We start from the raw sequence: 118,910 nt of genomic DNA on the forward strand, positions 1-118,910 counted from the left end.
TTTTTTTTTTTGGGCTCCCTATGTCTTTTCTTTACCCCATCCAAATCCTTCACTTTGCAATTTTCTGTCAACTTATCTTCTTGCTTCTTTGCTTCTTTAAAAATTCATGCATCACTGGCAAATGTGACAAACAAAGGATATCCAAGACAAAGATAAACATTTTTACATCCCTCTTTCCCTACATCTGCTTATGTCTCTTGGCCCAGGTGTACAGAAGTCTCAGTCTTACGCCTGTGTTTGAGGTAATAGCCGTCAGAGTCTTAGGCGGTGGCCAATCCCATTGCAGGTGGGATTAAACAGGGATTAACTGTGTTTCTCTGTGAAAGCAGACAGACAGACTAGCACTAATCTGACTTTAGCCCTGTACTGAAAAGCAGCAGGCTTGAGCAATCCCACTCTTCCGTGCCTGCATTTTGTGTAAGTGTGTGTGTTTATGGGTGTGTGTATTCTTGGGCTTCTACCTTTATGGGAATCAAATATCCACTGGAGAACAAAACGTAAGGGAATAAATGTTGACGTCTACAAGGGGTTAGTTTTGGATTAGGGTTTAAGGTTAAAACCACAGTAGGAACTGGATTTCAGGTCAGGTTTTATAGTTATGGCTAAAGTGTTTTACATGCATTGGTTGATATCATTTACGTAAGTAATATTTCCAGGTACTTTGTTTCAGGTACAGTGAAAAATAATGATAATTTTTTTTAAAAAGGTAACTTGTTGCTATGAGTGAGAAAACTAGTAACGTGTAAATTCTAACAGCAAAATCATCACCAATATCACTGAGTGTTTTTGTTTTTTTCTCCTTTAGATTCTTTTGACTCATGAAATAATATGTAAATGCCTTTTTATTGTTACAGCTGAATGTGGTGAAGTAATTTTTATTATATCACCATGCTTTTAATATATTATAATGGCAAGGTATCATTAACATTACATATTATGGATTTTAAATCTTTAAAGCAGCTAGTAAGAGCAGCTGTCAGATAAAGTACACTAAAAAGTTCAGTAATTACTTCTTACTAAGACACATATGGATTGATGGATGAATGGACAAGACATCTATAGGGCATCATAAAATAAAATAAAAAATAAAAAATTGTATTGAGTCCATGTCATGGCCTGGATCTAGGGACCCAGAGCTCATGTATTTCTATGTTCATGTTTATTTTTCCGTGTGCAGTATTTTGGTTGTTCTCTCTCCTTTTTCTCCCTGTGTGTGTCATTTACGTTCGCACTCCTGGATGTTTTGGGTCGCCAAGGGATTGTGACTCAGAAGTGTTCCCGGCGCGCTGGAAGCTGCCACCCTTGCCAGCTGATGGCCTCGTTAAGAGCGCCCCATTTAAGAGTGTGGCTGAGCTCCAGTCAGCACTAGTTCCTAAAGTCAAACTCGTCAGTACAACCATGATCAGTGTTGGGAAAGTTACTTTTAAAATGTATTCCATTACACAATACAGAATACATGCCCCAAAATGTATTTTGTAACATATTCCGTTACGTTACTCAATAAGAGTAACATATTCGGAATACTTTGGATTACCTATTATATTATCATGCTTTTTACAACTACATGAATGTACTATTGCTGTGTGAATTATTACTATTACTGAAGGATACCTGCCATACCAATACCAACTAGATTTAAATCTTAATATAAAATGAGTAACAGTAGGGTGGACATTAGGTAAGGCTGCACTTTTTGCAGCGATCTCGTATTGAAAACTATTCCACGCGTATAGAAAACAGGTCCGCGGCTCCGAAGTCCGAATTGTAGTAAAGGGACCTCTGGCTAATACGTCGGGTTCGTGTCGGGCTCGTAGCCAAAAACTAGCTTTACTTTGTTGTCTGGGTGAACTTTGCTAGCGAGAGACAGAGAAAGGCGTTGAAAGGCCGCTCCAACTGTTTTCGGAGGAAAACATGAACACAGTGTACAGTCGAGTCTTAATAGCTTACTTACAACTGGACTCGTCAGATATTCTTTTTGGCTGCAGTGGTTATTATTATATTTACATGCTTCCATCTCCCACTTCTGCTCAGTGACATCTCTTACTTTTCGACTCTCTTCCTCCCTGGCGCTCACAGACACATAACGGGTATGGCAGTCCATTCTCCCTGCAGCACAGACTACACTGCCCATGAGGCTACATTCTTTGGGACTATGCCTGTAACACTCATATTAAATAATTTTTGTGAATAACTTTTTAAAAATATTTCTTCACATCATTATGCAGGCCGCAAGTAGGGGTGACATGGGCCGCGGGATTGAGACACAGGCATTAGAGCCTTTTAATGCGTGTTTTGCTTGGGGTGTGGAAACCAAAAATAGAGAGGGCATAGCTGAACATATGATACAGGAAAATACTGCCATGTAAGCCCTTTATTTCAGCAAAGTAACTGTATTCTGAATACCACCTTTTTAAACGGTAACTGTAACGGAATACAGTTACTCGCATTTTGTATTTTAAATACGTAACGGCGGTACATGTATTCCGTTACTCCCCAACACTGACTGATAGCTATAGTTTGAAAACCTCGCTTTGGAAGGGATTGCTTAGTCACCATTTTGTGTTTTGTGTGTTCACTAGGAGTTGGGAGTGGAGTGTGTTTCTTTGGAGCAGAGCCACGGGTCGGAAATTGGAGTTTTTGGAGTTGCTGTTTTCAGCTTGTACACTCATGGACACTCGCACTGTGTGGGATTCTGGGAGAATTGCCACGGGGGCCACAGTGCTGGGATTGTATATAGTTGTTCTTCATCACCTCACTCTCAATAAATTTACTGCTCATTGTAAGAGTCCTGCATTTTGGGGCCTCCTTCTCACTGCAACTCCACGGTCTGCCATTGCAGTCCATGACAGTCCAATAGTTTAGTACTTGCTATATAAATCCATAACATTAATAAATATTAAGCTGATTGGTGTGTCTGCTTTCTGACAGGTGGTACCGTCTTGTTGCATTACACCTTTATGAAAGAAACCCAAACTGCGTTCTTTTGCACTTTGGATTAACAATGAGAAGAACTTACTTACTAGTAAGTACTTAGTAGAAAATCAATATCCAAATGTCTGTCATAAACTCTCCTAATATATGACTGATAAGACTGTAATGACTGCTGCCTCTCAAAAGCAAGGCAGGAATAAATGAACTATATTTATTTTTCACCTTGACAAACAGAGATAAAGTACACCAAAATACTTTTTACTTTATTTGTATGTATACTTTTCAATACAAAGTGCTAAACAATAATAAAAGAAACCACTAGGAAATATTTAATCGAACATAAATACAGTGGAATTTAAAAAACAATAATTTAAAATCTAAAATAATGATAATAATGATACGTTTTTCAGTTTTGGAGTCATTCTGTTTAATGAAAGTTTTAGATATCCAGATCGGAACTTCTTCCAGACAAGACCTAATGTGTGCATTATCAGCAGTACCAGGTTTTAATGGAACATAGAATTGTGTATCACCTGCATAGCAATAAAAATCTGAACCATGTCTCAGAAGTAAGAAAGATCCCGGGGGACCACACAAGCAAGATGACTATGAGAAGATGAGGCATCACCAGTCCTTAGAAAATGACTTATTAGAAAGATAAACCCATCCCAGCACCATATCACCAACACTGGTTTTAAATAGTTGATTAAGCTATTGTTATATATCAAAAGCTGAGCTAAGATCAAGCAGAATTTAGTCAATGAACAGCTTAGAGTCAGCAGTGAGCAGCAGATAATTTGAGCCCTTGACCAGAGCAGTATCAGTCCTATGATGTGAGCAAAACCCAGACTGAAATTTTTCAAAGATGTGATTGTCAGTGGCCACTGTGGCTGAGTGGCCGGCCATGGGGTTTTTTTCCCTAAAATTTGGGATAAAAATGGCAGTTTGGAGATGGGCCTTACAGCTGGATGGAGATGGGCCTCACTTAAAATTAAAGAACTTAAAGAGTATCAGTGATGGATTTTATTGAATTAAAAACTTCCGGGATTGTGACCATGGTTGATGATCAGTCATGAAAGATAGGTGTTGCTCACTTCCTTGAATTTCAGCTGGTAGGTGAACATAAGGTTCTTAAAAGCAGAGACAAAAGCATTTACTTTCTCCTTTTTCCACTTTCTCTCAGCCATTTCTGCATTCATTCTTTTGATGTCTTTAGTCCTCATTCAACCAACGAAGTGTGAAGGGCTTCAATTTTCTAAAGCTGACTGGGACTATAGAGTCCAGAATACTTGAGTGCAAGCTAATAAGAAGAAGGTCATCCACATCATGTTCACTGCTGATCAAAGTATTTGTATGAATGGTGAAATTCTGACAAATCTTTGGGTAGAAATCCGTGCCCATGATCAAATTATTGTTTGAGATTTAGAGGGAGAAGTGGAGTCTATAACAGCTCACAATTATGGTTTGAGACAAAAAATCCACTAAGCTTATGTCATCTACATGTTCATCAAACTTGTAGTTTACAATGCAGAATAAGTTGATGCCTAAGCCAAAAACAGTGAATATTACATTACACAAAATCTTAGTAGGAGGACAATCAAACTTGGCACACAGGTTCATCTGAGGCCCCTGAAGGTTCTCATCTATATCAGCTAATATTATGTCATCATACTGCCTAGTAACCACCTACCAACTGGCTATTTGCAGCATTTATGCTGCTAATAACACAACAATAACATCTATTTTAAATCCGCAACACAGTCTTTATTCAAGACATATTGTGATGGCTTGACTAGCAATCACCTAACAATGGAGCAAACAGACCAAACAATACTGTACCATAGGCATGTATTAGTGAGAGAAATGTACCCATGCTGGTGGGAGTGGATGTGGCTTTGACAACTTTTTTTTACCAACAGCCAATGGCACCCAGCCTCAGAGGGCTGATGTCAACAATAGTGGTAATATTTATACAATGCAATGTTCTGCTGAGATACCGGGGTTCTGTGTTTATGAAGTTTGACTTTGGCATGCACCACCTATCTAAATATTGTTGTAGGCTGTGCTCAATGGCACTTGCCAGTGGCTGCAGCCTGCCTCTGCAGGGCAAGGTTCCCTGCTACAATCCAAAAACTTCTGAGGATTAGCTTGAGGACAAAATCAGAGGTATCAACCCAGCCTTCAAACTTTGTAGTATTATCAAGCATTCACAAGAAGGGTTAGAATGAGACCTATTCTTGGATGACCAAGCCCGCAACCCACAAGACACAAATCTTCCTGTGGGTTGTACTTTCTGTTGCCAGACACCTGAGGACACGCTCAAAATAACGTGTCCATTTCCTAATGAGTCAGGGGTGTTTGGTTGGACAAAGGGGACCTACACAATGTAAGGCGTGTTCTTTTTTTTTTGCTTTTGTTTGTATAAGTCATCATGCCTTTAGAGTCATCAAATCTGAAGGTTCAAGTCCGTTTTTTGTAGATCTCAAGCCTGCATTGTTCTATGGGTTTTTTTTATGTAAATACGGTGATGTGTTCCTCCTCCCATGGCACAGCACTGAAATGTGTTGTTGTCCAGCATGTACATGTCAACATTTCAAGATGTGTGTGCCAGAGGGAGGGATCGGAGGGAGTGTCTTTGCTTGCACAGTCACATGGCACATGTCCACAAGAACCAATCACTGACAAGGACCTGCAAGCATATAAGTTATAGTAGCATTAGACCGTGTCTGATGTTGCTTCTGTCAGCTAAAAATAATTCAGGTATAATTTTCCTTCACTTACCAAAGTTGGACAATAGAAGATTAGAAAAATGGGAGATACTTTAAACTCCTCAAACATCTTTCAAATTCCACGGCCTGCCATTGTTTTGCTGACCATGTCCACCCGTTTATGACCTCAGTATAACCTTCTTCTGATGGCTGGTTCCACTAAGATAATCTGCTTTATTACAAACCTCAGATCGTCTCAAACTGGTTTCTTCAACACCAGTAGTGCACCTATGCGATGCTGAAACTACAATTGGCCAACCAAAGCTAAATGGTATCAGTTAGAAGCTCATAAAAAAACCAGAATTTAGCCAAAACATCTGATTTGAGCATCCATAAGACTGTACAGGCCAGCCTCCAGGTACGAAAGTTGTGTACCGTGAAGTCATATTTTGACTAATCCATTTGGTTAAAGAAGGACAAAGTTGAAGATTTTTTAAAGTGATAGCATAATTGAATCATTTACTTTTTTCTGACTACATTTTATTGCCCTTTTAATTTTAGTTTTTGGCGAAACTCATTAGTTCAAAATCTATTACTATAACAGCCACTTATTATGCATGCAAAACAAATTGTCCTCGCAAAGTGAGGATTTATCAGCCTTGTAGGTAAATGCTCCCTTCTGGTTTTTAAAGAGGGCAGAATGGTAAAATTTCAATCATAACTGATAGATATGAAAAGGGCAGAGCCATATAAATAAAACCAATATTGAATAAACTGGAATAATCTTTTTCTTCTGCTCTGTGAAAAATACATTCGATAAAAGCTTGACATTTGACTAAAATCTGTGCTCCAGGATATTATAAACAGATTCCCGTCTGGCTGCACACACACAGTGTCACCCTCTCTTCTCACTGCCGCAGCTGTGTGAGGTAATGTCTGTCTGTGTCTCTGTGCAACACCCTGCAAGAATAACAAATCCACCTCTCTCCCTCTCTCATCCTTTTTCTATCTCATTATCTCACCCTCGGTCTGTCTTTCTCTCTGCCCCCCACCTTTGCTTCCCTGTCTCTCTTCCCTCTGTCTACACTCATCTTTTCCTTGCTCGCTCGCTCGCCCACCCCCTACTCCCCCACTTCTGTTTGAGGCTAGACGCAGTAGACTATTAAAAATGTCCTCTGTCGAGAAAAGATTGTGTTGTAAACAAAGAGAGAAAGGGTGCATGAGGGAAACAGGCATTAGATGGGGAGGGTAGAGAGAAATCCCATGGAAAAAAAAGACACTAAAATCACACACAAGCTTAACAATCTTATATCACTATATTCTGCACTTTTCTTAACCTCTGAAGCCTCAAGCATGTTCCTCTACGCTGTATTCAAGGAAACATATATATGTGTTGTTTAGAGACATTTGCATGGCTGTGTTTTGAAGACCAGACAGAGACAACCACAAGATTGAGGAGCCAAGTACACAGAGGGGTAAATATGGGTCAAGTCAGACTGAAGAGCCCAACAAAAACGGTTTTCTATTATTATTCTCAGTGGAACAAATCAACAAAAATAAAATCCCTCAGCAAACCTTTAAAACCCACAGTGAAATTAAAATGAGCAATAAGGCTTTATTTTTCACTGAAATGTTCTGCATGTATGAGCAGGCTTGATTGTAACCTGAAAAAGACAAAAAAAAAGATAAAAAAATGTTCTGAACTTGTGCATTTGCAAATCAGAAGATGTTTCGTTATATTGAAGTGGCTCTAATCAGTATGTTTATATTAATAATGTTTAAAACACCACGGTGTAAAAACAATGTCACGGTGAATGCTGGCTCTTATAATATTTTATCTAATTCCAAACAGAATTATGGTAAATGGCCTAAGGACCCCAAAGCGCTTCACACTACATTCAGTCATTCACACACACACTGGTGATGGCAAGCTACATTGTAGCCACAGCCACCCTGGGGCGCACTGACAGAGGTGAGGCTGCCAGACACTGGCACCACCGGGCCCTCTGACCACCACCAGTAGGCAACAGGTGAAGTGTCTTGCCCAAGGACACAACAACTGAGACTGTCCAAGCTGGGGCTCGAACCGGCAACCTTCTGATTACAAGATGAACTGCCAACACCTGCTTCTGTGGCTTAAATTGGTTTTAAATTGAGCTGTGCAGTTAGTAACCAACTAATACAGATAGTGGAGAATTTAGCTGACATTTTTTTCAGGGATCAGTACAAACCAAAACTAAAAGGGAGATATTGGTGGACTTACCTGCATTAAATGGACAGAATACAAATTCCACTACAAATTCCTCTGAAATCAAAGGTTTATACTTATAGGTGCAGTATTTAATATTTGTGTTTAAAGCAAACGTTCTCAAATTAAGAATGCTGAAGCCCAACCAGCAAACCAATAAAATTAAAGAATGAAAACTTCATGAAACTGAGATTTGCTCAGAGACGTCACCAAACTAAATATTTCCTTCTTTGTGTTTAAGCTTGGTGAGAGGTTGCTGGCTTTCACCAGATAAAATCTGTAGGAAAGAGTGTGCTGCAGCAAAAACCTCCCTGTGATTGCTTTGGTTTTTAGCAGATTTCCACAGTCGCACATAATTTGCATAGAAGACTGAAAATATTCCACAACTAATCACTGAGCAATAGTGAAACTGGAAAGTGTTCATCTCCAAAGTAAAAGTTGTGGTTTACTGCTACCATGCAAACTACTCTTGATTATATCAACTTGCTAGCAACCAAAGCAATTGCAAGGAGGCTTTCGGTATAGCAACATATATGTCTGTCTGACCAGTTTTATACCAGTGACTTCCAGTAACCCATAGAAATCACTCACCAACCAGTCACAGAATAATTGCTTTTCCCTGGCAATACATGGCTACCAGAGGGTCACTGACCAGTCTCTAGACCTGCATGAATGTTGCTTTAAAAATCAATTTCACACTTTTTGCCAGAACCCATTCACAACTGGGCCTGTCTTGCTGAGCACTGAGATTGTTTCTCCACTAAACTTTCCTTAATTAATTTCGAAATTTTAACCTGTTTCACCACCTTCTACTTCCATACCATATCTGACACTAACTTAAAGAACTCTTTCCAGCACTAACGTTCTAGTCTGACTGTATCTACTCCCTGCCGGTGTTTGTCATGCTCAATCAACTGTAATTTAGTATGATAGCTTAAACAACTGCCCCAATACATAGCAATAATTGTGTTTAGCTTGTGATATAGCAGCTTTTTATTTCCTCTTAAAACCTTAACATTTAATAATTATTATATTTTGATGTAAGGGAGAACATTATGATCAAATGATGAAATACTTTGCTGTGATTACTGGCAGTAAACTGACTAATGGTCAATGTGGATGCAAACTAATTGTAAAAGCACCCTGGCATTAAACATGAGACATGTTGTGTTTGTTTTGTTACTTTAAGTGAACACTTCTTGGTCTTTATTAACAAATTATTAAAGCTGCATTAATCGTGTTAATCTTGCATTTTTATCCTTTGTAGTGGTCTCAGTGGTTAACGCTTTGAGCTGGGAAAGGCTCCAGCTCCACCACGACCCTAGCTGGATAAGCATTTAGAAAATTACCAGATGTATGTTTATCGTAGGAGGACACAAAAGGATGTGAGGGTGTGTGCATTCGGATTTAAAAAAAAAAAATCTGTGAAGCCGCCATTTTGCGGTGGTGTCTCCGGTGAATGGCAGAAATACAATGTGAGCAGAGGCAAGGCCGGCAACATGAATTAAAAGACTAAAAAACAAGCAGTCGATCTTCCCACACACACGCACACACAAACACACACACACCATGAAAATTAAAATCAGGTCACACCGAGACACAAATACACACACACTGTATAAGAAGACTTCACATACACAAATCATTTTTGGACAGACATATCAGGCATTCAAGTTATCCAAGCACAAACAACACAGAGGGTCTCTAATTCAGTGTGTGTCTGTGTGTTCAGACGTGTGTGGTAGATTTAATGGTGTCATTGTATAATCAGGCTAATCTTGTTACAGTGTGACAGATTTGATGCCTTTCAATTTCCTGTCCGTCTATCTTGCTACTTTTCTCTATAAATAAAAAGAAATGCCACTTGGATTGCCTGTCTTTCATATATACAACTTACATTGTAATACAGTTGTCTGACTGCCTGATAGCTATTAATCATACACAGGAAAAAAGTCTAATGTGTTAAGCCTAAATCAATTATATATTGTATTTATATTTTATATAGTATTAGTTGCAATCAGTAGAGACTGCGTCTATAAAAAAGTCATACCCGATAGTCTCCTGGAGCTGCTGCCAACAATCCTGCTTCCTTTAATAGACCTGTTCTCGCCTTTTTCCACTAACATGTTTCTTCAACCTAACGCTTGCAGGTAATATCATATTTGGGTTTAAGCTGACCTAACTTTCATGTTAAGAGGCATCACTGGTGACAAGGGTTTTGTTCCAGCATCACCAGACAGGAGTCTGTAGTGAATGACCTCATAGCCTGTAAGCTTGGAGAGGGTGCATATAGGGCCAGGAATGTGATCAAAGCATTTGAGATTTTGCATCAGACTGGAAACACTAAGTTTGAGTTTAATATTCTGACGTGTCTGAAGAAACAACCAGAATTCTTGAGTTTGTCATTCTCTTGATGCTCAGCTGATTTGTCTGCTTGCAACGTTTTCCTTGATGGGTTCAAGTTGAAGGGTTGTCCCTTTTTTACACAAGATCCAGCATGTGCCCCTATGAATTTAAAGGGATTTATCCAACCATAGCAGGAGTACTGTGAACCTTCCACAAGGAGACTGCTATAGAGAGGATAGCAGCCACTGATTAATTGGGTATGCTTTTACATTTTAACAGGCATAGTCTCTAAATGTTCTGACTGTGCTTCATGCACCATAAATTAGTCTGTAAGTCCTTTAACCTTTGGCAGTCAGCTGACCTGAGGCCACTCTCAGTTGTCTCTTTGGAGACAGTCATGCTCATGCACTCTTGTCCATATCTATCAATTTCTGTGAGTTTTTAGAGGTGTGACAACTCAGCCTTGCTTAATTTCTTTCCAAGTGGCCACTTGTAGTACTGCAACAAAATATCCCCTGCAAACATTTTCCTATAGATTGATTAATCCTCCAGCTACAAAGAATAATTTTTTTCTGTAATCAGTTTTTACATGTATATCTTCTGTTTCATATCGCCCAGGCCCTATAAACCTGAGTTTTATATTCATAACATCAGCCCAATGTAAAGTCAGTCAGCAGGGGATTATTTGAACCGCATTGCGACAAAAGTTGCTTCAACTTTTCAACTTTTTTATCAGGGTTTTTTTTTTGTATTGGGGTTCCCACTGCAACAGAGAGGACTAATTGAAATGATGGTTATATTTTTTCTCACACAAGGCCTTAAACCCCCAAAAGAAATGTCTGCTTCATCCTGTCCATCCTAAGACTCATAAACTGCGATGCAGACTGTCTCACTGTCTGCCTCCCTGTCTCACGTATATATATATATATATATTTTCCTTATTTCAGTTATGTGTATAGACAAAATTAAAATTGACAGTCTCTCTCTCACACACACAAGCGTAGGAAGGTTTCTTCAGAAGTCAATATTGTTTTAGCAGATACAGAATATTCTTTCATCCTAAACAGCAAAGAAAAAAGTCCCATTTTAAGGACTGAAACTGCAGCGCTGGATAAGCCTATTATAGTGTGTGTGTGTGTGTGTGTGTGTGTGTGTGTGTGTGTGTGTGTGTGTGTGTGTGTGTGTGTGTGTCTGGGAGGTTTTTTGGACTCGTTGATTACTCATCGCAAAGCTAAGAGACACACACACACACATGCACAAAATGAGTAAAGCCTGTGTGACTGATAGGGTTTTCTAACACAGCAGATCAGACTGTGTCTCTGCTCTGGCTCGATGGTGTCTGTGTGTGTGTGTGTGTGTGTGTGTGTGTTTGTGTGTTTGTGTGTGTGCATGCGTGCGTGCGTGCGTGCGTGCGTGCGTGTGTGTGTGTGTGTGATATGTTCCCTTTAGTCTTTTTTTGGCTCATTCATTTAATCTTTCTTTCTTTGCTTGAATTCAACCCTGTCTTTCCTTTCTCCTTTATACCATATTTTTGTTTTCTTTAAACCTTTTTCCTATTGCATTTGTTCTTTACTTTTTCTCTTCACTTCTTGTTTCCTTTCTTGTTTATGCTTCCTTCCAATTTTTTCTTACCTGCAGTCCCTTGTCTATTGCATTTCCTCCTACTTTTCCTCTCCTTTACACTTCTCTCTTTCTGTCTGGCACTCTGCCTCTTCCTTCTCATCTTCCTCCCTCTCTCTCTCTCCCTCTCCCATTTAATGCTCCATCTATCCCCTCCTCCCTCCCTCTCCCTCATTATTCGGTATAATCGGTTGTCTAGACAGTGACTCCCCACACAGATCACACCTGAGAGAGGGAAATGGAGAGAGAGCGATGGAGGGAGCAGCAGAAAAAAGAGAGACGAAAAAGGAAATGAGACAGAAGAGAAGGAAAAAAACTGGTGATAAAATGATTTGCCTTTTTTCATCTGCTGAACTCGAAGGAAAGCTGTCTGACACATAAAGCAGACTGAGTGAAGGAGGGAGATTGAGAGAGAAGGAATAGAGAAAGACAGATGAAAGAAAGGGGGAGGGAGGCTAGAAAAGCGGCAATAAAAAGACTAAAGTGTATAACACACATGCAGACAGACTTTGCAAAACTGCAGATTGATAGTATGGAGTACCTTCATTAGCTCTGTTCCCTACGGTCTAGACTGGTTGATTTTCTGACGTATGCGTGTGAGTGTGTGGTCTTGCACTTCTATTTTTATGATGATCACTTTGCTAGCAATTTGGAGTGAGGTTTAAGAGGCTTCTTTTGGAAAGTCCGGACATCTGGACAACTTTTATAACTAGATTAATATGCAGTCTGTGTATGAATATAAAACAGGCTCTTAAAAAACAATGAAAATGAACTATTTGTCTAAAAGCCATGGAATATTGTTTTTGCTTTTTTGTTTTTTAAATAACACATACCACTAAGTCACGAAGCTGTAGTTTGAGCATAAGCCAGCAGTTTTTGACTGTGATGAATCTGAATGTCCTTGTTTGTGCTCAGCTCTGTTGCAATTTTTTTAAACATACATTTTGTCAAAGGAAATGTGATGAACTTGTAATCAGTAAATGAAAAGTGTTTACAAAGGCATGGGCAAAGGGCTGTTTGCCATGGATTTTCTGTGTGTGTGTGTATATATATATATATATATATATATATATATATATATGTCCCTCATCCTATTCATGTAGCCCCTTCCGCCGAGGGGGCCAAGACCAAAGAGTTGAAGTGTACCTCTGGTGCAAATTACTGACCTCTGTCATCATTTTAGGTGGGGGAACTTGCACTTTGCACTAAATACTTTTTTGCCCCACTGTATATATAAAAAAAAAAAAAACACCCAGCACGCCCCTGTGGGCGGTTTATCCTTCAAGCTCGGGTCCTCTACCAGAGGCCTGGGAGCTTGAGGGTCCTGCGCAGTATCTTAGCTATTCCCAGGACTGCGCTCTTCTGGACAGAGATCTCCGATGTTGTTCCCGGGAGCCACTCGCCTAGCTTGGGAGTCACCGCACCTAGTGCTCCGATTACCACGGGGACCACTGTTACCTTCACCCTCCACATCCTCTCGAGCTCTTCTCTGAGGGCTCTTCTCTGAGCCCTTGGTATTTCTTCATACACACACATATACATACACACACACACACACACACACACACACACACACACACACACACACACACATATACACACACACACACACACACACACACATATACACACACACACACATATACACACACACACATCACAATAGGCAAGACCCCAGGTGCAGGCTGTGCCCCAAAGACAATCCAGCACATAACAGCAGGGTGCAAGATGCTAGCAGGCAAGGCATACATGGAACGCCATAACCAAGTGGCCGGCATAGTGTACAGGAACATCTGTGCCTCTGGTAGAGGACCCGAGCTTGAAGGATAAACCGCCCGCAGGGGCGTGCTGGGTGTTTTATATATATATATATATATATATATTAGGGGTGCAACGATATTCGTATCGATATTGAACCGTTCGATACAGTGCTTTCGGTTCAGTACGCATATGTATCGAACAATACAACATTTGTAATTTATTTTATCAACTTTCCTTCCGACGATGCTGTCTGTGTTGAGCGCTCAGTGAATCTGCGTTCGACTACTCCGCCTAGGCTGCACTGTCGAGCGCAGATCCACTGAGCACTCAACACAGACAGCATAGTCAGAAGGAAGAGCGCAGGGCAAGCTAGCAAGACACATGGACCTCCCCCACCCTCATTCAGATCTGGCGTTTGGAATTATTTTGGTTTTCATGTGACGTATGACCCTGAAGGTAAGCGAGTCATGGACTTGTCACGGCTGCACAGCAGTCGTGTGGTGAATTGAGAAAAGGATCCAAGATGCAGGCACTGACTGGGGTGCGAGTGAAAATTTATTTGCAGAGGTGATAAAGTGACAAAACAGGAAGAGCAGAGCGGGGAGTAAACAAACCTAAACTGGGAAAACTAAAGAACAAAACTTAAACCAGACACTCACGGGAGGAGGAGCGAAATGCACAAAGAGAGATGGCAGAGAGACGCAGAATGAATACCAGGTAACAGAATAATGCAGACTGACATGGAGTTAAACAGACGACGCGACAGAGAGCACAGGAAAACACAGGGCTTAAATACACGGGGAGTAATCAGGGAATGGGCCACAGGAGGGAGACACAGCTGGGAGCAATAAGGCTAGCGAGACAGGGGAGAGGTAAAACTGAACACACTGACATGAGACATGAACTTTCAGAATAAAACAGGAAACTAACAGACACAGAGAACCAGACCGGACACTGAACTTGACAGGCAGACTCATGAGCAGACACAATAACACCATGGACAGACAGAGGGAACACAGAGAAGTGGAAGCAGGCAGGCAAAGAACAGAAACCTAACAAATGGCAAAATCACAACAGAATACACACTCTGAATGAACAAAAGCATAAGGAACACAAAACACTGAGTCCTCAGACTCAGGACCATGACAGGACTAAAGTAAAACAGTATGTTGGATGTGCCATGCAATGCTCAATTACATGGGTGGGAACTAGTGTGTTAGCGCAGTTAGCTCGTTAACGTGTTGGCCGTCTAGCCCCACACACGGGGCGATCGGCGGTAGCTCGTTAACGGAGATTTGCCGTGTTGTGGCGTTAAGGTCATTTCAACGAGATTAACCTGAAAGCACTAGTGGGAACACAACGAATATGACTGCACATTTACGCAGACATCATCCTAGTGCAAAGACCAAAACAACAAGCATGCTACTAACTTTAGCCGAGTCATTTAGACAGCTGTTAGCACATGATTCTCCTTATGCTGCTGAGAATATAGCCCAGAAGAAGCGGATAGTATAGCTTTTATTTTGGAAAGAGACATTTCTCTGTAATAAACTCTCTTTTCCAAAGATGAGTGATTCCTCAATCAGATACAGGGCTTGCAATATCGCTAGCCCGACGTCCTGGAGCTAGCGATTTTTTTCAGTCGGGCTACCAAAATCTATCTCTTCCCTGCCCGTCGGGCTATTGTAGGAAGGAAAAATATATGTCAATGCTTTTGCATTCTTTCAGAAATGTAGCTGGGTAATTATGTCATTGGCATCGGTGAGCCACTGTCAATATGTGACATATTGAAATCACGTTTGAATTTGCGCTTGTTTTTTTGCTTTCACTTTGCAATCCCGCGAACTGTGTATAGAGAGCGACAGCACTGATCTGTGAGTGATGATAATTTGTGCACCAATTCCTCTGACATCGTCTTATTAATCGTTAGCTTACTATGCAAACATGACAAGTGAAATCTCCCGCAGCTTAAACATGTGAGAGGTTGATCGCGCAGAGAATCGCTGAGCTTATGTGAGTGAGCGTGTAAAAGCATTTCAGTTCTGCTGAGCCAAATAAGACAGGTCAGGGTGAAGAAGTGACAGCCAAAGAAAAGCTTAACACAAAACGGAGAAGTTATGACAAATCAGACTATAAGGCAAAAAGAAAGTGCAGCTTTATGGTTTCATGGACAAAAGAATTTCTGTGGCTGCAATATGACGAGCTATATAACCAGGGCTGCACATAAGTGGTCCGCAGGTGCGCATTCGCTGTCAAAATAAAAAACACGCACAAGGGTTAGGGTTAAATTTAAAAACTGTACTTTTGAGTTAAAATATATATTTATAATTTTAATAAATGACAAATTAAAAAGGCATGAACATTTTTTTTGTATCGAAAAAATATCGAACCGTGACACCAAAGTATCGAACCGAACCGAACCGTGAATTTTGTGTATCGTTGCACCCCTAATATATATATATATATACACATATATAATAATTCCCCTCTCGCCCCTGCGGGCAGTCTCTCCGTCAAGCTTGGGTCCTCTACCAGAGGCCTGGGAGCTTGAGGGTCCTGCGCAGTATCTTAGCTGTTCCCAGGACTGCGCTCTTCTGGACAGAGATCTCCAATGTTGTTCCTGGGATCTGCTGGAGCCACTCACCTAGTTTGGGAGTCACCGCACCTAGTGCTCCGATTACCCCACTGAGACCACTGTTACCTTCACCCTCCACATTTTCTCAAGCTCTTCTCTGAGCCCTTGGTATTTCCTTCTTTCTGATGTTGCTGTCATTCGGAACTGCATCTATCACTACGGCTGTTTTCTTCTGTTTGTCTACCACAACGATGTCCAGTTGGTTAGCCACCACCACTTTGTCCATCTGTATCTGTAAGTCTCAGAGGATCTTGGCCCGGTCATTCTCTTGGGGGTGTCTCCCATTTTGACCTCGGGACTTCCAGGCCATATTCAGCACAGATGTTTCTGTATACTGTGCCGGGCACTTGGTTATGGCATTCCATGTATGCCCTGCCTGCTGCTGTTATGTGCTGGATTGTCTCTGGGGCATCTTTACACAGCCTGCACCTGGGGTCTTGCCTGGTGTGATAGACCCCAGCCTCTATGGATCTTGTGCTCAGAGCTTGTTCTTGTGCTGCCATGATTAGTGCCTCTGTGCTGTCTTTCAGTCCAGCTTTGTCCAGCCACTGGTAGGATTTCTGGATGTCAGCCACCTCCTCTATCTGCCGGTGGTACATACCGTGCAGGGGCCTGTCCTTCCATGATGGTTCCTCGTCTTCCTCTTTCTTGTGTTTCTGCTGCCTGAGGTATTCACTGAGCACGCTGTCAGTTGGGGCCATCTTCCTGATGTATCCGTGAATGTTTATTGTCTCATCCTGGACTGTGGTGCTAACACTCACCAGTCCCTGGCTCCTTCCTTCCACTTAGCGTACAGCCTCGGGGTGCTGGACTTGGGGTGAAACCCTCCATGCATGGTCAGGAGCTTCCTGGTCTTGATATCAGTGGCTTCTATCTCCTCCTTTGGCCAGCTTATTATCCCAGCAGGGTACCTGATCACGGGCAGGGCGTAGGTGTTGATAGCCCGGATCGTGTTCTTACCGTTCAGCTGACTACTCAAGACTTGCCTGACCCTCTGCAGGTACTTGGTGGTTGCAGCTTTTCTAGCGGCCTCTTCATGGTTCCCATGTGGGATCCCCAGCTGTTCTCTATGTCTGCAATGTTGCCTTCTGGTAAATGGTAAATGGTCTGTATTTGTATAGCACTTTACTTGGTCCTAAGGACCCCCAAAGCGCTTTACACTATACACAATCATCCACCCATTCACACACACATTCACACACACATTCTGGTAGTTCGATCCCCTCAGCTCTGACTACTTTACCTCTTTTTGTTATCATCTGACTACACTTCTCTTGTCCAAACGACCAGAATCCTGGGACCCAGGATTGACCTGTCAAAGACTCCAATCTGGCCCCACTGGACAGCTTTGGAAAGACATATGTTTTGACTTTAAACTGTATTTTCAGTTTTAAAGTTTTACAACTTTTTTTTTTTTTTTTTACCGATAGACTTTCCACATGGTCTTTCATAACACAACAAAGTAATTTAAACAAATAAATGATGGAAAAGTTCTTTTATTCATATTATCCACTGGAGTAATTTGCATAGCAATTTTAGGGACTCCAAATATTAATATTACAATAAATACATTAAAATACTCTGGGAATACTATAACCAAGTGGGTCCATCTCTGAGTGAGTCTTGGTCAGGAAGAATAACTGAAGGGGATTCAGCTAAACTGGAAATTTCCTGCTAAAATCGCAATTATTTGTCTTACATTCAGATATTTTAAGGACTAAACATGTAACTAAGTTTCTTTACAGTGACAGAAAGGGCTGTTTCACTGGTCTGGCTCATGATGTAAAATGCATTTGTGCTAATGCTATGCATTAAGAATTGGTTACATGTAAGTTTTGCTTATCCAACCATTTAATCTCCTATATGCCTCATTAAATGAGAATGTAGATACTACTTCCTTATTTGCTTAGTTTTTTAAATTACTGTAGCTAGCGGTTCATTTGTGTAATATGAAATCTCGTTTGTTTCTGCATTTGTATGTGAAATATATCTCTAAACTTTGCAATAAAAGGCACAATACATTTCTAACGTGAACTGTGTGCTCCAAATCTCAATACATTAAGGTAATACTGTTTTTGGGCTGTAGTCAGTGTAAGGTTAAGTCAACCATGAGTCCAACATGACTGGAAAGATATGACAACGCCGAGGAATAATGTTTTTTTTACTGTTTAGAGCCAATGATATTGACTTCTTGTTAATGACAGGCAGTACATGAATGAAGTAATAAACACAATAAATCTCTGTTACTAGTTCTGTGGAAATTGTAAAGCAGTTCCTGGCTAGGAAACAAAAATTGTCACGGTCCTGGGTCAGTGACCCAGTGTTTTGAGTTTCTTGTGCTTCTGAGTTTTTTTGTATTATGTTCTTAGTTCTCTTTGTTGTCCCAGCTTATTCTTTAGTGTAGTGTCTTAGTTTGGTTTTCTTGTATTCTGCTTAGTTCTGAGTATTTGGTAGCTGCCCTCTGTGTTTCTTAGTTGCTCTGTCTCCCCTAGTCTAGTTTGCATCTGTGCTAATTCCTGTTTTACTTTGAAGGTCTGTGTCTCATGTGAGTGTATCCTACTTTGCTCCCTTGTCTCGTCAGTTCTGGTTTCTCCCAGCTGTGCTTTCCTTCTGTGTCTCATTCCCCTCGTTACTTCCCATTGTATTTAAACCCTGTGTTTCTCTGAGTCAGTGTCATGTTGTCCCTCAAGCTGTGTGTTTTCTGGTGTGCCTCTCTGCAAAGTGTGAGTTTATATTTTCCCAGTTTAGTTTAGTTTTGTATGCTTGTTTTCTGTGACCAGCAAATAAAGCTGTGATTTTGAATTCATCCCCTGAGTCTGAGTCCTGCATTTTGGGTCCAACTTCTGCCTGCTGCACAGTGATTCATGACAAAAATATCACCATTGCACTCAAATCTGACTGGAAATCTGTGGGAGATTTTCATGAAGTTGGTGCTTGGTATTATCAAATAATGCTCCTTTTAGGGTAAATATTTCTCCGTAGTGTGGCTTATAAGATAATGTTAACAATCTACTTCTGTCACAATGTTGCTTTGTGTATTTGAGAAACACAATACCTTCCAGCTGCCATCCAGTTAGTGATAGGTATCAAACAAACTGCAATAAATCACCTCTGCTTCAAGTTTGCAACACGATAAAGCTTTCAGACACTCCTATGACATTAAAAATTCCAACAGCTGAACAAAACAAGTAGTGTCCATGGAAATGCTTTCTTCCCGCACTCACACAATAGAATCTATTGTGACACCACTGCTGTAAAATGATCAGATTAAGATGATTCATAAACATGTAACCTTATGTGAGCTCAGTCTGAGAGTCTATTACATGTGGGCACGCTGAACACATCTGTGACTGAGCATACAAAGCAGCATTCTCTAATAAACTGCTTTTCTATCATGATATGTGATATGGATATGACTAAAACTAAAACTACAACCGTAGACATTTTTTTTTCCCATTAACTCAACTCTCTTATTTTCTACTCTGCTGAGAACATTATTTTTTGAACCTGATACCTCGGATTAACATTTACATAAGTATCTATTTTTTTTTAAAAATCCAAACCTTTCAAAAAGACCCACGTGCCTGTTGCTTCTGAGTGGTCTTTTTGGTGTACTGCATAAACTTTCTTTCCCCAGAACCATCAATCATCTACAGCATCCAACAGCATTTTTTAACTTCTCCTGTTGCAATTGTTATAACTACTGGAAGAACTTTAAACACTAAGAGAAATAAGAAGGGAGTTTGTGAACAATACAGGGACTGTGGTTTTATGACTTCACAAAACTGAGAGCCGATAAGATCCAGACTGCTGAGATTTCAGTGCAGCTGACCTGAGATCGTAAACCTGACAGTTAATGAGACTCACACGATGAGAAATGACAGGTGACTGCACAACGACGCCCTATCTGAACATTTTTCATTTTGAAAATGAAAACACAAATAAATTTAGGGGGAAGATTAAAAGAGATTGTGATTGTCACTCTTTCATGTAAAACAAAATAGAGACCAAGGGGATGTTAACTCTTTTTGACAAGTGACAGAGGCCAGGCAAGAAACAGTATGAGAACGACTGTCCGAGGAGGAAGAGGAAGCCAGACGAAATCAATATCTGCCAACAGGAAACACCTGCAGTCCTCATGATTAGCATCCAAAGGAGGAAGCTTTAACCTCCTGAGTTCAGCTAATACCCATCTAGAATATAGCAATAACATATAGTTATCCGGTGTGGCTACAATAAATACAACAAAACAATTAGAAATAAAAAAAATAGACACATGTATTGTGATTGTGTATCTATCTATCTATCTATCTATCTATCTATCTATCTATCTATCTATCTATCTATCTATCTATCTATCTATCTATCTATCTATCTATCTATCTATCTATCTATCTGGATGGATGGATGGATGGATGGATGGATATAACTGCCAAAAAACAAGCATAATTCTTATAACGCTTGAAACAAAATGTGACAGCTTGGCTGTAGTTTCACTTCTAATTTGACTCTTTTCAGCCCTCTACAGAGCTTGCCCATAACTTCCTGTTCTACCCAAATACAGAGGTGTAATCCTTTCTGCTTGGCTGCTGCACACCGTGCTGTTTATCTTTGGAGCTGCTGCTGAGATACAAGCCTTTTAACAGGGATGGCTCTTTCTGTGATTGCACTGATTTTAAGTGCTGGAGCTGCTTGTGGATATATACCAAGTAAGGCTACGACTGTCACTTGGCTTTTTGTGAGTAGCTCAGCTATGAGAAAGTGGAAGTATCCTGCAGAATTAAAAATGACTTAGTGTAGATGTTTGTTGTTTAAGTTGCAGGTATTGCTGTATAGGTGGTCATCATGAAACATGTTTTAACAGCCACAGTTAGTAAAGGATTACAAAAGGTAAAAACAACAACAACATCAGTCTACTTTAGTTATAGAGCTGTGCTACAGTAGGTGAGAATACAAGAGGAAGAAAAAACAAGAACTTGAATTTAAATATGTCTTTCTCAGGAAATGTTTGCTGAACACCAGTCACATGGTAAAATGCGAGTAGTTTGGAATGTCTTGTTGTAATCTGAGCTCAGCCAGTGCTAGTTAAATTTGATGTTTTAAAATTGACAAAATTACAAACTGTTAGATCAAGATGTCGACTCCAATTCTTACATTTGCTTTGTGTTTACAAAAATAATCTGTTGTACATTTAAATGACATTTAGCAATGTGACATTCAACAGTTTTTATTGCATTACATAGCTGGCTGGAAGTAGCGCCTGAAATTCTGGAATTTTTAAAGAGGATTTTAGGGGATTAAAATTCTGTATTGTGTTTGTACCTCTCACAATACAGATGCTACCAACTCACCTAACAACCATAACCAGGCCCATAACTAAATAAAAATGGAGGCCTTTGTATAAAAAAAGGGTGTAATTCCCGAACAGCTAATGCTACTCTTTTTGTAAAGCCCTGAATTTATTCTGAAAGTCTGCGCTTCAGTGACATCTTCACTGTGGTGGTGTACAGAGGCAAAATGACAGAATCATTGGTATGATTTCCTAAGCTTATTAGCACTTTATCATGAAATGGTAAATGAAGACAGAGTTAAATGGCCTAAAAATGGCCTGTATTTATATAGCGCTTTTCTAGTCCCTAAGGACCCCAAAGCGCTTTACATATCCAGTCATCCACCCATTCACACACACATTCACACACTGGTGATGGCAAGCTACATTGTAGCCACAGCCACCCTGGGGCGCACTGACAGAGGCGAGGCTGCCGGACACTGGCGCCACCGAGCCCTCTGACCACCACCAGTAGGCAACGGGTGAAGTGTCTTGCCCAAGGACACAACGACCGAGACTGTCCGAGCCGGGGCTCGAACCAGCAACCTTCCGATTACAAGGCGAACTCCCAACTCTTGAGCCACGATCGTTAGGCACAACACCACTTTCTGTTCACTTCTGTTACATATTTAGTTACCTGCAGACACTAAGGTGAAATATGCTAGATAAAATGTGATGTTTTTGATGTTTTTGTGCATTGTGTTCTGCAAAAAAAAAAAAAAAAACATTAGCAATTTATCATATCAGCACTTATATCCATGTATATCTGTGTCAGGCCAGTATTTGCACACAACGTCAGCCAAACAATATGTCTGCCTGGCTCAAGTTGAAAGGTTAGAATAACTGTCATAATGGAATCGTTATATATTTTCACCTTTAAAAAAAAAATGTGAAAAATGCTGTTGGAGTTTAAAGTTTGAAATAAAACAAATGCCTCAATTTTACCAAATGATAACAGGCTGCTGGTTTCTGTTTATGTCAGCATATTGGAGTGCATCCCGATAGCCTGAGGGGTTGTACTGTGAAGAAAGTGCAGCACAGCCAAGCTCTGTATGCATTAGTGGCTTGACCAAACCTAAAACCCCAACTGGAGATAATGTGTGCCATGACAGTGTTCCTTAGCTTTCTGCTTTCTGCTTCAGGTTCTGTGCATACTCATGAAAAGGGGTGTTTGACACGTCGCATGACTCTTTCCTTACAAAAATTGATCGTTGTGAGTGCAGCCTACGCTGATCTGCCCCAACCATAGACACTGTCAGATAATGATGAGAAAATGGTGATGAACAACATAACAATGTAATGGTAAAATGCAACACTGTTGCAAATAAGACAGGCAATTAATGCTACAGAAAATTAATAATCAGCTGATTTAGTGCACAGAGTGGTAAAATAAACATTTTAATTCAAGTTAATATATTTATTTTAGTGCTGAGTGCACTCACTGTGCTAAGTGTATTTATAATGTGATGGCTCATTAGAGCTCTGAAACTTTAAAGTGCATACATTTAAAGATTAAAGGGTACTGTCCTATAGCGTAATAAAGGAGACATGGAAAGGTATTTTGTCAGCAGATTCAGGTGAAATTAATATGACTGACTGAACAGGTATTCTGCTCTGTGTTCAAGTAGCTGCAATTGGAGCAGTGTGAAAGAGACAGCAGCAGATTAAGCAGATTGGAGGCTGTTAGCCTAAGTGAAGATAAGACGAGCTGGAAACAGGGGAATACAGCTAACCAGGGTTTGCTAAAAGTGAGTGAGGTCTATCATTCCCAGCTAATCACATATGGACACCTGTGAAGTGCTCAGTAAATATGGTAGTTCAAGCAAAGACACAGTGATTTGGTAAACGCAACGATTTTAGTGCCTAAACCTAAAGAACGAGTGAATACAAAACAACTCTAGAAGAAAAGTGTTGTGTCCTCACTTGACATAGAGTTGACTTAAATTAGCCAGTTAGACAGTAATTCATTAATTAACAACAATAAAAACTACTCTTTTATTTCAAACTAGAATATACTGAGTAGAAGAGCTACACCCCCTACCAGCCTGTTGGCTGCAGTTAAGGTCGGGGAAATCAGTGTGTAGAATGTTTGAACTGCTTCCATCATGTATTCATTTTGCACCTTCTTCTTTTCAGCACAGTCCCACAACTTCCATTACATCTATGGATGCTATGAATCTGATGATGTGCGGGTGGACGTTGTTGTTGACGACGACGTGGTTGCATATGCCGATTTCAACAAGAAAGAGGTAGTGTGGGTGTTACCTCACTTGCCACAACCTGCAAAAGACATCCAGAAAATGGCTTATGAACTCGCCAAAGCCAGCACTGCACACTGTCACAGCGTTTTGGGTAAAGCAAAAAATGCTGATCCCGGCGCTCCCCTACGGCGAGGTACTGATCTTGGCACACTTCATTGCGAGCATTCGTTTAGCTCAGCCTGATCGAGGGGAAGAAAGAACACTGTTGATCCAACTGAAAGCAGATGTAACCAGAAAGAATTAAGAGAGCACATACCGGGTTTAAAATATCTCTTTTCTGTGACTTACTTACACAAGCTGCTTTGAAACTAAGTGCTCCAGGCAGGTGCTAGACTGGTGGAGCCTTAATTACACAGCTAATCAGTGACCTTCTCTCTGGCTTGAAAAATATATTGAGACAGAATCACCTTTGAAAAGTAATTATATACTATTAAATTAGCTTGAAACTTGTGTTACAGTGGCCTTTCTAAACTACTCTAAGGCAGTCTCCTTCCATAAACTGAACTCTTCTGCTTATGCCAGCATTTTCTTAGAAATTATAGATAAGATGAACAAATGCAATGTGTGTGGTGTCATTTCGTGTGGCAAACTCACAGAGAATAGCTGCCTGACTCTGTAGACTGTTATTTTAGTGTTTGGAGTTTCTCTCAAATGAAAGTGCAGCATAGTTGGTGATGATGAAAAACAAAGCTCAAAGAGGGTCAAGTGGCAATGAGAAAATATTCTGGAGGTCAGCACAGGTACAAATCATTTCTTTTCAATCCAGCCCATTATGTCTGTGAATTATAACCATGCACTGCTGGATATCTCATTCTGCTTCTCAGCACAGATTAAATTAAACTGTCAATAGAGCATTTTAGCTTTGTTATTACTCCGCTGACTGCACAACGTAATGTCTACAGAATAATGACACCATTAATGTTTAGATTGTTTCCATATAAGCTTTACTTTTGCAGTCTGTCTGCCATAGCGTATGAACTTTCCAGTGAAAAAGCAGTCGGTTCCCATCTTTATTTATTACCTTTTTATATTTAGTACCTTTATTTACTTTACGAGTTAATTACACAATATAATTTTAAGGAATAAATGTTCAAAAAACTGCCTGATGTAGCAAATATGACACAAGTGAAAACTCTCATATGCAAATTAATATTTGTTTCTCATCAGAAGGCTCAATAAACACTCAGAATTTTCTGGCAATTATTTCATGGTTCAGCCTTGAAATTAATAAACGTATCAATAAGGCCTCCTCACATCAAAATTCTCATATATTTATTTTTTTTTTTTTGGTTGGTTTGTAAACAAAGTATTTAGTTTTTCTTTTATCATATTTTTAAATCAGAAGCCTGGCTTATATTTTAATTTTTGAGTGTTTTTTGTGCCTAGTTTTAGTTGTTAGTTTTGGTTTAGTTAACTGCTATAACTTTGTGATGAACATGTAACCTGCAGAAAGATGATGACAGAGAAGCAACTCATTTAAAAATGCTACAGTCCCATTAGGAGCCCCTCTGGCTTCTACTGGCACATTTGCAGTTTTTTTTTTATGGTAATAGTCTCGTTTAAATATTAAAATAACCTCCGGCACCAACAATGTTTGGCAAAAAAAAAAAAAATGCAAAAGAAAATACAATTTTCATTTTTTTTAGATGCTTAAATGTCTCTGTCAATGTCTTACATTTTAAATCTGTGAATTTGTTATATATTCTTAATTCTATCAAGGTAATATTTCTTGGGGGGGATTTTGCTCTAAAAGTATGAAATGTGTCCCTCTTTGACCAGATCCTCCTGACATCTACATCTATACCCGGTATGAGGGGGAGGCTAGTGTGATGAACACACTCTTTTGTGTGGCCAACCACTTCTACCCACCCACCATCAACTTCACATGGACCAAGAATGGAGTGGAGCTCACAGAGGGCGTGGCAAACTTACGTTATCGTCACAATCGTGATGGGACATTCCACATGATTTCTACGCTTCTGTTCACTCCAAAACCTGGAGACTATTATATCTGCATGGTGGAGCATCAAGCTGCGCAAGTGCCTATCAGCAAGAGCTGGGGTAGGATTATTACCTTATAATATAAAGTGCCTGAAGTAACTGCTGTTGTGATTTGGCACTTCATAAATAAAATTGAATTAAACTGAACTGAACTGTTTTTATGAATAAGCCAAGGACTCTTGAAATTCTCCCCAGTAGACAATCAGGTGATGATACCAATTGTAGAAACCCTCCAGCAATACCAATACTGTGTTAGATTACATTTTTCTTTTTACATGTAAGGTCTGCAACATTATCGCTTTCATACATCCTAAATTAGCAACTAAAATAAAGCTGTTTGAAGCAAAAAGCAGCCTCCTAACATTCATGTTCTGTGAATCGGGGAACCCTCCATCTACCGTCTGATGTCTTATATTTAATTTATGCTTCCTATTGTCATCCTTCTAAGCAGTTGCACATGTCAAAAGTGATATCACAATTCACTTGATTTGTATTGTAATATGGTTTTTGTAAACCTCGTTCTTGGTTGGAGGCATGGATCTATGAGAGGGTTCGGTCATGTTAATGCTGGAGCTCAGAAATATCCAGCTTAGATAGAGGGAAGAGGTGCAACAGTTTAAAAAAAAAACAAGGAACCCTGAAGAAATTTTTAAAACATACAAAGAAAAAATCTCTGTGATTTTTTTCATTTGACTTCTTCTTATTCCACACCAGCGCTGATGCAGAGTTGCAGCACTTACAACTTAGGAGAAAACTACAATGAGTCCAAGCGTGCCTCAAGCAAAAAATATGTTTGGCTTTGGTTGATGACATGTGCAACATGCCAATATTAGGGGCTTTTGGGCTAGGAAATGATTTCCTGTTCTCTGTGCTGGTAACTGTTAACAAATGTAGGTAAAATTTTAAAGGCTAAAGAAAAACTGAGTAGCTTTCACATGAAAACCAGTGTTTTCTTGACTGAAGCATAATCCTTTTTTCACACCTTTACCTGCATACAACCAAAGCCTGCTTGAATGCAGTTTAGAAACATTAAAAGCTTTGCTAACAGATTCTTTGCAGTCTTGCACAGATATCTGTTTATTGTGATAAATGCCTCCTTTGCAGACTCTATATTTAAAAAAGTCATCTGGCTTCCTATGTTTACCTTAAATAACAACAGTCATAGAATTATTACAAGAAGGCCTTTTTAGACATAAACAGATGCAATTTTCAGTCATTTTCAAAATACACAAATAAAAATTTTTTTTATTTTTTTATTTTCAGAGTTGAAGGAAAATAAGAGGAGCAGAGTGAGCCCTGCAGCCGTGTTTTTCGGTGTGAGTGTCGTTTTGTGCCTGATGGGATTCGGGACCGGAGTCTTCTTTTTCATCAAGCAGCCAAATTAATGTCTTCAAATTTGAGATTGAAATAATTAAATTAACGTTAATCATTCAATCTTTAATCCTCTGATTAACTGGTTTTATATGTACAAGTAAAACACATCAAAAAACATCCAGATTCTTGTGCTTACAGATAACCTCTCTATATCACTGCATTAATGATAAATGACAGTTTGTTTACTTAATGTGTTTAATGTGTACTTACAATTTGTATTGTTTTTCACTTGACGATGTGGTGTTAATATACTTTGATTTTTAATAAATAGATAATTACTGGGGTTGTTATACAACAGTGTATGGCTGTATAGCACACAGACCTACAAAATAATTTGTGTAGAATAATTCATCCCTGCTAAGAATTTATAGATAAATAAAGCAAACATCTTGCACAACTGTGAACTAAAGAGTTGTAATGTCTTTGTTTGGTTTGAGGTAGGTATGCGGGCTTGTTTAATAGTTTTTGAAGACTAGCTCGTTGGCGCCCTCTGCTGCACTCCTGGCTGAATGGCAGCCGGGTAAGCAGGCGGCGGCGCCGTTGTTTCATTTATTTTTGTCCCCCTATCAACGGGCTCCTCTTATGTAGTTCCACAACACGCATGTAACACGATCCACAAACTCTGGCGACATGAGTGCTGATAGTTGTGGTGGAAAAGTGGCTTTGCGGAATCTGGTTAACTCCATCAACTGTATCCGAGACCGAGTCAGAGGTAACTGCGCCACATTATCTGTCTGTGTTGTCACAAATGAAACTGCTTAACCATAAAAGCTTATGTCAAGCTAGCTAAACGTGCTAATATATGTGCTAAAATATGTGCTAACATTGGTATAAACTTTATTGTTAACTGTTGTAGATTTACGAGTTTAACTGTTTGTTAAACTCGATTCGTGAGTTTAGCAGCAGTTAACGAGTTTGACTGCTGTTTGTTAGCAGACAAAGACGGGGATTTAACTAATGTAACATACAGCGATAAAGACATTTGGCACTTTATTACGTGACCCAGCTACATTTAGCTGCTAATTCATGTTCGCTTTTATTCAGGTTTGTATTCCCAGGTGTTGTAGAAAATGGAGGTTGGGGCTTTTTGTCTTGCTTTTTCAGTTATATTATCTTGTCCTCATCTTAACTGACCTAAATGTGACATTAGACATCAGTGTTACTCGGTAGATAGAGTGTGTTTCATGAGTCAGTTTTGTGAACAAAAACAACTGCTTGTGCAGGACATAAGAATACTTAAAGGTTTGCTTTTACAAAAGTGTAAATCTGAAATACGAAAATGACAAAATGGACAATATCAGACATTTTAATACGAAAAAAAAATGTTTATCAAGACAAACATACAGACAGGAACTAAAGCGCCACTCAGCCCTAAGTGGCCCTTTAGTTACTGCCATAAATCCAAAACACCTACTTTGTTGTCGTCATCAAAATATTCAGACATTTCATTATGTCCAAAGCAGTGGCTAGCTAATTGTAGTTGATCATTTAATTATTGAATTTTTCAATCTAGTTTATTAATTATTTAGTATGAGGTCCGTGTTTTTCTGTACATGGGAGGTTTTGGTCTTCCCTCTGAAGAAAACCCAGTATATAAAAGCCCAAATATGTTTGTTTTTTTTCTCCAAAGTAATGTCCAGAAACGACACAGAAATGCACTGACTTCTGTTAACACTTGAGAAGATGAGTCTGATCAAAACTGACAGCTTTAACCCAAGAAACCCTTAAATAATAAAGATTGTAAGAAAGAAATATTTTTTGTGCCATGGAGTTGTCTTTAAATCCTATTTTCTGACCACTTATCCATTTCACAGTGATTTTAAACAGCAATAGAAGCTAATTCTCCTTTTTCAGAAGTTGAAATTAGATTATTTAAAGAATAAATTATTTTAATAATTGTTTGTACTGAAAATAATTCTCTGCACTTTGATAACAGTGAAGTTGCAAGGAGTAAAGGTAGTGAAGGTTAGATGAGTAGGCCTGGGGGTCAACCATCCAAAACAACAGACAGTGCACAAGAAGAGATTTCCAGCAGGCTGGAGACGAGGTGTCATGGGTGATCTTTTGACAGAGGGAGAGCAGCAAGAGTGAAAGGGGAGGTTTACAAGATCGTAGTTTGAACTTCTATGATGTATGGGTTGGAGACAGTGGGACTAAAGTGGGGAAAAAACAGGAGGTGGAGCTGGAGGTGGAGGTGGCAGAGTTTAAGAATTTCTTTGGAGTTATCAGTATGGACAAGATTAGAAATAAGTACATCAGATGGACAGATCAGACTGAGCAGCACAAAGTTAGAGAGGCAAGGCAGAGATGCTTTGAACATGTGCAGAGGAGGGATATGGAATATCCTAGGCAAAGGGTGTTGTATATGGAGCTGCCAGGCAGGAGAAAAGGACCACAGAGAAGATTCATGGATGTAGTGAAGGAAGACATGCCAAGGTTTGGTATGACAGAAGAGCATGCAGGGACAGGATGAGATGGAGACAGATGATCGACGGAGCAGCCAAAAGAAGAAGACTCCTCTGCAGTTTAGCTTAAGAACTAGAACCAAGAATTTAGAACATTTTTTTTCCTTCGCAGATGGAGAATCAAACGAGTCCGATGGAGCATTCAACCTCTCCAACTTCTGGGACACTTTGAGTTGAGTATCATGATCTCTTGCTGCTGTTTCAGCTCCTAGACTTTTGAACATCCTTTGACAACTGGATGATGTTCATGTCTCGTTACAGTGAATGTTTTGTGAGAAATGTATTTGCATCGTTTTTATAATGTTTTTGCAATGACTCATTTGATATTAAAAAAAAAAGAAAAGAAAAGAAGCATTAGGAGAATTCCTTCCTTCATGGTCTTGTTGTTACATGATGCAACTGTCTGTGTCAACAGATCAGGCAGTGAAGGCAGTGTCCCAGGAAGCCACTAAACTCAGCCTGGCCTTCTCCAAACCTCCTCTGCCATCACAACAGGTCAGATTATTTCTGTAATCATGAAGGTTTCTCACTGAGCTGATAAACAGATTGTTTTGAAGTCTGGTATAGTGTAAAAATAAGAAATGATGATGATGATGTGAGCTGAGCTCTTACTTGGAGCCATAAATTATTGTCATGTATCTCAGGGTCTTGAATTTCCACATAAACCTTCTAAAGACCATTACATCATTTGTTTTCTGTCTGTTTTTCCTCCACAATCTCCAGGATGGAGAGAAGCTGGCAGAGTCCATCATGAAGAGCATCCTCACACTGTCCACAGTGTATTACTGGCTACCTAAGAGCCAAGGTAAAACCCTGTGAACAGCAGAATAGTTATGTTGTATTCAGACGAGCGAGGTGAATATGTTGCACTGCATTCAGGTTTTTGGACCATTTCACAATGCCAGAATATCGCAATACACTTGTCAATCTAATCCAGACTCCAAAAGCCAGAGCAAGTGCCCGTCTGTGGGCTTATCTATTTACTTCAGTGCGACGCGCTTCTGTGTTTACTACGGTAGTACTAACAGAAGTCTTCACTCACCCTATTTTTTTGGAAAATAGGAACAACTTATTGAAATGTGCAATTATAGACTGCAATACAGTTAATGAGGCAAAAACAGTTCGTATAATTCTAACAAGCATCAAAGTCAGTATTTGGTATGACCCCTCTTATTCTTTAGCACAGCCTGAACTCTCTTAGGCAAACTCGTCTTCTATTTGTCTTGTTTCCTCAGACTTTTTAAGGACACACTGTGCATCTCTGTTCCACTCACAGTGAGACAAAGTGAGAGGGGGGAAAAAGAAAGTATATCCAATGTAGCAACAGCAGTATTCACACTTTAGCTCAGTGTTAAAGTCTCACAAATAAATAGCATAAATATATATTTTTGTTATTTTACTACTAAAATCATGCAATATAAATGAAGCAAACTGTATTCGTGGATACATTTATGTGTCACATTATATTTGACAAATTTAGGAAAGAATAGTTTAGGTTTAACCTGATATTGCCTTAAGTATACAGATTGATTTCTAGTCTTTTCCTAGAGTGGTGTGTGAATGTGAGTGTGTGTGTGAATGACTGAATGTAGTGTAAAGCGCTATACAAATACAGGCCATTTACATTCAAGTGTACAGCTTGATAATTTAACACTGGTATCAGTAGGTATCTGAAGCTGAGGTGTCTGAATCGGACTGGAGAAGATTGATGCGTCCTTACCCACTTATTCACCGCTTTTAGCCACTGCAACCTCCAAAGTACAACCAGAGACTGGAATTAAGTAATAGTAACATCATTTTTGAACTTACAGCCATTTCTGTGTGATCACATGGCACAAATACTTCACTTCACATTTGGTTTGAATAGAACAAGTGTGATTCAGTGGTTGCGAACTAAAAAATAAAACTTATGTACAGAAACAGTCATTGTAACTTTCTTGATGCTGATGCTGTCAACATTTATTGTGTTGTGAGTTGATTTGAAATACATGTAGATCTGCACCTTTATTGCGACTTCAGTGTCAGAGTGTTTTGACCTTCTGTTCTCTCGGTGTCTCAGGGCTGGCTCTGCGCCGACTGGTCAGAGATGCTACTGTCGAGGTTCTAGAGGGAGTTGCACAACTGGTAGAGGTCATAATGAGCTCACCTGTAGAAAGGTATGGACACCAAACCCAGAGTTTTACATGTGGGACCTGGGAAATTGGGAAATTTTAATTTTGTCTTTCAATGATTACAAGGTAAACAACAAGGTAAAGAAAATAGCATAAGGCTTGCATCGATGCCGACATTTTGTTGTTTGTTGGTGTTATTTGTTTGCAATGGTTTACGTTCCTCCATGATAGAAATCTGTCAGAATATAAAAATCACACCAGGCAAAATAAACAAATTCTGCATATTACAGTTACTTATGTAAGGACATGAGTTTTAAGGTGAATTAAACGATCTGTTTCACAGTGAGATTTAACCGGATCTCTCCTGGCTGGTGACTACATGGTTCAGATGTAGTAATGGTACTGAGTTTGTACGACCATATTTTTCAGAAATCTGTCATGTTTCTGTCATTTCTGAACATTTAATGGGTAAAAAATATAATTTTTAGAATCAACAGGTAGCACCAAAATAGGACTTGGGGAAATCCCGTGATTAAAAAAATGAGTGCTCTCCGCATTAATGCGTTAATGCACCCGTGTAAGGGGTTACTCGGTGTTAGTGCAGACCCATCTGGAGTGCAGAATCGACAAAGCTAGGACAAACTGCCTGAAATGCTGTGACAGAGACATTTCAGGGATTTTGAGTCAGTCTGCGCTCCAGGTGGATTAATTGTTAATCGCGTTAATTGTGATGACAGCGTTAACATGTTTAAGCCGCGTTTGATTAGCGGCTTAAACTGTAAGTTGTAAGGTATTTTCTTTATATTCCCCTTTCTGTTTTATTTTCTTCTTAATTTATCATCTTCTTCCTCGTTCTCTTTCCAACACTTTCTTCCAGCCTCAGCCAGGAACAGCTGATGTCAACAGGAGGAGTGTGGTCTGCCTGCGACCAGTTCCCTCAGTTGTCAAAAGGTCCGTTGACAAAGACAAAACAAAACAAACCAGTAAAATGATGTTTAACTCCAGCCTTTCAGGGAGTTGTTTTATGATACTTTGAAACAGTGGGGTTTTAGGAAAAGAAGCAATGAAACACTATAAATTTGGAAAAATTATGCATGAAGTATCAAAGTAAAAATAAGTATTCTGCAGAAAAGTGTTCCACGTCACTGTTAAACTGATTAGTATTATTGCTGCTTATCTTTAAGGTTGAGCTTATTTAAAATATTTCATATTTAAGTTTAATGTTCAGCATCATATTTTATGAAGCATGTCGTGGCTGTCTTGTGAGGACCACATATTGCAGAAAAAACAAAAACAAACTGTTGTTCATGAGCTCGGAAACACAACCCTACAAGTTGGGTTTTTTTTTAAGTATACAGTGCTAGCTGAGCCAGCACCTGGTTGTTTTGCTTGTTTTTTTAGACTAGATATAGTCAGAGATGTCTGCCTTTCTCCATCATGGTCAGCTTTCCTATCTAATGTACTAAAGGCATTATTAACAGTTTTTTCACTCTTCATCTTCTCTATCTCTATATCAAACATGTTGGCCAAGCTGGTTAGCAAGAGGAAACTATGATGATAAATGCCAGGAACCTGTCTACTTGCCAATGCTAGTTGTTTCCACAGGGCGTGCAGATTGTAACTGATCCCAGAGCAGTGAAAGTGGACCCAGTGACCGCTGTCAAAGATCTGAGGTTTATCCACAATGCATATGTGCAAACCACCAGAGAAAAGGTGGCCAATCGGCTCCAGTCATTGTTAATTGAGACAGATAAACTAATAAAATGGAGACAGCTGCAGTTTCCTATGATTATGAAACAAGTGGAGCTTTAAGCGGTGATAGCCAGCTGTGGCCACAAGACGGCTTCATGACAGCACTGTGACATAAAAGGACAGAGATTTCTTTACTTTTGTGTGTTTTATGTGCTTGGCCTGACGGAACGCCACTGCTTTGAAGTTACATGTTAATATTAGAAGCAGGAGATATCTTTACTTTGATAATGCTTTATATGCCTTTACATTGATTATGACAGCAATAGCAGTATTACCATTAAGCCTGCAGGTGGGGATGTTTTTCTCCCAGTCTAACTCCCAGTCTGTGTATCAGTGCCATAAGCTATTTCATCAAAACCAAAATGTCTACATTTAATAAAGAACAGGTGTGAATTTTATCCATTTATATCCATTTATATTCATTTTTGGATTGTTAGAAACATTAAAACAGAGAAAGTACATTTATCCACAAATTTTTAGCGTCACAGTTAAGTGATCAAAAAATCTGCCGTCAGACGAGTGTTTTAGCTGATACACAAAATAAGAAAACTTTAAATATTGATATAGGATTCTAGTCTTTAACTGGTAATTTTGCTCAAAGTTTTACAAGGTTTTAATAATGGGTGTATTGATCTTCTCTAGATAATAAGGCAGCAGTGGTCGTGGTTCTGTTGTGTGAGGTTCGAGTTGTGAAAGATGCCATAGAGGAAATTGAACAGGTATACACACACTGTGAATTTCATATTTGCTCTGGTGTTTATAACTAGGCCTTTATTTCAACATTATTATTATCATTATTATTATTATTATTATTATTATTATTATTATTCGTTCAGTTTTAGAAGTTTTCTTTGTGTATTTTTTTATAATAATAAAGCCAGCAGTGCCAGAAAGTGCACTTGAAGCTGGCTGATGAAAGAAAGTCAGTCCCCATAGACTCCAACTTTACAGCAAAATTGAATATGTTTATATTCTGGTATGGTTTTGGTCTAGTTTCACCTCTCATAAGAACTGTAATGGCAAAAATATGTTGCCTATCAAATCCCATCAGGCATTAGCTGAGGGTGAAGACCCATTCAACGACGTACTCGATGATGACCAGGACGGAGATGAACCCCGAGGCAACCAGGATATGTACTGGTCAGAGAACGATCGGCAGGTGATTGGTGCGTGCCAGGGACTGATAAAAGCAGCAGCAGCTTGTCTGAGGAAACTTAAATCAGCTGTCAAATCCAACGGTGACTTCAGCACTCCCCAGAACGTGTCACAGCTTGACGACTTGGCTGATATCAGCAAAGAAATCAGCCCTGGGTAGGCACATGCATACAAACATACACACACACACACAGGGGTCAAGACTTCACACTAGTAGAAACAAAAAGAACTAAACAGCACAAAATTTCTAACAGTTAGACCCTGGATGCTTATACTTCTTTGGCTAATGCAGACGTTCTTATATGTTATATAAATAATTATGGTTTCCATAGTTTTTATGCAAATCAAAATGTGTGTTTGGGGTCATAATTAAGGTGCAAGTTTTAATGATGTCACAGTCATGCAGACTCACCTTTGTCGTTGGTTGTCTTTTCTCCTTAGCGTTGATGATCTGGCCCTTTGTCTCTACCCCCCCATGGATTATAATGGCGTCGAAACCAATGTAAGACACACTTTCATCCAATGGGATTAAGAACGTTTTGGTTACAGCTCTGATCAAAAGTTCACAAAGTCAGCCACCTGAAAAAGCTGAGTGATCTGAGTGTTTCATTTTTTAAATGTGGACCTTTTATAAAATCTCCAAATATTTGGTTAGAGTCAGCTTACTTCGGGTTGTAACATCATTGCTCAGAGTGTCATGCTGTTTCCAGGCCTGTGGTGTTGATCTGCTTGTGTAATTTATGTGAACTGTGCTGGTATGTAAAGTGACAAGAGTGCAGGGGAGTGGAGTCAGATGTGCACAGAAAAGCTTTTAACTTCAGTTGATCGCTGTTTCACTGCCTTGCTTTTTCACAAGACAGCATATAGATAATGTAAAGAATCGCAGGGAGCCAAACAACTGAAAATCCCCCCCCACCTGCTCTGATATGTACTGCTGTAAATGGGTAGGAGAAACTACCATTTGTCCACTGTTGCCCGCTTACACAGTTTTCTAAAAATTGCTAGCTTGCCCCTCCCTCCTGATGACCTCATGCATTTTGTGAAAGAAAGTTTGACGTATAAGGGAGCAGCATTTAATCTGTTATGTCTGACAATCATGAAAAGCGATCATTTTATGACTCTGCAGTTGCACAAGCTAACACTGAGAGCAAACAAAGAAATGTTAATATAAACAGGGCATGAGCATTTCTTTGTGGTCAAGAAGGAATATTCTTGACTTTACTAAAAAGTATATTTGTGCTTCTGAATTTTCTCAGTTCCCACTCTTTTTCCAAAGTATTGAACACAGCTCAGACTGTATTTTTTCTAAACAGCAAATTAAATGTATTGGAACTACACTTTTAAATGGGCCTGTTATAATCTTTATTTATCATATTATGGGCTGTGGTGTAGCCTCTCAGATCATCCTCTGTTTAAAAACAAATCGTTTTATTTTATGACTGCTTTTATCGCAACTTTCTTCTGATTGGCCACATTTTGCAAATAAAAGGTTTGGACAGTAGATGAGTGGGACTTCTGTGATTAGAGTCAGAGCTGTGTGCCTGAGATGACGATATTAAGGATGTCCAATCTCTGACGTATTGATCCAAAAAAACATGTTATGAAACAGAGTGTTTAGAGGGGACTCAAGTCTGAATTTATACAGTTGGGGAATTATTTATTTGATCCTCTACTGAATTTCTAAGTTTGCTTACTTACAAACAAATGAACAGTCTTTCATTTTTAGGGTAGTTTCATTTTAATAAAGAGAGACAGAATGATGAGAATGAGAAATATAGAAGAAAAAACACATTACATAAAGTTATAAAGTAATCTTGCTTCATGGGGTAAGGATGATCTTGAAAAAGGTGATGGATCAGTCGAAAACTATATGAAAGGAGCTTGTTGATGATCCAAAGGCAGCCGAGAGTCTCTATGTTCTTTTGTAAGTTGGCAAACTTAAAAATTCAGCAGGAGATAAAATAATTTCTTTCTCTCTTCATGATATATAAACGTAGAACCTGAATAAAGACATTGGTTTTTTTTCTCAACAGGTGTGTAAATTAGCAGCACTTCTAAAGAAAGTTCTGGAAATCATCAGGTAAGAGTCACTACAGTCAAAACAAACTGTTCTTAGACATTAAGTGACACTACAACATAACATGAAAATAAAACTGGAAAGCAGATTGTGCCTGGTCTAATTTGTCAACCAGTTTCCCTCGGGGAAAGTAGTTGGGTGTGTTAGAGAATGTTGAGAAAGAGGTGGGTGGAGTTTCTGAGAATCTGATCTTATCTGATCATGTTGTGTTACATCTTTTCGGGTTGCATGAACACTGAACATGACTTGTTCACATCAATGTTGGACAATCTGGTTTCTTTCTATGAGTGATGTGAGAGGAAAATGCTCTTTTATTGACTGTTTATCATTGTTCAGGTCCAGTCACGTGTGTGGGGAGTCAGAACTGACCTGGGTTCAGTTCTTAGATGGAGCCATCGATCACAACCTGCAGAAAGCCAAAGACCTCATTCAGCAGGAAAGCTAGTGTATCTGTGCAGTTACGCGTGTTTCTGTTGTTTTGTTTTGGGTTTTTTTTGTTGTTGTTGTTGTTGTTTTTTTGGGGGGGGGGTATAAAAATGCTATGGATTTTGAAACAAGTATAAATGTGTGCAAAAGAAAAAAATAATTAAGAGGTGGGACTTCTTACACTGTTTTTTGTGAGAACACAATGTAATCTGCATAAAATAACATGTCATAGATCTCACTTACTCAAATAAACAGCATTTTCAGTTCTGTTAAAATGAAAGAACAGCTTCATCAACAGATTATGTAAGCAAAATAAAACAAAATCACTCTTTTTGAATCCTCTACCTGAAAGAATGGGGAATGAAATATAACTTTCATGTTGATGGTCACAGAGACATAAAACAGTCTGAAGAATTACAGATCAAATTTAAGTTAAAATGCTATTAAAATGTTTGGTGACTTTGCCCAAAAATAAGGTTATGCATGTGTCAAGTTACTTGTTTTGATGAGATCTTAGGGATACAGTTGGCTAAGAAAAAACGTGAATGCACTTATCCACAAGTGGATAAGGTCTGAAAGCAGAGCGCACAAACACTGGGAAACGAAAGGTTACTTTTCTCACTGTAGAAAGGTGTGTCTACCAAAATTATGCAGAAAGTAGATGTGAGTCCCTTTAGGGGGAAAATGCCACTGTTACGCCACCAACTGGTGTGCGAAGTCCCGTGAAGCTTTGTACTGTCGTCATCTAGCAATTTTCCCTCTTATTCACAGAAATATAGGTATGGTTCACAGCCCAGGTCCTTATTGAACGACAAGTGGAATGTTCTGATATTAAACTTTTAAAAGATACAGTTTAACTGATTTTTTTATTTTTAGTTGACAGTACTGGAATAACTAAATAATCCATATATCTCCTTAAAGCCTAAAATATAAAATAATTGGAGGAAAATTACACTTTTTGTAAAAATGCAGACTGGACCATCTGACTTTTTTTTTTAAGTTAATTTTAATTTCCATACATGACAAAAATCACACTGATGATGTAGAAGTCTCAAAAACTCACAGAAAATCTGTGTGTTTGAAACATGATACACTAGGGGTTAAGGGGACATTTATTGGATTTTTGTGTAGCCCCTCTATTCACCCTCAGCCTTCAGAGCAGAGTTTTTGGATCTCAGGGATTATTTGTACAGTGCATCTGATAGTCACAATGCTTTACTTGTTCCTATATTTCATCATGTTACAGCCTCATTTCAAAATGAGTTAAATTCACAATACTCCGTAATTACAAAGTCATAAAAAGTTTGCTTGAAATTCTTGCAAATAAATTTTAAATAAATAAATAGTATAACATGAGTTTTCACAGCCTTTGCCATGACACAGTTGGCAGCATTGAGCTCAGGTGCACCCTGTTTCCACTGATCATCTGTCTGACGTCTCTTCAGCTTCGGTAATCGACCTGTGGGCAATTCAGTTGACTGGACAGGATTTGGAACTTGTCTATAAAAGATCCCATACCTGACACTGCATATCAGAGAACAAACCAAGCCATGAAATCCAAATTACTACGGGACTGACAGCCCCAACAACCACAGTGGCCTCCATCATCTGTAGATGGAAGAAGTCTGGAACTAGCATGACTCTCCGTAGAGCTGTGTGTCTGGCCAATATCAGCAACTGAGGTCTTCGTGAAAAGCCTGAGTCAGTCAACATGAACCAAAAGAGAGATGGGATAGTCTGATACAACATTAGGCAATATTATTGGTTAGTCAGCTTTAGATGATTCATGCTAATTGCATCCTATTCATGCGTGACTACATTCACCAACTAAGAAGCTGAACTGCATGCTAAGACATGACACAAGCAGTGCCAGGGTGTTCAAGGTTTTAATTTTTTTCAATTTTCTATTAGCTTAGATTCCACATGATTGTTTACAGCGGTTACAACCCAGTTTCTCTGTAGAAAGGGGATTAACATTAATGAACCAGATGGAGAACCACAGATAGTATTTAATAAGTAAAGCTTTAGTTTACTGGACAACCACTGGACACAAATTTTGAGGAACAAAGACTCAAAGTTACCTGTCTCACGTTTGAAAGGTCTCAGTTCTTGGAAGTAAAACAACAGTAGACCTCTAACAGGTTTCGTAATTTTTTTCTGTGAAATGCAGGGTGTGGGCACCGATTGGAAGTAAGGGTTTGTCTACCCTAATTAATGCAGAAAGTAGTTGTTAGTCATTTCAGAGGGAAAAGTGACACTGTTATGCAACCAGCCTCATGCTGAACATTGTGGCTATCACCATCTTAGCTTTTGAAACCAGGTTTAATGAGCAACATGCAAATTGCATATCACTAAAACTCTAAAGCATACCAGATTTTACACTTTTTAGTTCATGGATCAATGTATTTCCTGAAACAGGAGTCTTAACTTTACTTTGTTTGTTTACTTTGTCTTTGTCTGTCTAGCTTCAACTTTAATGAATTGTCATACTTTTACTGCTGTCATATTGGGTTTGTCTGCTCAGCACCAGTAACTGGTGAACACTGTGGAGAATTTAGCGGCTAAGGAGCCTGATATTGCCCTCAAGAGTTGGTAACACTAAGAAAGATGTGAAATATATGGTTCACGATAACATGTGCCATCTGCTTCATCTGTAGGGGGCTATAATGTTTTTGTGACCTGAAACAAAGGTTTTTTGTAAATTTAAAGTTACCTCGAACTGAAAGGTATCTTTAAACTAACCAATGTAAATGTAGTTTAAATGTAACTAGATGTTGATTTAATATTGTAAAAAATAATATATGTAATAGTCACATAAATTTAAGTACAAATTTATGACAATTATTTTTGTCCAGATTGTACAGTATGTCTAAAGTCAAATTAGTCTTTTTTTCATAGTGCAAAAACCAAATAGGAAATAAAATTGTGTAAAATCAAGTCTGCATGTCCACATGTGTTTTGTGGACTTGGAGAAGGGATTTGACCATGTCTGTCAGGGTGTTCTATGGGAGATGGATGGGGCTTGAAAGGGCTTGGTCTGCATAGCTGGCAATAAGTTGGACTCATTCCAGGTGGGACTGGATTCCTTCAAGGCTGCCCTTTGTCACTGATTCTGTTTGTCCACTTGGGTGGTCTCACCTCTGCTTTTGGTGGATGATGTGGTTCTGTAGGCATCATCAGGTGGTGGGTTCCAGCTCGCACTGGAGGGGTTTGCGGCCGAGTGTAAAGCGGTGAGAATCAGAATCAGCACCAGTACCTTCAAGTCTGAGGCCATTGTCCTCAGCCAGAAAAGGGCTGAGTGCCCACTGCCAGTCAGGGACGAGTTACTGACCCAAGTGACGGAGTTTAAGAATCTTGGGGTCTTGTTCATGAGTGAGAGGAGCAGGAGAACCAGGATATGTACTGGTCAGAGAACGATCGGCAGGTGATTGGTGCGTGCCAGGGACTGATAAAAGCAGCAGCAGCTTGTCTGAGGAAACTTAAATCAGCTGTCAAATCCAACGGTGACTTCAGCACTCCCCAGAACGTGTCACAGCTTGACGACTTGGCTGATATCAGCAAAGAAATCAGCCCTGGGTAGGCACATGCATACAAACATACACACACACACACAGGGGTCAAGACTTCACACTAGTAGAAACAAAAAGAACTAAACAGCACAAAATTTCTAACAGTTAGACCCTGGATGCTTATACTTCTTTGGCTAATGCAGACGTTCTTATATGTTATATAAATAATTATGGTTTCCATAGTTTTTATGCAAATCAAAATGTGTGTTTGGGGTCATAATTAAGGTGCAAGTTTTAATGATGTCACAGTCATGCAGACTCACCTTTGTCGTTGGTTGTCTTTTCTCCTTAGCGTTGATGATCTGGCCCTTTGTCTCTACCCCCCCATGGATTATAATGGCGTCGAAACCAATGTAAGACACACTTTCATCCAATGGGATTAAGAACGTTTTGGTTACAGCTCTGATCAAAAGTTCACAAAGTCAGCCACCTGAAAAAGCTGAGTGATCTGAGTGTTTCATTTTTTAAATGTGGACCTTTTATAAAATCTCCAAATATTTGGTTAGAGTCAGCTTACTTCGGGTTGTAACATCATTGCTCAGAGTGTCATGCTGTTTCCAGGCCTGTGGTGTTGATCTGCTTGTGTAATTTATGTGAACTGTGCTGGTATGTAAAGTGACAAGAGTGCAGGGGAGTGGAGTCAGATGTGCACAGAAAAGCTTTTAACTTCAGTTGATCGCTGTTTCACTGCCTTGCTTTTTCACAAGACAGCATATAGATAATGTAAAGAATCGCAGGGAGCCAAACAACTGAAAATCCCCCCCCACCTGCTCTGATATGTACTGCTGTAAATGGGTAGGAGAAACTACCATTTGTCCACTGTTGCCCGCTTACACAGTTTTCTAAAAATTGCTAGCTTGCCCCTCCCTCCTGATGACCTCATGCATTTTGTGAAAGAAAGTTTGACGTATAAGGGAGCAGCATTTAATCTGTTATGTCTGACAATCATGAAAAGCGATCATTTTATGACTCTGCAGTTGCACAAGCTAACACTGAGAGCAAACAAAGAAATGTTAATATAAACAGGGCATGAGCATTTCTTTGTGGTCAAGAAGGAATATTCTTGACTTTACTAAAAAGTATATTTGTGCTTCTGAATTTTCTCAGTTCCCACTCTTTTTCCAAAGTATTGAACACAGCTCAGACTGTATTTTTTCTAAACAGCAAATTAAATGTATTGGAACTACACTTTTAAATGGGCCTGTTATAATCTTTATTTATCATATTATGGGCTGTGGTGTAGCCTCTCAGATCATCCTCTGTTTAAAAACAAATCGTTTTATTTTATGACTGCTTTTATCGCAACTTTCTTCTGATTGGCCACATTTTGCAAATAAAAGGTTTGGACAGTAGATGAGTGGGACTTCTGTGATTAGAGTCAGAGCTGTGTGCCTGAGATGACGATATTAAGGATGTCCAATCTCTGACGTATTGATCCAAAAAAACATGTTATGAAACAGAGTGTTTAGAGGGGACTCAAGTCTGAATTTATACAGTTGGGGAATTATTTATTTGATCCTCTACTGAATTTCTAAGTTTGCTTACTTACAAACAAATGAACAGTCTTTCATTTTTAGGGTAGTTTCATTTTAATAAAGAGAGACAGAATGATGAGAATGAGAAATATAGAAGAAAAAACACATTACATAAAGTTATAAAGTAATCTTGCTTCATGGGGTAAGGATGATCTTGAAAAAGGTGATGGATCAGTCGAAAACTATATGAAAGGAGCTTGTTGATGATCCAAAGGCAGCCGAGAGTCTCTATGTTCTTTTGTAAGTTGGCAAACTTAAAAATTCAGCAGGAGATAAAATAATTTCTTTCTCTCTTCATGATATATAAACGTAGAACCTGAATAAAGACATTGGTTTTTTTTCTCAACAGGTGTGTAAATTAGCAGCACTTCTAAAGAAAGTTCTGGAAATCATCAGGTAAGAGTCACTACAGTCAAAACAAACTGTTCTTAGACATTAAGTGACACTACAACATAACATGAAAATAAAACTGGAAAGCAGATTGTGCCTGGTCTAATTTGTCAACCAGTTTCCCTCGGGGAAAGTAGTTGGGTGTGTTAGAGAATGTTGAGAAAGAGGTGGGTGGAGTTTCTGAGAATCTGATCTTATCTGATCATGTTGTGTTACATCTTTTCGGGTTGCATGAACACTGAACATGACTTGTTCACATCAATGTTGGACAATCTGGTTTCTTTCTATGAGTGATGTGAGAGGAAAATGCTCTTTTATTGACTGTTTATCATTGTTCAGGTCCAGTCACGTGTGTGGGGAGTCAGAACTGACCTGGGTTCAGTTCTTAGATGGAGCCATCGATCACAACCTGCAGAAAGCCAAAGACCTCATTCAGCAGGAAAGCTAGTGTATCTGTGCAGTTACGCGTGTTTCTGTTGTTTTGTTTTGGGTTTTTTTTGTTGTTGTTGTTGTTGTTTTTTTGGGGGGGGGGTATAAAAATGCTATGGATTTTGAAACAAGTATAAATGTGTGCAAAAGAAAAAAATAATTAAGAGGTGGGACTTCTTACACTGTTTTTTGTGAGAACACAATGTAATCTGCATAAAATAACATGTCATAGATCTCACTTACTCAAATAAACAGCATTTTCAGTTCTGTTAAAATGAAAGAACAGCTTCATCAACAGATTATGTAAGCAAAATAAAACAAAATCACTCTTTTTGAATCCTCTACCTGAAAGAATGGGGAATGAAATATAACTTTCATGTTGATGGTCACAGAGACATAAAACAGTCTGAAGAATTACAGATCAAATTTAAGTTAAAATGCTATTAAAATGTTTGGTGACTTTGCCCAAAAATAAGGTTATGCATGTGTCAAGTTACTTGTTTTGATGAGATCTTAGGGATACAGTTGGCTAAGAAAAAACGTGAATGCACTTATCCACAAGTGGATAAGGTCTGAAAGCAGAGCGCACAAACACTGGGAAACGAAAGGTTACTTTTCTCACTGTAGAAAGGTGTGTCTACCAAAATTATGCAGAAAGTAGATGTGAGTCCCTTTAGGGGGAAAATGCCACTGTTACGCCACCAACTGGTGTGCGAAGTCCCGTGAAGCTTTGTACTGTCGTCATCTAGCAATTTTCCCTCTTATTCACAGAAATATAGGTATGGTTCACAGCCCAGGTCCTTATTGAACGACAAGTGGAATGTTCTGATATTAAACTTTTAAAAGATACAGTTTAACTGATTTTTTTATTTTTAGTTGACAGTACTGGAATAACTAAATAATCCATATATCTCCTTAAAGCCTAAAATATAAAATAATTGGAGGAAAATTACACTTTTTGTAAAAATGCAGACTGGACCATCTGACTTTTTTTTTTAAGTTAATTTTAATTTCCATACATGACAAAAATCACACTGATGATGTAGAAGTCTCAAAAACTCACAGAAAATCTGTGTGTTTGAAACATGATACACTAGGGGTTAAGGGGACATTTATTGGATTTTTGTGTAGCCCCTCTATTCACCCTCAGCCTTCAGAGCAGAGTTTTTGGATCTCAGGGATTATTTGTACAGTGCATCTGATAGTCACAATGCTTTACTTGTTCCTATATTTCATCATGTTACAGCCTCATTTCAAAATGAGTTAAATTCACAATACTCCGTAATTACAAAGTCATAAAAAGTTTGCTTGAAATTCTTGCAAATAAATTTTAAATAAATAAATAGTATAACATGAGTTTTCACAGCCTTTGCCATGACACAGTTGGCAGCATTGAGCTCAGGTGCACCCTGTTTCCACTGATCATCTGTCTGACGTCTCTTCAGCTTCGGTAATCGACCTGTGGGCAATTCAGTTGACTGGACAGGATTTGGAACTTGTCTATAAAAGATCCCATACCTGACACTGCATATCAGAGAACAAACCAAGCCATGAAATCCAAATTACTACGGGACTGACAGCCCCAACAACCACAGTGGCCTCCATCATCTGTAGATGGAAGAAGTCTGGAACTAGCATGACTCTCCGTAGAGCTGTGTGTCTGGCCAATATCAGCAACTGAGGTCTTCGTGAAAAGCCTGAGTCAGTCAACATGAACCAAAAGAGAGATGGGATAGTCTGATACAACATTAGGCAATATTATTGGTTAGTCAGCTTTAGATGATTCATGCTAATTGCATCCTATTCATGCGTGACTACATTCACCAACTAAGAAGCTGAACTGCATGCTAAGACATGACACAAGCAGTGCCAGGGTGTTCAAGGTTTTAATTTTTTTCAATTTTCTATTAGCTTAGATTCCACATGATTGTTTACAGCGGTTACAACCCAGTTTCTCTGTAGAAAGGGGATTAACATTAATGAACCAGATGGAGAACCACAGATAGTATTTAATAAGTAAAGCTTTAGTTTACTGGACAACCACTGGACACAAATTTTGAGGAACAAAGACTCAAAGTTACCTGTCTCACGTTTGAAAGGTCTCAGTTCTTGGAAGTAAAACAACAGTAGACCTCTAACAGGTTTCGTAATTTTTTTCTGTGAAATGCAGGGTGTGGGCACCGATTGGAAGTAAGGGTTTGTCTACCCTAATTAATGCAGAAAGTAGTTGTTAGTCATTTCAGAGGGAAAAGTGACACTGTTATGCAACCAGCCTCATGCTGAACATTGTGGCTATCACCATCTTAGCTTTTGAAACCAGGTTTAATGAGCAACATGCAAATTGCATATCACTAAAACTCTAAAGCATACCAGATTTTACACTTTTTAGTTCATGGATCAATGTATTTCCTGAAACAGGAGTCTTAACTTTACTTTGTTTGTTTACTTTGTCTTTGTCTGTCTAGCTTCAACTTTAATGAATTGTCATACTTTTACTGCTGTCATATTGGGTTTGTCTGCTCAGCACCAGTAACTGGTGAACACTGTGGAGAATTTAGCGGCTAAGGAGCCTGATATTGCCCTCAAGAGTTGGTAACACTAAGAAAGATGTGAAATATATGGTTCACGATAACATGTGCCATCTGCTTCATCTGTAGGGGGCTATAATGTTTTTGTGACCTGAAACAAAGGTTTTTTGTAAATTTAAAGTTACCTCGAACTGAAAGGTATCTTTAAACTAACCAATGTAAATGTAGTTTAAATGTAACTAGATGTTGATTTAATATTGTAAAAAATAATATATGTAATAGTCACATAAATTTAAGTACAAATTTATGACAATTATTTTTGTCCAGATTGTACAGTATGTCTAAAGTCAAATTAGTCTTTTTTTCATAGTGCAAAAACCAAATAGGAAATAAAATTGTGTAAAATCAAGTCTGCATGTCCACATGTGTTTTGTGGACTTGGAGAAGGGATTTGACCATGTCTGTCAGGGTGTTCTATGGGAGATGGATGGGGCTTGAAAGGGCTTGGTCTGCATAGCTGGCAATAAGTTGGACTCATTCCAGGTGGGACTGGATTCCTTCAAGGCTGCCCTTTGTCACTGATTCTGTTTGTCCACTTGGGTGGTCTCACCTCTGCTTTTGGTGGATGATGTGGTTCTGTAGGCATCATCAGGTGGTGGGTTCCAGCTCGCACTGGAGGGGTTTGCGGCCGAGTGTAAAGCGGTGAGAATCAGAATCAGCACCAGTACCTTCAAGTCTGAGGCCATTGTCCTCAGCCAGAAAAGGGCTGAGTGCCCACTGCCAGTCAGGGACGAGTTACTGACCCAAGTGACGGAGTTTAAGAATCTTGGGGTCTTGTTCATGAGTGAGAGGAGCAGGAGAACCAGGATATGTACTGGTCAGAGAACGATCGGCAGGTGATTGGTGCGTGCCAGGGACTGATAAAAGCAGCAGCAGCTTGTCTGAGGAAACTTAAATCAGCTGTCAAATCCAACGGTGACTTCAGCACTCCCCAGAACGTGTCACAGCTTGACGACTTGGCTGATATCAGCAAAGAAATCAGCCCTGGGTAGGCACATGCATACAAACATACACACACACACACAGGGGTCAAGACTTCACACTAGTAGAAACAAAAAGAACTAAACAGCACAAAATTTCTAACAGTTAGACCCTGGATGCTTATACTTCTTTGGCTAATGCAGACGTTCTTATATGTTATATAAATAATTATGGTTTCCATAGTTTTTATGCAAATCAAAATGTGTGTTTGGGGTCATAATTAAGGTGCAAGTTTTAATGATGTCACAGTCATGCAGACTCACCTTTGTCGTTGGTTGTCTTTTCTCCTTAGCGTTGATGATCTGGCCCTTTGTCTCTACCCCCCCATGGATTATAATGGCGTCGAAACCAATGTAAGACACACTTTCATCCAATGGGATTAAGAACGTTTTGGTTACAGCTCTGATCAAAAGTTCACAAAGTCAGCCACCTGAAAAAGCTGAGTGATCTGAGTGTTTCATTTTTTAAATGTGGACCTTTTATAAAATCTCCAAATATTTGGTTAGAGTCAGCTTACTTCGGGTTGTAACATCATTGCTCAGAGTGTCATGCTGTTTCCAGGCCTGTGGTGTTGATCTGCTTGTGTAATTTATGTGAACTGTGCTGGTATGTAAAGTGACAAGAGTGCAGGGGAGTGGAGTCAGATGTGCACAGAAAAGCTTTTAACTTCAGTTGATCGCTGTTTCACTGCCTTGCTTTTTCACAAGACAGCATATAGATAATGTAAAGAATCGCAGGGAGCCAAACAACTGAAAATCCCCCCCCACCTGCTCTGATATGTACTGCTGTAAATGGGTAGGAGAAACTACCATTTGTCCACTGTTGCCCGCTTACACAGTTTTCTAAAAATTGCTAGCTTGCCCCTCCCTCCTGATGACCTCATGCATTTTGTGAAAGAAAGTTTGACGTATAAGGGAGCAGCATTTAATCTGTTATGTCTGACAATCATGAAAAGCGATCATTTTATGACTCTGCAGTTGCACAAGCTAACACTGAGAGCAAACAAAGAAATGTTAATATAAACAGGGCATGAGCATTTCTTTGTGGTCAAGAAGGAATATTCTTGACTTTACTAAAAAGTATATTTGTGCTTCTGAATTTTCTCAGTTCCCACTCTTTTTCCAAAGTATTGAACACAGCTCAGACTGTATTTTTTCTAAACAGCAAATTAAATGTATTGGAACTACACTTTTAAATGGGCCTGTTATAATCTTTATTTATCATATTATGGGCTGTGGTGTAGCCTCTCAGATCATCCTCTGTTTAAAAACAAATCGTTTTATTTTATGACTGCTTTTATCGCAACTTTCTTCTGATTGGCCACATTTTGCAAATAAAAGGTTTGGACAGTAGATGAGTGGGACTTCTGTGATTAGAGTCAGAGCTGTGTGCCTGAGATGACGATATTAAGGATGTCCAATCTCTGACGTATTGATCCAAAAAAACATGTTATGAAACAGAGTGTTTAGAGGGAACTCAAGTCTGAATTTATACAGTTGGGGAATTATTTATTTGATCCTCTACTGAATTTCTAAGTTTGCTTACTTACAAACAAATGAACAGTCTTTCATTTTTAGGGTAGTTTCATTTTAATAAAGAGAGACAGAATGATGAGAATGAGAAATATAGAAGAAAAAACACATTACATAAAGTTATAAAGTAATCTTGCTTCATGGGGTAAGGATGATCTTGAAAAAGGTGATGGATCAGTCGAAAACTATATGAAAGGAGCTTGTTGATGATCCAAAGGCAGCCGAGAGTCTCTATGTTCTTTTGTAAGTTGGCAAACTTAAAAATTCAGCAGGAGATAAAATAATTTCTTTCTCTCTTCATGATATATAAACGTAGAACCTGAATAAAGACATTGTTTTTTTTTCTCAACAGGTGTGTAAATTAGCAGCACTTCTAAAGAAAGTTCTGGAAATCATCAGGTAAGAGTCACTACAGTCAAAACAAAATGTTCTTAGACATTAAGTGACACTACAACATAACATGAAAATAAAACTGGAAAGCAGATTGTGCCTGGTCTAATTTGTCAACCAGTTTCCCTCGGGGAAAGTAGTTGGGTGTGTTAGAGAATGTTGAGAAAGAGGTGGGTGGAGTTTCTGAGAATCTGATCTTATCTGATCATGTTGTGTTACATCTTTTCGGGTTGCAACACTGAACATGACTTGTTCACATCAATGTTGGACAATCTGGTTTCTTTCTATGAGTGATGTGAGAGGAAAATGCTCTTTTATTGACTCTGTTTATCATTGTTCAGGTCCAGTCACGTGTGTGGGGAGTCAGAACTGACCTGGGTTCAGTTCTTAGATGGAGCCATCGATCACAACCTGCAGAAAGCCAAAGACCTCATTCAGCAGGAAAGCTAGTGTATCTGTGCAGTTACGCGTGTTTCTGTTGTTTTGTTTTGGGTTTTTTTTGTTGTTGTTTTTTTTTGGGGGGGGGTATAAAAATGCTATGGATTTTGAAACAAGTATAAATGTGTGCAAAAGAAAAAAATAATTAAGAGGTGGGACTTCTTACACTGTTTTTTGTGAGAACACAATGTAATCTGCATAAAATAACATGTCATAGATCTCACTTACTCAAATAAACAGCATTTTCAGTTCTGTTAAAATGAAAGAACAGCTTCATCAACAGATTATGTAAGCAAAATAAAACAAAATCACTCTTTTTGAATCCTCTACCTGAAAGAATGGGGAATGAAATATAACTTTAATGTTGATGGTCACAGAGACATAAAACAGTCTGAAGAATTACAGATCAAATTTAAGTTAAAATGCTATTAAAATGTTTGGTGACTTTGCCCAAAAATAAGGTTATGCATGTGTCAAGTTACTTGTTTTGATGAGATCTTAGGGATACAGTTGGCTAAGAAAAAACGTGAATGCACTTATCCACAAGTGGATAAGGTCTGAAAGCAGAGCGCACAAACACTGGGAAACGAAAGGTTACTTTTCTCACTGTAGAAAGGTGTGTCTACCAAAATTATGCAGAAAGTAGATGTGAGTCCCTTTAGGGGGAAAATGCCACTGTTACGCCACCAACTGGTGTGCGAAGTCCCGTGAAGCTTTGTACTGTCGTCATCTAGCAATTTTCCCTCTTATTCACAGAAATATAGGTATGGTTCACAGCCCAGGTCCTTATTGAACGACAAGTGGAATGTTCTGATATTAAACTTTTAAAAGATACAGTTTAACTGATTTTTTTATTTTTAGTTGACAGTACTGGAATAACTAAATAATCCATATATCTCCTTAAAGCCTAAAATATAAAATAATTGGAGGAAAATTACACTTTTTGTAAAAATGCAGACTGGACCATCTGACTTTTTTTTTTAAGTTAATTTTAATTTCCATACATGACAAAAATCACACTGATGATGTAGAAGTCTCAAAAACTCACAGAAAATCTGTGTGTTTGAAACATGATACACTAGGGGTTAAGGGGACATTTATTGGATTTTTGTGTAGCCCCTCTATTCACCCTCAGCCTTCAGAGCAGAGTTTTTGGATCTCAGGGATTATTTGTACAGTGCATCTGATAGTCACAATGCTTTACTTGTTCCTATATTTCATCATGTTACAGCCTCATTTCAAAATGAGTTAAATTCACAATACTCCGTAATTACAAAGTCATAAAAAGTTTGCTTGAAATTCTTGCAAATAAATTTTAAATAAATAAATAGTATAACATGAGTTTTCACAGCCTTTGCCATGACACAGTTGGCAGCATTGAGCTCAGGTGCACCCTGTTTCCACTGATCATCTGTCTGACGTCTCTTCAGCTTCGGTAATCGACCTGTGGGCAATTCAGTTGACTGGACAGGATTTGGAACTTGTCTATAAAAGATCCCATACCTGACACTGCATATCAGAGAACAAACCAAGCCATGAAATCCAAATTACTACGGGACTGACAGCCCCAACAACCACAGTGGCCTCCATCATCTGTAGATGGAAGAAGTCTGGAACTAGCATGACTCTCCGTAGAGCTGTGTGTCTGGCCAATATCAGCAACTGAGGTCTTCGTGAAAAGCCTGAGTCAGTCAACATGAACCAAAAGAGAGATGGGATAGTCTGATACAACATTAGGCAATATTATTGGTTAGTCAGCTTTAGATGATTCATGCTAATTGCATCCTATTCATGCGTGACTACATTCACCAACTAAGAAGCTGAACTGCATGCTAAGACATGACACAAGCAGTGCCAGGGTGTTCAAGGTTTTAATTTTTTTCAATTTTCTATTAGCTTAGATTCCACATGATTGTTTACAGCGGTTACAACCCAGTTTCTCTGTAGAAAGGGGATTAACATTAATGAACCAGATGGAGAACCACAGATAGTATTTAATAAGTAAAGCTTTAGTTTACTGGACAACCACTGGACACAAATTTTGAGGAACAAAGACTCAAAGTTACCTGTCTCACGTTTGAAAGGTCTCAGTTCTTGGAAGTAAAACAACAGTAGACCTCTAACAGGTTCCGTAATTTTTTTCTGTGAAATGCAGGGTGTGGGCACCGATTGGAAGTAAGGGTTTGTCTACCCTGATTAATGCAGAAAGTAGTTGTTAGTCATTTCAGAGGGAAAAGTGACACTGTTATGCAACCAGCCTCATGCTGAACATTGTGGCTATCACCATCTTAGCTTTTGAAACCAGGTTTAATGAGCAACATGCAAATTGCATATCACTAAAACTCTAAAGCATACCAGATTTTACACTTTTTAGTTCATGGATCAATGTATTTCCTGAAACAGGAGTCTTAACTTTACTTTGTTTGTTTACTTTGTCTTTGTCTGTCTAGCTTCAACTTTAATGAATTGTCATACTTTTACTGCTGTCATATTGGGTTTGTCTGCTCAGCACCAGTAACTGGTGAACACTGTGGAGAATTTAGCGGCTAAGGAGCCTGATATTGCCCTCAAGAGTTGGTAACACTAAGAAAGATGTGAAATATATGGTTCACGATAACATGTGCCATCTGCTTCATCTGTAGGGGGCTATAATGTTTTTGTGACCTGAAACAAAGGTTTTTTGTAAATTTAAAGTTACCTCGAACTGAAAGGTATCTTTAAACTAACCAATGTAAATGTAGTTTAAATGTAACTAGATGTTGATTTAATATTGTAAAAAATAATATATGTAATAGTCACATAAATTTAAGTACAAATTTATGACAATTATTTTTGTCCAGATTGTACAGTATGTCTAAAGTCAAATTAGTCTTTTTTCATAGTGCAAAAACCAAATAGGAAATAAAATTGTGTAAAATCAAGTCTGCATGTCCACATGTGTTTTGTGGACTTGGAGAAGGGATTTGACCATGTCTGTCAGGGTGTTCTATGGGAGATGGATGGGGCTTGAAAGGGCTTGGTCTGCATAGCTGGCAATAAGTTGGACTCATTCCAGGTGGGACTGGATTCCTTCAAGGCTGCCCTTTGTCACTGATTCTGTTTGTCCACTTGGGTGGTCTCACCTCTGCTTTTGGTGGATGATGTGGTTCTGTAGGCATCATCAGGTGGTGGGTTCCAGCTCGCACTGGAGGGGTTTGCGGCCGAGTGTAAAGCGGTGAGAATCAGAATCAGCACCAGTACCTTCAAGTCTGAGGCCATTGTCCTCAGCCAGAAAAGGGCTGAGTGCCCACTGCCAGTCAGGGACGAGTTACTGACCCAAGTGACGGAGTTTAAGAATCTTGGGGTCTTGTTCATGAGTGAGAGGAGCAGGAGAACCATAGATGGATTGGTGATGCACTGGTCCGTTGTGGTCAAGAGAGAGCTGAGTGTAAATGCAAAGCTCTTGATTTACTGGTTGATCTACGACTCCAACCTAAACTATGATTATAAGCTTTGACCGAAAGAACGTGATTGCGGACACAAGTGCCGGAAATGAGGTTTCTCCGAAGGGTGGCTGGCCTCTCCCTTGGAGATAGGGGGAGTTCAGCTATCTGGGAGGGACTCAGAGAGGAGACGCTACTCCTCTACATTGAAAAGAGCCAGTTGAGGTGGGTCAGGCATCTGACGAGGATGTTTCCTGGGCGCCTCCTGCATGAGGTGTTCTGGGCATGTCCCACCAGGAGTTGGCTCCGTGGCAGACAAAGGACACGCTATCCATCTATTTTTTGAGTAATCCTGCTAACAAAGAAAAAACCAAACCCACTGCATGACTTCACTACAAGAGGTGTGATTATTAGACCTGACTGTAACTTGTGGATTACAGTTTGTGATTACTCATGTGATTTAAAATGAGGAAATGCCTGGAAGCATCACACAGTGGGCACAAACACTTGATTAGATGTTTATGCAGTATCTAGACTCTTGTTGATTAAAGTACAATATGCATTAGTTTAAAACAATTACTCATTGATAATTCACAGGTATATTAGTATAATACATTGCACTAATGTGGCCCAATATACAGTCCCCACCATAGTTTTTTATGATGGGGACTGTGATCCCCCCCCCCCTTCTGAAGGAAGGGGATCACAGTGCATGCTTGCATTCATGGTTCCCTCAATTAACTGTAGCTCCCCAGTGCCAGCAGCAGTCATGCAGCCCCAAACAATGACAACCCACCACCATGCTTGACTGTAGGCAAGACACACTTGTCTTTGTACTCCTCACCTAGTTGCCGCCACACACCCCTGACACCATCTGAACCAAAAAAGTTTATCTTGGTCTCATCAAACCACAGGACGTGGTTCGAGTAATCCATGCCCTTAGTCTGCTTGTCTTCAGCAAACTGTTTGCGGGCCTTCTTGTGCATTATCTTTAGAAGAGGCTTTCTTCATGGACGACAGCCATCAGGCTGATCCTCCACGCCTGGCAGCACTCATACATCTATTTTCAAAAGACAACCTCTGGATATGACACTAACCAGTTTTGGTTAGAGCTACATGATGATCATTTTTGTGCAGTTACAAAATTCACAAATGCAGCTGAGGATTGGCAGACTTCTTTATGCAGTTCTCCAGAGAGCTTACATCACACACGAGCATTGTGTTTATTTGTTACCCTGCCCTTTTGAGGCACAAAACTAAAGTTTGTATAATTTTTCTTTTTATTTTAAGTCTCAGTTTTTAAAGGAGTGAATCTCAACTGTGAGACCAACAACACTGAACATCACACCAAAAAAATCTCAAAGGATGAGCTGATTGTGAGGCGAGGCCAGCCGTTCACCGTCAAAGTTGAACTGACAGAACCTTTCAAGCCTGACTTTTACCCACTCACCATCACTGCAGTGACAGGTTTGTATGTTATTAAATAGTCCATTTTTATTAGACTTTTTCAAAAGCGTATAACCATGCTGAGAAAGGAAATTTTCTTTTTATCATTGAACACATGCCTAAGACTAACACCCTGTCATTCTGAATAACTGACAGAAACCATGGATGTTTAATTTATAATGTTGAATTAACAATTGATTTATTAGAATGAATTGTTAATTCAAAGTGTCTTTGACTCGTCTTCCTCCCCTAATAAAGATAGCTGCCCCTTCCTGAGCCTGGTTCTGCTGGAGGTTTCTTCCTGTTAAAAGGGAGTTTTTCCTTCCCACTGTTACAAAAGTGCTTGCTCACAGGCTGCGTGTAGTATAGTATACTTTAAAAAGAGGATTCAAATACACAAAACCAGAATCAGGTATTCCAAGCAGAAAGTGGGTTTTATTAATGAGATGATCGAATTAAAAAAGAGAAAAATAAATAAAGATCAAGAATAATAAAAACAGGTGAAACCAATAAGGGTGGGGCAGACTATAAGGGTGAGGAAAATCCCAGATGTGACAGGTAAGGGAAAGGCTCTTTTATAAGTAATCTAAGCTTTACTTAAAGGCGTTTGCCAACTAGCACAGTTGGATATGACAGTTGATTTTCTTTTTTTGGGTACACACCTTTCAGTCTTTTGCTGGCATCAGGTTCCAGCTCCATTCCTCAATGAAGCCTGAACTCTCTACGGCAAGCTTTCATTAAATTTCTGTAAATAGTCTTCAATATTAGTTTTCCAGGTTTTCTGAAGAGCATTCAAACCTCTTCTTTGGGTTTTGGCTGCCTTTTGTTCTGTTCTCTCTCAAGATGATCCCAGGCTGCTTGTTGGACCCGGCCGGTGTGACATCTTTGACCAGTTTATGGACCACTGTTTTAAAGCCCTGATTTGTCTAACATGTCAAGGGAACTGACTGAGGAACCGTACTTTTCTAATAGGGACTTGTCAATCACAGAGCAGATCCACCCTCAAACATATCTAGCTTATCATTGTTTTTGACGATAATGAAGAAAAAACGTATAACAGGAACATTTTGTTGGATTCAGTAAAACTTGAACATAGGAACTGAGAGTATAAACTCATTAGAAAAGTGTTTACTTATTGCTGTTTTCTTATACTGTTCTTTGCAACTCCACTTTTTTTTAAGCAGTTGCCCCCTGCTGGCCATTAGAAATAATGCAGATATAACTCAGTTTTTCTTCTTTACATCTTTCATGTAGACTCTTTGGTTAAAATTAGTAGCTTGAAGGTATTGTATTGTTATGTTATTGATCTCTGTGAATCCTCTCTACAGGAGAAAATCCATCTGAGGACCTCGGGACAAAGTCATGCTTTGGTATCCCTGACAAAATCCAGCGTTCACCGTCAGCAGAGGCAGTGTGGAAGGTGGAGCTGGAGAAGAGATCCTATCCACTAACAGGCTCCAGTTGATGTCTCCCTCAGCGAAATATGTGAGCGAGTTCGATCGTATCCACAGTGCTAACTAACTGTAAACTGCTACTTCAAGCCCAAGCTCACAACAAACTGCTTTTTTTCTTTTGTTTTTTATTCTCGTCGTCAAAAAGGTGTTATCTCAGGATAATGATAAATGGAAAGTTATGCACCTTTGTAGAACTTTTAATGATTTTTTTTCTTGTTGCTTCTACAGGAAGCCACATCACTTACAGCTGCGTGCTCTGCCAAGCCCAAAGGTTCCAGGATGCAGCACCCACAAACACAGTCACTCTCTTTATATTGGTAAATAGTCTTCCCAAAGCTTCCTGGTTCCTACTCTGGTGAAGTTAATCACTTTTAAACTTGATCAAACTCCACCTTTTGCAAAGATTGTCATCTAAATCCATCTATTGTTTTGAGTAATCCTGCTAACAAAAAAACCAAACCCATTGTATGAACTCACTACCAAAAGTATAATTATGGACCAGACTGCATTTTATGGATTACAGTTTGTGATTTTTAAAACCTGTGTGCTTACATACTGATTGTAACGTCGAAAAACGCCTGGATCTCCTCCGTGTCTGCTTCATACTCTGGGGGGCAGGGCTACGGCTCCCCACTCCCTCCAGCCGATCGTTACATAGAGAAACCTTCTGAATACAAGCGCGCTCACACACATTGTGTGCTGTCGGTCTTACGTGCTGCACAATAAAATTCAATATTTAGTATTTACTGTTACTTACACTTATCTAGGTTATTGCTGTGGTGTTGTGTATATTGTGCTACTTTCTTTTTGCTTTTCATTTAAATCCAGCTGATTTTTTTTAGTGTCTTCTCTCCCTTTCTTTCTTTCTCCCTTTCCTATCCCTCTGTCATGTCTGTCCTGTCTGCAATAGCTTAAAATAAAGTAAATCAATAAATAAATAATGATAACAAAGGTAAATCAAATGGACTAACACGGCAAGCTCTTTGCTGTAATTCAAATTAAATTTTAAATAAGAGGCCCAAAGAGATGTTAGTGCAAGTGATGGAGGTGATCAGACTGAAAAACACAAATAAATCTAACAAAGAGACAGCAGAAACTTTAGAATTGCCCAAATCAGTTGTTAAAACAAGTTAATGGTATTTACTACCTCAGCAACACCAAAAGGCTTGAAAGACCACGTAAGACAACTAGAGTGCATGCTGAATTATTTCCATGGTTAAGAAAAACATCTAACCAAGTCAAGAACACCCTTGAGGAAGCCTGTGTATCATAGTGAAAGCCTAAAAGTAAGAGAGACAATATATAGATAGTTGAATATATAGATAGTTATCCATATAGATAGATGTAGATTATTATTTTTTAATCCCAAATTTAGAGTCCTGCACAATATATTTTTAATTCCTAATCCTGCCCTCTTCTGGAAAGAGATCTCAGATGTCATTCCTGGAAACTGCTGGACCACTGTTGCCTTCACCCTCCATATTTTCTCAAGCACCTCTCTCAGCTTTTCATGTTCCTTTTTCCTGATGTTGCTATTACTTGGTAAAGCTACATCTGTCCCTATGGCCATCTTCCTGTGCCTGTCCACAACTACTATTTCTCATTGGTTAGCCATTACCAGTTTGTTCATCTGAATCTGGAAGACCCACAAGATCTTAGCTTGGACATTCTCAACCCACCCTAGTATGCCATTTTGACCTTGGGACTTCCAGTCTATACTTGGCACAGATGTTCCATTGTACTGTGCCGGCTACTTGGTTATGGCATTCCATGAATGCCATACTTGATAGCATCTTCCACCCTTCTTCTATCTGGTATATGCAATCTATCCATCCATAATGGTTCTTCTTCTCGCTCATCTTCTTTCTTGGGTTTCTGCTGCCTGATGTATTCACTAAGCACGTGATCAGTTCTTTCTGACGTACTTATGGATGTTTGTTGTCTCATTCTTGATAGGGATTCTGGCACTCACTATTCCCGGCCTCCTTCCTTCTGCTTAACATACAGTCACAAGATGCTTGACTTGGGATGAAACCCTCCATACATAATTAGTGCAATGTATTATACTAAATTACCTGTGAATTATCAGCAAGTATTTATTTTAAACTGATGCATATTGTACTTAGAGTAAATAAAGCAGCATGTAAAGTTCTAATCCAGGTTTGTGCTCATTGTGTGATGCTTGGATGCGTTGCAGGTTAAATCACATTAGCAGTCACAAACTGGAATCCACAAATTACCGTCAGATCCATAATGACACCTCTGACAGTGACGTCATGCAATGGGTTCAGTTTTGATTGCTAAATGGAATTTGATTTATTTATTTTTTGCCAGGGGTGCGGTTTGATCTTGCTTAAAGCTTTTGAACAACCAGGAAATGGCTAGTCTAGCTGGTTAATCTAGTTTGTGAAATGGGGATGGGTGTAGGAGTTGGTTTAAAATCCACCATGGTTCAGCGTATCCTGTCAGTGTGCTGGTCAGCGCCTTCCAGAGAGCTTCTCGCTGTACTTAAACTGCTGCAGAAAGTCTAGAAAGATGTCATCGGAGACCAGACGGTCAAGTAAGTACAGCAACTTTTGAATGTACATTAACTGAATTTTACCATCATTTACAATACATCGCACCTTATATATATTGTATGCATGAAGAATGTATTGTTATTTACATTTTCTTTTTAACACAAGATGTATTATTTACATAATAAAATGTATTTACATAATATTATATCACATGGTTTGTTAGAAGCAAAAGCAAAATAAAAAAGAGATTTTTAGAAAAGGTTGCATCTGTGTCAGTTTTTATCTGGTAAATTAAATACAATATCATAAAATGCTTATAGATGATATGACTTCAGTCACCTTTGCAGTTTCTTTAAAAAAGCTTCTGGGGAATAAAAATGCATTGGATTAAAGCAAGTGAAGATTTTTTTGTGATATGCTCAACTTTATCACAATAAAAAACAAAACCCAGACAAAGCTAACGGCGTGCCTGTGGTCATTATCTCACAACCGTGAAAATCCAAAATATGTTCTGTAAAACAAAATTAGGTCCAGGTTCAAGTCAGTTTAAATACCAGTATGCCAGATTGATTTTTATACAGCATGCCTCATTCACACACATTACACAAGCACTTTTTTATGCCTCAGTACTTTCTGTCTAATATTTATACTCTGACGGAGACATCAGAGAACAACTAGGGGTTTAATCTTGTCCAATGTTCTTTGGCAGGCAGACTGAAGCAGCCAGGGATTGAATCACTAACTCTCCGATTAGATGACCTGCTTTACCTTCTGAGCTCCATTAAATTATTGTGCTTACATTTATCCATTTCTTGAGCAGACATCTATAAATAACCTTAGAATGAAACATCTGGCTTTTCTTATCTCAAGACCAAACTTACTTCTTAAATGCTGAAATGTGTTGCTGTTTCTGTTCAGTCATCCTAATTGTCCAATTCTTGCATCAACATCATAACTAAAAAGTAGGACATGTTGGAGGAAAGGGGTTTTCAGATTTGAACTCAGCAAGTAAACTTTGTCAAAGTAAAGGTGCAATTCTTGACAGTTTGAAAAGATGGAGTAAACATATCACCACTGTGGGCTTTAGTCCTTAAGTGTGGAATAGTTAATTTGACATTTAAGGCAAACATATGGAGAGAAAAGGGAAAGGAAAACACACACAGACACACACAAAAGACATTAACAGGATGAAGGTTCCAGTATCCTGGAAAACTAGCCACAATTCTTTTGATTTTGTCTGTTTCAGTTATATTTTTATTTTTTCCAGTTTTTAAAGGAGTCGGTCTCAACTATGAGATCAACAACACTGAACACCACACCAAAAAACTCTCAAAGGATCAGCTGATTGTGAGGAGAGGTCAGCCGTTCACTGTGAAAGTTGAACTGACGCAACCTTTCAACCCTGACCTTTACCCGCTCACCATCACTGCAGAAACAGGTTGGTCTGTAGTTATACAATGAAGATATTTTTTAAATTGCATATAACTTTCTTTTAATAGATTTTGTTTATTGAAGTAATAAAAGAACTGTTTGAAAATTGATTTCCATGTATCAACAGTGTTTTATGAGGGTTTTTTTTCTTGTTTCTGTTTTCTCTATTTTCTTCTTTTTCTCTGTTTTATCAGCAATATTAATGTTTCGGAATTCTTAATATGGATGTCTATCAAGACCTTTGTGAAACCCATTAAAAATGAAAGATACATGCGTGTTAGTGTAGTTTAAAAAGAGCTCTTAAACACAGGAGCCAGATATTTCAAACAGAGAGCAGGTTTTATATTTATTAATAGAAAGAGAGATTAAGAGAAATTATGTCAGGTGACAGCAATGAGGGTGGAGCAGACAATTGAAAGGGTGAGGAGAAAGCTAGACATAACACAAAGGGGAAAGGCTCTGTTGTAAATAAACTAAGCTTTACTTCTTAAAGGCTTTCACCTACTAGCACAGTTGGATGTGACCAGAGTTTTTCTTTTGCTTTCAGTCATTGGTTGCAATGTCTTTGTTGGCATGAAATTAAAAAGGGAGGCAGTGACTGGCATGATTGAAATGTGCATGGAAGTACAGTACATAATGCAAATTCTAACAAGTTTGAAAGTTAATATTTACCCCAGCTGTCATAGAGTGAGAGGTGCAAGTCTATAATGAGACACATTTACTTGTTCTGTGTTGTACATGTATATGTGGTCAATATCTTAGTAAACATGGCTAAACTTTCAAATGGTAACCTATAATGCTCATTTATAGCTCCATAGATTTATTCTTGGACTGTGCTCAACTTTGAACCCATTTCCCCTTTTAATGCATAATTTAAAAAAAAGAGTAATGATGCATCTTTAAGGTACTGATTTATGTTTATTAAATTCTTTTTTTGGACATGGAAGGTCCTGTCAGGGACCATAGACGGTAAGTTAAAGATGGATCCAGTTGGTGTGACAGTTTCCACCAGTTTATAGACAGTGGTGTTTTAAAGCCTTGACCTGACTGACATGTCAAGGAAAAGGACTGAGAAACATGACACACACCTGCACTAGTGACTTGTCACTCATAGAGCATTGTTTCTGATGATAATGAAGAACAACGTTGTAACAGGAACATGATGTTGCATTCAGTAAAATTTGAAAATAGGGACTGCGACCATAAACCATTAAAGTGCTTACTTACTGCTGTTTTCTCATAGTCTTCTTTGCAACTGCACTTTTTTAAACAGTCACCACCTGCTGGTCATTAGAATTAATGCGGGTTTAAGAAGGATAGTTTTCATAATGTCCATCTTTGGTGGTTAAAACGGTTTGATTGTATTGTATTGTTTATCTCTAGTTACCTATTACCTCTGTGAATCCTCTCAACAGGAAAACATCCATCCGAGAACCTGGGGACAAAGTCATGCTTTGGTATTCCAGACAAAATCAGCCGTTCGCCGTCAGCGAAGGCGGTATGGAAGGTGGAGCTTGAGAAGAGATCTTACCCACTAACGGGTTCCTTGAATTTGACCATTACCCCTCCAGCTGACGCTCCAATCGGAAAGTACAACTTAACTGCCAGATATAGGAACGAGGAAACCTTGTTGGCAACTCTGGTAGTGCTCTTCAATCCCTGGTGCCCTGGTAGGTTTGTTATCTTTCTGTCTGCTGCCAGTTTGCCTAACTGTCCATCAACACTGTTCATCTGTTGCTGTTGTTTTCCTTAAAAACACTATCCATTGATCTTTATGTCTTAAGTATTTATCCCTGTCCTTTTTACTGTAGATGATTCAGTGTCTCTCTCTGATGAGGCACAGAGACAGGAGTATGTGTTGAATGAACATGGTATAATCTATAGTGGAAGTGAGAACTACATCAGATCTGTTCCCTGGGACTTTGGGCAGGTATACACCACACACACACACACACACACACACACACACACACACACACACACACACACACACACACACATATGTCGGGTGTTGTCTCATTGACATAATGCTTTCCCTAGCCGCTTACCCTAATCCTAACCATCAAAAATGAATGCCTAACCCTAACCCTTCCCCTAAACCTAACCATAACCCAATTGTAACCCTGACACTAAAACCACATTTTGAGTCTGAAAAATGCCTTCAAACTCATGGGGACTTGGGTTTTGGTTGGGCCCCACAAGTATGGTACATTTTAGATTTTGGTCTACACCAAGATAGGAAAAACCAGTACACACATACAAACACACTTTGTGTAGGTTTATTAGATTTTTGACACTGAGTTTAATAAATAGACACCAAATAGCACCATATTAAAAAGGCACAATCTTATCTTTCAAAATGGTAGCTACTGAATAATGCTAAAATTTTATTGCTACTGCATATTTTATTTTAAGGGTTTAAACACCATTGTCTTCACACCACTATAATATTTTATCTTCTATAAAGCAAAATAAAACTGGTTAATTTAAAGGGGTGTATACAGTATCTAGAATAATTTAAGAATTTTGATAAATGTTTAACACAAGAGAAAGAAGATGTAACCACCATCAACCTTTGCATAAGCAAAAAGATATTTATGTTTGCTAATTGCTTGCAGGTAAATTTTAAGAATGTACTCACACAGAATGACTCAGTGAGTCACATAGATACAATCTGACACTACTGTAGATAATTTTTGACGATAAGTATGAATAGACTTGCTCTGCTATGAAGTATGAATGACTTACACCACTGTAGTTTAAGATAAGCTGCTCTCTTCCTGCCCAGTTTGAAGAAGACATGGTGAAGATTTGTCTGAAGATCTTGGATGTCAACCCCAAACACCTGGCAAATGCAGCCAATGATGTTTCTGCTCGCTGTAACCCCATCTACGTCAGTCGTGTGGTCAGCGCCATGGTAGGATATTTATGAATATACATCTGTTCTGTACAGATGTATTTTATTTACAAAGAACATTTCTGCAAAAGGGTGATTTAAAGGATTATACTTTAAATATAAAAGGAATCAAGGTAACATGTAGGAAGGAATGGTTTATGGCATTTTGTTAATCAATGTTTTATAACCATTTTGAGGGAAACCATAGCTCACTTGTATAAATCACAATATAAGAAGGAGAACTTTGTTTTCCTTTTTTGCTTCCAGATCAACAGTAATGATGACTATGGCGTCGTGGAGGGACGGTGGTCAGGTCCATACTCGGGTGGGAATGAACCCACTCACTGGTCTGGCAGCTATCCCATCCTCAAGCACTGGTATGACATCAACTGCCAATCAGTCAAATATGGACAGTGCTGGGTATTTGCTGGCGTGATGTGTTCAGGTACTTACTAACTCTGCAAGTCCTTACTCACAGTACAACCGCCAATTTTCTAGACCAAAGTACTAATGTAGGATAATACTAGATGTTCTCTGGAAGTTCATAATATTACTGATATGCAGGGGTCTCATCTGTCTTTTCCTTACTTACAACTTTCTATCACTGGGCCAGCTAGTGGCATAGCATTAAGAATAATGATATTTAACAATAAAATCTAATGTACAATTTGACAAATGCTTCATTCACTTCTTTTCTTTTTTTGGCTGTTTTCTTTGTTTTTTGGGATCCAGTAATGCGTCTGTTGGGCATCCCATGCCGTGTGATCACCAACTTCCAGTCAGCTCATGACAGTAACAAGAATCTCACCATTGATGTGTACCATGCTGACTATGGAGTGAGAGAGAAAGAGACCAAGGACAGTGTCTGGTAAGACATCTATCTATCTATCTATCTATCTATCTATCTATCTATCTATCTCTATATATTAGGGGTGCAACATACACAAAATTCACGGTTCGGTTCGATACTTTGGTGTCACGGTTTGATATTTTTTCGATACAAAAAAATGTTCATGCCTTTTTAATTTGTCATTTATTAAAATTATAAATATATATTTTAACTCAAAAGTACAGTTTTTAAATTTAATGTTGCTGAAACAACAAAGTAATAAAATAATAAATCTATCTGATCGAGAAATTACTCGAGAGTTTATTACAGAGAAATGACTCTTTCCAAAATAAAAGCTATACTATACGCTTCTTCTGGGCTATATTCTCAGCAGCATATGAAACATATCAGGTCCCCATAAGGAGAATCACGTGCTAAAGGCTGTCTAAATGACTCAGGTAAAGTTTGTAGCATGCGTGCTTGTTGTTTTTGTCTGCTTCCACTTGTCTTTGCACTAGGATGATGTCGGTGTAAATGTGCAGTCATATTCGTTGTGTTCCCACTAGTGCTGTCAGCGTTAATCTGAAATGATGTTAACGCCACAACACAGCAAATCTCCGTTAACGAGCTACCACGGATCGCCCCGTGCTTCAGCTGGACGGCGTCAACACGTTAACGAGCTAACTGCGCTAACGCAGTAGTTCCCACCAATGTAATTGAGCATTGCGTGGCACATCCGACATACTGTTTTACTTTTGTCCATGACGCGCTTACCTTCAGGGTCATACTTCACATGAAGACCAAAATAGTTCCAAAGGCCAGATCTGAATGAGGATGGGGGAGGTTCAATTTGCCATGTTGCAACGAGCTTAGCTTCTGTCTTGCTAGCTTGCCTGCGCCTCAGTGGATCTGCGCTCGACAGTGCAGCCTAGACAGAGTAGTCAAACGCAGATCCACTGAGCTCTCAACACAGACAGCATCGTCAGAAGAAAAGTTGATAAAATTAATTTAAAATTTAGTATTGTTCGATACATATGCGTACTGAACCGAAAGCACTGTATTGAACGGTTCAATATCGATATGAGTATCGTTGCACCCCTAATATATATATAGATATATAGATATATTTTTTATTTTTTTTCCCCACTCACCCTGCATGTGAGATTTGTTTGTCCTTTAACCTCGGGTCCTCAGCCAGAGGCCTGGCAGTTTGAGGGACCTATGAAGTCTGTGAGTCTTGGCTGGGGAGGGTCTGGCTTTTCATTTAATTTGTACTTTGCACTGCTGATTTACTTGTGGTTCCTGGAATATTTAAAAGTAGAATGGGAGTCCTCAGCTTTCAGGCCCCTGTTCTGTGAAACCAGTTCCTAGTTTGGAACTGGGAGACAGACACCATCTCTATTTTTAAGATTAGACTTAAACCATTTCTTTTTTATTAAGCATGTAGTTAGGGAAGGACCAGGTGGCCCTGAATCCTCTCTTAGTTACGCTGCAGTAGGTCTAGGCTATTGCAGGGGCCTCCCATGATATCTGGAGGATGGCGGGAGGAAGATCGATAGTAACATAAAACTGACTTTTGATTTTTTCCGTTATGGTGGACTAGGCCAAGAGTTAGGCTTTCAAAATGAATTAAAACTCCATCTAAGTCTATGATTAATTTGATTAATAGATTGAAGTAGAAAAGTAGAAGATTGTTGTCACTCTACCTCCTCATCCTGTGTTTCAAGTTTCTGACAGTGGGATGGAGGGGGTGTGGACTCATTTAAGCTAACATGATATAACCTGTTGTAACCAGGTTTCAGTAAGGCAGAACAAATTAATATGTTGTCAGTTATTAAATCATTTAATAAAAAGGACTTATAAGAGAGAGCCCTAATATTTTATAATTCACATTTAACTGTTTTACTCTTTGGTGCAGCTGAAGATGGTATATTATTCTTTCTTTGTAATTGTCCATGTTTAAATTAATTTGTCAAAATCATCAACAACCCCCCAGTTTTTGATCAACCACTTTAATTTCCTTATGCTGTCACTTAGTCCAGCTCTGTTGACTGTTCTGGACTTTCTAAATCCAGTGTTGAGTTTCCACTCACTCCAACATCAGAATGTTGTGTACTGTATCTGTTTAAGGAACTTCCACGTCTGGTTAGAGTGCTGGATGACCCGAACTGACCTGGCAAAGGATGGAAAATATGACGGGTGGCAAGTTGTGGATCCAACACCACAGGAAAAGAGTGACGGTATGAAATTTCTTGTCTAAACTGTTTCTTCCTTTGTTTTATTACTTTAATTTATTGATAGTAAATATAAGATAAATTTCTAAGTATTGCGTTTGAACACTTTGTCTGAATGAGCTGCTCTACATATGCAGGTGTATACTGCTGCGGTCCAGCCCCAGTCAAAGCCATCTTGGATGGAGAAACTGATCTCAAATATGATGTCCCATTTGTCTTTGCTGAGGTCAATGCGGACTGCATTGACTGGCTGGTTAGTATACATAGCTCGACTCTATGAATACATGAATATCCCATTTAGAAGGAAGTCTTTGGCAGAAATGTTTTATGTCTAGTTTTGTGTTCTAAATAGTTTTTTTGTGTTCAGTGTAAAGCTGATGGCACAATGACGAAAATGCTCTCTGACACCAAGTCAGTCGGACAGAATATCTCCACCAAGACTGTTGGCTCCAACACGAGGCTGGACATCACAGACAAGTACAAGTACAAGGAAGGTGAGTTCAGCTGACAAACTCAAAGATTTGAGCTGACCATTTCGTCCATTGCCATCCTGATATTATGAAACTATACACACGTGGACAAAATTGTTGGTACCCTTCAGTCAATGAAAGAAAAACTCACAATAGTCACAGAAAGAACTTTAATCTGACAAAAGAAGTAATAAATAAAAATTCTATATATCTTAACCAATGAAAGTCAGACATTGCTTTTCAAGTATGCTTCAACTGACTTATTAAAAAAAAAAAAATGCATGAAACAGGCCTGGACACAAAAATGATAGTACCCACAGCTTAATATTTTGTTGCACAACCTTTTGAGGCAATCACTGCAATCAAACGATTCCTGTAACTGTCAATGAGACTTCTGCACCTCTCAGCAGGTATTTTGGCCCACTCCTCATGAGCAAACTGCTCCAGTTGTTTCCAGTTTGAACGACGCCTTTTCCAGACTGCATGTTTCAGCTCCTTTCAAAGGTGCTCAATAGGATTGAGGTCAGGGCTCATAGAAGGCCACTTTAAAATAGTCCAATGCTTTCCCCTTAGCCATTTTTGTGTGTTTTTGGTCATTGTCCTGTTGTAAGACCCATGACCTGTGAGCTTTCTGACACTGGCCAGCACATTTCTCTCTAGAATCGAGTAGTCTTGAGATTTCATTGTACCCTGCACAGATTGGAGACACCCTGTGCCAGATGCAGCAAAGCAGTCCCAGAACATAACCGAGCCTCCCCCATGTTTCAAAGTTGGGACAGTGTTCTTTTCTTGATATGCTTCATTTTTCCGTCTGTGAACATAGAGCTGATGTGCCTTGGCAAAAAGTTAAATTTTTGTCTCATCTGTCCACAGGACATTCTCCCAGAAACTTGACATATTCCAGTCTGGCTTTTTTATGATTTGTTTTCAACCATGGTGTCCTCCTTGGTCATCTCCCATGTAGCCTACTTCGGCTCAAACAACAACAGATGGTGCGATCTGACACTGATGTTCTTTGAGAATGAATCTTAGCTTGGATCTTTTTAGAAGTCTTTCTGGGCTTTTGTTACCATGCGAATTATCCGTCTCTTTGATTTGTCATCAATTTTCCTCCTGTGGCCACATCCAGGGAGGTTGGCTACAGTCCCATGGATCTTAAATTGCTGAATGGCATGTACAACTGTAGTCACAGGAATATCTAGCTGCTTGGAGATGGTCTTGTAGCCTTTACCTTTAACATTATTTTCTTTCTAATCTCCTGAGACAACTCTTTCCTTTGCTTCCTCTGGTCCATGTTGAGTGTGGTACACACCATATCACCAAACAACACAGTGACTACCTGGAGTCCTATATATAGGCCCACTGACTGATTACAAGATTGTGGACACCTGTGATGCTGATTAGTGAACACACTTTGGATTAACATACATGTCCCTTTGGTCACATTATTTTCATTCTTTTCTAGGGGTACCATCATTTTTGTCCAGGCCTGTTTCATGCATTTATTTTTTAAATAATTCAGTTGAAGCATGGTTGAAAAGCAATGTCTGACTTTCATTGGTTAAGATTTATGGAATTTTTTATTTATTATTACTTTTGACAGATTAAAGTTATTTCTGTGAATTATTTCATAATTTATGTCACATTTTGTATTATTGGGAATTTCAAAATTCAACTATATAAACCTAATGGAGTAATAGGAATTTGCAAAATATATTGCAGATGAAGATGTAATAAACTTCATCAGTAATGAGAAGGTTCATTTCATTATGGTCTGAACATTTGATATTATTTGATAAAAATTAATTTGTGAATCTTGAACTCAACAACATTTTCAATCCCCACAGGCACTGAGAAGGAGAGAACCGTATTTAAATATGCCCTCTCCAGAAATAAGGAGACAATGGGCAATGAAGGGGCCACAAACAGTACCAATGGAACATCTCCTGGGGGCATCGTTCCACAGCCAAAAATAAACATCCAATTTAAAGAGGTACATCACAGAGTTCCTGTTGTATCTCTTTATTTTTCTATTTAAGTGAATCTTAAATATATTTTAGTACTTACTTGGTGTCTGGATTTTCTAAAAAATTTTATTATTACAAATGTAACAAAAAGTTACCTCTGTTGCCTTTTTAAATTAATTTTAATAATTTAACCAAAACAGTTAATGAATAAAAGCTCATCCAATCCACCAGACCCCATAAAACCATAAAAAGGACTGAAAAAAGCACTGTCAATGTGAAATGTGTTATCTCTTATATGCAGTTCTATACTCAAGTGTCTACAGTATGACCATTTTAGCACACTTGTCCTGCTCTAGCTGAGCAGCCAGTTAGATGAATAACTGGTGGATTGGCTGTTTGCAGGATCATCATCTGACAAGTTTTCTTTTGAAATGTCATCAGGAGGCCCACAAATAGCATTAATGTTAACAGCTGTGGTGGTGATTGGGCCAAATGTTTTTGTTGGAACTAAGGATTGCATTCGTCTTTACTGTATGTGCTTTAATGAGAATGAAAACGTTACATTTTAACTATATCTTGTGCATGAAGCACACTGAATGCTGTCTAATTACAAATCACTCATAGTTTATAGCCACTGGCTGAAATTAGCAAAGGCTAGCAAAGGCTGTGCTTAATGGTCTCTACTGTAAATCAATTTTAACAAAAAACCACCCAAAAACCACAACTTATTCAAAAGAGATGACCATTACCGTTGTTACCTAAAAGCAAAGTGCTTATCTAAATTAAGAAAACTCAAATCTCACAAGCTGTTGTTTTAAGCATATCTTTTTAATCATATTTTAAGGAATTGTGCATAATAAACCTGGTGCACAGGGAATTGTACCTTATTCCTCTATTTGTGATGCTGCAGGTATCCAAGCCAAAGGACGGTCAGGACGTGAGTCTGAAGCTGGTGCTGAACAGTGAGAGCAGCACTGCCAGGCCTGTGTCCATCAATATCAGCGTCCAGGCCATGAGATACAATGGCTCACCGGTTGAAAACATCCAGAGTGAGGTAAAGGAAGAGACACTGCTGCCTGGGAAAGGTGAGTCAATTGGATAGGACTGAAGTGTTTTTTGTGGGGTGGGGTTTATTCTTAGATTAGAGATACCTCAAAGACAGATTGAGAGATCAGGTCATATGAGAGACTGCAACAACTATAATTCTCTCCCTCTGTCTGCTCCAGATCTGTCCATCCCTATCTTGGTCCCCTTCTTGGTGTACCATGAGCACATGGTGGACTCTGACAGCATGAAGATTTCAGCTATGGTCACAGATAAGCTGGAGCCGAAAAATGTCTACCTAGCAGTGAATGATGTCATTCTGTTGGATCCTCCAATCTCCATCACAGTGAGTAAAAAACTACCATCTCTCTCACTCTGTAATCATTCTGTAGCTTTGTTCGAAGAACAACTGACACATTAGCTCACAGCTGTTGTTATCTCCTGCTGTACTTGTTTTAATGATAAATATAATTATGTGAAATGAAATAAAGACTTGCTAAATTAGCACAAAACAAAAAGCACCATCGCTGCCAGTTGACATGTCTTGTATTTAAAAGTAATTGGTCATGGAGCTGGTACAGTTAAACTGAAACTGATTGCTACATGAGGAGTTAGGTCACATTATTACAGTTGGCAGTCTTTAATGTATACCAAATTTCATATTTGTCCTTCGGGATGGAACACGTGAGTGTGCCGAAACCTTTATCTGATATCATGCGCGATGGTCAGAGAGTGAGTGTTTTTCTATGTGCATGACTGTGTATAAAACATGCACCTCCTGTATCTGTGGTGTTGTATGATGTGGGCTGTCATATTTATAGCAGAAGTTGCATAAACTGAAAGTGATATACGTGTTGTGGTTTCTAATTTTTGGTTGGGAAAAATATTGCATATGCAAAAGTTTTTGAACTGTAAAATCTTTGTCTTTTAGACTCCCAGTCTGGCAAGCGTGAACCAAAGCACAACTGCTGAAGTGGTTTTCATGAACCCAGTCAACAAGACACTGACAGATTGCACTCTGACTATTTCTGGAAGTGGTCTCGTGGACGGAGAGCAAAATTGCATGTAAGCGTGTGTGCATAATTTAAACTTATCTGGATTCTAAATGCTTGTGTACAGTTTTACACAACAAGTGTTGTGTGCACCAGTTTTTCCTCCATGTAGCAATGGCATTATTTCCGTCTTCACACCACCTGAAATGACACAGGCTCACTAGAAGCTGATCACACCTGGGTGTGGGTCCCTAACGTCTCGGGGCTCAGCTGGGGTCTTTCCCCTTTATCTAGCCACTGACTACAGTGCTCAGCAGTCCCTGAGATTTCTGTAATGGTGTGTAAAACAGTGGAGTAAAACAGTGGATGGGCCATTGAAATCAGGACAGCAAAATTCCAGTGGAGAAACTTCTGCTCACCTCCTTAGCCCATCTTGCAGCTTCCTCCTGTCGTCACAGTTCTAGAAACACAAGCTTTTACCAATCCGGTCTCACAAATTAAACATTAACCTTAACTGTTCTGTTTTACTCTTATGTTTCCCTCAGACTTCCAGACCTGAAACCAAGCCACAGGTTTCGTGTTACGTTTTTCTTACTTCCCAAGAAGACTGGCAAGAAGACCGTCCTGGCTGACTTTGACTGCTCCTCCTTCAGAGACCTCAAGTGCACCTGTACTGTCAATGTCCAACCATAATTCCTCAGAATCACAGGGTAGAAGCTGTGTAATTTTAGTCAGTAAATAAAATTAAAAAAATGTAAAAAAAAAAAAAGCTTGATGTAGACATTTTATTTTTACACAATTTGGTAAAGGGTCAGTAAGTGATTGCATAATTTTGCCAAATAAACTGTCAAAACCTTGTGGATGTTTGGGTCATTTTTTGTGTACTTTAGAAGTGTCAAGAAAAAAAAAAAAAAAAAAAAAGAAGTGTCACAGTCTGGTGGAGGTAGACTGTAGGAATTTGTAAAGAGGACACAAAATGCAGACACAAAAGGAACGTGGAACCAAAACTTGGGTATTAACAAAAAGCGAGCCGTTTAATGAGGCTGGTAAGAAATGTACAAACAAAGAGCAAGGCTAACTGAAGCAAAACTAACATTAACCTAAACTGGGAGAACTAAACAAACAAGAACAACCTGGACATGAAACATGACGTGAACAACAGATGACCTGACAAAGGACGAACAGAAACACACAGACTAAATACACACAAGGGTGATTAGGGGAAGTGGAAACACATGGGGAAACAGCTGACACTAACGAGAAAAAGGAAGCAAAGCTGACTACACTGACGTAGGACATGGACCTTCAAAATAAAAGAGGCAACGTGAGACGCAGACATGACAATACAAACTTGACAGGGGTAGAAGACACAAGAGGAATCTAATAAACAAATGAACTTAGATAACCTAATGAACTTAAACATAAACCATAAACATCAAAAATAAACTAAAACTCAAAACGCTGGGTCAAACGACCCAGATTCGTAACAAGAAGTCGATCACACCAACACAACTCATTCTTTCTTTGCTGTTTGTTTGTAATCATTCATGCTCAGTATCATTCAGTTTACAGTCTCCTTGTGCTAATAATGTTTCTTTTTATTATAAAGGACGACCGTGGCTCAGGGGGTTGGGAAGCGTATCTGTAAGTGGAAGGTCACCGGTTCAATCCCCGGGCTCTCTGTCCTGGTCGTTGTGTCCTTGGGCAAGACACTTTACCCTACTGGCGTTGGCCAGAGGGGCCGATGGCGCAATATAGCAGCCTCACTTCTGTCAGTCTGCCCCAGGACAGCTGTGGCTACAACCGTAGCTTGCCTCCACCAATGTGAGAGTGAATGAATAATGGCATTGTAAAGTGCTTTGGGTGCCTTAAAAAGCGCTATATAAATCCAATCCATTATTATTATTTGTTGTTTGGGACACAAGAGAACAGGTGTGTCATAAAAAGAATTATGATACAGAATAACGTGTCTGTTTGCGTCACTCTACATTTACTTTTGTTCAGTCATAAGTAAAGAACATTTTATTTATTATCATTTGGTTATTGTTACCACCATTACTTTACTTAAATTGTTTGCATAGTTACACCATTGTTAGTCACATATCTGCACCACGAACTTGTACAGAAAGTACAGCACTGATGTTTTATATAAATGTCACATTTTGTATTATATGTCATCACTACTACCACATACACTGAAATAAAAGCTGACACCACTGCACATTGTAAGCTGTTACTGGGACATCAGATACAAATTCTGCACTGGTGTTGTCATCATCCCTCAGTGGCCTAAAGGAGACATTAGACCGCAGTGTTACTCAGACCATACAGTGTGTTTCAGAGTCAGATTTGTGAAGAAAAACAACTGACAATATATTTGTTCAGGAAATGCAAAGATTTGCTTTTAAAAGAATGTACAGCTGGAATATGAAAAGTCAAAATGGACAAAGTTTTAATACAAAAAAAGTTAAAAAACATACAGAAGGAATAACCTTACAATGCCACTATTTACTGGGAAAAATCCAAAGTATGTTCTTTATCTAATTATTTTAAGAAATTCTGACATTTCATAATGTCTAAAGTAGTGGTTGGCTAATTGTCTGACCTTCCACCAGATAACAATTAGCAGGGCTTTAATTAAAAAAAAAAAAACAATTTAAAAGCCCATTATAAAATGGAGTGGGTGGAAACAAGTGTGAGGTGTGTTTTGTGACAGAAGGATATCATCAATAGGGAAAATGAAAGTTGCTATGATGTATGGTTTCAAGACAGTGGCCCAAACAAAAAGACAGGAGGCCGAGGTGGAGGTGGCAGAGCTGAAAATGTTAAGGTTTTCACTGGGAGTGACCAGAATGACGTTTCTGTGTCTGTGGGGTCATCTTGTCTAATTTCAAAGGATAAAATTTTGATTTAATTTGATAGTTTAAAACTAATAAATAAATAAAAAACATATGTGCAGAAACAATCATTTTTACTTGATGCAGTCAAAATTGATTGTGTCTCCATTTGTGAATTGATTTGAAATAAACCTTGTTTTTTTCCAGCATTATAACTTCAGTTCGCGGCGGTTTTCACCTTCTGTTCTCTCCGTGTCTCAGGCCTGCCTCTGTGCCGATACGTGAGATGCACCTCATTGTGGAGGATGTCATAAAAATGGGTGGAGCTCACAGTCAAAGGTTAGAGCTTTATTCACAATGTGCTTATAAAAACTACCAGAAAAAGCTGCTGGCGTCTCTGCTTGCCCATTTCCATCTTTGGTTATCGGAGACTGACATGCCTGTAAAACAGAGATAGCTGCAGCAAAGAAACAATTAGAGCTCTCGACTGTGTACTCAACTCCCCCTGGCTTCTGCTCCACGGCTGCTGAGTGAGCCCTCATCTGGGACTCTCCTCAGCTCTTTCTGGGACAGTGGCGCGGCTGCCCCTATGTTGGTCTTCCTTGGTCTCTTGTGTTCTGGGGGCCTCTGGATGTCTGGAGTTTTGATCTCCTCCATACCTGCTTCATGCCCTGGAGGACGGGGCTGTGGCCCCCCCACACCCTCTAGCAGATCATTACATGAAGGAACCTTTTAAAAACAAGCGCGTCCATGCTCACAGGTGTACACACGTGTGATCACACCCACAAACTACACCCTTTTTGGCTCCTACCTCAAAGCACACTGTGTTCTGATGATCTTATGTGCTGCACAATAATGTTTAATATTTAGTATTTACTGTCATATTCCCATATATCATTGTGATGTTGTTTATTCTATTACTCTTGTTCTCTTCTGCTTGTTTTCTTTTTTCTTTCTCAACAGGTGATCCAGGTGATTGATATATGCTTTTTTTTTTTTTTTTGCTGCCCATTCTGTTGGTTTTTGGTTTTTGCCCTTCTCCCCCATCCCTCTTCTCAGCTGTTTCTCTTTCCTTCTCCCCTTCTTTCCCCCAGTCAAGTCTGTCCCGTATTCCATCCATCCATCCATTCGCTTCCGCTTATCCTTTTCAGGGTCGCGGGGGGCGCTGGAGCCTATCCCAGCTGTCATAGGGCGACCTGTCCAGGGTACACCCTGGACAGGTCGCCAGTCTGTCGCAGGGCTAACATATAGGGACAGACAACCATTCACACTCACATTCACTCGCACATTCACACCTAGTGACAATTTGGATTAATCAATTAACCTATCCCCACAAGCTGCATGTCTTTGGACGGTGGGAGGAAGCCGGAGTACCCGGAGGGAACCCACGCAAACACGGGGAGAACATGCAAACTCCACACAGAAAGACCCCGGCCTGATGGTGGAATTGAACTCAGGACCTTCTTGCTGTGCGGCAACAGTGCTAACCACCGTGCCACCGTGCTGCCCAATAAACGAATAAACAATAAAAGGTGAATCAAATGGACCATTATGGCAAGGCTGGGATGGTCAATTTGGTAAAGTAAATCCGTTGGGCATATTTCTTTGCCTTTAGACAACAATTCTGATGGCAAAAGAGCCAAACAGGACAGGCAAAAAAAAAAAAAAAAAAAAAAAAAGAGCTCTCGACTGTGGCCACAAGATGGCAGAAATGTAAAAAAATAAAAAATAAAAAAAGATACTCCCATTATTGGTGAAGTCTTTCCTGTCTTTTTTGAAGATTTTTTTTTTTTATTTCCTATAAAGTAGATTGAAAGCACAAAATGAACAGAAATTAAGACAGAAATGAAGCTGAAATTAAACATGAAAACAAATAAAGGTATGTTTTACCCATAGATTTTGACATCATAATTAAGTGGCCAAAAAAATTTCGTCATTTAGCTAAAAACACAAAATAAAATTTGATTCAATTTTATTCATAAAATGACAAATCGCAGCAACAGTTTCCTCAAGGCACATGATATTCTAAGGTAAAGACCCTACAAAGATAGATATAAACCAGATAAAACCTCAACAGTCTCCCTTCTAATAAAAAGAAATCTCTGGCACAACCAGGCTCAGGGAGGGGCAGCCATCTGCCATGACGGTTTGGGAGTGAGGGAAGAAAGACAGGACAAGAACAGGATACACTGTCCAAGAGGGTCAGAGCTTAACAATAACTAATGACCAAGCTTTACAAGGTTTTAATACAAGTGTATTGATGTTCCGCAGATAATAAGGCAGCAGTAATGGTGTTTTTTTTAATCAGAGGTTTGAGTTTTGAAATTGAACAGGTATACACACACATACACTGTGAATTTTATATTGGCTTCACTTTTTACAAGCAGGCCTTTATTTCAAACAGACCAACAGAGATTATTGTCAATTTTGTTCTATTTCATTTTTTAGAAAAATTATATGAATACCAAAGTGCCAAAAAGTGCAATTGAAGCTGGCTGATAAAAGGGAGTCAGTCAGGGAGTCAAACTCCAACTTTACACAAAACACATGCCCTGTGAGAGAAGGATGGACAGGTAAATGGTGCGTGCAAGGGGGTGATGAAGACATTTAGATGATGAAGAAATTTACGTCAGCTGTCAAATCCAACAGTGACTTCAACACACCTCAGAACGTGTCCCAACTCGATGACTTGGCTGACATCAGTAAATCTGCCCTGGGTAGATGTAGACTAGGAGGTCAAGAAATAAAAAGAACTAAACAGCACTAACTTTGTAACAGTTAGAGACAGTATTTTTATGCTTCTTTATCTAATACAGATGTTTTAAATGGTCTTTTATAATATATATGTTGTCTTTTATAAAATCTCCAGATGTTTGTGCATATTGGTACATTTAAGATGAGTGTCAACTTATTCAGGTTGTAACTCGATGTAACAGAACCACAGCAGACTTGACCACATGGCAATGCTTTTCACACACACTTTATTTTTACGGTTGCTGTTTTACAATTGGCTACACCTTTGCAGCTCGCAGCCAAACACATTACCAACAACAACAATTACAGCAGAACCAAGTTCAGACTTTAAGCAGGGCATGATTGCAGATGCCGCTCAGGTGTGTCCGTCTGCAGTGCCAACCACAGACCACGGCCCGCCACATACCCCCATCACCCGACTGTGGCCAGCCCCTGGCCTAGTGACAGGTGTCTGTTTAGGTGACCACCCACGTATACAGCGGCGCTAGTAATGAGGTGGGTCCAGGTTCCGCCCGCATGTGAAGCAGCGGTTCCGGAGCTGGTCTGTGGGCCACCAGTGTGGCAATTGGCAGGAGTGCAGCAATTATGGCCGTGAGCCGGGGCTCATAGGCAGCTCAACGGGTGGCAGGTGTACTGGGAATCCATCCCACCTGCCAAACCATCCTACCTGTTGCTTCTATGCATGCGCACAACATGAAATAAAGTGCAAAACCGTCCTACCTTTGTGAATGTGACCTACAAGCATATTTTAACAGCTAAAATTCAGTGGCAAATCATCCTACCTTTGTTAATAAGAGCTAGAAACACACTCTTACGGGTAAAATTAAGTGCCAAACCATGCTACCTACAGCACACGGCCAGTCCCTCCAGCACCCCGACCTCCAGCTCAGGCGGAAAACGTCCTACTTTGTCAAAACATCCTACCGTAGCGTAAATTTATAGTCATGTCTACCAATCCGTGCTGTCTTATCAGAATATACTACCTTACGTGGTTTATGCCTCCATTGTACATATCTATAGGTAGGTATTTATTTAGGCAGGAGGACTAACATTAATTGACAAGGTTTACACTGTACGCCAGTTTACAGAAGTTTAGAAGTACTAAATCAAGACTTCAAATATGACTTCAACTGAGACTCCAAATTGGAGTATTTTTGCACTGGTGAGAATAGATTTCTTAATATACATCAGAGTTAAAGAGAATATAGTTTGTGATTGCTTGCAACATTATAATATTGCGGTTAATGGGTGTAAGAATACAAAATAGAAAATGGGCCTGGAATGGGAACAAAGAACTGGGGTGCAGGGCAGGAGGACAATCAACCCCCACCCTCAGGGCAGGAAGCAAGAGTTACTGAGGGTGAGGGGCAGACAAAGGGCAAACGGACACTACCTTAAAAGGAGATGGGAGTCAGGGTGTCAGCACCCTTGGCCACTGTACTAGTGTATTTCCATTGCGGGGGTGTTTACTGTAGGGGGTTGGGGGGGACCAGAGGTTATACTGTAACTGTTGTGTGGAGTTCTTTAGAACAGCCTTTAGCATAGGACTGCATAGGAATGCAGTGTGCTGATCTCCAAATGCATCTGTAAGAATAATGGGTAATAAAAGGATTGTGTAAAATATGGAAACATCTCAGCGTGATCTCTACCAGGACCAAAAGAATCACAGAGACCGGCGTTGTCTCAACAGCACAAAAACCAAAATGCATACTAGCTTGAAAAGTTAACAAATTGACAACAGCTTAAGGAAAACTGTAATAAAGAAGTAAAACATATAATACTAACTGTTTTTCACATGCACGAGATTGGAGTAGGATCAAATAATAGGTGTGTGCTATTAACACCGAAAACATGGCCGTTTTGAGTTGTGCGCAAGCGCAGTAACAACAAGTGGGACAGCTTGATAGGTAGGGTGTTTTGTCAGGTGGTTGCTCCACCGCCCTCCTCCAGGTAGCGAGCACCTGACAAAACACCCTACCTATCAAGCTGTCCCACCAACCATCAAACCATCCTACCCGTTGTTTCTGCGCATGCGCACAACACAAAATTAAGTGGCGAACCGTCCTGTATTTGTGAATATTAGCTAGAGAAATACTCTGATATGTAAAATTTATTGCCAAACCATGCTACCTTTGTGAATGTGACCTACAAGCATACTTTAACGGGGGGAAATGACCCGTGTGGCACTTAATTTTACTCGTCAGAGTATTTTTCTAGCTAATATTCACAATGGTAGGACGGTTCGCAACTTAGTTTCGTGTTGTGTCTGGACCTCCTCCACTCCCACGCCTTCGGGGTGGCGGAGGTGTCAGCCAGGACCAGATCAGCAGCTCAGGTGCGTCCGCCTCCTCTGCACCGGCACCGCAGACCATACCCCGCCACACTCAACTACCCATGAAAGTGTCATGCTGTTCCCAGGCCTGTGTTGTTGGACTGCTTGTGCAATTTATATGAAATGTGCTGGCATGTACACAAGGATGTAGCTTTTTCAGCAAGGCAGCTTAAATAAGGTAAAAGAGTTACAGAGTCAGTGATCTACATGCAAAAAATAATGTATCATTTAGTTAAACACGACAGTTTGGTGCACCTCCCTAAGAGTTTTACCCTCAAGTTACATGCTTAAGGTTCAGACAGCACGACATCAGCCTGATTATAGCCCAAATTCAACAACGTATGGTGTCACTCTGGATTTTGATCTCCAAAAAAAAATCATACACAATAGTTCATTTTCACCTTATATGCTGTGTCATAATGAAAGGATTTTTGTCTTTTTGAGTCTTTCATGATGGTCATGCCCATTTGGTTCTCCCGGAGGTTTCTTCCTGTTAAAAGGGAGTTTTTCCTTCCCACTGTCGCCACAGTGCTTGCACATAGGGGGTCATATGATTGTTGGGTTTTTCTCTGTATTTATTATTGTAGGATCTACTGTACAATATAAAGCGCCTTGAGGCGACTATATAAATAAATTGAATTGAATTTCATGAGATTAACTGTTATGATCACAGAGGATTCAGTTGGCAATTAGGTGAAACGCTTGAGGACTCACACGCAGGACTCAGAGGCACTGTTGGTATTTATTACAGTTCCACCAGGTGTATATACAAATAGTGCAGGGGTAGTGCTATATACAAAGCAGTGACAGGGAAAAGGCTCCGGGAAATTCCAGGTAGGGAAAAGACACTTGCTCCTCTTCTGACTCTCTCCTATCGTGACCAGTCTCTCTCCAAACACTCACAAAAAAACAGGAATCCACTCAGGGAATGCAGGGTCGGGTCCAGGGGATTTATGTACAGAAGGAAACACACGTTAGGGGTTTTGCGCAGGGAAACGAAAGAGAACTTGCTCAGAGCTGGGCTGCACTGACGCAAGTCACACACAACGATCCAGCGATGAGTAGAAGCCACTCCCTGGCTTAAAGGCTGGCTGCACTGATGAGGCCCAGGTGTTTCCTCTTCAGAGGGGCGTGGGCCGAGGGCGTGAACCCGCCATGAGTTCCACCCTGGTGAGAGAGCGAGAGAGAGAGCAAGAGAGAGAGAGAACACTACTAGTCAGCGGCCTGCTGATCCCCTGACCGTGACAGAAACTCTAAAACTTATGCCATTCACACTGCCTCTGTTGTTGTTGTCCATTTATTTCCTTTCCTGTAATTGCTAGCTTGCCCTTCCTCCTGATGTACTTTGTGAAACAAAGTTTGATAAAGAAGCTGCATATAGTCTGTCTTATCTCTCAGTCATGAAATGGCATGTTTTTATGACTTTACAATTGCCCAATCTGACAGAGTTACGCTCAAAACAAAACAAAAAAAATGTAATTTGAATGTGACTTTTGCATTTCTTTGCAGTAAGAAAGGAATGTTCTTAACTTAAGATTTCCAAAATATACTTATGAATAATAATAATAAAACTCCCCAAGTATAAAGCACAAGTCAGGTTTGATTTTTACTAAACAACAAATGAAATGTATTGAAATTACACTTTCAAAGGGACTTGTTATGCTAATTTCAAATTCATTTTTTGAATTCTTGTGCTCTGCTAGCATAGCTGAACAGTTTAAAATAATCCTTATTTATCATATTGTGGACCTTGGTGCAATTCCCTAGTTTGTCCTCGGTTTAAAACAGCCAATTTAGTTAATTTCTAATGCTTAATTAAACTTTCTTCTGACAGTGACAGTGAGTATGCTGGCATTATAAGTCTCCTTAAAAAATTAAAGTTGTAAAACTACATAAAAAGTTCATGGACATGAAAGTCAAAATAATCTGTACTTGGAAATTTTACGTTGACCATGTAAAACCAGTGAAAAATTGGAGGTTTACGAACAAAAGAAAAATGGAAGTGCCAAACAGATTTCACTGGAATCATTTGTGAAGAAGAGGAACGAAGCTTCCCTTGGGTGTGTTGGAGAATGTTGAGAAACAGGTGGGTGGAGTATCTCAAAACCTGATCTTATCTTTCCACGTTGCATTAAACATGAACATGCCTTATTCATGTCAGTGTTGGGCAATGTGGTTTCTTTCTATGTGTGATATAAAAGAAAAATGTTCTCAGGCTGGAACTGGACAACAAACAGTTTCAGATTAATTTTGAAACACAATGTGTGCCCATAGAAAAATAATTAAGAATTATGAGTCCTTACATGGATTATTTTGTGTGAGAAAAACACAATGTAAGCTGCGTACAAAAACATGTCATAGATCTCATTTAATCAGTACAGATAAGAAGCACAGTATGACAGCCTGATTCAAATACATATACAGAGTCTGCCTCAGAAATGGTTGTGTTAGTATTTCAGATAAGTGCATTAAAATTTGACACAGATACAATGAGAAGGTCAACATCAAGAAAACCGAAGGAAACATACTTTCATTTCATGTCAAAAACAAAGAACAGTTCAGGTAGAACATTTAAAGACTATGTAAGCTGTCTCACTGTCTCCTGTGTAGTGGCCAGTGTTGGGCAAGTTACTTTGAAAAAGTAATTAATTATAGTTACTAGTTACTTCTTCAAAGAAGTAACTGAGTTAGTAATTGAGTTACAAGACTCTAAAAGTAATTAATTACTTGAAAAGTAACTATTGCGTTACTTAAAAAACTTTTTTTTTAACCCTCTGGGGTCCAGGGTATAATAGGCCATTTTTCACTACTTTTGATTTTCCCTCCACATTTCACTGTTAAAAACTATTTACTTTGCTTTGTTTGGTATCATCCTTTTCAGCACAATCTCACGTGTCTGAATTTATAGTTATGTTTTCATTTTGACATACTGTATTAACACAATTGATCTAAAATTAGACAAAAAGCATAAAATTTGAGTAGAAAAAGTTATATTTTATGCTGTAACAACCACAAACATGTTTAATGAATTATATTTCATAACTTTAAATGCAAATATAAATTGCCAATTTTAAAATCATATGCACAGGTTTTGCAAACAAAGTTATTTGCAGCCATTTACCTTTTACCCTTTTTAAAATAATCATTTCAAACTATTTACAGAACAATCAGCTGTTCTGCATTCAATAAGATGCCACAAAATTATTTGTGCCACTCCAAAAAATAATTTCTGTCCACTATAAAGGAGAACATCACAGCCTGACACCTGCAGACAGCAGTCGCCTCATTGTTTTGACACACAACACAAAACTATCCACAACACTACACACTAACTACACAAGACAACACATTAACTACACACTCCAAACACGCTAAACGTCACAAATCTCTCACATCTCAAAACTCGCTCTCTCTCTCTTTCTGCTCTCTCTCACTCTCTCTCTTGCCGTCACTCCTAAAACTTCCCCCTCTTCCTAAACAACCAAATGTCATGTTGCCATATTATTTTTTGATTGGTCAACATGGTGCATTTTTCCACCAACACGAAAGGGCTGGGGAGGGGGGTTTGGTCATAAGCAGAGAGTGCTTGCTAGCGCTGTCCTTAGACAGTAAACGTGATGAAACTATTGAGGAAAACACGGGTATATATTGTTTATCATGACTCTGGTTTTACGTGGCCTATCAACACAATTTAAAAACTGGTATATATCACCTTGTTGCTTTGTCATCTTGAAGTGATTGGCTTACCACGACTACTTTATTGTTCCTCAGCCAAACAGCAGCACTCAAGCGATTGTTTTGCCCCCTTAGCTCTGGGTGTTGTGCTAGAAAGTGATTGTCTGGCAGAAAGTGATTTCCATCCGCGGGAGCGCGCACAGCTTAAAGTTGTAGCGCCCAGATTACTTACGTAGTCAGTTACTTCCGTGCAACTGATATAAGGTGCGTAAACTGAACACAGCTTCAACCGTCTGTTTCTTGAAAAATAGTAACACGACCGCATTTTCTTGGTAACGGCATTGTAACGATACCGTTGTAACGATAGGAATAATAATTAGTTAGATTACTCGTTACTGAAAAAAAGTAACGCCGTTTCTTGTAACGCTGTAATTCCCATCACTGGTAGTGGCAGATCTAACCTGACATGTAAGATGTGGAAAAGCATAGATTGCAAAACCTGTATAATGAATAAAATGTTATTGGCATTTATTTCTTTTGTTTTTCTGTGTGAGTCCTAAATCATTGCCACAATAATGGGGACTAAAACTTGGAACAGGATGTGAATAAAAACATCAACATGGTCTAGAGCAGATACACCAATTCTTACTGGAATTGAAGCATATTTATGCTCCCTTAGTCACAAGACTTTGCCACAGTGGATAGCTTTGCATTTGATTGTATTTTACACTGGATGCTCTTCCAGAACTCGAGGGATAAAGCCAGAGATCTTTTCAGTTACTAGTGAATGTGAAAACTACGCTTCAGTGAAACATAAATGTACTTTTCCATCTCTTATTCCCAGGAAAATAAGTATGGTTCACAGTCCAGAATGGATTCTTACTGAATGCCAAATGAAAATCAGTACACTGAGCTCTTTCAGGGTTGGACTAACTCTCTAAGCAGTGGAAAGTGAACCCACCCCAACTTTCAATCCATACGCAGTTTCAGCACAGACACCTTTTTGATGATTCAAGAGACAAAACATAAACCAAAGAAATTACTAAATAGTCTGACATCATACAATATTAAGCAATTTTATTGCATAATCAGTGTTACATGTTTCAGTTACGTCTTTCTCATGCACAACTACATTCAACCATGAAAGTAAACTGCATGCCAAGACCTGACCTGAAAAGCATTCCCAGGGTGTTCAAGGTTTTCATTTATTTAGTTCGTCATCGGCTTAAGTTTCATGGAGGAGGTGTGCGCACAAAATAGTATAATTACTGTAGAACAGCCATTAGGCTCGGTCACTCAGGCACGGCTGGCTGCCGGCGGAGCTCACGGGCGCGTCACTGCAACGCCCCCTGGTTTCTGCTCCGCGGCTGCTGAGTGAGCCCTCATCTGGGACTCTCCTCAGCTCTTTCTGGGACAGTGGCGCGGCTGCCCCTCTGTTGGTCTTCCTTGGTCTCTTGTGTTCTGGGGGCCTCTGGATGTCTGGAGTTTTGATCTCCTCCATACCTGCTTCATGCCCTGGAGGATGGGGCTGTGGCCCCCCCACACCCTCTAGCAGATCATTACATGAAGGAACCTTTTAAAAAACAAAAAACAAACGCGTCCATGCTCACAGGTGTACACACGGGTGATCACACCCACAAACTACACCCTTTTTGGCTCCTACCTCAAAGCACACTGTGTTCTGTTGATCTTATGTGCTGCACAATAATGTTTAATATTTAGTATTTACTGTCATATTCCCATATATCATTGTGATGTTGTTTATTCTATTACTCTTGTTCTCTTCTGCTTGTTTTCTTTTTTCTTTCTCAGCAGGTGATCCAGGTGATTGATATATGCTTTTTTTTTTTTTTTTTTTTGCTGCCCATTCTGTTGGTTTTTGTTTTTTGCCCTTCTCCCCCGTCCCTCTTCTCAGCTGTTTCTCTTTCCCTCTTTCTTTCTCCCCTTCTTTCCCCCAGTCAAGTCTGTCCCATATTCAGTAAGTGAAAATAAAATAAATTTAAAAAAATTAAAATAAAAAAAAGAACAGCCATTAGTCAAATTAATGCCACTGTCATGTCACCTGATTTTATGAAGTCCCAATTTTGAAGCCTTGTCCAGAAAAACACAGTTATCTTAGCTTTCTGAAACTAGGCTTAATAACCAATCTCTCAGTTGCATATCACTAAAATTCATACTCCTTTTAGACTCTAATTAGAATCATCATTTAGAAAATGAACAATCTGTTGTATTTAATTAGAGATGGAACTAGCGAAAAAAAACCTGGATCAGCATGTTGCCTTATCCAGACTTATTATTTACACAAATTAGATAGCACTATAAAATACACTTAGGATATTCAGAAACGCGCTAATAATTCAAAGGAAACAGAATGTAATGCACTGCAGCATCATATTATCCTATGTGTGTGTTTGTGTGGGTGGCTTTTTGAACAGGGAGGAAATGGTTCATCTAGTTTGTGTAATGTAAACTGGGTGACCTGGGGCTGGGTGTGACAGCCGGTTTAAAATAAATCAGGGCTCAACCACCTGTCAGCGTGGTGCTGAGTCCCAGCCAGAGAGCTTCTCATTGTACCTGAACTGCTGTGGAAAGTCTAGAAAGATGACATCGGAGACCAAACAGTCAAGTAAGTACATTAACTTTTAGACATATATTAACTGAAGTTTATCATCATATCTTTAAGGGCTTAATGTATTCTGATTTAAATTAAATTGTTTAATTTAAATAATAACAGTTAAATAGTCTTGTCAAAAGCAGGATTGCATTTGACAAGAGTTTTAGAAAAGTTTGCACCTATTTCAAAGTTTTTATAGAGTTAAAATAAAATCGTGTTATACACTTAGTTTGCATGACCTCAGTTCTCCCAGTTTCTAGAAATCTTACTTGCAGGTGCTGGCAAATAGAAATGAATGCCTTACAACAACAGTCTTCAGAAAGTACATGCCAGAGAATGTTGTGTGAAAAGCTCACATTGACACATTAAACAGGATTTTTGCAGTTTATTCTCTTTACATACACGACAACATGCCTGTGGTCATCATGTGTCAACCTGGAAATTCAAATATATGTTTTGCAAGTTGAAGTTAATCCAAAGTTTCAGATTCAGGCCAGTTTGGCAGAAAATTTAGTTCAGGAAATCTGGAACACCTTCTAAATTTGATCGATGCCCCCATAATCAGTTTGAGTTTCGTACCCAAGTGCCCATTACATCGACGTAAGAGCAGTTGTTTTTGAATCATATATTAGATTGTTGTGGTTATGTTTGTTTGTTTTTATTCGGAAGGCATCTATAAATAATCATAAATATCAAAATATTAGTGCGCGTGATGTTTTGCCTCCCATCCAGGACCACCTCCAATATGTGACACCCTCCATCAGATTGTTTTAGAACTATCAAAAGATAAACACATCGTCTTTGTGGGTTTCAATTGTGCAGTGCAGACAGATTTAAGGCAACTGAGATTCTAGAAGGAACAAAGTAACATTTAGCAGCTCTGGAAACTGAATTAAAGATCTAAAATTTTAAGATATCAATGAGACTGTGTTAGAAATATAAATATGAACTTATGCAAACTTGTAGGCACTGCAAAAAAAATGTATGTGAAAATATTTAGAAAGCGTTCACAGACTGACTTTAATGTCACAGACAGCCAAAACTTTCTATAGATATTAAGGAGAGGTCCCTTAAATGCATTCCCTCTCTCAGGTGTTTCAGTGTGTATTTCAGGCCAACCTTCATGTATGTTTAGTAAAAAAAAATGTGTATAAATTTATCTACCCAAGGGGAGAACTCTACATGCTGTAGATTTATAAGTTTAATAAATCTAAAGAAAGTTTATAGTTTTGGGGGGGTTTTCTTACTGTACACCCTTGTTAAAAATGTGAGTAATAGTGACAAAATGTAGACAGTTAACTACAATATGAAAGCAGGTGTGTGCATTTTTCCCTCCCTCACACACACCCAAACCAAACTCACCCACCACGGAATCTAAAAAACTTCATCTCTCCTAACAAAAAGTTATAAATTCGCTTTTCATTTCAAACACACTGAGAACCTGTTAAATCATGTTTCCTAACATTAAAATTAAAAGTTTGACTGTGAAAAGTACTTCTCATATCAATATTGAAAAAGACAAAGTGTTAAGATAGTCTCTCCAAACCTCACTATTTTGTGCTTAAGTGTTTTTATGAATTGTGTCTCAGTTTTCCATGTTACTTGTCAGTGCAGTGCTTTTCTATGGATTCACCTGTTCTCCTGAACATACCCGTAGGCCTTAAATGTGAGGTTTGTGTTTTGTTTTGTTTTTATTACCATGCTGTTGGGGTTTGGTCGAGACACGAGCATTGTGTTCATCACTGATTCTGCCCTGTTGAGGCATGCCCAATCCATGCATATTTTTCCTGACATGTAACTTCAACTTTGTGACGTTTGGATGACTCTCATGACAGTGTTTAAATAGTTTTATCTCCACCCTGCCGTGCCCTGGGTTCCTGTCACCAAATTGCTAAATAGAATTGAGACTTTTGACAAGCTGAGGCAGTTTTTTGAGGTGAATCGAGGTCACTAAAATCTTCATCTATTTTAGCATGGAGAAGGTATCGGTGTAGCAAGCTTAAAGCCTTTTGCATCCTTCAGTTGCAAATCTTTCCAGGAAACCAAGTTAAAATGTATCAGGAGACGACAGATATTGGTCTTTTTCTTTTCTTTTTTGTTTGTTTGTTTTTTAAAGTGTCATGCCATTAAAAATAAGTTTATTAAAATAAAGACTTCACTTTGTGACCTGACTTTCAGATATTTTTGTTCACAGTTAACATTTCTATATTTTATTTTACATTTCTTGCAGTTTTTAAAGGAGTGAATCTCAACTGTGAGACAAACAACACAGAACATGGCACCAAAAAAATCTCAAAGGATCAGCTGATTGTGAGGCGAGGCCAGCGGTTCACCGTGAAAGTTGAACTGACACAGCCGTTCAACCCCAATCTTTACCCGCTCACCTTTACAGCAGTAACAGGTTGGTCCACCATTAAATGATGTTTTTTTGTTTGTTTTTTTGTAAAAAATGCAAACATATTGTATGTAAACCCTCCCAAGTTAAATCCTTATAATAAAAAATATGTCCAAAGTGTACAGAAGATGCTGTTTGATGGGCGCTGAACAAACATTTACTGACCCAAAGCTGTTGACTAGGGCTGTCACCGTTAATCACCGTCAATTAACGGCAACACCACGTTAACTCGGCATATCTCCGTTAACGGGTTAATGCGGATCACCCTTTGTGTTGGGCTGGACTGCGTCAACGGGTTAGCGCGGTAGCTTGATTAACGTATTAGCGCAGTGTTGGCGAGTAACGGAATACATGTACAAACGTTGCGTATTTAAAATACAAAATATGAGTAACTGTATTCTGTTACAGTTACCGTTTAAAAAGGTGGTGTTACTCTGTTGAAATAAATGGATTACACGGCGGTCTTTTCCTGTTTCATATGTTAGGCTATGCCCTCTCTGTCCTTGGTAATTCCACGCCAGTGGAAACCCAAACAAAACACGCATTAAAAGGCTCTAATGTCTGTGTCTCAATCTCGCGGCCCATGTCAACTCTACTTGCTATCCGCATAATGATATGACGAAATATTTTTTTGAATTATTGTTCAAAAATTATTTAATATGAAGGCAATAGGCACAGTGTTACAGGCATAGGCCTAAACAATGTAGCTTCATGGGCAGTATTAGCCAGTTGTAAGTAAGCTATTAAGACTCTATTCTACACTGTGTTCGTGTTTTCCTCCGAAACAACAAGTTCCGTTGGAGCAGCCTTTCAACGCCTCTCTCTGTCTCTCGCTAGCAAAGTCGACCCAGACAACAAAGTAAAGCTAGTTTTCGGCTATGAACTCGACACGGAACCTGACGTATTAGCCAGAGGACCTGTTTTATATACACGAAAAACAGTTTTCTATACGAGATCGTTGCAAAAAGCGCAGCCTTACCTAATGTCCACCCTACTGTTACTCATTTTATATTAAGATTTAAAAATCTAGTTGGTATTGTATGGCGAGTAACCTTCAGTAATAGTAATAAATCACACAGCAATAGTACATTCATGTAGTTGTAAAAAGCATGATAATATATTAAGAAATCCAAAGTATTTAGAATACGATACTCTCATTGAGTAATGTAATGGAATACGTTACAAAATACATTTTGGGGCATGTATTCTGTAATCTGTAGTGGAATACATTTTAAAAGTAACCTTCCCAACACTGGCAGCCCTATACAAAGGGTGATCCGCGTTAACTCGTTAATGGGGATATGCTGTGTTAATGTGGATTTGGCGTTAACATCATTTTAACGCGATTAACGCTGACAGCCCTAGTTGGGACTCAAAGCAAAAACCTCCAAGCCCATTGAAGGCACCCTTTTTGAGCTCTGGAAAGGTTTTGATCCAGGAGAAAGTCAGTCTGAGGAATTGATAGCTGCAAACTGTGCATGTTTGGTTTATATAATTTGATTTTATATTTTTTAAATTTAAATATTTAGTTTGCAGTTGTGACACTTTATAGTAAATAAAAGAGATGTTTGAATATTGATTTCCATGTATCAACAGGAGTTTGTTCATGTTTGCTTACTTTTGTTTTCTCTGTTTTTTTTGTTGCTGTTATTTTTATTATTGACATTAACATTTTTGAAAGATCTGTATGGATACATATGAAGAATTTTGTGAAAATCAATACAAAATATAAATTTAAATAATAAATAACAGCTACATGTGGTTAAGTGTAGTTTAAAAAGAGGACCCAAACACAGGAACCAGAATCAGGTATTCCCAACAAAAAGCAGGTTTTACTAATGAGCTGATGGAATTAAAAAAAAAAAAAAAACTAATTGGGCAATCAGGAGAAATAATATCAGGTGAAACCCATGAGGGTGTGGCAAAAATTGAAAGGGTGAGGAAAAAGCCAGACATGACACATAAGTGAAAGGCTCTTTTTATAAATAAACTAAGCTTTACTTAAAGGCGTTTTGCCAGTTAGCACAGTTGGATATGACCAATGTTTGTCTTTTAAACTATCTTTCAGCCTTCTGTTGCAATCAATTTCAAAATGAGCATTGGGTACTGTGAAAAAGTCTTGAGCCACTCCTGGGAAATACAGCAATGAAATGAAAATTTTTACAATTCTGAGTTTGAAAATCAGTATTCGGTATGGCCACCTCTGTTCCTCGATGCAGCCTGAACTCTATTAGGCAAGCCTTCTTGTAGTTTTAAGTAGCTTTCAATGATTGTTTTTTAAAGGTTGGCTGTCATTTATTCTATTCTCCATCAAAATGGGACAGTCTATTAATTTTGTTCTATTATGTGTTTTTCTATGAAGATATACTTTTTCTGCATTGACAGTGTGTTTGGGAACATTTTCATGCAGTAAAATTTTGTCATTTGCCCTGTGTTGACTACTGGAAATGATTCAGGTGTAACTCACACTGGTTAATGATGTCTGTCTTTCATGTCTGTAGTTACAGAGTATTGTATTGTTGGTACTGTATTGTCACATCTATGATCTCTGTGAATCCTCTCTACAGGAGAAAATCCATCTGAGGACCTGGGAACAAAGTCATGCTTTGGTATGCCAGACAGAATCCAGCGTTCGCCATCAGCAAAGGCAGTGTGGAAAGTGGAGCTAGAGAAGGGATCCAACCCACCAACAGGCTCCTTGAATTTGACCATTACCCCCCCAGCTGACACTCCAATCGGAAAGTACAACTTAACCGCCAGACATAGGGATGAGGAAACGTTGTTGGCAGAACTGGTTGTGCTCTTCAATCCCTGGTGTTCTGGTAAGTTATCTTTCTATCTGCCGACCTGTTTTCCAGGCTCTCCAGCACTGTTCATCTGTTGCTGTTGTTTTCCTTAAAACCACTATTATCCATCCATTAATCCGTCTGTCTCATGTGGTTATCCCTATTCCCGCCTCTGTAGATGATTCAGTGTTTATGCAGGATGAGAAAGAGAGACAGGAGTTTGTGATGAATGAACGTGGTATAATCTACAAAGGAAGTGGGAACTACATCACATCTATTAACTGGGACTTTGGGCAGGTACAAACACACACACACTGTGTAGGCTTAGTGGATTTGTGATTCTAGGTTTGATAAATCGAAACCGAAAAGTACCACATTAATCATGTTTTTACCAATCAGTCTTTTATTCTAAGAGTTCTATTGTTCAGTATGGTAGAGGCGCAAAAAAGATGGTCACTGTTAATGGCTTGTAGGTGTAACTCCTTAATCGGAGAGACATATATTTATATGGTGTGAGACTACTGTAGATCATTATTAACATGCTATTATGAAGTATAGAGTAGTGACATTTTTAGATATTAGCTGCTTCAAGTTAATATTTTACTTTAGAATTAATTAGTTAATGTAAATGCTTCGATTATTTTTGACTCTGCCATTAAGTACGAATAACCTACAGCACTGTAGTTTAAGATAAGCTGCTCTCTTCCTGTCTAGTTTGAAGAGGACATGATGAAGATTTGTCTTAAGATGTTGGATGTCAACCCCAAACACCTGGCAAATGCAGCTAATGACGTTTCTGCTCGCTGTAACCCCATCTACGTCAGCCGTGTGGTCAGCGCCATGGTAGGATATTTATGTATATACATGTGTTTTGGACAGATGTACTGTATTTGAACTGCAAGTTTCACCAAGAAGGTAATTTAAAGCATTTTACATAACGTTTAAAAGGCATCATAAACAAAATAACACATTAATTATAAAGCATTACTATAAAGCATTAATTAACAAAACCTTTTGTTAATTAATGCTTTATAGTAATTTTGAGGGGAGCCAAAGCTCACTCACTCACTCACCTTTGTTTTCCTGTTTTGCTCCAGATCAACAGTATGGATGACTGTGGTGTCCTGGAGGGACGGTGGTCAGCTCCATTCTGGGGTGGAACTATACCCTCTCACTGGTCTGGCAGCTATCCCATCCTCAAGTGTTGGTATAACATCGGCTGCCACCCAGTCAAATATGGACAGTGCTGGGTATTTGCAGGAGTGATGTGTTCAGGTACTGGCTAACTCTGCAAGTCCTCACTTACATACAGTATCTATTTAGGTGGGTAATATGAATACATACCTAAATATCTGTTATATATACAGTATGTGTTTAGGCAAGTGAAATGAGAAATAAGAAATAAGCTGCCTTATATTGCAGGTGCTTTAGTTTACATACATTATCAACTTTGCTGGGTATACCTTTTTATTCATCCAAATATTTAATCAGCCAATCACAGGGCAACAACTCAAAAACTTAATGGCCTATAGACATGGCGAAGGTGCTCTGCGATAGACTGGCAACCTTCACAGGGTGTACCCTGCCTCTCACTCTATGGCAGGTGGGGTAGGCTCCAGCCCCCCTGCGACCCTGAATCAGATAAGCAAAGGAGAAAGGATGGCTGGATGGACATGGTAAGGAAGACCTGCTAAAGTTCAAACTGCATCAGAATTGGGGAGAAAGGTTGTATCACCTGGATGACTGAGAACCTTCACATTTAAGTGACTTTAAATGTTACGTGGTTGATCCTACCAGTCGGCTGGTCTGAGTATTTCAAAAACTGCTGATCTACTGGAATGTTTTTTCACAAACATTTCTAAGGTTTAAAGTCCTTAAAAGAGAAACTCAATAAGCAGCAGTTCTCTGGGTGAAAATGCCTTGTTGTTGATAGCCGTCAGAGGATAATGGCTTCAAGCTAATAACAGGGAAAAAATAACTCAAATAACCACTCACTACAATACAACTATGCAGAGACCTAAAGTGTAGAAACTATAAGTATAACATAAGCAGAAAACCATAAAGAGAACTAGACCCATGAGCAACAATAAATCAAGGAATATTAATTAAACCTGAAACACATGCGATATGACATCTGTCCTCGTTTGTATCAACGGTTCTGCCTGGTACTTGTGGAGCGATGGTGTCTGGGATATTTTCTTTGCAGACTTTGTCCAATTTACCAACTGAGCATCATTTAAATGCCACAGCCTACCTGAGGGTAGCCACTGACCATGTCCCTTGCTATATGACCACAGTGGATTAGAACAGTTCTGAATTTCTGAGGAATGTCTCTGTCATTTTGTTGAATATATGTATGAAGAATAAAGGCAATTGTGGAGGCAAAAGGGTCCTAGCAAGGTATATGTACCAAAGTCCCAAGTTTGTTTACAATTGCCAATTTTCTAGTGTTAATATAGGATTACACTAAAAGTCTGGTAAGCCATAGCTTTAGTGGTTTACTGATTTGTCTTTTCCTTATAACTTTCCATCACTAGGCCAGTGCAACAACATTTAACAATAAGATGCTAAACTAATGTACAATTTGACAAATATCACATTTTTAAAAAATCTGTTTTTTTAATGTTTGTATTTCCAGTAATGCGTCTGCTGGGCATCCCATGCCGTGTGGTCACCAACTACCAGTCAGCTCACGACAGCAACAAGAATCTGATCATTGATGTGTACCATGCTGACTATGGAGTGAGAGAGAAAGAGACCAAGGACAGTGTCTGGTAAGATGACACAAGCTCATATGGCTTATATTGAGAAAGCAAACAGAGAGAGATACAGATCAGAACTAAATTCTGTGGTAAAGAGTTGAACAGTTCCTTTGTACACACACACACACACACATGCGCGCACACACACACACACACACACACACACACACACACACACACACACACACACACACACACACACACACACACAGAGGGAGAGAGAGAGTTTCCCTGAGCATTGTACAGTCTTAATTTCTCACAGAACTAAATAAGGTTAATTTAAAAAACAGAGAGGCACTATATACAACAAACTATAATTTATCCAATTTTCAGTGGTTTTGTAAAAACAAACACCAGAAACGCTATAGAGCTACAGGGTTGACTTTCAAAAGGTTTTGCTGTTTTTTTCTGTTTTATTAGTACTCAACCACCATCTTGTTCTTGATATGTCAGACTGCATAAAAGAGGACAAATGAAATTGTGTCCAAAAGTCTAAAAGGCTTTTAATCTTCTCTGTGGTTTTACAAAGTATGTCTTGTGTGCTTTGGGAGTGGTGACTTTGTCTGAAAGCTTTTAATCTGTCAATAGAAAGAATGTCCTTAGTGTGATTTATGGTGCCATTTCTCAAGCTTAGGGTAGGGTTGGGTGTTTACCTTACAATATAAAGTTCCTTGATTCAACTGTTGTTGTGATTTGGTGCTATATAAATAAAATTCAATTGAATTGAAGTGAATCACCCAGCCTTCTTTGCCATGTTCTCGAGTTTTTAAAGCCACTGTTGTGTTTCCACTGACTCCAACATCAGAATTTTGTGTCATGTTTATGTTTCAGGAACTATCATGTCTGGTTAGAGTGCTGGATGAGGCGAACTGACCTGGGAAAAGATGGTAAATATGACGGCTGGCAAGTTCTGGATCCAACGCCACAGGAGAAGAGCGATGGTATGAACTCTTGTCTCCTCAGATTTTCTTCCTTTGTCTAATGACTTTTCTTTTCCTACTTTAACTATTCATTTTTTGCCAGTAAATATACCAACAATTTTTAAGTATTGTTTTTGAATGTGATATTCGATTGTGTGATTTCTTTTCATCTAGTGCTGTTAGTTATGGGAGCTCCATGGTTAGAAAGTTCCATATTTAGTGCCATGAAGTTAGAATAAAAACTACTCTGTATTAGTAAAGCATGTTTCTTTATTTAATGTTCATCTGATGGCTTTTCTTGCTTGTCCTTTTGCAGGTGCATACTGCTGCGGTCCAGCCTCAGTCAAAGCCATCCTGAATGGAGAAACCGATCTAAAATATGATGCCCCATTTGTTTATGCTATGGTCAATGCTGACTGCATTGACTGGCTGGTTAGTGAACAGAGCTGTACTATATAAATCCACAAATAACATAGTTAGCAGCACCAAAAGAGGAGCAGCCTTTAGTATAATAGCAATATTTATTATTTCAAATTTTGGTTTCTATCGTGTTTCTTTCTTTGTGTCCTGGCAGTGTAAAGCTGATGGCACAATGGTGAATATTTTCTCTGACACCAAGAGAATCGGACAGAATATCTCCACCAAGGCTGTTGGCTCCAACACAAGGCTGGACATCACAGACAGCTACAAGTACAAGGAAGGTGGGTTCACCTAAAAGACGTGTTTCTTGAAGACTTAAATGGAGAATTTTGTTCTTTACCATCCTGATATTATGAAAGTAGATCTCACAAGGGACATGACACTGGTAATGATTTGTCAGTCAGAAGTTACCACTGTTATACCACCCCTATTTATAAAATGAGCATTTTGATGTGTCACATAAATCCTGAAATGAGCATGTGAGACCAAAATGTTAATTAAGGTCACAGATCAACAGAGTGGTAGTGTAAAAAAAAAAATTGTCCTTTATTTATCCAGGTAAAAAATCTCATTGAGATTAAAAATCTAATTTCCAAGAGAGACCTGGCATCATGGCAACAAAAATTAAAATTCATGAACAGAACAGGATGTTGCATCCGCCTTTTTATATACAGTCCATTGTGCTAAGTTAGGCTGTCTTTGGTTCTTTGAATGACAGATAGTATTCGGTTAAAAAAAATACTATATAAACCTTGTTTTAACGGTTCACTAGCGATCTGCAAAGAGATTACAAATAAAAATGGGTTTGGTGACTGTGTTCTCTGTTTTCTGATACTAATAAGAAGGTTAAATAAAACCTTTTGGTCAAGACATAGTAGAAATTCTTTAACAAAATTAATTTTCACTCTCACTCTAAAACTTTCCACTCTTACAGGGTCTAATGAGGAGAGAACTGTATTTAGATATGCCCTCACCAGAGATTACTCCAGAGATGAAGAGGAAAAGAACAATAGAGGGACAAATAATCCAATCCAGAATGGAGGAACAACAAGTGGAACTGGGATTGGAGGAACAACAAATGGAACTGGGAATGGAGGAACAACAAATGGAACTGGGAATGGAGGGAGGGGAGGGAACAACACAGAGACTACAAATAATACAAATGACAGCATCCTTCCACTTCCACAAATATCCATGCAAATTGAAGAGGTACATCTCAGTTCCTTATATATGTTTTTATTTTTAGAGCTATTCAAGTAGATCTTAAATATATTTTAGTATTTACCTTTATCTTTGTTGTGTGAATTTCTGTCTACTTTTTACGAATGTAGCAGTGACCTTTTTTCCACTGTTAACATTTTTTCTATTAACAAAAAAATAAGAACTCCCAGAAATACATACGAACAGGGTCAGTGTCAAAAATCTGAGTTTCTCCTCACTGTGCCGCCTGCGTAAATCCCAACAGTACTTTAGGCATTGAGGCAACTGTTGTTGTGATTTGGCGCTGTATAAATAAAATTGAATTGAATTTGTGGTGCTGCAGGTATCCAAGCCAATGGACGGTCAGGACGTGAGTCTGAAGCTGGTGCTGAACAGTGTGAGCCGCACTGCCAGGCCTGTGTCCATCAATATCAGCGTCCAGGCCATGAGATACAATGGCTCACCGTTTGAAAACATCCAGACTGAGACAAATGAAGAGACACTGCAGCCTGGGAAAGGTGGGTAAATTGCTGAGGAGTTTCTCACAAGTGTTTTTATTTATTTGTCCTGGTGGGGGGACTGCAACAACTATAATTGTCTCTCACTCCCTCTGTCTGCTCCAGATCTGTCCATTCCTATCTTGGTCCCCTTCTTGGTGTACCACAAACACATGGTAGGCTCTGACAGCATGAAGATTTCAGCTGTAGTCACAGATAAGCTGGAGCCAGGAAATGTATACCTAGCAGTGAATGATGTCATTCTGTTGAATCCTCCTATGTCCATCACAGTGAGTAAAAAACTACCATCTCTGTGTCTCCTTAATCATTATGTTGCTTTGTTCGAAGTAACTGTCACATTAGCTGACTGCTGTTGATTGTTGATAAAATAATATATTATACTTAATATATACATACTCCTCTAAATACTCTTATAATATAATTATACTTAACTATGTTATATGCCTTTAAATAAATATAGAATATAATTTCTAATATATATATATATATATGTGTGTATATATATGTATGTATATGTGTCTATATGTATGCATGTGTATATATATATATATATATATATATATATATATATATATATATATATATATAAAACTAAAGTCTGCAACTATGCCAGCATCTATTCAGGCTGTTCTTGGCCAAAGGAGGACTTTGAGCAAATAATGCTTCAGCTGACATGTTTCTTTTTGTTTTTTTGTTGTTGTTTTTGTTCACAAGTGCGTTAGATGCATAAAAGCTTGCTAAAGTAGCACAAAACAAATAAATAAAATAACTAGCTATAAGTTGGTATAGCTCAAACTGAGCCTGACCTATATAGATGATGAGTCAGTTCCTATTTATACAGTTCATCTTCAGCAGCTTTGGTCTCTATACCAAATTTTGTGTTTGTCCATTAAGGATTGAAATGTGACTCCTGTATCTGTAATTTTATATGATGTGGGCTATCATGTTTATTTTTCGTGCATTGCTAATGGTAAAAAAAGAGGCTGGATAAACTGAAGGTATAATTTGTAGTTTATATTTTCAAGCAGGTTGGAATCAAAACTGGACATGCAAAGATTTTTACATTGTTTTACTGACTAATAAGTAAACAGTGAGATTTTTGTTTTTCAGGTTAATGGTCCAGTGAGACTGAACCAAAGGACAGTTGCTGAAGTAGTTTTCATGAACCCAATCAACAAGATGCTGACGGACTGCACTCTGACTATCTCTGGAAGTGGTCTAGTGGATGGGGAGGAAACATGCATGTATGTGTGAAAGATCTGCTACCTTAATTATTTATTTTGAGCCAAGAGGGAAAGGCAGTAAAAATACTGACTGTGTGAGTGAATGGGTCAATGCTCTATCATTAAGACAGGAAAATCTAGAATTTAATTTTTATTCTTTCTCCTGCAGCCTCTGGAAGTGTTTAAGGGTCTGAGAGTAACATGAAGATTAAATATAAAAACAGAATGGTAAATGGACTGGTTCTTATATAGCGCTTTTCCACTCTTCTGAGCACTCAAAGCGCTTTACACAACTTGTGCATTCACCCATTCGCACAAGCACAACTGACATTCACACACATTCATACTCCGATGAATGCATCGGAGAGCAATTTCGGGTTAGTATCTTGCCCAAGGATATTTGGCATGCAGACTAGGGGAAGCCGGGAATCGAACCACCAACCTTCCGATCAGTAGATGACCTGCTCTACCACCTGAGCTACAGCCACCCAAATTTGAATTCACAAGTACAAATGGGTTGCTTGTCTCTCTAATATTGATAAAAACCTGCTCTGGAGCGGTTTAGGTCTGCAGCATAAGTTACATAACTATAAACAACAGTGAGAAGCAAACCACCTTTATAACGCTGAAAAACAAGTGTTAGCTCTGACGTTACCTGAATAAGCCCAAATCCTGCTTCATAGTACAGGCCTCAGGACTTTCTAAAGAACGTAGCCCCAGCAAAATCCCTTGAAGGAATAATGATAAGAGGGTCATCTCTTTGTAAAAGTCTTTTCCGCAGTCTGAAGTTTTCAGATTTTACCATATCTCAACATTATTTGGATGTCTGGCAAAGTTGTCTTTTCAACAGGCTTCTAGGGAGTTGTTACTGTGTATAAAATGTTATGTCAAATCCACAAACTAAACATCAACCTTAACAGTTCTGTATTACTCTTATGTTTCCCACAGACTTCCAAATCTGAGGCCAAGCAACAGTATACGTATCCAGTTGCCCTTTTTTCCCAAGAAGACCGGAAAGAAAACTCTCATGGCTGACTTTGACTGCTCCTCCTTCAGAGACCTCAAGTGCACCTGCACTTTTGATGTTCTACCATAAAACCTACCAGTTTATTTCAGGCTTTTCATTCATTCATTCATTTTTACACAACTCTGTGTATATATATATATATATATATATATATATATATATATATATATATATATATATATATATATATATATATATATATAAACTTTTGAGGTTGCTTTAAAAAGCAACCTTTGTGGGATAAGAGATAATAGTTTTCTATGTATTTTTCCTTTCTTTCATTCGCTGATTTTCAGAAGAAAAAACAAGTTTGTGCTTCTGGACAGAAAGTGCTGCACTGATGTTTCATATAACTGCCGCATTCACTGTCACCATGTATTCTGACACAAAAGCTGACACTACTACATATTTTAAGCTGTTACGGCCACTTTAGATACAAACGCTCAGCTGATGCTCATGTGAAAATGAATGTTTACATATTATTAAGAATGTAGCTAAACCTGTTGTACAAACAGCAAACTGAAAAACAGACACCTGTATTCTCACTGTGTGTTTTATCTCAGACTCTGAGCTTTATTAACTACTCTTAAAATATGTATTGGTTAGTGTTCCTGCAAGCTTATTCCTGCTCCTGAAGGAAGCTACAAGCAAGCACATGGCAATCACAGCAGAACAGTAATATTTTCAAACGCTTGCCTGTCAGATTTGCATCTGCTAAATGAACTGGAGCTCTTCATAGTGTTTACGAATGGTACGACACAGTAAGATTTCCTTGTGTTTGCATAAATTCCTCTGGCCTGTTGATGAGAAGGTGTTAAAGTGCCTCCCTGTGGTTGAGAAGTAAACTGGCCTATACTCATGTGTTTTATTTGCACTGTAGATTTTGTACATTTTTTATGACTATACAAATAAAATGTTTATTGGAAGATGGTTAACATTTTTGTTTTTATTAATAATGCTTCTGGCCTTTCTGTCATACTAATAATTTGTATTTTTCAAGAGAGACCTGAGTGTTCTTACACACTACAACTGTCACTCACAGGGGATATAGGCCTTTGGAGGGCCTGGGAGTTCCCAGAGAGGTGGAGTGTAAGACCCGACCTGACATATATAGACACGGACAAACAGGCACAAACATGCATTCCCACCCTCATGCACACATATACAAATACTCAGCACTAACCCAACGTAGGGATAGACATACATGGACACTGTACACACAATTACACTCCCCAAACAAACTCTATACCCAAGGCCCAGCCAGAGCCCTAGCACGGAGGCGAAGCACCCCCGAACCCCAAGCCTGCCACACTGGTGATGGCAAGCTATGTTGTAGCCACAGCCACCCTGGGGCGCACTGACAGAGGACACTGGCGCCACCGGGCCCTCTGACCACCACCAGTAGGCAACGGGTGAAGTGTCTTGCCCAAGGACACAACGACTGAGACTGTCCGAGCTGGGGCTTGAACCGGCAACCTTCCGATTACAAGGCGAACTTGTACAACAACTCAACAACTCTTGAGCCACGATCGCTCTTAGAACACCCTCTAAGAGCAACCAGAGCCACTAACCAGGTTATGACTACAACCCCTGGGTTAAGCCCTCCAGGGATAACGTCCCTAGGGATTCTCCAGACGCCCTAAGCCCGTCCCAACCTCCACATCAACCACAATGGTGAAAGCGGGACCAAACCACGACCCCCCACCCCCGCTAGGTGATGGAGCCGATCAAAGGAGCCCAGAGGGATTGATCTAATGTGGTGGCAGAGGCTGTCTTGAGACTGATGTAATCTATTAGATGGTTTCTATATTGGCTAGAATTAGGATCAAGATCCTGAGCACAAAGAAAACATGCACACAGAGACCCCAACCGGCCCAAACATCAAAGGCACACTGTAAACATTCAAAACTGAGCAATTTTTTTAAAATTCTTTTTTACATTTTGCCTGAGTCTCAGACTATAAGTACTTCTTTTGCATATATTTTCTCAACTCCGTTTACAAGGTTTCTAACTCTAATAGGAACTCATGTTTGTACATTTAAATTGTACTCGTCAAACTAGATTCCAAAAATAAAAATAAATAAATACATTTAGATTTAAATAGGACACGATGTACCATCGCGAGATTTATGTCGAAACACAATTTGCTCTCTAAATAGAAACCGAACAACTGCTTCTCCCTATCTCATGAGGCGTTCAAGATACAGAAAGGATAGTGCAAAGGACTTTTCACCACGAAAGTAAAACGAGCTGCGCTTTATTATAGCTTCGCGATCAAAAGCTGAAGCATATATAAAAAAATCTGCATGTATTATCTTATAAAGTTAAAATTATTGTGGCGATTACTGCTGAAAACTCAACCAGTGAGTCATTTGTGGTTTCTGGTCTCTGAACACACTTTGATCAGATGGTCACCAGAGGGCGCGCCATGCAGGTGAAAGTCCTACACTGACCACAGTACTTGAACACAACGTTAAAACGAAGCGAAACCGATATCGCAAACTGAGAAGTTACTAGAGACTGCCGGCAAGTTCCATATACCTCCCCCTGTACTAAACTCTACCCAGGCAGAGTGTGGGTCTCAGCCACCGGGACAACATACATGCACTGAGTAATGCCATTATTAGCAACGTTCATAAGGGCAACAGATAGTTTGTGAAGAGGGGAACTTCCTCGTTGTGATCTCTCAGACTGAGCAGCCGGTAAGACATGCTAATAGTAGCAAAGCTATGCTACGCTATGTTAGCTGCCATAAAACACCATTCAAAACCCACACGAGTTAGCATTACTTAGCTAGCGAGTTAACGCATAGAAAGAGTGGGAGTAAGACGCGTTTTTAAGCAAAATCTCGAGGAAACAAGATTCAGTTGTGGCTCTTTTTGAAAGTAGGATTTAAGTAATGGTTTGGAGAAAATGTCATGAACAGAATATGACTGTGTAACTGTTAGCGGCTAGGTACCAGATTAGCTTACAGTTAGATGAGCAGGTTTGTTAATTTGGTGTGGGGTTTTTAACCTGAGGTTTAACTGATTTAAGTTAAGCCTGTGGTATATGTGAGTGCAAACTATTAGCTGCCATCAAATCTCAGTATTATTATTATTGTTGTTGTTGTTGTTGTAGTAAGGCTACAGAAGCTGAAAGTGGAAAGTATTTTTATTGGTTTGTGGTTATATGTCATATGACATATGTTATATGTCAGAGCTGGGTGCAGGATTTCACTCTATACATTTTTGTGGACACCATGTTAATTAATTAATTGGTTAAAAAGTAAAGGCATGTGGAAGAGAACATAAAGCACCACTGCAAGAAAAAAATGACTTCAACTTAATTGTTTAATTGTTGTACAGTGTAACTAATTGAAATTTTTTTTTAAGATTAGACAAAATATTTTATATTAATTCCAGATTTGGAAAATTCTTTAATTTACAGCCCTGCCAGTGGCCTCAAACAAAAATAAGCCTCTGTGCACTAAGCAAAGCTATTTGATATATATTCTTGTTAGTCAATCTAAAATTGCCTGCATCTGAATGTGACTATATAGTGTTGGTAATTAAAATTACTCTTGTGATTTAGTGTTAATCAGGCAGTCTCATGGTGTGCTTATGGTACAATTTTTTTATATTGAAGCGATGATAAAATATATACTTTATAAGTAGTGATTACTTTCAGTATATGGCTTGTTGTGACATTTTGTTTCAGTTTCTCTACAGCACAAAACAAAAGCCGAAGACAATTGTCTAGTTTTGAATGGAGAAAATCCTCTTTGAGAAACTAAAATCTCTAAAAAAGTATTTTTTCCCTCTAGTTTTACTTAAAAAATGATGAACTAATTGTCAAAATAATTTCACACATTTTTCAGGTTAATTGTCCGTTTCAGACCAACACTGGTGAATACAGTAACAAAATAAAAATAAAAAAACAATGAAGAAGCATCTTTGACAAAAAATATAGATACAAGCTTCTCTTGACTGACACATAAACAAAGCTGTGTGTAACAACTAATATATCAATTTCTTTCTTTACAAAATTGTTGTAGAAACACGTGCCTCATTCAGCCACCACACAGAGGTGGCGAGGTCCACATTATTCCTTTGTATGAATAGAAATCCAGTATTTTATTGATGAGTCATTTCAGTTACATTTGAATTGTCTGATGTTTTAATCCACATATAAACCAACCATTACTGTATCATTCTAGGTAGGAGCCAGCAAGAAGACATGCCACCAAAACAGAAGTCCAAGTCCTGGGCTGAGCTGAAACAAGCTGGCAATGAATGTTTCAAGACAGGCCAATATGGCGAGGCCACAAATCTCTACAGCCAGGCAATCAAAGCGCTGGAGAAGAACAGTAAGTATTATAACCTGAGCGTGCATACACTTCACCGAGAAATGAGTGTGAAGTACGTTTTATGTTCCTGTGACCTTATTTGATATAAATCTGCATTTTCCTAGGGATGGAAATTGATCAATTTAGTGGTTCCAATTCCATTAGAGGTTCATGTTGTCTTCTCATTCGGTTCTCACTGGCTCCTTTGAGACTCACCACCATCATTAAGCAGCATATCCAAAAACATTAAATTCATGCAGATTAATTGCATGTGGTGGTCAAATGTGTGTGCATGCTGGAGGTATTTCCCCTCTTTGTTGATCAGTATTGAGGTTGTTACTCAAAAGATATATTACACAGAACACTTTTCTTAAAAGAAATGCAGTACTTTGTAATGTAGTACTTCACTACTCCCAAGAGGAAGTAGTGAAGTATTCTTTGCTCATAACCTTCATTACTTTAACATTTCACTACTGTAAAATGACCTGATAGTTACCAGTTAACAGTATAAACCTACTGGCACATTCCTGTTCCTCAACAAAAACCCCAATCCTAATGCTGACACACATACAGTCTTTCTCTTAGTATTCAGTTATGAACACAAAGCAAAGATGAAAACTAGCACAAGAAGACTTCACAGTAGGGCTGCCACAAACGATTATTTTGATAGTCGACTAGTCACCGATTATTTTTGCGATTAGTCGACTAATCAGATCATCATCCATTGGACGTAAAACTACAGCTTATTGCACCAGCAGCATCTGCTCTTATATAACTATCATTAGCTTACAGCTTTAAGTGTTTAAGGTCTGTGCTAACTAAAAATAAAGACAAGATGATAGTTTATTAAATTTTAATGAAATTTGCAGATTGTTTCGGTGAAGTTTAATAAACTCCTTGCTATCTAAAATATAACAGGACACTGGAGTATATTCTGGAGCATCTCACACTTCTGATAATCAGTTGTCTGCTTGACGTTTATTCAGCTGTGTAAAAACTATAACTTTAATCTCAGACAAACTGATTTACTCAGGAACAAATAAAATACTAAAAAAAAAAAAGCCAAACAATAACATTTTAAGTTATCTAAGTGACTCATATATATTTAACCTGAGTAGCGAAAGACGGCGGTGGGTTTGAAAACGATTTGCGGGGAGTCCGGTGTTCTCACGGCGCTAGTGAGCCTAGCCCCCGGCTCGCTAACGAGCTAGTGGGTAACAGATGTCTCTGAAAACGTCGGAGCGCTTTTGAAAATATGTGGTGTCCTGATAAACTGAGCAGATATTTGAGGTTTACACAGCTACATTCTCGCCTGAAAATATGTTAAACGTTTATTTTGTGACCCAGAAAGAATAATAAGAGTAACATTAAAACTAACTAGCTGCCGCCATTGTTGGAAACTGCGCTGGGCCGCGCTATGAATTCTGGGACACAGCTGCTTCTTCTTCTTCGGGGTTTAACGGTAGCTGACATCCTTGTACATGCAATGCTGCCATCTTCTGTTTCAGTCCGTTATTACACTCTTAAATCCTGCCACTTATTCCTGCGTCTTTTGTGATCTTACAAAGCTTCAAACGACGCATCGACTATTAAATCAGTCGTCGACGATTTTGATAGTCGACGTAATCGTGACTAGTCGACAAATCGTGGCAGCCCTACTTCACAGTGATTATGATTCTACTGTAGAAACATTACATTACTTTTGTGTTTCTCCATAAAAATAGAAGTAGAAACGGAGGCTGCAGCCTGACTGCTCATCCGTTTTTTACCTGTTGAAGTTCAGGGTTTGAGTTCAGGGGTTGGTATTTACTCAGCTTTAACATCACTCTGGGTCCTTGGCTAGCTTAGTGTTAGTATGCTTGCAAAGGGCCAAAGTTGTATTAGCAACATAATGCAGTTGTTTCTGTGTTGGATGTAGTTTGCACTCTCATCCTTTTGTGCAATAAAAATAAGTACATGCTGTAGACTGAACCGCTATTTTCCTCCTCCAGCACACAGATAAGCAGGATCGATAGGCAAGCAGACCAACAATTCCAAGGAATTGAATTATTGGGAACCTATTACTGGTTCTTAATTCCCATCCCTACATTTTTCTTCTTCTTCTTTTTTAAACTGACATACAAAAAATTGTCCTAGTGGCTCCATAGTGCAATACTGCAGAGTTTGCGCTATTGCGCTGGCAAGAGACAGTTTGCTTGTGGGTTTATATTAGGAAGGGCTTTTGGCATAAAACTCTGCCAAAACAAATATGCAAAGCTACCTGCTCTGGTGACCCCTTGTGAATAAGGGAGCAGCAGAAGATATTTAGTAAAAAAGGTCTTAAACAATAAAATGAAACCCATATGAATGTAAAACCAGTGCTCTTTTATTTTCTTCTTCCTTTCCATTGGCTCTGACTAAAACCTCTTTGGGGAAAATCAGTGTGTGTACACTGACATCCCAAGTGAATATACTCAGTCTAGGTAGTCTCTCTATCTGCTTCCTCCACTTATGTGTGCAGAGCTGCACACATAAGTGCAATTAGTACTGTAATTAGTATTTAGTATTACAGTACAGGCAAAATGCTATAAGAATTGAGTGCAACATTAAATTGTATCAAATCCCTCATCTTCCTCGCTAGTCGCAGTTTCTAACATGGCTATTGTAGCATCAGGGAACAGCAAAGCAGTTTTTGAGAATTGATGCCATGTTGCAATAAGTAGAGACTTAAGACTTAAAAATATTTTACAATGTGCTTGACAACACTACAATGCTGTGTTGTGTGATTTGTGTTTTCTGGTCATTTAATGAATGTTTTCTTTCTAACAGTTGCACATGTCTTCAGATTAATAGGGTTATTTGTTGTTTGACGATCTGCTCTTAAACACATCGTTTTCTTCCTGTTAAGGTAAAAGGAATCCAGAGGATTTGTCCATTTTGTATTCAAACCGTGCAGCCAGCTACCTGAAGGATGGCAACTGTGGGGAATGTGTGAAAGACTGCAATATGTGAGTGTGATGTTGCAATTTGGATTTCATGCATCTTTCTTTCCTCAGATCTTACACCCTGATTTTCTTATTTGGGGTGTTTGATTGTGTGAGAACATCCAACCTTTGGTAATGTAACATAAGGGAGACGCTCAAGTACATGAAATAAAAGCAATGTTTTGTTCTGTTCTGTATATTGACTTCTGTAGTTTTGTCCATTAAACTTATTGTTAAATTTTTAATGACGATACGTCCATTTTCAGCCTGTTCATTATCAAAATATTATCTAAATTATGATTTTAACATGTTTTCTTTCAGGTCTCTGGAGTTATCCCAGTTCAATGTGAAGTCTCTGCTTCGTCGTGCTGCTGCCTCCGAAGCTCTGGAGCGTTATAGGCAAGCTTACGTAGACTACAAAACTGCTCTACAGATTGACTGCAACATAGCAGCAGCTCACGATGGCACCAACAGGTATGTTGTCTGTTAGCTAGCTGAGTGATGGTTATATTTTAGCTTACAATATAATATTCACCATCTCTGAGTTTCTATAGCTGCAGTACCTTAATACGAGCCTTTCCAATCGCACTGTGAACAATATCAACATATTGTGTTTGTATGGCATGTTACTGCCAAGTAGACCAATCACAGTTGTTTCCGAGTTTGATTTTCCAGATCGAAATAAACAAATCTAACCAGTTTACACTTTACAATTTACAGTTTTGCAGAAATATCAGTACAGAAATATCTGTTTTAGGAGGTTTAAAAAAACAGATGGTTTATGCATCTTCTTGGTCTGTTGTAGGTTTTAAACACTGTTCTGTAATCCCCCGTCCCCAAGAAAGAGATTATGAAACCATAATGAAAATACACAGACCTGACATTAGACCTACACATGAGTATTTGTAAATACATTAACAGAAGTGTCTTCACAGTATCTCTAAAAGTAAAAGTGTTGACTCCTTGGTTCCATAGTTCAAGAACAGAACCTGAACTTGTGGGCAGAAGCACAAAAAGTTTGTTTTTCAGCTTCTTCTCTGTTCACATTCTTGTCACTGTTGTACTGTTTCTCAGGATGACAAAGGCACTCACAGAGACAGACGGTCCGTCATGGAGAGAAAAGCTTCCTCCCATTCCCACAGTTCCTCTGTCTGTGAAGGAAAAACTTGCCCAAAAGTCTGCAGGCAATGTCACCCAACAAAGTCCAACACCTCAGCAGAATGGCACAACGCAAACAAAAAAACCTGGTACATAGATTTATGAAAAATTATGTTATTTAAAATTATGTTATTGATTTGAATTGACTGAGTTCCTTGTTAGTGTCAAAGAGTTGACCAGCTTCATGAAAACATAACCATTCATTGGATTTTTTTAAAAGTTACTTAGAGACGGAGCAGCATTATCATATTCAAACTCTCTTTTTTATGCCCCCCACCTTTTCCTTACCTTCTCCTCAGCTCCCAGTGATAAAGAGATAAAGAAAGCTCAGGCCTTAAAAGAAGAAGGCAATGCCCTGGTGAAGAAAGGAGAGCACAAGAAGGCCATAGAGAAGTACAGCCAGAGCCTCAAACACAACCCTACAGAAGTCACCACCTACACCAACCGGTGAGCCTTGATCATCAACACCTGTGTCTCTGCAGTGTTGTATTTAATATTGCTCCAACGAATATATCAACCATCATATATTATTTGGTCCTGTTTTTGTTTGTTTATAAAATAAAGACTCCTACAGATTTAGCTAAATATAGCTTTGGCAGTTATAAAAAACCTGACTATATAAGAATAGTAATATGTTCACAAAGGTGGATGATTTCAATATCGTTGAAACTGTGTTAAAGGGATTTGCATACCTATGAAAACTTTAAAGATGACATGGTATTCATAATATACATTTTAAGATTTTTGTTTTGATAACTTTTCTCTGCTTTAATATTCAGTTGCTTTATTTAATCAGGAGGCATTTGTACTATGTTGGGCAGTTTCTGTGTAATGCCCATTGCCTATTAAGCCTGTTTTTTAGTGGCTGATGGAAATTTGCAAGCTGTAGCTTATATGGACTAACTGCTGTTGCACAGTAGATGAGTCATGTTTTTCTGCGTGACTGGACAAAAATGCTAAAATCATTAGCTCAGTACACAGATATTACTTTACACTTAAGTCTTTCCTGACTTTTTGACATGAGTAAACATAACACAGTAGCACTAGAAAACAATAACAAACACAAAAAAAAATATTAAAGAAATGCCGGGACTCTATTTCTCTGCCGCACTGTGACATGAATTCGGCCCCTTAGCTTGTTATATTTTCTTTGGAGGATCCTTAATGTGGATTTCTGACAATGAATGGTAAAGAATCAGTCTGAATCACATGATGGCCCTGGACTAAGATAAATATAAATTAAAAAGTAAACAAAAAACACTTTAGCTGGATATTATTTAAAGAGTTCGTTGAAATGGAGTTCACATTTAAAAATATTTCAGTAACAAATGAACAAATGAAGAGGCTAGAAAGCATTTAAAGGTAAAGTTTTAGGTGTGTCAGTCAAATAAAAGCTTAGACAAAAAAATGAATAATCTTGAAGAACCTGAAAATAAATACAAATTCAGATTCATCCATTTTGGAGTGCTCTGATCACAGAGTGTTATACATGTAGTGAAGCATTTTAGATTGATAATTAATACATCATGGCAACATTATTGTTTGACTGGACCTTCAAATAAATAAAGATGCGCCCAGATGTTTTAAATGTGGTTTACTGTGTGTTGTGTGATTAGGGCGCTGTGCTACCTGTCAGTGAAGCAGTACAGAGACGCCATCAGAGACTGTGACGAGGCGCTGGTGATTGACAGCAACAATGTCAAGGCTCTCTACAGGAGGGCTCAGGCTCACAAGGAACTCAAGGTAAGAGCACGAGTCTTCATCACCGCGCTCCAGCTTCTGATTCCCACACAGCGCAATCAGACGTTAGTTTCAAAAGTGTCTGCAGGTTTTCAAGCTAAGCGACAAAATAAAAAGCATATCCTGCCTTGATAATTACCAGCGTTTCCCCTGACAGTCTCTCCTCATTAGTAGTCAAAACACACAGAGGAGACAGTAAGCTCGGCACTCACAGCTACATGCAGTGAAAAGCTCAAGTCAGTGTTTGGAGGTTTGAGTTGTCAAAAAGACACGAAGAGAGTCGATTCTTCATTTCCACCTCATATTGTTCAACGTGATTTTTATCTAGACATCCAATTATCAGTGTCTCCTCTTCCATTGCCTTGAGTAACAGATAACCTGCCAGCGCAAGAAAACAAAAAGAGCAAAATAAACAAAGATTTATCATGTATTTTCTTTATTCATGTTCTTCTTTTCCTGTGATTGTGAATCTCAATACTACATCATTGATCATAGCTAGCACTATCTCAGCTGGGTTCAAGATCAGGTCACCTAAAGACGTGAATAAAAATAGTAGTTATTTCAGATAGAGAAGAAACAAGAAGGCATTGTCTACCGGTTACCCAGACTAGGGCACTAGTCACTCGTTCACTCTTTTTTTTTTTTTTAAAGCTCAGTCAATGCTAACCACCTAGTACCAGCTGTTCCTGTCTTAGTTGTGGGCTTTAAATCATTCAGCTGGTTGTGCAGAGAGGAACTCGTTTTTTCATCGTTTTGGACGGCATTTTTTTTCATTGTCACAAAGTACTAAAGGAAATGACTCGTTTTTTTGCTGGGTGACGTTTTGTATCTTGATCTACTTTGAGATGGAATTTAGAAAAAAATCAGTTTGAACATTTATTTTGTCATGTGGGATTACAGTCACACTTACAGTCATAAGTGTGACTGTAATCCCGTTTTAATATTAAATGGTAGCTAAACAGAGGTGTATTTAAACACAAGAGAGCCTTCATTATGTGATTAGTGTCACTTGTTTACCCATGTTTAGTGTTTCCCATAGAAATAGATTGAATTTGTGAATATATAAATAAATAATAAAGCACATATGCTTTGTGACAAAAAGTAATGGGATAGTTATCAACTTCTTCCTCATCCTCTACTGTCTTTGACTGAACCCAAAGGCAGTCGTCCTTGTTCTGCTCTGAATCTGGTCTGTGAGCCTCAAGACTTCCAAATAGATGTCCAGAACAGAACAAGGACTACTGTTGCCTGATGCAGTCCAACGTGGTGGAATCAGACCCTGACCCGTCACAGGATGACAGTCGAGACTGCCACAACAACAGCAATCTGATCAGACTGTTCACAGGGAAACATGAAACAGAAAGTTCAGTTGATGCTCAGGTCCTATCAAAATAATGGCAAGGGGATCTTCTCAAAGTAAACTGATTGAGTTGTTTTCTCAGATGAATGAAAATTTAAAACTAAATAGCAAAATATATGCAAACTATAAGGCAGCGGGCAAGAGACATTATTATTTACTTGTTAGTTCCAAGCTGGTTTGTTTTTAAAAATGTTCAAGTTCACCTTGTGAGAAAGCACATACGTCAACTGTGGATTAAATTGCATTGTTCTGAACTGTGTTGATTGTTTTTATGCAGATATTGGTCACTGACTCTGTTCTACTGAGGTGTTTTTACTTTCAGTTTCTCTGACCTTGTCAGCATTGTTTCATTTTTAATCTCTGAAACTTTTTGCCTTCTCCCCTGCAGGACGTCAGAGCCTGCGTGGACGATCTGAACACTCTGCTGAAAGTGGAACCAAAGAACTCGGCCGCCTTGAAGCTCCTGCAGGAAGTGCAGAAGAAGAAATGAGGACAGGTCAGGGACTAGAGGCAGCAGTAAGGATGTGTCACTGCTCTGAGTGCAAGAAGCCAAAGTCATCTTTTTTTATAAGAATCAGTTGGTGGAAAATAGCAGAACAGTGAAATGATTCTACTGTCTGTGAGTCCAAGACCAGGCCCGTGTTTCCCAAAACTCCTTCACTGAATTCCTGTTTGATGTGTTTACTCTCACTTGAACAGACATGAAGTTGGTCTCAAGGTGCTTGTAGAAAACCACATCAGCTCTGGATACTTAGAAATGATGTTGGAATAGGAATGAAGCAGCCTTGGAAATATTTCTTTTACCACTTTTAGCTTGTCAGTTTCCAATCATCCAGTATTTATGGTTATTTATTTTACTCACACACCTCAACCTGGTTCTGAGAATAAACGTTTACCATCGTCATTTGTAAAACTTGAGCAGGCAGTCAGCTAACGTGACGCTCCTGCTGGGTGCCAGAACTTAAATTTGATGTTAATGTATGTTTTGACAAATAAATTTACCTCAAGGGTATGCACCTAAGGACTTTTCCAAGACAAAAAACTATGATCATATTCAAACCCTGTGAAACAGGTCAGTCAACAAGTTTACTTTGCTGATGCAAAATCTGAGATGCAGCTGAATTCTCCAAAAAATAAGCCAAGTTGAATCAGACATGACATAGAAATCTGAGAGACTACAGGAATAGCAAAGAGGGTGGCTCTGTGGGTAGGGTTGGCGCTTACTATCGGAGCTTGAGTGTCATGGTACCACTACATGGCCATAAATGGCATGAGGAAGGCAAAAAAATGCCTTCATATTAGCAGGCTGAGGTCTTTTAGGTAACCATGGATAAAATATTATCTTAAAGTTTGATGAATCCCAAAAGTTTTGACAGAAACTGAAAGAGTTTTTCCTTAGAAATCAGTTGCTGTTGAGAAGCCCACTTTAGAGTTAAATCACAAAGCTTCTGTAAACACTGGTGATCATAGACGTTAAGTTTCAAGGTAACAGCCAATTCAGATGTTTTTACTCTCAGGTAGTGTACTTATTTATCCCATGTTTGGAGTACATGTTTCTGTTTCTAGGTCCTTTGATATTTATAATGTCCATGCCATATAGGATAGCTTGCATAGATTTCCTCAGTAGAGTCTGATCTAGTTAACTTGTGAGGCAGTCATATGCCTGCAGAGCTGTTTGTGTGAGAGTTCAAGTAGCAAGCCTTTTGCAGCATATCACTACAGTATGTATGCTTTGGATTTAATTTCCTGGAATAAAGGAAAACGTTTCTTTGGCATTTCTTCTTAATTACTCCGATGTAGGAAGGTGTAGTGATGCTGCAGATTTTGATGTCAACAAAAGAATTGCCTTTTTGTTTTTGTAGGCCAGCCCAGAAGTTCGTACTGCCCCGGTTCCTTCAGCCAAAACGTGATTCAGACTTTCCCAGGAAGTAGGCTCAGTGGGGAGTAAAATTTTGTAATACCTGTACGTTTTGTACAGAATGATGATCTTTAAAAATTCATGATATGTTTGTGCTTTAAGAATAAGCAGTTGCGAGCTGTAAAATGTTAATGTTAGGACACAAACCAAGGGTGTTCAACTCATTGTAGTTAAAGGGCCACATATGGCGCAATTTGACCTGCAGTGGTCGAGAGCCACTGATAAATTACATTAGCTGACCTGCTAAAGATGTGAAGTCTGTAAATGTTCCACTGTTTTAATGAGCCATCAGTTTTAACGATAGTATTTTAGTTCACTGCTTTTGATCCATGCTGGTATCTCAGCAGTACGTTTTATTGATAAAAATGTAGTTGTTATTGATCGAACTGTCACCTGACATGTAATGGGTGTGTTGGACCCATGTTTGACTCGCTTGCTATAAACAAACCTCACCAAGGTTGCTTCTAACTTTAACGTCACACCACTAGGCTGTTATGGGGCATGTGAGAGCGTAGAAATTCTCAGGTGGCCGTCACCTCCTTGCACATTTTTTACAAGCCAATGAAAGACTTGTTGAACGGGCTGTTTGATGGACGAGTCTTACTGGATTTTTGAAACCATGAAGGCTTCGATGGTGACGACTCAAGAAAAGCTTAACTGAACAAAGTATGAAAATCTGTTAACCGCAGACCTTTTTTGAACATCTAAAAAAGAATAAATAAGATAATACATTTAAAAAAACAAACAAAAAATGCACTGACTTTAAGGCAAGTGAAGTGGAAATAAAACATACCAACTCATTTCCAGGTTGTAAGACTTGTGCTGTCTGTTTATGGTTCAAATTATAACTAAGAGCGGAGTCCTTCTCTGGTTATCTGCATATATTATCTCTGTCACCTATTGGACACCACATTCTTACTACTTTGCTTCATTTCATTTCTCTCTGTCCCAAGTGAGAGAGGTTGGCTTGGTACTTTAGCTTCGGAACGTCGACTTGTTCCCCTTCTCTTGACATATGCAGTATGTGAACCAAGTAGTAGTGTCCTCACACGGGTCCTTATGTACAAAGTATTGCCTCATTCTGTGAACTTTCTATTTCATTGTAGATAGAGTAAAATTTCTTATTAACTTGCTGTAGCTTAGCATCTCCATCCTGACTAAAGTGCCTGTGTCCATCTTTCATCTGCTGAAGCTAAAATCATGTTTTTTGTTTCAGTGACAGCACCTCCACATGTATATCAAGTTATTCATTCAGGGAAACTTTGAAGCACATCTATGCTTGATCCTTTGTTTTATCTCACTGTTGTTTTTGCAGTTTGTTATTTTAGTTTTGTCACTTGCTTCTGTTTTAACTGCAAATAAATTTGAGGGGAAAAAAAGATTGAGCATGCTCTACCTTCTTTTAGTCTTTAAAATAAAATATGACAGCACTTGATCACTTGGCAGAGCATCAGATGAAAGTAAGACAAACTAACTACACCCCTACTAGCTTGGTAGTTATTAGCTTACCCCTTTAAGTGCTAAGATACCTTATTTTGTATATGTGTTGGTGTTGCTGCTTCTAAAAAAGACAAATGACACAAGTGACACAGGTTTACAGTTTCCCCCAATTTGCTAAGCTGACCAGGTGCTGCATACAGCGTCATACTTACTGTAGGATTTGATCGTCTCATTGATTTATACACAACTACACATGGATTTGCTTGTGTCTATGTAACATAAACAGCAAGAAGAAATAATTTTTTAAAAATCTGGATGGCTTTGTGCAATCTTTTTTCAATATGACACGAATTATTAAACTTAAAATCTTTCTTGCCTACAAAATCTTGAATAATAAGGCCCCATCCCATCTTAAAGACCTCATAGTACCATATTATCCTGACCAAACACTTCGCTCTCAGACTGGTGGCTTACATGTGGTTCCTAGAGCTTTCAGACGCAAAATGGGAGACAGCGCATAAAGCTTTAAGGCACCTCTTTTGTGGAACCAGCTCCCAGTTTGAATTCAGAAGACAGACACTCGCTCTGCTTTTAAGATTAGTCTTAATACTTCCCTTTATTTAAAAAACTGATTCCAATAGTTACAGGCTGGATCAGCTTATCCTGAACCATCCCTTAGTTATGCTATAATAGGCCTAGACTGCTGAGAGGCTTCCCATGATGCACTGGATACTTTCTCTTCTTTATGTGGGAAACTCTGGGAAGATCAGAACCTTCTGAAGTATTCACACCAGGCTGTCTGGCACCAACAACCATACCACTTTCAGAGTCATTAAATTCAGCGGTCCCCAACCCCCGGGCCGGTCCCTGAGTCGTTTGATACCGGGCCGCGAGAGTTGAGGCTCGAGTGTGAAATGTATAGTTTTCAGGGTGTTTACCAGTTTTTATCGTTATTTTTTTTAATCGTTTTTATCGTTAACGCTGTTTCCCTGGGTCTTTTCCCGTGTGTTATGCATAAATTATTTATCTGCAACAACTTAAAGGCCGGTCCGTGAAAATATTGTCAGAAATCATCAGCATAGCTTTTTTTATTTATTTATTTTTTTTACATAAAGATTAGCATATTTTATAGTCAAATGAAAACATCGAATTCCATTTGTTATGTTTGGAGGTTTTCCTCCTCATCTGTACACACAAGTCAGCCTCAAATCGAAAGTGCAACCAAGAAATTGAGATAAGTGCTGTTTTTGTTGGCAGCACACTCAGACATGACTCCTTCCCCAGATCCGGTCCAGTTCAGTCAGGCAGGAGAGAAGCCAACAACTTCACTTAACTGTAAAGCACTTACAAAGAACTACAGCAGCTTGTCTTTCCTCTCAACTAGTTTTCTAAAAGAAAAAGAAAGTATCTGTCAAATCTAATAGTGTTTCCTGTGAACTACAGATAAAAAAAACAAAAAGAAAAACAGGTTGGCATTTTGCAATGCAGTCAATAAAAAAATAAGGTTCACAGACAAAACCGTTCTTCATCAGGCCTGACGTAACCTTTAACACCTCTTTACCTCCTAATGTGTCTCATTATGCTCAGCTTGACTAACTAACTTCAGTAATTCAGTTTCAGTTTTACCAAATTACATAGTTCTGGGCACAAAACTAATGGTCTAATATCTCCTGTACACAAAGAAAGATCCAGAAATCCTGCATAGCCCTTAATTAATATATGTACAATGCTCAAGTAGCAGTTAACTATCATCTACATTCACACCACTCAATCTCTCACCCCGCTGAGTGTGCGCACAATAAAATATTCAGAAAGACAGCACATCAAAGTGGATTCAACACTCGGAGAGCAAAAACGAGCTCAAACAGATAAAAATACGAAAGACTCGAGCAGCCAGAGCCCGATATATTCAGGGGGTGTTTAGAGGTAGTGCAGACTCTGAGCTGCACACCCAATGATCCATCCTCCACTTAATATTGACATTTTTAGCTAAATCTGCATTTCAAAAGATCACTGCTGCCATAGTCAGTCCTGAAAAAACATATATAAAAACATGTTAAAATTAAATACAAGTGTATCTGAACCTGCGTCATGTTCATATAGTCAGATATTTCAGAGTCACAAGTTCACATATCACTTTATCTTCTTCACATCTGTGATGAATCCGTTTAGGATCATCAGTGAACCTAGCCTAGCATAGATGTCCTTGGGCTGCAGGATGAAATCGGAGTACCTGGAGGAAAACCACACATGCAACTCCACAGAGAAAGGCCCCAGCAGGGGTTCAAACCAGTTCTAACCACTCCATCGCCATCCTGTCCGTCTTTCACAGGATATTTTAGGTAACTCTCATATTTGGTGCATTGTTTTGTACTTTGATGCTGTGTGAGCACTGGAGGAGTAGATCATTTCCCCTCAGACGGCTTGGAAACGGTTGCAGATTGCATCAGCTCTTAGAGCAGTGGCTCTGGGCGTTACTGGGGCTGAAGCAAATGCCTCAAACTGACGTGACTTGGGACCAGCGTGGTCCTCCATCACAGTAATATTCACTTCAGGGGATACTGGAGGGTAAAATTCCTCCGGCTTTAAATAGTTGTTTGTAGCAGAGGTGCCTTTAGATTCTGTTGGCTCTCCATTTTTCTTGGAAACCAGCTGCCTGAAGCAAACCCTCTCCCCCCTTCCCATTGGTTCAAACATTTAAACTTTTTCCACTGATGTAATTTCACACTCAAGTCAAACCTTTTTAAAAGTGATGGTTGTTTATTCCTTTACTATAACTGCAAACCCACTTATATGGCAACTATAACAATAGTAAAGTTTTCCAGATAGATGGCTGTTTCAGTGTATAAAGTGGAGGTGCTACGTTTGCAGTCTTTTCCAATTCAAAAAGTTTTAGAATACATTTCAAACAGTGAGACCGATGTGAAATTTATAAACATTTCAAAGTGATGTCATGTGCTTTATGTAGTCTATACTGGTCTATTTGATATCCCCGTGTTGGTGTTGAGGCTCCATCATCCTCATAATGTTGGTCCAGGATCAACGGTCATATCTTGGAATGTGGAGGGGAAAAACCCCTTTGTTTATATAAAACTCTTCTGGTAAGCATTTCAGATGTTTTCTTTATTAATTTATACAAAAAAAAAATAAAAAAATTGTATCATCGTTTTCTTGTTAGCCAAATTTAGGCTAGTCATGTTAGTTTCCTAGTGAAAGTTCTTAATAGCTTCTTGGGTAATGCTACCTGAACGCTTAGACGTGACTGGCCAGGTGAAATGTTGATCCTGTACCAACATTGTACATCTATTCAATTCAGTAGTTTTATTTACATAGCGCCAAATCATGACAGCAGCTCCTTCAAGGCACCTTCAATCAACCACTGTTGAGCAAGCACTTGGCAACAGTGGGAAGGAAAAACTAAATTTTAACCAGAAGAAACCTGCAGATCCAGGTTCAGGGAGAGGCAGGTTTGTTTGATCAAGGTCTTTTAACACCCATTGCTCATTCGATCTGAATCAGCTGATGGATCTGCAAACTTGTAGCTTTTTTTTTTTTTTCTTAAACGAAACTCCAAGGGTGGCCTCATCCAAACCACGTGAGAACATTCATCTTATATAACAATGTAAACACATGAAAAAGGGTGGTAACAAGAACATTTTCCTTTAAGATTTATATTTATTTGGAGACCATTTCCAGCAAACTAAATGCACCAGGATAGTTGCTATAGTTTGTTTACTCTGCTGCAGAATGCAAAGCATACCAGCCTACAGGAAGATTGCAGTGTACACCTGGTAGTCAGGTCAGATTGAGCTTGAATCATGTTCTCACCATAGAATAAACTCTCTGGAGATGTAGCTCTGTAGTCCGAGCGGTTGACCCAGATATTGTGATGGCATTTGCACAAATTAACTAATCCCACAGCAAAAACCAAGCAGAGATCAATTATAAGCACCTAAATAGCAGTGGCGTGTCTAGAAAATTTTTGTTGGGGGGGCCAGGTAGGGGCACAGATTTGGAGAAGGGTGGCAGATGTAATTGGCAGATAAAGTTAAAAAAATTCTACCAACCGTTAATCAAAGGAGCTTGCAAGCTCCTTTGACTACGATGACCTGGATGACTGAGAACCTTCACAGACCTACCAACCGTTAACCATAATTCAATAACCCTATAAACCTAATAACCGAATGCGCTTTTAACTCTTATTCGAATGAGATTTTAACCACTATGGTGCAAAGTTTTTAGATACTGTGTTGATAAAGTACAAGAGATACAATCAGTGCTTTGTCAGTGTTTACTCAGTATTCAAGGACAGCAATATTTGCATAGTATTTTTACTGACATATAGTGCACATATGTTTTGGGAAAAACATTTTTGAATATTAAAATACGAACATTTGTAACAAACAATTGACAAATTAGCCAATTCCAATGTAAAACTTTATCTGCCTGTTAAAAAAAAGAAGATAATCTTCTCACAAACTGGTGATTTTGAAACAGGAAAAAAGTGGAGAAACAACTGAAAAGACTAACATTTGAATGAAACCTGAAAGCAAGTAAATACTTTCTATGCTGCCTTATGGTAAACTTTGGTAATATTGATCAAGAACAACACTGGCTGATGATGAAATACAGTCAGCTGGCATGGTGACACTGCCAGTATTAACCTGCAGGGCTGGACTGGGACAGAAAATCGGGCATTTTGACTACAGACCGGCCCACCAGGTATTAAAGCCATAAAGCCTTTGAATGAAAACAAATGCTGTTGTGACAGTCCCATATGGAAAAGAAATAGTAAAAACTTACATGATTTACTCATGAAAGTGGCCACTTTCTTATTACTTTCATATGTTGTTTTAGTATCCAAAACATACAAGATTCATTATATAATCTTTCAAGGGATCTTATATCTGTTTTTACTCTTGTATGCTTTTCATACAAGTTTCACACAAGACAGATACAAACTTTATAAAATTTATATATATCTTTTCCATATGTACACCGTCTTGTTGGTATATGTATGATTTCTATACATTTTACATCAGATAAAAACTTTGGTTGTAAGATTTAGATAATTATTTAATAAAAGCTAGACATTTTAAATGAGAATAAGAAAGAAAGGTATTTCTTTGTGCCCCCCTTTTGCCTGTTAATGCCCTACCTGGCCCCCCTGGCAAAACTTTCCTAGACCCACCCCTGCACAGTTACCAGCTGTCAGCTACATAAAAAAGGATCCTGGTGTTATTTGTCTCTCAGAAACAGTTCATAACTTCCCTTCAACTCATCCATGTCACCTAAAAGGTAAACCTGTTTCTCCATCATCTGTTCAGCTCTGATGATTCAGTAAGGACATCTCCTGGTTTCATCTTCATGTTTCCCTCTCACCACATAACCAAACCGACATCATGACCAGCAGGTTTACAGCTGTGGCTCCAGCAAACATCAGCTGATACTAGAAATTAATATTAAATAAATTCTAACAAAAGCTGATCAAGCTTAAACGTGCTGCTGTTGTTTAGCGCGACATCTGCTGGTTTCCTTTCTGGCGCAAAGTGGGCGATAAATAAACAAGAGAAAAAAGCCGATCAGCTGATCATTGATCAGTTTCATGATTGAAGTAGCAACAGGAGAGGGAGGGGGGAGAATGAGAGAAGTTCACTATCAGTAACATCATAGCACCCACCCAGCTGTATAAAAACTCCGTCAAGCTGGCTAGAACGCAGTACGAGTTATTGTAACTGACAGTAAAAAGTCAGCACAACGAAAATAAACTCCACCTAAACCTGGTTTATATCTGACCCAGATAGACTGCAGGTCATAACTTCTTACCTGAAGTTCAGTTCACCTGACACTCGGACTGGCGGCCGCCTCGGGGCTCTCCTCCTGCCTCCCCTTCCCTCATCCACCTGCTGGCCTCTGTGGAAGCCCCGCCATAGACACCACCAAACAACTGAGTTATTTTTACACATCGACCTGCATCTGGCCAATCCACCACCTCTCATTGTTCATGCCATTACAAAAAAAAATAAAAAATAAGTCACCGGGCATATGCCCGGTATGCCCGATGGCCAGTCCAGCTATGTTAACCTGCAACCAAATCTGCAGCTCCATACAGCAATGTTACGACTTAGATTATATCTTATAACTCATAACTCTTATGTTAGCTGCCCTCAGTAGCATACTGTCTGAAATATTCGACGGCTGCAATAATTCTTTAAGTGTAATTTTTTCCTTGGTATTCTAATTTCACCGAAGTTTACTAAACTCAACAAACTTAATATTACTTACCGGGACATTTATTCTGTCCTCATTTTCTTTCACCGAAAAATTGTTTCGTGCAGTGCCGTCTTTCGTGCTTGGCTCTCCTACCTTTGCTAACTTGATGCACATAGCGCAGAAGCCAATGCTGCATTCACTTACACTCGGATATCTGAGCTTCACCGTGAAAACATAATCGTACATTTGATATTTGATTGAATTTTATTGTTTTGCCTTTGGGGTGGCACCTGGGGTGGCCAGTCTGGTTGGGGGGGTGGCCTGTGCCCCCCCAGGCCACCCCGCTGGACACGCCACTGCTAAATAGTACATATGTGAAAACATCCTTAGATTACTCCCTGGAAGTCTTTTCTGGACAGACATCTTCACTTCTCTCCTGCCCCACCCAGCTCCCTCCGAGCTCCTCCACTTCACAAAGTGAAAGTTAAGTTGAAGGATCATGGTTCTGATGTAAAAGAGGCTATACAGTGTGTCGTGCAGACATGCAAGATGTCATAATAGGCCTGAGTGAA

At 39.0% G+C, this 118,910-nt stretch overlaps 7 protein-coding genes across 10 annotated transcripts; all 7 read left to right on the top strand.

Moving 5' to 3' along the window:
- Window positions 1–20,897: 20,897 nt before the first annotated feature.
- LOC146632545 (H-2 class II histocompatibility antigen, A-U alpha chain-like) lies at window positions 20,898–27,225 on the top strand. The gene is made up of 4 exons (XM_085354463.1): window positions 20,898–20,958; window positions 23,715–23,972; window positions 25,619–25,900; window positions 27,104–27,225. Exons 1-4 carry the CDS (start codon window positions 20,898–20,900, stop codon window positions 27,223–27,225), a joined length of 723 nt encoding a protein of 240 aa, XP_085210589.1.
- Window positions 27,226–27,807: 582 nt separating this feature from the next.
- On the top strand, window positions 27,808–38,014 carry LOC146632546 (cyclin-D1-binding protein 1 homolog). The gene is made up of 11 exons (XM_085354464.1): window positions 27,808–27,926; window positions 29,792–29,851; window positions 30,095–30,174; window positions 30,403–30,484; window positions 31,739–31,835; window positions 32,668–32,741; window positions 34,185–34,261; window positions 34,594–34,853; window positions 35,139–35,199; window positions 36,731–36,777; window positions 37,111–38,014. The coding sequence occupies exons 1-11, from the start codon at window positions 27,845–27,847 to the stop codon at window positions 37,217–37,219; spliced, it is 1,029 nt and encodes a 342-aa protein (XP_085210590.1). The 5' UTR covers window positions 27,808–27,844; the 3' UTR covers window positions 37,220–38,014.
- A 2,583-nt stretch (window positions 38,015–40,597) lies between these two features.
- Window positions 40,598–43,937, top strand: LOC146632547 (cyclin-D1-binding protein 1 homolog). The gene is made up of 4 exons (XM_085354466.1): window positions 40,598–40,776; window positions 41,062–41,122; window positions 42,654–42,700; window positions 43,034–43,937. Exons 1-4 carry the CDS (start codon window positions 40,598–40,600, stop codon window positions 43,140–43,142), a joined length of 396 nt encoding a protein of 131 aa, XP_085210592.1. The 3' UTR covers window positions 43,143–43,937.
- Window positions 43,938–46,520: 2,583 nt separating this feature from the next.
- On the top strand, window positions 46,521–49,388 carry LOC146632548 (cyclin-D1-binding protein 1 homolog). The gene is made up of 4 exons (XM_085354467.1): window positions 46,521–46,699; window positions 46,985–47,045; window positions 48,577–48,623; window positions 48,956–49,388. The coding sequence occupies exons 1-4, from the start codon at window positions 46,521–46,523 to the stop codon at window positions 49,062–49,064; spliced, it is 396 nt and encodes a 131-aa protein (XP_085210593.1). The 3' UTR covers window positions 49,065–49,388.
- An 8,521-nt stretch (window positions 49,389–57,909) lies between these two features.
- On the top strand, window positions 57,910–70,449 carry LOC146632549 (protein-glutamine gamma-glutamyltransferase E-like). Its single transcript, XM_085354468.1, has 15 exons — window positions 57,910–57,934; window positions 59,161–59,331; window positions 60,740–60,994; window positions 61,136–61,254; window positions 62,113–62,241; window positions 62,488–62,665; window positions 62,953–63,088; window positions 65,180–65,289; window positions 65,421–65,536; window positions 65,651–65,777; window positions 67,601–67,746; window positions 68,631–68,805; window positions 68,947–69,110; window positions 69,696–69,829; window positions 70,302–70,449. The coding sequence occupies exons 1-15, from the start codon at window positions 57,910–57,912 to the stop codon at window positions 70,447–70,449; spliced, it is 2,133 nt and encodes a 710-aa protein (XP_085210594.1).
- A 13,473-nt stretch (window positions 70,450–83,922) lies between these two features.
- On the top strand, window positions 83,923–97,288 carry LOC146632550 (protein-glutamine gamma-glutamyltransferase E-like). Of its 3 annotated transcripts, none has more exons than XM_085354471.1 (16): window positions 83,923–83,980; window positions 86,199–86,369; window positions 88,931–89,185; window positions 89,328–89,446; window positions 89,864–89,992; window positions 90,247–90,424; window positions 91,788–91,923; window positions 92,743–92,852; window positions 93,148–93,263; window positions 93,406–93,532; window positions 94,186–94,320; window positions 94,420–94,460; window positions 94,795–94,969; window positions 95,075–95,263; window positions 96,093–96,213; window positions 97,141–97,288. In XM_085354471.1, the coding sequence occupies exons 1-16, from the start codon at window positions 83,956–83,958 to the stop codon at window positions 97,286–97,288; spliced, it is 2,175 nt and encodes a 724-aa protein (XP_085210597.1). In that variant the 5' UTR covers window positions 83,923–83,955. The 3 variants fall into 3 exon arrangements, with proteins under 3 accessions (XP_085210597.1, XP_085210596.1, XP_085210595.1); XM_085354470.1 differs by having other exon boundaries at window positions 94,186–94,313; window positions 94,392–94,460; window positions 95,075–95,238; window positions 96,080–96,213; XM_085354469.1 differs by having other exon boundaries at window positions 94,186–94,460; window positions 95,075–95,238; window positions 96,080–96,213.
- Window positions 97,289–99,738: 2,450 nt separating this feature from the next.
- tomm34 (translocase of outer mitochondrial membrane 34) lies at window positions 99,739–111,936 on the top strand. 2 transcript variants are annotated; one of them, XM_085354472.1, is made up of 8 exons: window positions 99,739–99,921; window positions 101,418–101,567; window positions 104,434–104,533; window positions 104,831–104,983; window positions 105,584–105,756; window positions 105,967–106,114; window positions 107,284–107,410; window positions 109,156–111,936. In XM_085354472.1, exons 2-8 carry the CDS (start codon window positions 101,438–101,440, stop codon window positions 109,255–109,257), a joined length of 933 nt encoding a protein of 310 aa, XP_085210598.1. In that variant the 5' UTR covers window positions 99,739–99,921; window positions 101,418–101,437; the 3' UTR covers window positions 109,258–111,936. The 2 variants fall into 2 exon arrangements, with proteins under 2 accessions (XP_085210598.1, XP_085210599.1); XM_085354473.1 differs by lacking the exon at window positions 99,739–99,921 and having other exon boundaries at window positions 101,374–101,567.
- Window positions 111,937–118,910: the final 6,974 nt, after the last annotated feature.

The sequence above is a fragment of the Diplotaxodon limnothrissa genome, linkage group LG5, assembly GCF_057381915.1.
Source record: "Diplotaxodon limnothrissa isolate DT_005_m linkage group LG5, D_limnothrissa_male_GT1.1, whole genome shotgun sequence".
Lineage (NCBI taxonomy): Eukaryota > Metazoa > Chordata > Actinopteri > Cichliformes > Cichlidae > Diplotaxodon > Diplotaxodon limnothrissa.

Excerpts from the sequence above, each read along its gene's own strand:
- tomm34 (XM_085354472.1), top strand. The coding sequence starts at position 101,438 with ATGCCACCAAAACAGAAGTCCAAGTCCTGGGCTGAGCTGAAACAAGCT. Across the intron at positions 101,568-104,433 it reads CAAAGCGCTGGAGAAGAACA|GTAAAAGGAATCCAGAGGAT; the intron begins GTAAGTATTATA and ends CTTCCTGTTAAG. Across the intron at positions 107,411-109,155 it reads AGGCTCACAAGGAACTCAAG|GACGTCAGAGCCTGCGTGGA; the intron begins GTAAGAGCACGA and ends TCTCCCCTGCAG.
- LOC146632548 (XM_085354467.1), top strand. The coding sequence starts at position 46,521 with ATGTACTGGTCAGAGAACGATCGGCAGGTGATTGGTGCGTGCCAGGGA. Across the intron at positions 47,046-48,576 it reads ATAATGGCGTCGAAACCAAT|GTGTGTAAATTAGCAGCACT; the intron begins GTAAGACACACT and ends TTTTCTCAACAG. Across the intron at positions 48,624-48,955 it reads AAAGTTCTGGAAATCATCAG|GTCCAGTCACGTGTGTGGGG; the intron begins GTAAGAGTCACT and ends ATCATTGTTCAG.
- LOC146632547 (XM_085354466.1), top strand. The coding sequence starts at position 40,598 with ATGTACTGGTCAGAGAACGATCGGCAGGTGATTGGTGCGTGCCAGGGA. Across the intron at positions 40,777-41,061 it reads AGCAAAGAAATCAGCCCTGG|CGTTGATGATCTGGCCCTTT; the intron begins GTAGGCACATGC and ends TTTTCTCCTTAG. Across the intron at positions 41,123-42,653 it reads ATAATGGCGTCGAAACCAAT|GTGTGTAAATTAGCAGCACT; the intron begins GTAAGACACACT and ends TTTTCTCAACAG.
- LOC146632549 (XM_085354468.1), top strand. The coding sequence starts at position 57,910 with ATGTCATCGGAGACCAGACGGTCAA. Across the intron at positions 59,332-60,739 it reads CACCATCACTGCAGAAACAG|GAAAACATCCATCCGAGAAC; the intron begins GTTGGTCTGTAG and ends TCCTCTCAACAG. Across the intron at positions 68,806-68,946 it reads GACACTGCTGCCTGGGAAAG|ATCTGTCCATCCCTATCTTG; the intron begins GTGAGTCAATTG and ends TGTCTGCTCCAG.
- LOC146632550 (XM_085354469.1), top strand. The coding sequence starts at position 83,956 with ATGACATCGGAGACCAAACAGTCAA. Across the intron at positions 89,447-89,863 it reads TTAACTGGGACTTTGGGCAG|TTTGAAGAGGACATGATGAA; the intron begins GTACAAACACAC and ends CTTCCTGTCTAG. Across the intron at positions 93,264-93,405 it reads CTGACTGCATTGACTGGCTG|TGTAAAGCTGATGGCACAAT; the intron begins GTTAGTGAACAG and ends GTGTCCTGGCAG.
- LOC146632546 (XM_085354464.1), top strand. The coding sequence starts at position 27,845 with ATGAGTGCTGATAGTTGTGGTGGAAAAGTGGCTTTGCGGAATCTGGTT. Across the intron at positions 29,852-30,094 it reads CAACTTCTGGGACACTTTGA|ATCAGGCAGTGAAGGCAGTG; the intron begins GTTGAGTATCAT and ends CTGTGTCAACAG. Across the intron at positions 34,262-34,593 it reads CCATAGAGGAAATTGAACAG|GCATTAGCTGAGGGTGAAGA; the intron begins GTATACACACAC and ends AAATCCCATCAG.
- LOC146632545 (XM_085354463.1), top strand. The coding sequence starts at position 20,898 with ATGGCTCTTTCTGTGATTGCACTGATTTTAAGTGCTGGAGCTGCTTGT. Across the intron at positions 20,959-23,714 it reads TGCTTGTGGATATATACCAA|CACAGTCCCACAACTTCCAT; the intron begins GTAAGGCTACGA and ends TCTTCTTTTCAG. Across the intron at positions 23,973-25,618 it reads CGGCGCTCCCCTACGGCGAG|ATCCTCCTGACATCTACATC; the intron begins GTACTGATCTTG and ends CTCTTTGACCAG.